Raw genomic sequence first — 144,179 nt, 5'->3', positions numbered from 1 at the left:
AGTCTCTTATGACCCCATCTGACATTCCCTTAGTGACTCTGTATCCTACTGGGCCCAGATGAGTGATAACTATCTCCCATTTCCACAAGCTTCCTCAGATCTCCTCTTGGATTGGCCGTGATTGGATAAGTGGTGGAGAACATGATCAACAGTATGTCTTTACCGATAATGCCTTGCAGTGAAATGAAAAAACCACAGGTACGACCTCTCCCCTGTGATAATAAAACTCGACCATAAAAGGCTCTCTCACAGGGGTAATTAATCTGGTGAGGGGTGGTCAAATTTCATACCGGTGTTTAAGTTCAAAAGGGGGGAATCCACAGAGATTACTGACCTAAGCAGTTTTTGCACAGCAGCAGCTCTCTGTCTTTCTCAGATATGGTCACTGAATCTGGTGCAATAATAGTAATAATAATAAAAGGGAAAATGACAATGTTCAGAGAGAGAGAGAGAGAGAGAGAGAAACGGGGGAACGAGTTGTTTTGCTGACCCAAAGGCTTCTGCAGTCTCCGTCCTACACAGAACAAAAAAAAGTTTCACTCTTTCTCTTATATCGACATTCATTGATCGTGCTGGGAAGGAAGCCGTGTTGTGCTCCAGACATTTTTGCAGTTGCCTTTCATTCATTATTCACAGCGGTTATAAAAGTGTAAAATGGCTGTTCCTCGCCACTAGCAGCCTCCTCACCCGTTTTCACACACGCCCGCACTTATTTTTTGTCTCACCTCTCTCTGACCCAGGTTCAAGTGTCTAAATGGCTGCAGCGCCACACTGTGTCAAAAGTGCAAAATCTTTGCCCGTGGTGAATCACTTGAGGTGCCTGGTGTTGCTTAAACATTGACACTCTCTGTCTCTCATGTAACGGCACACACTTCACCCAACTTCCAGCTAAGGGACTGGCTAACAGCTTACAGCAAAAAAGCCTGGAAAGTGTGAGAGACATGGATCAAGAGAGGAAAGGTGCCCACAGAGACTGCTTATGTATGTGGCCCACCCCTGGTTGTGGGCCACATACAGAAACATATACGGTAAGTCACAGGACAAACAATTTTTCTTTCAGTTACACTGAAAGAAAAAATGATTTTAGACCAGAACACCCCGGTGCCATCAAAAGGTCATTTTCTATCAAAATAATTGCTCACCTATTCAATGGGAATTTTGGTATCTTTTCTAATTTTAATTTCAATTTTTGGGTAAACAGATATAATTTCACAAAAAAACAAGGTATATGATCATTATATGCTATTATACACCTCCCCCTCCAAAAAAAAAAAAAAAAAAAAAAAAATCATGGAGGGCCACTTAAAAACGGGCAATGGGCCACAGTTGGCCCACGGGCCATAGTTTAGCCACCATAATCTAGCTATTGTGCGTCCACTGTGCAGCCCTGTACAGTGGGGGCAGTTCAGATTTCCTGTCGTGTCATCTTTCCTGAAAGCCTGCCAAGCCGCCATCAAAGACAACCTTTTTCTGCTTGAGAGGACAATACCCCCGTGTCTGTCAATACTCCGATGGTGCCTCCTTCTTCTCCTGTTTATGGCCAACCTCTTACTTCAAATGTTATTATAGACATATACTCTGAGAGAGTTCATGTCAATTCTGCTAATAAATACATAATACCTGCTTCTTGCCTTTTAGGGGTATTTTTTTCTCTTCAGTTACACAGATATCGTGATGTATCGTAGGTTAAATTTCTTCCAATATATCGATTATCGCAGAATCGCTGTATCGTGATAATATCGTTATCGAGGACCAAGTATCGTGACCATATCGTATCGTGAGTTACTCCACGATTCCCACCCCTAATTGAAAGTGTGAGGGTACAGTAAAGGTGGCAAAATAGCTTAAGGTGCAGCTACAGATAGTGCACAGAGGTAATACAACACACAATTGGTCCAGCTTGCCACAGAGGTGAATCTATCCATCTGACGCCATCAATTATTAATTTTCTCGCTCTCTCTCCAGCAAAGTGACAAGACAAAAGCTTTCTCGCGGCTGAAATAGGAGAAAAGCTCTTCCCCTCAGTCTGATGCGCTCCAATAAAACATGTGTCCAAGTCCCCCAGTAACACAGACAATATAGTAAGAACACGACTTGCTGATACTTTAACTGAATATAAATAAACTCTTAATCAACAGTGTATGTAGCATCAAAGCAAAGTAGACATCAATTGCCACTCTATGCAAAATATGCATGTAGGCTATAGTATAGCAATCTAATGTCACTGTGTTCTGAGTTGGACACTTTTGCTGCTTTTGTCCAAACTCGGCCATCGTCAGTTACTGTTATAAATGAGCATGTAATGTTTCCAACTAGTTTAATGTGGTAAAAGTCAAGTATAACTTCTTGCCTTTCTAGCATGCTAACGTAAACAATGCAGTTAACTGAGTTAAGGCATTAACAGTCGATTGTCGAACGTCGCCCAATGCGAACATTTAAATGTCCGTACTCATATGAAATTTGACGTGTAGATTTTTAGACTATTCTAAATTAATCCCATAACACTAGCTGCTGTTGGCTGAAATGAAAAGCCACAAAAAGACCTGAAAATACGTCAGAACCGATATGGCAGGACTAGGACCATAGTGTCCCACTCAGGACACAGTTCCGCTAAATGTGATTTGACTGAATATTGCAACTGTGATTTAAACTGATTCATATCATCATGTTTTTCTTGTCATACATTTTTTAGAACTTAAAAATTGTTTAACGAAAATGTATTCTGTAAAGAAAAGAAAGAAGAAAAGACGTCAGGGTGCAGGATTTACTAAGTTTCAGTATGAAGAAAGGTTGATGAAAAGGGAAATGCAGATTTTTTTTCCTGGATTAATTTTCCAGCTCTAATCTGTATAGAACAGTGTCTTCCATATAGCTGATATACATATAACACCAGCAGCAAGAGAAAGCCGAGAGCATAATATGTAAAATCCATGCAAATCTGTCAGACCAGATGAGCAGATATAGCTCACAGTGGGAGGAAAATGGGGCAGATATTATTCATGAGTGATAATGACTTGCTCCTGCTCATCATGTGAGGTCTGTAAAGTATGGATTTATGTTATTGTAGACATGGCATAAATCAGCCATAGAGAGTGATACACCACCACACTATAGGAGCGCTGGGTGTATGAGCGGAGGCAGATCTGTACAATATGCTCATATTAGATGTAATTGTCCTTTTGTTCGCCACTATTGAATGCCATTGGTCATTATGGAGACACGGCTCAACCCGTCATCAGGGTGATCCCGTAATTCCTGTTATCACTGTACACATAATTAACACAGCCTGGCTGGATAATCCTTAATTATTAGCCAGCGAACGAGATGATACCTCTTTATTGTTGTTATGGGACTGTTGTCGAGACTAATCAGAGGTTTGAGCACTCGCTGGCAATCAGCCTGAGCAAGGGGAAAAAACATGTTCACTCCTAATTTAATTGGCATTTCAGACCGAAATGAAGTCATCCAAATTAGCATATCCTCATATTGCGTAACCTCCTGGAGGTTATTCAAGGTCACTAATCCTGCAGTGATGTGCCATGCCTCAGATTGCTTTCATGGTCTTAGCAGCCCCTTTCAATTAAAACACCGTCATGATGACAGCTGAGATCTGGGTGTACTTTGCAGTAGGTTAGAAGCAGTCACTTGCTGGACAATAAGGAGATGGGGCAGAGCTTCTCTGTCCAAAGCAATAAGAGAGAGGCCTTGAGTGCAGCCTCTGTCCACTGCTGCTGTATCGCCGGCGGGCCTCCACTGCTGTCCAGTAATAATCCCATCACCCTTCCTTATATTGTTTATTATCATCCCTTTAGATCTCCCTCTCTCTCTCTCTCTCTCTCTCTCTCTCTCTCTCTCTCTCTCTCTCTCCCCATCTCTACCTGTATACCACCCCCTCCTCTCTCTCTTTGCAGTTTCCAAGGAAGTCTTCCAAGGCGGGAATGAAAACGAGGGGACAGAGCAAAATGCATTTCTGTCTTTAGGTGAGAAACCTAGCAACAAGGGGCTTTGCAGCTCAGCCGTCTTCCCGCTCCGATGTCTCTCTGAGGACGGGGAGGCTGTTCATTCAGCACTTACATTAGTTGAGGCACATTAATCCCGATGGATTTACATGCAGTAGCCATCACTTGTGGTTTGTCCTTTATGTGACCATAAATCTACCCACCCTACATATTGCTCATTGCCCTTGATGGGACATTAAGAAAAACCTCAAACCTCAATCCTCGTGTTGGACCTGACGTGATTTTCAAAATATGTTAATCGTCTCACCATTGATGGGACTATTCTCCATGACCTAACCATTTGGCTATCTACACACACACACGCACGCTTGCACGCACACACACGCACGAACGCACACACGCACGCACGCACATTTGAGAGGTATATTTCAGGACTCGACAACTCAGGAGGACTCACAAGGACTCAACACATCTCTTGGATCCGGGTCAGAAGATCACACTTTTCGTGGACCCCCGCTCACTTCAATTAGTGACCTCCGCAGGCTGCTCCGCACGGACAGCTGTGACTTCTCCTCAAATCCACATGGCCAAAATACATGATTAATGCACGCGTTTCATCCCAGCTAGGTCTAATAACCCGAAGACACTCACAAAGCCATTAATACCTTCTCAGAATACGGCGTGGAGAGGCTGCTTTAAGCATCATTTTACGACACCTCGCTCGACGCACTGCTATCTTTGCTCTCCATATTCGTTAGCATGGAAGGGATGCAGTGAGGCAAAGTGATTCATTAAGAATACAGCAGGCTATATCTGAGCTAATGGGCCTTCAATCTTTAGAACTGGTTCATGGTGATGTATGAATGCACCGTGGAAGCTAGTAGAATATAGGAAAAGCGCAAAGAAAGAAATAAGTCAGTCCAGTAGCGGTATAAATCTGTGATTGTGTTGTACATGCATCACTATTTTCTGGGCTTGCCTGGCTGTGCTCTGCAGAGAAACTGCGTTAGAAAGATGCTGTTCATTAGGGCTGAGAGTTACAGCGTTGAAGGATCTGTGATTACAGTGAGCTGGTTTTATATCGGGGGCCTCCAGCACCATATCAACAGCATGACCATCGCAACACTTCAACTAATCGCCCATCTGTGGCCATTGTCTAACTGAAACATATGCAGTTGTGACGTCTGTTTACTATAATGAGGATGAAGATAAGTATTTGATTACTATACAAACGGCCTGCTACTGTATGCGACGTGCTGTATATAGCCCTGGCACTTGCAAATCATTCTGTGCAGACACACAGAAAATGACAGTGCCGGTCCTTACCAACAATATGCAAATACGGTAGACATGATGAATTTGGAATGCCAGGAAGTCATTACTGCTATCTTTGTTCAGTCATGTATCTAACATACTGGCCCAGAAAGAGAAAGAAATGGCTTTCACTATCTGGGTTTGCTCCAGAACTGTTCAGATCACCTGATACTGTCATTCCATGGCTTCTATTTTCTCCACCCATGGGAAACTCCCCAGGGGAATGCAAAACTATAATGGTTTTGGAGAAATAAATGTTATCGACCTGGTTGATGTTGGAGGTGCCGAGAACGGACACCTATCTACTGTAATGACAGCCTTGCCTTGTGTGTGGATGAGACATAACTTTAATGGGGGAAAATATGAAAGTATGTGAAAGTAGTTTGGTGTAGTACTTGGTTGAGGATTCAGACAGTCGCTTCAAAAATAAACACCCAGGACCAGTTAGAAGCATTTAATCCGGATTTGACTGATTGTTTAATTTGACCAAATGCAAAACAAAAAAGTTCAGAGACTCATTTGTGCTTTCTGTTATGAGAGACCAGGGTCTCATCTCCCATTACATGGCTGTGTTGTTCTGGAGCCAAGCCTTGTTATTGTAAATTAAAACTAAGATGAAAACTCGATGTTAAAAAAAACATTGTCCCATCTGGGATTATTTTGAGCTAAATGGTCTGAATTCAGATTGCTGATTTGCACATTTGATTTGTGCAAAATGAAATCAAGCAGTGCCAATTTTAAGTTGATTGAGGATTTATTAAAGAAAATAATATACATAAATGTAGAAAGTAATTTATTATTATACAAATTATTGTTTGTATTGCACAATATGCAAAATAACTGCTTATTTTGCATATTGTCAACTTCTATTAATATAGCTTTAAGACTAGAACTAAAATGTGTAAAAAACTAAACTATAGCAAATCCAAAGTGAACTAACCAAAGCTGAACTAAAATTTAAATAAACATGTAAAACTATATAAAAAATAAAATAAAAATAAAAACATGACATGTATTTGTTAAATGTTTTGTTTCTTTTTGTTTTTGTACTGACTGTATTGATTGTTTTATGTCTTTGTAATTTGTACTTGTCTGAACAGGTCACACTTGAAAATGAGACCTCGGTCTCAACGTGTTTTTACCTGTTTAAATAAAGGTTAAATAAAAATAAAATAAAATAAAATAATAATAATAATAAATCAATAATTTGAATTGAATCTTTGGACGATGTGAATGTATCACAACTTTTCCATCAGACTTTGGGAGTTATTGAATTCTTTACACTATGACTTCATTAGGAGCTCTTTGTTATATCTTTGTATAAGTGTCAGTGGTTACTGTCTGAGCTTGATGCACATTAGACGGGTACTTGTAGAAATTACACTGTGATTTGTACTCTACTTAGTGGGCCGCTACATAAAGACTTCTATGTGCTGTAATGGGCTATTGGAACCCAGAAAGACAATTAGATCAAACTGAATCAAGAAGTCACTGTATACTTACTAGATGTTAGACCTCTCTTGCAATTAGAAGTTCCTTTCATGCGCCTGCATTAAATCCAGCTAAATTTAATGACCCTAACCCCTTTCTCAAGCACTGTATTTTAGAAGCATTAACACAGAGGGCCGCTGCAATGTAAGTGACTGAAAGAGCTCAAGTCACTAAAAGGCTTTGCTTCATCAGTGGAAGGCAGCAGAGCTGATGGCAGATCTTTTAAGAAACAAACCTTCATACTCTCTCTCTCCCTCTCTGAAATGATGCTGCCATTGTCACTGTCAAGCGTTGACTATCTATTAGCTATGTGGAGCTGAGAGGATACCCATTAGGGATATCCATTAAGGCGTGTTTTCATTTCGTTTGGAAGATGGTTTTATCCTGAGAGAATAAGGGTTTACTGTATATGTGAGCCATGCCGAGGTGCAGGAAGAGACCCAGAGTGTCAGAGAAAAATATATCATATATATAATATAATGATAAGATAATATCATTATTATAAAAATGATATTTATACTTTTCTAAAAAGGCAGCTCTAGTTATCGAGAATCACTTTGATCATTCACTCGTCTGGATCCCATTGCTCTCCTTCAAATGAAGTGGCCATTTACTTGTTTCATACGCAACAATAAAACGTGGATCTATTCAGCGTCAACAGAGGGTAGAATGATGGCAGATCAGAGTCTTTGTTCAAGTCCAGCACAGTGTGAAATTAAGTCTTATTGGTGTAAGCAACAGCATGTATTGTTTATGCCTGCCAACCCTTAGCTTATCAAGACATAAACATTCAAGCAGGTTCTTTCACAAAACCATAGCATGATGAATCACCAAGACTTTGGCAATGAGAAAACTTGGACGTATCTTTCATGCCTGCAGCAGTTTTTTCCCTGTCAGTCAGGACTCAGGAGCTAGAAACAGGAAGCAGAAATAAAACGAAAATAAAACGGTGGTGAGTAAGGGTATTGTGGTCGGGGTGGCAGATGGGCATATTTGCCTTTGATGCCAATGACCAGGGTTCGATCCCCAGTGTTTTTAAAGTACATTTTCAACCGTAAGCCACCTTTCAATTTTTAACAAACATTTTTAGCTGCGACCAGCAGCTCTATAAGTCTATGCCAGTCAGGTGGTTGGTCCACAAAACGTTCACCACCCTTTGGCGGCACTGATGTATATTAAATATGGACGCCATGTCTCCACCTCCTGCCGGTATGCTATAGTGAGGCCAAAATGCCCCAGATTCTGCACCATTTTGGAACCACTCTGGCAGTAGTGACCGGAGTGCAGGTTCTTAAAGTGGAGATGAAGCAGTGGAGTGCAGGTAAGAGAGAGAAATCTACAGTATATAGTATAAACAATTGAGACGTCGTCTCTCAAGTCCAACTACATTTTCGCGTCATATTATGTTTGTGAGGGAAAATAAAACTTGCTTGTGATACCAGCTAGCATCCATCCAAAGCATGGAGACTATAGCATCTGTAGCAGCAGCCCCATGTCTAGATGAAAGATGTGTTTTGATGAGGGCTGTATGAAAATTTAATGAGGCAAGATGGATGTGCCTGGAGCTATGGAGGCCTATTGATGTGTGATGTTTTAAGGGGATTCCTCCTCCTTTGCTTTTAGGAGTTGAATACCTTTTTATGGGATTCTGCAATGTAGTGGCAGCACATATAGCCTATGGTGTTCTATGGTTTGCTTTCCAAAGGAGCAGACACCTGGTGTTGAGTTGCCTCCGACCCTGAGGTGAACTGTAACTATAGCCATCATCATCATCATTTGAACCCCAGACCTAAAACACCATGCCAGTGATGACAGTAATCTAAACATATCTAGTGCATGTCAGATATCACCACTGCATCGTCGCTAGATCCCCTGACTCATCTTTAGTAGAAAAGCTAGCAGGATTCCAAAGGCATGCCTCAGGCAACCCGCCTCTGAAGGGAAAATTAGCTTCTGCAGCTAACCTTTGATATCGGTACACCACACTGGAAGTCTCGGCATTATACTGTTTTTATTAGTTGCTTTATCAGATCCATGATGGTCCCAGTTCAAAATGGAGGGAGCACGGGTCCTCATCATATAGGGGTGAATATGTGTGTTGACTGGCGTAATGTGTTTTTGTAATGCATTTTCCACTCACTTCTGCCTGAGCATAACCTCTTAATGTTGCTGTCTGCATACAGGCAGCCTCTCCAGTGTTCCAGTAACAGGTCTCCAAGAGGTCAATTAACAGTAATGATGCAATAATGTGGTTTACTCCAAACCTAATTAGATTTCCTTTAGCCAATGGGCTCTCAGATGTCCCCTATAAGAGGCTAAACTATGCATATCATTTACTTTGATTCCTTTCATTTCACTTGGGCAGAAAGTGGTTCTCACAGCGGCGGCAGTAACACCAACCCATCAAATATACACTTGTTTGCCTTTTAAGTCTCCATCATCCCTCATTCCAGTTACTGAGAATGTTCACAAATCCGTTTCCACTATGCTTCCTCCTTTCCTATAATATCAATTACATGCCTCCTCCTGATTTGCAATCAGATATTACGAACAGAGGCAGATATTAAATATGAAAGAAATCCCAATTTCTTCACAGGGAATTTGGCTCTAAAATGCAGGCAGAAGTTGACACATGAAAATTCATCTTGCTATTACAATGTTTTCGAGCATTTTATTTTTTGGCATTCCCTGACAGCCATACTCACCGAAAATGTGTGGGAGGAAGCACCATTACCAAAATAAAGCTGTCAAATCAGAGATATTACCCACGATTCAGTAAGGCCAGGGCACAAGACAATGCCAAGAGACAGTTCTGGTGGTCGGATTCAAACAAAATGAAGAGGTGGGCTGGAAAGTGGGGCTTTAATGCAAATTCGATCGGATGAAACATTACACACTCAGATCTTAAGTGGCCTTTGAGGTCAATTGACCGGCTGCTGAGTTGAAACGTGGCGGCGGCGGTGTCTATATTTCACACGCCATTCCACAGCACAGAGCATATGACTTATCACACACAGGCTGAGTAGCTTGGCTCCAGCTCAGTGGGCCTCAGCACTAGCGTTAGGGGAGTAACACAGACTCTATCTGTCAAGTAACATAGCAAGACGGAGGTCTTTCTCCCCAATTTATGCCACAAAGACATATTATTAGTTATAAGAAGAATTATGGGGGACTTGCAGTTTCACTCAATCTTAATATAAAAAAATGAAAGGCGTGATGAATATAGATAATGAACCAAATTCAATCTGAACTTAATATCTCACTTGATACCTCTCGTGTGTATAGTCCATATATGACATAGTCAAGTCGTGCTTCGCAAACTTTGAAGTGATCATTTTGCCCAAAGATGATGCAGCTGCTGTACTATCTCCTATATTGTTGATTAGTTGCATTTTGAATTCCTTGGAGTGATTCCTTCCTAAAAGATTAAAGCACAATTTCCATGTTAAGTGGATTTCTCCCCTCCATTGTGTGTGAGGGGGCACAATTCCTATACGTGCACACGTGAGTCAAGGGCTTTCCGACGTCTCAGATTTGATAAGGTTTTAAAACCATCTATTGGATTTCTTCCACTCATCCAACTGCACGTCTTTAATTCAGGCACAACAATTACATTATGCTAACTGCATTAGGGCTAGATCAGAAAAACAGAATACTGTAATCCATTTCTGAATATAAAAATACATAATGTATGTTTTTAGGTATATTTCAAATTTCATTGGAAAGCACCTGTGCATAATTTGATTCTTGTCATATCAGATGAATGCTGAGTTCCACATCTTCTCCATCCTCTACCCTCCATACAGCAGCAACAGACATAAGAATATCTATCTTTTTTTCTTAAGGTTTACCATTTGCTTCAATAAAGTTTAGTTTTAGTTTTCTAAAAACATCCCTTTATGTGACAAGTGAAAATTACCCTTAGTTTGGGCTTGTGAACAAAGCACAGAAAATTGAATAAAGATGAGAATGTTTTTAGCATAAAAAAAAATCAAATCCATCATGAAATGCGTGGTCTACTTTTTGCCTATCTCATAGTACTATTTTCTCTTTCATTTATCACAAAATTATTGCTCCAATTGCTTTTCTGGACTGTTTCTGGACTGTTTTTTGGCCTTAATCTTATACTCTGACTTCAAGCCATTTCATCAGGATGAAGTAATGTAAAGTTATTATCTCATGCTCAGGCTCCTCCCGCGGGAAACAGTGTTGTCCTTATCTCCCACTTGGATCTAGTGAGGATAGCTGTAATCCCAAGTAAGTCACCCGTTGCCTATATAACTATTCCCTGGGCAATAACATACACTTGCTCCAGTACCAGCCTCCCATATCCCACAGCATACGTCAGGGGGAAACAAATGATTCAATCATACTGACAGGTTTATCTTTCACCATTGCAACCTGTCAAAAAAGCCAATACTTCAAGGTTTCAGCATGAGTTGTTGTCTTACTGCCCCGAGTGGCTGTGTATTAACAATATTGAATGCAAGGAAAAGTTGAAATAAATAGCCTGTAGAAAGTGAATGACTGCATCATAAATGAAGAACAAAAATATATTATTATCCTTAATGGATATGGCATTTGGCTTTGAATTTGTTTTTCTCGATAAGGTATTTTGGTACTGTGAAATATATTATTGTGAAAAGAGCAAGATACATTATAGGCTCAAGTCATTTGTAAGTGAACATAGAAGTTTACCTTCTGACCATTTGACCTCTGGCCACAGCAAGCCTCGATGCCATTACTCTCCCAGCAGGAGGAGATACTGACACAAAGAGCATAATTCATATGAGCCTAGAGCCAACTAATCAGTGTTCAGAGCAAGTGTAACTCTGGCTGCTACACACCAGGCGTCTGCCAGGCAAACATCTCCCAGAGGACGACGGAAGCATTCTGACTGTCATTCACAGCCCATAGTCAACTCAAGTCAAAACAAGCTCATAGCACAATTCATACACAGGGCAACTCAAAGTGCTTTACATGATTAAAAGAGAGAGACAAAACAGAGATGGATGAGATAAAACGAAATAAATTAAATTAAATTAAATTAAATTAAAAACAAGAAAATAGTTTCTAAACACTGGAAGTTAGAGTAAGGGAAACATCATTAAGAGTGTTACAGTATAACCGTCTAAGTTTGGTCTATACAAATACATACATAAACTGCGCACAGCTATTTATATATATTTGGAGTTAAAGTGCTAAGAGTTTAATTATAGGCGATGAAGAACATAAAAGTTTTAGGCATATTAAAAGTGGTTACATTTGTAGCACGTCTAAGATCATTTGCAAGTCTGTTCCGGTTGTTGGCAGCATAGTAAGCTTAATGCTGCCTCACCGTGTTTTGTTTTGACTCTTGCAACGGTTAATAGGCCAAACCCAGCTGAGCTAAGTGTTCTGGAGGGCTCATGGGGCGTAAGCAGCTAGCAAAACCTGAGGCAAAGGCTCAAATATAATAAGTGTATATCAATACACTGCTTAGTTATGTGAAATCATTGTGGAGTCCACGGCAATGAATGTGGGCAAACCGGTACCACAGTTTACAAAAATAGCAGAGGAAAATAAATAGAAATTGGAAGAATAACATATTTTCACTGCATGCAGAGGACCCTACATGTATGTAGCATGTCAGACATGGCAAGCTAACTCTTGTGGTTCTAATGAGCCCAATTTCATTGAGATATCTCGATGTGAGTCATCAAGAGGCCATTTGAAAATAGTCATGCCCATTTAACTTTGTCAAAAACGTCACCATCTTTGGAACTATGTTACGGTATGCCCGCTTCCCAGCGAGCTAGCATAACATGGCCCCTGCCCATTCGTCTGGATGTCTGCGGTTTCCACTAATATTGTACCAGAATCTCCACTCTAGCTTAAAAAAAATGAGCTCACAAGAGCTCGTCAAAACACGGGCGACGCCATGCAGGTTCGTGGGGCTTATTATTTTTTTAGGGGTAAGGTGGTCAATAATGCTATGGCGGCCACAACTGCTGGGGGGAGTAGGGGATGGGCACAGTTGTGGCCCTAAACAAACGCGTAGAGTTTGTATGCTGCCAACCTGCCCTGAAACACCACCTAGGCTCCAGTGCAGCTAGCCAGGAATTTAGTTGAGTCTGACAGTAAATGAGGTTGTTGAACCCTGCAATGACCTGCAGCAGATCATTGATCCTTTAGATATGGGACTACAGTTGACACGGTGGGTTCACGTCACGAAGAAGGCAATGCAGTGGGCATCTTACTCTGACCAGGTAGGTACAGTCTAGTCAGTAGGCTAAAGTTTGTTTTTAGCCGTGTTGACAGGGCACATCAACGGGCCGGGCTACAGTGATCCAGTTTCCAGTTGGCAGCTTCAGCAGTTTCACAGCTAGCCCAGCAGCAGCTAGATAAGACACGTAGATCGTCCATGATTTGTTCAGTAGTGTGGGTGATGTTACAACAGACCTGGTAAAATTGCGATGGGTAAAATCAATAGGTGGATAAAATAGTAAAAACTCTCTTGACAAATGGAAAAACATACTAAAACAAACCCTATAGCCTACTATTACAGGAACATAGTTAAATCACAGAAACAGATACATATTTAGGGCAATATATCACATTAATTTGTTTGTCTCTGTAAAAAACACCTTCTAGGGCTACATTAGTTATGACAACATAAACATGTCCGGGTACAGCTTTATATTTCTTACACGTGGATTTCATAAGTTAGTAATTTATTCCATAGATTTCCTGGTGCTCTCGATTTGCATTTTGCATCTAATTAGAAAGAAACAATCACTCAATATAGGCCTACGCTCTACTGATCCAGAATCATAACAAGCTACGTGTTCAGCATAAAACATGATTAGTGCAGCTCGTCATGAATGTGCTTCTCCACTTTATTCTGCACCCAATTAACTTCAGCACTTTAGGCATGAGCATTCTGCAAATAGCACTTTTTATTTGAGGTTTGACATGAATCTACACAGAAAACTCCCTGTTCCTGGAGATGAAACGTACATAAGGCATGGATGCGTGTCTCTGATCACACCAAACAAAGAACATCACCTTCCGGAGACAAGAGCGCTGTTAACAAACATGGACATGGAGCAGCTTTGACATGCATCATCTGTGATGTACTGTGATGTAAAGTCGATTTGTGCTAAAGACCGGAGGAAATTTAACAAATCCAGATATGAATCCTTGATGCCCCCATACACAATGGACCTAGGAATATCTTTAAGAATCCAAAATAGCCTATCATCATACTGCTACAAAGACGTTTGTCAAACTCCACTCATTAGTTTACATGAGCAACTGTCAGTTTTGCTTGCAATGAATTCATAGATTTTGTAGTCTATCACACATCAAGCTATGTGCCCTGCCACGATGAGGTAGTCATCATTTCATACTTGAATGTTGAACATAATTTTACTCCTTGAAGTCCCAACAGAACTCAACCAGGTGTGCACGAGTGAGAGTGTGTGTGTGTGTGTGTGTGTGTGTGTGTGCGTGTGTGTGTGTTTCATTTCAACATGACATTTATTTGCATGTTTTTGTTGTTATTCTAACCTCAAGTGGAATAAAAGTATAGAGTAAAGACTTATAGAGCTGCCTGACAGTCTTCAAATATAAAATATCCCATTGGTTTCAAAAGCAAAACATGCATCATCAGTTTGAAGTTGCAAATTACAAATTCACACACAGAGAACCTCAAGCGTTTGCTTATTTGGAATTTTATCAGTGGAAAATTGACAATTGAAAATCGAAATTGTTTTACTGCTACTGAGACAAGTTGCTTTTGCTTTGCAAGAGAGAATCAGATCAGCAATGCTCTGTATTACTACAGCAGTACAGTACTACCGGTTATTACATTCACAAAAGCAGGAGAAAATGTGAAATGAAACAGTATATTTTTGTCTAAAACATCTGTCTAAAGTGTAGTCTTAATGTTTAGAATTATATATAACTTTCTTCTGATAAAAAGATTTGGAGCTTTGCAATATAACCCTAACTGGAACCAAAACCAGGACGGATGTGAAACTAAAAGAAGAAATGCCCCCAGGTGCCAGTGCCATATAAAACTATTGAGGAGAAACTTGCAGACTGTATTAAGACTAATCAGATCCATCTAAACTGGAGTAAAAACAGCCTCAGTAAATGGACAGTTCAAACTGAATTTCCCCCTATCATCATATGGCCTGGGGTGGAAAGAGTTACCAAGATATCCTACTATCTTACTTTGCTGAAATTGTACTTACATTTGAAACGGATACAATACATCATTTGCAACAGTGGTGGCAGTGCATTTGGTGCAAGGAGAGACGAAAATAAACAAGACCGTATCGTCGTCTGGATACTGGACAGAGAGCTCTCACGCAAGCTACAGCTGATGGCAGACCTAACGCTGGCACCGACGATACAGACCATCAGACAATCGGAGGAGGTTGCCACACAAGTGAGCATGCAGGGAGAGACTGGGGGCTCAGTACAGGAGGTTGCATACAAACGAAAAAGAAACTGGAGACCACAACAACCAGGCAAGTCAAAAGACAGAAAATGGGGGGGGGGGGGGGGGGGGGGGAGAAAAGACATGTGGTATATGCGGGAAAGCACCGCATAGCAGAGATTAAAGATGTCCTGCATGGAAAGCAACATGCCACAACTGTCATAAAATCGGACATTGGGCTAGAGTGTGTGCCACAACAACAGATCAGTGAGTGAGGTCCCAGAGAAGACTGACCACAACCAGCCCTCTTATCTCCTAGGTTCAGTGTGTGATGCAGAGGAGTTGAGGGAACAGTGGACTGTGTGCAGCTACATTTGGATTCCACTCGAATGGAATTTAGAATCGACACAGGAGCTGATGTCAACATATGTCAGGACACATTCCACACACTCACTCCAGAGAGAACACTGGAACCAGCAGACATTCCACTGGAAAGCCCAGGAGGTGAGCTGCATGTGTCTTGGCCGTTTCAAAGCTACGGTCACAGCCTACTGTATGTAGTACGTGGACAGAGTCAACAATCTACTCAGCCGGTGAGGAGATTAGATGAAGTGACACACGACACCAGTGGACATCAGCAGGCCGACGCTGAGCACGGTACACTAAAAACAGAACCAGTCAAAATACAGTTAGAGGACGATGCTCAACCGTACCCGCTGCACGCCGGGTGCCTTTTATAATGCTACAGAACACAAAAGACGAACTGCAACGAATGGAGAACAACGGCGTCATCGAGCCGGTGACACAACCTACTGAGAATGGTGTGCGGCTGTGCGCCCAGGGTGCCGGTTCTCAAGAACACGGGCAAAGCCAGGATCTGCGTCGACCTGAAGCATCTAAATGAATCAGTCAATAGAGAACTGTATATCTTACCTAGCACAGATTAGACCACCGCCAAGCTGAGTGGAGCAACAGTGTTTTCCTCCCTCGATGCTGCCAGTGGCTTCTGTGCAAATTCCACTGCATCCAGACAGCTGCAAGCTGACTACCTTTATGACACCGTTTGGCAGATACTGTTTCAAAAGACTCTGTATTTGCAGTGCACCGGAGATCTTCCAGAGGAAGATGCTGGAGACTCTGCAGGGGCTAGAACATGTGGAAGTCTTTATGGACAACATCCTCGTGTATGAGGTCTCGATGGAGCAACATGACGCCCGGCTTGAAAGGGTACTGCAGTGCATTGAGTCAGCTGGTTTGAAACTCAACAAAGAGAAATGGTCTGGGTCACCTCATCGACCAGTCAGGGGTCAGGCCTGACCCCAATAAAGTTGAGGCCATTCGTCAGCTGGCACCACCTGAAAATGTTCAGGAGTTAAAAAGAGAGTGCTGGGAATGGTACCTGCATGGCGAGGTACGTCCCTAGCCTCTCCACAGTAGGTCAACCTCTGTACAAACTTCTGCAAAGCAACACCTGGAACTGGAACCACTCACAGCAGTCAGCTTTCGAGCACATAAAAGAGTTGCTGACAACTGCACCGGTTCCACCTTATTATTATGTCACCAGGCCCACAGCCGTTACAGACTGGGAGGTGTGCTCCTCCAACTCGAAAGGAGTGGAAGCCAGTAGCATACTGCGCCAGGTGTCTCACAGAAGACGAAACACGCTATGCCCAGATAGAGAAGGAGTGTCTGGCTGGTGTGTGTGCCTGTGAGAAGTTTGACAAGTATCCGTGTGACAAGTGGCACTAGCGGCTTGTGGTCAGTCTCGAGCTTGCACTGATCCAGATGAAAACAGTGACATGTCTACATGTCATGTAAACGGACACCCACATCCGTGGCTGACATAGCTGTCTTTCAGAGGCTGCACCGGGCTCATCTTTACAGCCAGAGTGAAGATCTTAACTTGTTATGATTTCTTCAGCGCTTTCTGACAATAATTTGAATAAGGAGCAATATGTTAATTATTTTAAAGTTGAAGCACTTACTGAGAGTTAGCTTTAGGCTGGTCATTTTAAATCTCTGTGTTCATTAAGATGACAGTCTTGCTACTGTTCATTTTCCGAGAACTTTTAAGATCAATTACTTGAAGAGTAGGCTATAAATGGTGTCAAGTTGAGTTCAAATGCAATTTGAATAAAATTATCCTCTTGTTTAAAAATACAAGTGGTGTTAACATGATTCAATTTGAAATGTGTTTCTGTTTATCATGCAAAACAGGCCTGGCTGAAATATTTAGGTTGAAAAGGTTTAGAATACATTAATATGTTCCAATGGCATCTAAAGAGTACAAAAGTGGTGTTACGATTATGAGGCGGTCCTTGGAACATTTTCTTCCCTGTAAGGGGTCCCTGTCCCCAAAAAGTTTAGGAACCCCTCCACTATGGCACAGGATCACGCACAGAGACCGATCTATAGCCCCCCCTTTGGTGTGGGGACAAAAACACTTTTCTGTTACAAACTTTCGAATTTAAATCGATCCACACTTCCTCTTTCACATAATGTGATTGATTAGTGCTTGTAGTTCTTCCATTTCTTTTAAACCATACATTGTCCCTTTCAAATACAATAAATGTCCCACTGTTGCTGCGTTTTCTCATTTTATTTCATTCCCAATGTTCTCTGACTTTCCACTTTTGTTCTGTTTGTTTACAGCAGCGTTATTTTTTAAACTGCTGGTTGTAACTGACTGACTGATTTATGATGACCCTTGCGCATTACTTGTGCATCACTTGCATTATGATGACAATTTTGCCAGCACCCTTTCATGAACAAAATATAATGAAAAAACATAATGTACCATGGCACTGCAGGTACAATACAACACTCTAGTGCCAGTGGGAAAAGCATGGTGCAACTGAAAAACTCTCTTGCTGTCTCTCTATGCCATGTCACTCTCTACACTTAACCCACAACTGAATGCTGCAAGTTCACACCGATCTCTGGGTTGTTGAAAGTCATTTTGGAAAATGTAGGAAATCACTAACTGAAGTAGAAGTAGACGAGGGAGATTGAGGGGAAAGTGGGTACATCAAAAAATTGCAACACTTCATCATAAAATAATTCCTGCAACGCACTCAACATCACAGACTGATGATACATGTACATATAAGAGTATCCGAGGGTGATGTCCCCCCCCCATAAATGGTCCGTTTTCATGAACATAGCTCTAGAAATTACTTGTTATGCTGCAGTACTGTAGGTCTGCAGAAAATTGCTTTCGCAACACTATTTTGATAAAATCTTATTAAACAATAATTTAGTTGGAGCACATTTGCTTATATATATATATTTTAAAATCCCACAATTGGAGTAATTAGGGAAGGGCCTTACACAATAAACCAGCGCATACAATCTTATTGGCCGTTTCTTCATTATAGTACTTCTGATTAAGTTAGCAGCCTGGACATCACTGCATTTGTTCGGCTTATGTGCATTCCTATAAGATTGTGCTCAAATCAAACAATCTCCATGGTAATTCATTTTCATATGAATGAGCCCACCTTCCACAGAGTGCATTCTAAACTGGCAAGCGCCTCATTTTGCCTTCAAATTTCGATTCAACTGAAAAGTAAAGAGATGGGAAATTAATTTGCAGTTACTGAATGGGTTTTAACAGGGGGCTATTCCACCAGTCACGAGTGTCAATAAAAAAGTGTGCAATAAAAAAATCAAACAGTGGGCTAGATTCTAGCCCACTGTTTGATTAGAAATCATCTAACCTAAGATTCTACCTTGATAAAGAATATAATTGCATCGTGCAAATACCTTACACTGGCCTCTGCTCTGCTGATTTCTTAAAATAAGTTAGATTGGAGCACAGTGCCAGAAGGATTTTCAAACTGCCTTTTTGTTCTGTGAGATCAAGCAGAATTACTCCAACATGGAGAGCTAGTCCTTTTGAAACAGACATATGTCTTCACCTTCCGTTTGTTCCACGCTTCTTGCTTCCGCTTCACTCTCTCCCGACAACCCACTTTTATAAAAGTGTGGGAAAAGAGCAGATGTCATCTAAATGATATAGTTTCAGCAGCGGGGTTTGAAGTTATTTGTGCTCACTTCAGGAACACAGGAAAACAACAAAACAAAACACTCAAAGCTGGTAATATAAACTGCAATAACAGATACATTTCTCTTTAGGTTTGGCAATTCCTAAACTAACAGTTCACACTAAGAACAAATGTTATTGGTCATTTTTGCTTGCACTCTACAGAGAGATTGTTTTCTTGTTCTTTACCATTAGCAGTAGCATTAGTTTTCGCTGTCATTATGAACCAAGCAAAGAAAGCTTATGAGAATAGACAGTATGCATGGCCAGTTTACGACGAAGACACTCAAAAAAGACACTCTTCATGTCAAGGAAAGTAATTATTCCAGGGTGCCTGGTAACCACGAGACAGACACAGCACTCCAAATGCAAACAGTAGTACATTTCCAAGCATCCAAAACATTGCAGAGACAATACTGTAGCTCTTATATTGGATTATATTCAGTAGCACAACACCCTCTATCTTCCCACCATTTCCTCTCTTAATCCAATCATGCCCCAATTACAGTACAAAACAACTCAAGAATAAGTCAAGGAGAGATATCGGGGGACATTTTAAACACTAGGCATCAAGCGTCGCCCGTAGCTCATCCTCACCTGTCCCAGCAGCTGTTCTGCCCTTGGGGTCAGTAGCTCCCCTGCCCCAAGAAGTTTGCTTTTTCTCAGCAGGAGTCAGAGTCCTTTCGAGTTGATTCTTCTATAAATAGGTCACGATGACATCAATTTCATTGTGACATCATTAGTGATGTCATAGCCTTGCTTTGAGTGATATCACTGATGTCATCAGTTATGTCATAAGACTGTACAATGTCTATGACATCATCATTGGGACAAAGGCTGAAACAGACAGAGTTTGCTGACTCATCACTGATGACTCATCTCACATCACTGAGGACATCACATTGAAGATCCAGCTCCATCATCACTGATGTCACTATGACATCACTGATCAGTCTTGTCACAATGCCTCCTTGTGTGTATGTATGTGTGTGTGTGTGTGTGTGTGTGTGAGACATCACTGATCAGTCTTGTCACAATGCCTCCTTGTTTGTGTGTGTGTGTGTGTGTGTGTGTGTGTGTGTGTGTGTGTGTGTGCGCGCGGGTGTGTGTGTGTGCGGCCGTATGACATCACTTTTGACATCATCACTGATGACATCACATCATTAACTAATTAGCCTAATTAAAAGATCCGGCTCTGTCAGTCCCCGTCAGCACCCGCACTGGTGCCCTTTATTACACCCCCTGAAAGTTTCAGCCCGATCACACTTGAAAGGCGTAGCTGTGGCCGGACACATAATTGAAACGTACAAACAAACATAGAAATATTGCCCGCATGCTCAATTCTATAGATAAAGCTCTCTGCAGCCCTTGTAGAAAGACAAGTCTGTGACCCCTGGATTCAATATTTACATGGATCTCCTGGGAGCCATGATGGAAACCCAAGTACAGTAAATGTTCAGGGATGATGGAAGTACACATGGGTTGATGGGAAATAACGGTGACGCTAGCGTGTTTCTGCTAAAAGAGCACTTTTCCTTGACGAGAGATGAACGGCCAATGCATTAAGCCACTAGCATTCTGTTTCTCTACAGTGTCAAAACAAATGGCCCATCTAATCATAAAATGACAAACTAAAGTGAATCCTATAATTGTCTGATGGCGATGAACCCCTGACGAAAATCAAAGCTATTGTTTTTGTCATCAGGGATGCTGAGAGCACTTAGCGGTTCAGAACATTGTTGTTTTAAATGCAGCTCTAAACCATTAACTCCTAATTAATTTCCATTTGAAAAGAAAACTCCTCTTTGTTTTTTAGAGGCATAAATCCCTTTGATTCAAATGATGTTTTATGGATCCGGATATTAGATTTGAATAATTTTTCATACCTAGGTTCCAAGATATCCAGAGCGAATGTTGCTTGAGAATTGATTTTTAGATTTGTTTTTACTCGCTACTCCTGCTCTATGGCAAAATTATTTCCCGTTGGTGCTTATTATTGCTGTACATATAACCAGCAATCACATGATTTTATCAGATGACTTCATCTTCCATTTCACAGACGCTAGACGCATTAAATGTGGACACATTTAGTGCTGAGAAAGACCTTTATTTTAATGTTAGACTTTGAATCCGACCAGTCTAACAAGCTTTGGTCCATTTCAATAAAGTGCCCAGTGTCCCAAACATTAATCTACTGAGTGTGCACCAGAGGGGTTTGGTAAACAGAGCTCAAGTTCTTACACACTATTTTGATTATAGAAGTTATGGTTAACGGAGGAGGAACGTCCATATTGGTAGGCATGATGCAACAATATGTACTGAATATAATTTGGAGAGCGATATGTACAATTAAATACAGTACAGTATCTAATATGTCTTACGCTGTCCACCTGGACTATGTGAGGTTCTGTTGTGCTGTATGTGTCCATATGTATTGGGTGACTATTTAAGATCCCAATATATCTGGGCCACCAAGACAAATTCTAATGTTTTTCTTGTACTTGACAAATACCTATTCTGTTTATTAAGTGTGGAGGCCCATTTCCTTAGGCTAACATTTTAACCAAAACTTATGAAGCACTATAGCCTAGTTATACATTTGAGCCATTATTCCTCACACAAGTTACTTTGTGAAAGACAATTGCACGCCTAAGGCCTCCTGTTGACCTGAATTATGGAGTCACTCTGCTGCAACACAAGTCAGTGTGTGTGAGATACGTTAGGTAGAAGGGAAGGCAGCTCAGTAATGACGGATAGCTCTGTGGAGTAACAACACTGTTAATCTGTGTGTGCTTGTTTAGTGATTGATTTAATTTATTGTCCACCTCAGTGGAAATTTGTCATTGGCTTCTCCTAAAGTACAGCAAAAGCACATGACATAATGTAGGTAGCAGCAGATAGGTTATATAATGTAAGTAATACCACAAAGCAAATCTTATATAAGTGTTCCCCAATACAGTGTTCAATGTCTCTATGTCATAGGGAATAAAATATTTATTCTATACAGTATGTTCCGGCTGGCCCTTGGGACCCTGACTCGACAGCTAGATGGGAGCAGTTCAAACTGAGTGTAGTGGATGTGAGGCCTTCCTGTGTCGAGCACTCCCAAATATATTGTAAGGTTGTTTTTGTGACTTGCCAAACACCTTCCCTGCAATGTTAACAATTTTGGAGAGCTTGTTTTTGCTCTTGACACTCGGTTGCCGTACCAAGCTGTTATGTTCAACTAGAAATATCGCGTGCCCCTTTCTAGCGTCCCTCGCTGCCTCGCACGCTCAAATGGCAGCGCTCACTTCTACCGTGCCTCGACACAGCTCGCACGCGTATCGCGCCGCCTCTGCGTTGACCAATTGTGCGCCGCGTGGAACCGCCGCCCGCCTGATTATATTAGCACGATGATAAGATGCTTTCAGCCAGGCTCCTGGGTGCTATTTCAAGTTTGTGTTGCATAACGCCAAAGCGCCTCAGCTTCCTGATTAAAAACAATTGCTGTTTGGCCCTCTTTAAAATGCTCCCTGATTTCTCATTAAAAGATCGGGTCTGACCAATGATTGTGCCCAAGTGCTTAAAATGTTTTACTTCTTCAACGGGCTGTTTATTGAGTATGACCGCGAGGGTGTTATTGGTTCCCCTTGATTTTGTTTGTATTATAATTGTATTATTGTTTTGACCACATTTATCTCCAGTTTACTTGCCCAACATCGGACCTGCAGGACAGTGACCTGCTAAAGTATTCCTCCTCATGCACTGTACACCATTGTCTTTCAGGAGAAGACCAATAAGGGTCATATCATCATCATCGTCATCATCATCATCATCATCATCATCATCATCTTCTATCACCTTGATTATAGAAGTTATGGGTAAAGGAGGAGGAACACCCACATCAGTAGGCATGATGCAACAATACTGAATATAATTTGTAAAGTGATATGTACAATTTACTACAGTATGTAATTACCTTCAAGGCAAGGCGATTATAGGATAAAGTTAGCCATTGAGCTAATAGCTGTAATAGCGCCATTCAATACTGCTGGTCCTGCCCACTGGCGCTCAGAGTGTTCTCCCATTGGCTGAAATGCTCTATTTGTGGCCGGAAAGGACTATGGGATGAGTAGTTTCTTCACTCTTACGATATGTACACAGTCTTGTACCCAGCTCAACTCTGAATCAAATGTTTTATGGTCACGATTCTCTCTCAGGCCAGGTTCCAGGCTTAAAACTCTTTAGATAAGGATTTTCCAAAACCTGATTGAGAAAAACGAATCGGGGAAATACTCAACCGGAACCCGAGGTGACGCCACGACGACGATGACTGTTGAGCTCTAACAGTCAAATCATGTATCCGGCCAATTTGAACAGTGGCTCAGCTAATGACACTAACTTCCTGAGCTCATTTGTGTGTGTGGAGTGACTTTCAGTAGGGACCTGTGTGTGTGTGGAGTGACTTTCAGTAGGGACCTGGCTAATCAGATTTCGAGCTCACATCTCTGACAGTTCAGCATTCACCCGCCTCCCCTCATCCCACCCCCTTTTGTCTTTGACATCACCTCGTTAAACATTCATAAGCCGGGGCAATTTACATAAAAGTTAAAGCGTCTGATTAGTCGTATTACAGCCCACTCTGACCGGCATTAGCCCTGCAGGGACTGTGAGTCGTATTACAGCCCACTCTGAGCGGCAGTAGCCCTGCAGGGACTGCTGGATTGGCCAAGGTTACAACTGAGGCAGGTGTTCAACAGCACGAGATGGGACCCACCATGACGCTTGGCATTGGAGACATTACCCATTTCTTTGAAGACAGAGTTACTCGGCGTCTCTTTTGCCTTTATGCTGAGTGTGATTATTGATATTACTGTGTGTATATATATATAGTATCATAGTAACACTTGACACTGGATCTTCCTGCACTGCAGCACATTAACATGTCGTGCAGTTCAAACAATGTCTTATTATTACACAACTCCATAATTAAATCACAATAGGAGCATTTGTATTGACGTCAAAGCGATGTTGTCTGCATAGTAATAGATTGGAGGCATGTTCTTTGCAATCCACAGAGCTATTATTTCCTGCATTGACACGAGTGACCATGATGCAATGCTGGGGCTCGCACCAAGCTTCAAAGGCACATCAAAGGCACGCAAAAAAAATTGAAATTGAAACTATTCATTGCAATTCAATTGGGGTCATTAAGCCAGAATTTGCATTTAAATAGCAACATTAAAAATGTGACGTGGCATTGGCTAACAGTGTGCTCATTCATAGGCCGTCATAATTAATGGGTGTTTCCAAGGAAACCTGTGGACCTAATTGCTCCTGGGGTGGTCTCATTATATCAGCAGCACAACATATTGCTCCAGTCATGTTGACCACAGTGCACAAATTGAAGCTATTTATTAAAGATGGATATTAGGGATGCAAATCAGTCAATCAAAAGCTGTCACGGCTTCCGCAATGAAATGTAGAATTCCTCAATATCTCCATTTCAAAGATATTTTTCCACGGCATTCTCACTGAATCCCTCATCATCGATTGTGACTGTGCAGGCTTAGCTGTCATTTGGAACAGTGTTGTAGTTTACACACGAGGTGTGTGCTGATGAATTCTGCAGAGGACCCCGGAGCCACTTCCTGTCCAGGAGGCTGGGCAGGAATAATACATCAGGAGCCATAATAATTGCCTCTGCTTTTTTCCCCAGACATGCCAAGAGCAGAGTCCCACACCATGTTCTACTACAGGGTGGCAGAGAACACACACTGTGTGTGTGTGTGTGTGTGTGTGTGTGTGTGTGTGTGTGTGTGTGTGTGTGTGTGTGTGTGTGCAAAAGACAAAGAAATATAGCCATCGTTCAAAGGGAAGGCCCCGGGGCCTTCTTGCATGCGTGTCTTGATGCTCTGGGTTACTGGTTAGGGAGGTTTTTCAGGGCAACTCAAAGCTCCTTTTTTATTGGCGGTGGAATAAAAACTCATAAAATACTGAGCACTACAGGTAAAAATACCAGACAGCTAGATACAACTTTTATTTCAAAACTTTAAAGAAAAGAAGAATAAAAAAAACAAGCAAAACACAAATATAATTTTCAAATGGATGTACTTCAGCAAGGGCAGCAGAGCAGCAATTTGTCCCTCGTCTTCTCCATTAGCTGCAGTAATGCAGGCCATTAGGGGCTAGAGCAGCACATTGGGAGGGGGGAGGGGGGGGGGGGGGTGGTGCCGGGGGTGGATGTCTGTTGTCTGTGGTACCAGAGCCTTCTATATAGAAAAGTCGCGACATCTCCATTCACTCCAATGGATCAGTTTTTTACATTGCAAAAGGAACTTTTGGCAAAAAGGAACTTCTGGGACGTAAGGTTCTGGATTAAGGAGCACTGTTGAGTTGCGTTGGTCTGTTTGTGATGCACTTTGAAAGGGTTAGATGTTTAAATAATCAAATTGTATATTATCAGCTTTATTTTATGCATTCAAACGTAGGGCGAGCACCCTTCCTGGATCCGCATTTTTTGGACCTCCGTTGTCGCCACTCTCTTACTACACCACTCTGGGTGGCACCATTGCAGCAGCGCTGACATTTTGTTGTTTGTTTTGCAGGATGGAGCAAGAGGTGAGGAAGGAGGAAGGTAGCCATATGGTGAGCATTTATCAGCCCATGGCTGCCAGAGTGATTGAATGTGAGCTGAAGGTGAAGCTGCAGACAGCTGAGAGGCAGAGCAGGGACCGAGGCCCGGGGTCTGCTACCGGGTTGTTCATCATCTCCCTGGAGGAAGGTCAACGGTCCAATGAATCACCGTCGCCACCAAACTTACAGCTTCTTCTCTGTCAGCTTTACTGCATCTCCTGCAGTTGCCAGTGTTCAACCGGTACCTAATCCACTCTCTGTCTTTTCTCTGTGTGGATCTTTAAAAGTGATTGAAAACCCAAATCACCAAACTTATTTTTAATTATAACACATATTTATTTTACAGGTACCCTAGTTACATATCGCTGCTGTCGTGCCGAAACCTTGTATCTCCAAAACCACAACTTTTCAGGAGATGAAAAAAACCCTGTGTTTTTAAAATAACTGAACACCACGTCGCCAAAGTTGGTACAGTGTCTTCATATAGGGTCAGTTACTTGCATGTGTCATTACATTATTAATATTTTACCCGAATGAAGCTTAAATGGAGTTACAGGATTTTGGAAGACACATTTAGTAAAAATATGGATATTAGAGATTTTGTCATTTATTGATTCAAATGGCAGTAAGGCATCACATTACGTTATCATCAACTCACAGTTGCCTGCCTTCCTGATCAAACCCCCCCAAACGTGAATAAAGCTTAAATGGAGTTACAGGATTTTGGAAGACAAATTTTGTGAAAATATGGATATTAGAGCTTTTGTCATTCATTGATTCAAATGGCAGTAAGGCATCACATTACGTTATCATCAACTCATAGTTGCCTGCCTTCCTGATCAAACCCCCCCAAATGTGAATAAAGCTCAAATGGAGTTACAGGATTTTGGAAGACAAATAATGTGAGAATATGGACTTCAGAGATTTGGTCATTCATTGATTCCAGCTGCAGTAACGTTGTGCATCGCATAAGGTTATCAACTCATGTTGTTGATGCCTCAGCCTACCTCATCAAAGCCTCCCCAAACGTAATCCAGAAGGAGAAATAATAATCCATGGAGTAATCTGAATAATCCACTTTTCCACATGCAGTGATGAAGCTGGGAAACTTCTCTTATTATGATTGTTGTACTTTCTAGAAATTCTAGCAGCAAAACATGTTTTTTTCAAGCTCACTACCAATAAACCATAACATTTTCCTGCCATACCTTTCAAAATAAAACACATTTGACGTTCCAATGAATACAGCACTGGCTGACTAGCGAACTGAGTCTACTGGCTGACTAGATGGTTTGTCTGCACTCCTCTCCACTAGCATTGTCGCAGTCCTCAAAATTAATAAAAACATTAGTCTTGAGTGTTTCTTGAGTAAAGAAAGCCATTGCATAGCAAACCAATGCAAGAAGACACATTGGAGTGGAGAACAGTCCAAAATGTGTTCTTTTGAAAGGTATAGCAGGAAACTGGTGGCTTCCTCCAGTTTCTGGCTCGATACTGATGCCTACTGGAGACATACAAGACTATTAACAATACTAGTTACTCAAAGGTATTGTGATTAATTGATTTTTGTCACTTTAGCACAGATTGGAAGAAAAGGCAAGAGATTAGGGTAATTCAAGGTTTAATGCAAACAAACCCCACGAATAGAAAAATACAATTTAGAATCAGTAGCCTATACATTTTTTGTAAGTAAAATAACCTATAGTTACAACTATACCCTACCTCATATTTAACCACAACTGCAACATCTTAAGATAAGGTCCACAAGGGATCACGGCATCACAGAGCCACAAAAACCTGACAACCTGCTGTGGGCACATAAATAACAAATAAGCCCCTGCAGCTGCCCAAAGTGTTACCCCATACCCTCTGCCTGTCCATAATGTCTGCAGACAGACAAACCCCAGCTGCCCCTGCCACAGCCATCAGACCTCCTATTGTAGGTCCTAGACCCAGCACAGGTACAGCCAGCTTAATGGCACCTGCTGACTTGAATCAGTAATTAAATTAAAATTAATAAATTCAATTAGAATGTAACCTGACAAATCAGTGACTGTGTCGTAGTTGAGGGCATAACCGGGCCAATCAGTGCTGCCACTGGCAAAACCGTAATGTCATTTCCTTAAGCAACAAGTGGTAAAGTTAACATTAGTAGAGTAAACAGCCATAAGGGCAGTAATTGCAGAAATAGACTCAATAACAATTAAACAAGAACAAGAGTAATGCCCCAGAAAAGACTTTCACTGTTCTTCTGAGTTGATTTGGTAACACGGATTGGCTGAAGGCGTTGTGCAAGTACTCGCACCCACTGACTGAAGTCCAGACTGATACAAAACAAATTATAATCTTACAAAACACAAATATGAAGATAAACTCCCACTCACTGAAAACACACACACACACACACACACACACACACACACACACACACACACACACACACACACACACACACACACACACACACACACACACACACACACACACACACACACACACACACACGCCGGCCTCGTACCCGCAGACATTTTTACTGGGTCTCCTGGTCTGATTATACAAAATATAAATATAAATAAATAAAATAAATAGCGCTGGCGCCGTCCTCTGCACCAATCTCCTTGAGCAGCGTTGACCACCTCCCCCCTGCGACGGTGCTCTGGGCAGACAGAAAGATGGAGGGAAAAGAGTCAATACGACAAACGACCATAGTTTATACAAAGATTTAAAAAAAAGTGTGTGTGTGTGTGTGTCTACTGTGAAATGTGTCTATCCACTCATGAAACATTGTAATATCAATTCCTGATTACAGTAACACATTCACCCTACCTGTGTCCGCCTCCAAATCCTCGCTCTCTGCACTCTCTCTCCTCGCATGCTCCACTGTCCCCTCATCCTCTGATTCTTTCCTGGGTTGAGATGAGCTGCCTCCTTCTTCTGCTGTGGAAACAACGAAAACATCAGTGTGTGTCTGTATTATGCACTGTGACAGCTGCTGTGGAGATAAAAAAAAAAAAAGTGTGTGTGTGTGTGTGTGTGTGTGTCTTCTGTGAAATGTGTCTATCCACTCATGAAACATTGTAATATCAATTCCTGATTACAGTAACACATTCACCCTACCTGTGTCCGCCTCCGAATCCTCGCTCTCTGCACTCTCTCTCCTCGCATGCTCCACTCTCCCCTCATCTTCTGACTCTGTGCTGGGATGAGATGAGCTGCCTCCTTCTTCTGCTGTGGAAACAACAACAAAAACATCAGTGTGTGTCTGTATTATGCACTGTGACAGCTGCTGTGGAGATTTAAAAAAAAGTGTGTGTGTGTGTGTGTGTGTGTCTACTGTGAAATGTGTCTATCCACTCATGAAACATTGTAATATCAATTCCTGATTACAGTAACACATTCACCCTACCTGTGTCCGCCTCCGAATCCTCGCTCTCTGCACTCTCTCCTCGCATGCTCCACTGTCCCCTCATCTTCTGACTCTGTGCTGGGATGAGATGAGCTGCCTCCTTCTTCTGCTGTGGAAACAACAACAAAAACATCAGTGTGTGTCTGTATTATGCACTGTGACAGCTGCTGTGGAGATTTAAAAAAAAGTGTGTGTGTGTGTGTGTGTCTACTGTGAAATGTGTCTATCCACTCATGAAACATTGTAATATCAATTCCTGATTACAGTAACACATTCACCCTACCTGTGTCCGCCTCCGAATCCTCGCTCTCTGCACTCTCTCTCCTCGCATGCTCCACTGTCCCCTCATCCTCTGATTCTTTCCTGGGTTGAGATGAGCTGCCTCCTTCTGCTGTGGAAACAACAACAAAAACATCAGTTTTTCCATCATAATCAAAAACCACCCGGAAATGTGGAACCCTGCAGCAGTTAACTAGTATGAGTTGTGCCAAACAAACGTCAATATCTCAAAAAGTATACATCACATCGCTTATATTTTGACATTCTGAGTGAGAGCAGAAGTAGCTCAAGAGTCTGATGTATCATGTATGTTGTGTAACTGTCGCTCAGGGCTGGCTCCATAAGGTCCCATTATAAAGTTACCCCTCAGTAAGCCGTTGTTTACCAACACTGATCCCTCGTATTATCCAGTAGAGAGAGAGTCCCACCGCACTTCAGCTATATTAGTAGGCAGGTCCGGTGCATCACAGAAACAGGAAGGTAGCATCAATAAAAAAGGAGAAAATCTTGAGCAGCTCGGACAATTAAATCCCTTCATTAAGTGCATCAGACAAAGTATCAGACTAAAAGTCTGATAATATACGTCTGATACTCTGCACCTATTAAAATGTATAAAAAAATTAAAGGTATTTAAATTGTCAGCGCTGCTCCAGACTTTTTCCCTCATATTATCCACTGTGAGAGCTGCTGTGGAGGGGGGGAGGGAACAAAAACAAAACAAAAACATGATTAAGTGTGTGTCTGTGAAATGTGTATCCACTCATTAACCATTGTAATATCAATTCCTGATTAACACAATTCACCCTACCTGTGTCCGCTTCAAACTCCTCTCTCTCTCCTTGCTCCACTGCTGCCCCATCATCCTCTGAGCCTGTGGGATGGCAGGAGCTGCCTACTTCCTCTTCAGATGTACTGTCAGATGCAACTACACTAACTGCCCTTATTGCCTGTGAATACTTCACATTGACCAGCTGGCACATCTCTTCCAGCGACAGAGACATTTCTACTGCAAAAACAAACAAACCGGGTCATAACAGATTAGTTTGCATCAACAGGTTATAGCATCATGTTGAAGCAAAAAGTTATCTAGCTAACTAGATTAGTAATTATGAATTACATACATCTGATGATGACAGTCTTAAATAGCGACAGCTCAAGTAGGCTAACATGATAACATTAATTTGACCAGCTTGTATCTAGACTCAGAGAGCAAGCAATTTCTTTGCTGTTGAGACTACATTTATCATCACAGTTTCAAGAGAATTTCAAGTGACTGTTCTATCACCTTTCATGAAGTAAAGATTGAGCGAATGATTGATCTAATGTTAGAAGCTAACGTAGTGATATGACGATGATTCAACATTTCTCAGGCTAGAAAAAGCTAGCTAACATGGAGCGCTAACGTTTGTAACATTAGCTAGCTTTTCTAGCATTACTGTCAACAACCAACCACTTCGATTTATAATCACAATGTTGCCATCAGACATAAGGATAGGTACACTGACTGACTGCATAGTTTAAATGTTTATTGTGACGATGATTCAGCTTTTCTCTCCAGAAACAGCATTGCTCGTTAGCCGCGATAGCATGTTAGCCGCGCTATGTTAGCCATTTGTCCCACTATCAACAACCACTTCGATTTATAGTGTTACCATCAGACATAACGATAGGTACACTGCATAGTTTAATGAGTTTGCAGTTTGAAAACATTTTATTGATCAATTTACCTCAGACGAAGTCAAAAAAAACCTGTGCCAGCTGGGAATCTGCGAATCCTGCGAATCCTGCGAATCCTGCGGTCTTTGCGGGTGGTTTTCTGCCTGGAGACAGGAGGCAGGGGTGGAGTTTCGAGGTTTGATGGACAGTTTGAGGGCCAATGGCGTTACGAGAATTACTCACAAGATCGTTTTAATGCTTTTCTATTGGTTAAAATTTGTAAAACACACACAGAGGGGTGGGGGGTGCCTAGTGCCACTGATTTATGAGAAAAAGTAAAAAAGTGAAAAAAGTGAGATTCGAGGTCCTGGCCCGACACCGACGATATGAACTATTTGTAATTACAACACCAAATAGACAACACCATATGTAGTTACATTGTAATGGACCTGTAAAATGGAGTGAGTCTATTAAACTGTAGTTCATATGTAGTTACATGGTACCGGACCTGTAAAGTGGAGTGAGTGTATTCAACTGTAGTTCATATGTAGTTACATGGTACCGGACCTGTAAAGTGGAGTGAGTCTATTCAACTGTAGTTCATATGTAGTTATGGTACCGGTCCGGACCTGTGAAGAAGCTCCAGCCAGTGATTGCTAAAACCCAGTGGTGGATTCAAACCACTGAACTTCTGATTGCAAAGCAGGCGGCTTTAACCACTCAACCATGAGGGCTTTTTCAAATTCCATGGTGGAATTTGAGAGGATAACTGTATGTCAGTCAGATGTAGCTGTCACTTGGTAGCTTTGTTATTATACACAGAGACTTGGGAAAAAATATTCATACTAATATTCATACATTCATACCATGTAACTACATATGAACTACAGTTGAATAGACTCACTCCACCTTACAGGTCCGGTACCATGTAACTACATATGAACATCATTTATAAATATTGGTGTTCATGTGTAATTACAAATAGTTCATATGTACTAGGGTACCTGTAAAATAAAGGGTTACCCAAATACAATATCGCCTAATTTAGTGAATTTGTCTTACATATGACACACACACACACACACACACACACACACACACACACACACACACACACACACACACACACACACACACGCACGTTAAAGGAAAAGTACAACTGGGACATAAAATGGGGGTGTCAAGACAAAATCTGTCCAGGGATAGACAGACATATAAACACCTGTCAAAGTACTCAAAATGGCCTGTGTGGTAATACCCGCTACAATGTGTCTCCAGGACCACATTTGGCCATAATGACACACACACACACACACACACACACACACACACACACACACACACACACAAGGTGAAAACAATACAACCCAGTGTCGCGGCTGCTAATAACCTGAATCTTATCAGAATCAGATAAACATCAGAATCATCTGTCACCCTGGTGCAGAAGCATATCAACAACATGCAGAGAGCATAGAACACACTGACACGTGTAGCAACAGAATTCTATCTGTCTATCTGTGAAACCAGCCAAACGAATAAAAGATATCTACCGCTTAGTAGAAGGAAGCACATTGGTCACCATGGACACATCAGCACAGTCAGAGTGCTGCTAACTGGGTTGAGAGCTCCAGAGGGCATTTGCTCCTGGAAACACACAATTCTCTGGCAGCGTAACAAGGAGAGGAAAAAGTGAGAAATGATGAGCTGCAGCACAACCACACAGTCTTCACCAATCAACAAGACCACAAAAACCACACAGTCTTCACCAATCAACAAGACCACAAAAACCACACAGTCTTCACCAATCAACAAGACCACAAAAACCACACAGTCTTCACCAATCAACACCACACAGTCTTCACCAATCAACAAGACCACAAAAATCTACAGAGGAAATAAACACAAGAAGTAGGGAAGAAAGTGGTACCACTTGTACCCTGAATAGAATATGCATACTAACTAAAGGCGCTGACAAGGTTCTGCGCAGCCTCGACTTGGAGCCTTGCCGCCGCCGAGCAGCGACAGCGAGACTGTGCATACTCGAACGTAACTCGTCCAAAACATTATCGTGCCGTTTACCAAGAACTTGCACTTGCAATCATGTCAGTGGGGGGACATTTTATTGTCCCTCCATTTCAAAACTCATTCCGGTGAGCCTGCAGAAGGCTTTGCTAGATGAGGGACACGCACTGTTAAATGAGGAAATGGCATTTCCTCATTCCTGACAACAAGGAGTTGACGCCGCGGAGTCACATTTTCGAGGAGCTGCACGCCCCCCTCTGCCGAGCTGCGCCGATAGGACGGCCAGCTGCAGCGACCCCCTCGGCGCAGTCAGCGCCGGCGATTTCCCGTGAGCATAATTTGCGCTTAAGCCAAGAACACTGTTTGAAGAATTCAAAAGTCATTTTCTGTGAAATCAGAGTGTGTATCAGGAAAACAGTTGACCGACATTCTTTGTTTCCCCAGAAAGCACTGAGGTCATGCAGCTTCCTTCAAATTGTGTTGAATACTGTTAACACGAGCAAATCACCACAACCACAAGGATTTCTTTTGTCCTATGAAAGATAATTGTGATTAAATGGACAAACAACAAAGATTCATTACTGTTCGGTCTCACTTCTCTCATGGTTAAGGCGACTCATGACATCCTGGTTAGTAGCTCAATGGACTCTAATTCTCTATTTCGATTTCTCATCTAGTTGCCTCAGTGCACTGAAACTCTGAAATGTGTACTGAAACTCAGCCTACGCACTACAGCCTAGGGATAAGGATCCAATGGATTTTTTTTACATCTATTTGCCAAATTCTGCATCTCCAGCGAGAATTGCATCTCCACCTGGCGGAAGCACATTGTAATGATTTCTACGATTTAAAAATTATATTCCCTTCTTTGTGGATGTTCATCAATGATGAGAAAAGATCTGATGTCTATAGTTATTTGACCATATTTTAGGCTGTTTTGACTTAAATCGGGGTAGAAGTGAGCTGGAGGGTGGGGGGTCTCCCCTGGGTCCTGGAGGCCGACTTTGGTGCTTAAAACCTGGGGTGACCTCCAGGCCTGGAGGTCTCTCCTACTTCAGCTCATGGAGGCTGAATTTGGTGCTTAAAAGCAGGGGGAAATATGATTTTCCCCCAGCCCCAAATGTGGTGGGAATGCAATTCTTGCCAGGGATGCAGAATTGCCATAACAGTGGCAGTGTATAACAAGCTGAGTCTGTTGGGTGTGTCCCAGTTAAACTATCCACCTTATTTTTGAATGCCCCGCTGTAAAATAATTATGGGTACAAGGTCCGGTTTAATGTGATTTTATTGTTGCAGCTTGCCATTTCCTCGTTATTAATGACTCGTTAAAACTCCGACGCTGGGAGGTTCTGCACTTTGCGCATTTCAAGGAAATGTGCAGGCTGCAACAATCAAGTCACGTTAACCCGTTAACAAGGGTCTCTCTGGATCATCCATCTCCATGGCCACTTTCAGCATCTGGGGGAAGAGAGTGCTCAGCTAAACCGCCATTTTCTGCTGGTGGTGACTTCCACCAAGCAGAAGGTGACAGCCTTCCAGGAAGCAAAGGAGCATCGCTCCTCAATGGACATGGACATCTTTCTCGATGTCTGTACTCAGTGCGAGAGCTTTGAGGAAATTACCTAGTAGGAGGTTCTTGCAGAGCACAATGGAGACCAGCCCCCGAATTGGCTGGCTCTACATCATTCTTAGGTTTGCAATATCATCGGACGGAGAGTTGTACAGCACATGCTTCCTCTGATACATGCACAGTCGCCAGCCACTTCTGTTCACCCGCCAGCGAGGCGTTTCACTGGCAGGACGTAGCGGGTATGTGGATCACACTATTACCCCCAGTTCCCCTCCCCCCAAACAGACCCCCTGACCGACCAGGGGAGGCACTAGTGCAGCGACCAGGACACATACCCTGAATATAGCTTCCCACCCTCAGACACGGCCAATTGTGCCTGTATGGACGCCCAACCAAGCTGGGGGCTCGAACCCGTGACCCTCGTGTTGGTAGGCAGGCACTACTCGGATGCCCAGCTCCAACAAATGCTGTCATCCCCCACTCTCTCTCTCTCCTTCCTTCCCTGTCTCTCATCACTACACACACAATCTCATGAAAGGAGAAATGCCATGAAAATATTCTTCTAGAAAGAAGACACAATGATATAGAGAGGCGTCACGTTCACTCCGCTCCTTATGACACTATCACTGTTGCACAGAAGGCTCGTTTCTTAGCAGGTGGTAAATGCTGCAGTCCCTCTCACAAGCTAGCTGCCATCAACCCCTGAGTGTGCAGCAAGGACACACACACCCAGACAGACACAATCAGGTATAGCTCCCTGTTCACTCAAACAGCTAGCTCCTCAAGGATCATGTATAAATAAAGCAAAAATACAAAGTGTGAAGAAAATACTTTTCTGTCATTTCTGTTGGCAGAAATGGTCAAATACGTCTGTGGTGTGAGTGACAGTTTGACTGAGCTACAAAGGTGACGTTTCATCTCAGTATGACTTGTGGGTAAACGCTAGCATGTCCAGAAATGGCCGACCTCCTGGGGTTTCTGCACACTACGATGTTTAGGGTGGTACGAGGAACAAAGAAGATCCAGCGAGCGGCAGTCCTGTGGGTGAAGAAGCCTCATTGATCAGAGGTCAGAGGAGAATGTCAAGACTCGTGCAAGGTAACAGGTGAGCGACAGGAACGCAAACAACAGCTCAGCACAACATGTGTGCAGAAGGGAATCTCAGAACAAACATCCCATCGAACCTTGACCAGCAGCAGATAATACACTATGTCTCAAAGCACACAGTGAGGCTCAATATAGTTCTATCCCCCCCAGGTCTCAACCCAATAGAGCACCTTCAGGATGAGCTGGAACAGGATGCTCACATCACAACTGTGCACTAAAAAAAAAATCTTCTGGAACTGCCTGACACTATCGAGTCAGCATGGACCAAGATCCCTGTGGAATATCTCCAACACTTCAATTGAATCCATGAATCAAAAACATCTAACTGTTCTGGTGGCAAATGGTATTAGTATTATACCTACTAGGTGTCCCTCCTCATTAACAGTTAGGCCGTGTTCTGGGGATCACTGCTCTCTGTCCCCTATACTATATCCACTGTATACATCTCTCTCTCTCTCTCTCTCTCTCTCTCTCACACACACACACACACACACACACACACACACACACACACACACACACACACACACACACATTTAAAAATGAATTTAAATGTGAAAAATATGTTATGTTTAATTTACCTAAAAGCAAGAGGTCCTTATGTGCTCAGTTACGATGTGGTATCCTGCCTTTACATATTGAAACAGGCAGATACAGAGGGACGGTGGAGGAGGATAGGATTTGTGAATATTGTGAGTTGAAGGAAGTGGAGAATGAATTTCATTTTATTTTGTATTGCCCATTGTATCATGACTTACGAGAGATACTATTTAAAAAAGTTCACTCCCCTGAGCTAAACTTGTTAGATTTTGAAGAAGGTGCCATACTTGAATTTCTTTTTGACAACATCTTTGCTTTTTCCGAATATATTTCACATGCGTGGGATAGGAGGAAAAAGATGACATATGATAGATAATTCATATATTTTACTTACTACATATTGTAGTTAAATCTGTGTTTTGCTGTGTGTGCTGTGTGTGTGTTTGTATTGTTTATGCACCGGAATCGATATGGTAATTACTTTATGTTGATGTGTCTGATAATCCCATGTGGGATGGGTCATGTAACTTGTCCTGACACGCAAATAAAACTTTCATTCATTCATTCATTCTCACACACACACACACACACACACACACACACACACACACACACACACACACACACACACACACACACACACACACACACACACACACACACACACACACACAGGCTTGATCCCTTACTCCCATTGTGTTACAAAGTGAATGTGACGTCTAACTCAGAGTGTGGATAATGGAGAACTCACCTCAGATGGTGAGAGTGAGGGATGAGACAGAACAGAACAGCAGGTCACTCACTCCATCTGCTCTCCCCTGAACGGCTGAAAATGGCATTTATCGCGAATGTTTGCAGACCATCTTATTTTGTCATTGTTGGCTGTGTTATTATTATAGGATGGACAGAAGGGCTCTAACCACATGGAGACTATCACAGACGTGTCCGAGAGCAGGAAGACGAGAGAGCTGATATAAACACATGGGGTTAAGGTCAAGGTATAGTCAAGAGAGCTTCATACAAACACAAACGCTACCTAGTGCACATCCTACTGCAACATGCTTAGATAGCATCTATGTAGAGAGCAGTTAGTCACAAGGTGCACCACACATGATGTGGCTGGGAATTCATCCATACAAAAACCAGCAGGAGAATATTTGAGTCAAAGTGAGAATACCGAGGCAGAATAATGTCAGGCATACAGTAGATACCTAACCTCGCCATGGCATAAACTCTTTCACTCAGTTGAATAGGCATACCGGAGACATTCAAGGATGACAGCGTGCATACTAGTGAAGTCAAAGTACGACACACTTGACAGCATGTGTGTTTGCACAGTGCACTTTGTGGCATGCATGCAATGCATCCCCTCACACGTACAGTACAGTATGTGTGTTTTATCATGCATGGATCGGCCAGGACCTGCACATTACAACAAGGATGAGTGTGCTATAAGAGCCCTTACATGGAGGCTGACCATTGTTTGCTAGAAAAGACATGCTTGAATGGCTTTAAATAGCATTTTGCTTTGATGTATCTGGAAGAAGAGTAGGTAACCTTGTTGAAAATATGCAGTACATGAGTGATTATTCATTAGAGCAAACCACTTGTAAAAACGGAGCCTTGAAAATAAGCTAAGAGCAGCTATTGGTTCAGGACCCCCTCCTCCAGGACCATAAGCTTGCCCCTCACAAGCTTATGGGGAACAATTGAAGTGGTTCATTCCCAAATGACATAATCATCATTCAAATTGTAACCTACAGTACATTGTAGCCTTACAGAATGACTGTTATAAAATAAATCATTGTGAGTTACAGATAAAGTTCAGTCATCTCTCCCTTGATTAGAAATGTTACATTTTGACTTTTGACTGTAAAATCTTCTGTGTTTATGAATTACTGATTGATCAATTTCATATAGCATTTGCTGAAATGAAAACCCCTAATTTCCCTCAGTTCTAGTGTGCAGCGAGCCTGTGTCAACCTTGGCTATAAGGAATACTTCCATGAAGAGAGACTACCAATGCCCACAGAGATTCATCTCTCTCTCAATTAATTCTGCATGTGTGGGTGTTTCCAATGTGTTTGAATTCCTCCCTGTCTGAATTGTAGCCTAGCCTGGGGGTGTATGCTTACACTTCACCCAACACATAGGGTGGCTTGGAACACTGGTGGTCACTGTGTACAGACTACTACTGAAACCAGTCCACAAATTAAATGGGAGTGCAGGTGAGATGTTGCCCCCTAGTGGCCTGGCTGCCAACAGCACGGACTGCTGAGAATCCTAAAGTGATGTGATTGACAGTGAGGCTTTAATCTTCTGATGGAGTTGGACATGATTTAAGGTGATGCACTCAATAGTATATCACTTGCTTTTGACCAAATGATGGTCCATAGTAATACCAGCTACTCCAATAGATCTACCATGAAAACCAACTGAAACTATCAGCCCAACATAACGCCTTATAAATCATGCAAAGTCAGAAGTTGAATATTTGCCAAAGGGAAAACAGAGCAAGGCAACAGGAGGTGAGCTGGTGGAAACTTAAAATATGCTTGTACATCCAAAAAGAGAGAATAAATATATAAAACCACCATACGTTGGAGGAGATAGTAGAGGATTTTCTCCTTCTGTGCTAGGGAGAGAATGTGCAGCTGTTCAGGTATTCTGCCAGCAACACGCCAAGGTTGACTCACTTCCAAAAGCACCTCAGCAAAGTAATCCAGAGACAGAGGCGTCACAGATACCGGGGCCGACTGATGCACTGTGCAAGTTTCTTCATTAAATCATAATAATGGTTTATAGGTGGTAAAGGGGAAACAAAATCCAGCCCTCATTCTAGTCTTGTGGTTTTACAGAGAAATATTAAAAAGAAAATATCTCTTTCCATGCATTGCATTATGAACATTTCATTCTTCTTTCCTGACCTGAGATTTTGGTCAGTGTTCAATAAATTCGATCAACAACAATCACAATATGACAGTGGGTCTACGGCTGCCTAAATCTGTAGTCATAAGGACAGAATAATATTCTCCATGGATTTCATCATGCACTTCCTACTTTTCCAGATTAATTATCTATGGTTTTCTTGACTTTTCAGACCCGTGTGGGAATCCTGTATGGATTTTTCTCTGATTTGTTGTTTGTTGATTGACTAAAAAATGGATCTATATATGTGTCACTTTCTGCTTGTAAATCAGCGATAGCAGTACAAGTGGCAATTGCAAATGCTGACATGCTTGTCAAATGGAATTAAGAGTGGGGGAAAACAAACCAGCTCAATGTTGCACAGTTCTTACAGCCATCCATGTTGTTGCCAAGTTACATTTGTCATCAGCTGAGCGACATCAGGATTACAAGTGACAATTGTCATGATTCCATGGAAACTCTCAGATCAGCTGATAATTGGATGCTTCTTCACAACCCAGAACAAACGCCATGGCAACATCACACATAATTGCTCTGTGTCTCACGTTGAAGATTGATTAATGGCGGCTGGCTCAGTTGGCCCTGTGTTGATGGGTTCACTCCCTCATCACATCTCCACAGCGTTTCCCATTCCAAACTAGTGGCGACAATAAAGCCAAATACAGAGTGTAATTGGCAACACAGGGTTCATATAGCACTGTGTGAAGATTCATTGATAAACACAAATAGGCTACTGTCTAACAACATGAGCGTGACGACTGCACCGCTTTAAAGGAACACTCCGCCCATTTTCAACCAGCTTTGTATCATTACAAAATCAGTCGTATACAGTGTTGGGCAAGTTACTTTCAAAATGTAATATACTACCTATTACTAGTTACTTTCATGTGAAAGTAATAAGTTACTTTACAATATCACCATCTGTGTAGTAGAGTAACTCGTTACTTATTACACTACTTTTGCATTACTTTCACCGTAATAACAGCAGTAGCAGAATGACATCGCTGCCCCGGAACCATCCCGAAAAATAATGTCAACCGTCTTGAAGTCAGTGTAAACCGTCCAAAATTCTAAATGTTATCCTTTTCCTTTGTTATTGTCATCTATAGTGGTTATTTGCATACAAACACAATTTGATTAGGAAATGATTGTATCTTTATTTAAATATGTGCTTTGATTAAACATTTTTTTAACTCAATTTGTAACTCGTGTTCTTGACAAAGTAACTGGTATAATATTACTGGAATCCTATTGGTAAGACGTTATATTACTGAGTTACTGCTAAAAGTAATATATTACATGTAATATATTACTTTTGTAATGAGTTACCCCCAACACTGGTCGTATATCCAAAAACTATACACAGCTTTGCAGGCATTCATTTAGTTTGACAGTTATTGAGAGTTGATTTGAGTTAAGTTGTGGACCAGTGATGTCATTTGTGCATGAATGACATCACTGGTCCACAACTTCACTCAAATCAACAACAACTGTCTAAACTACTAAATGAATGCCTGCAAAACGGGTGACAGTTTTTTGGATATACGACTGATTTTGTAATGATACAAAGCTAGTTGGAAATCAGCAAAGTGGCCATGTAAGTTTGTGATTGCACACTGCACAGCACACTCTCATGAAACGAGTATCTGTAAAGTTGATATAAAACAGTTCAATAAGACCTTTGATGGGGGAAATTCTGAGGGTTCTTCAGTACAGTGGGTACAATTGAATAAAAATGGCTCTCTCCAGAGTGCTTTGGCTCAACGACTGTTTGTGTAATGTAGCATGAATGGTACAAATTGCTACAGAGTCGTCTCTATTATCCTCTCTATATTCGGCCTGTGCTCTTCTGAGCAGTCGAGGTCCTTGAACACGCTTTCTCTCGCAGAGTGAACGCAGACCAGCCTCACCATCTCTCCTATTCACCCTCAACAATGCACCTTGCGTTTGTCTTTAATAATGATTGAAACATCAGTCACAACGGAGCCAATTAGGTGCCTTTCTGTCGCTTTTTGGCTCAAATACAGATTGGCTCAGGACAGGACATGTACAAATCAATAGCCAGAGGTTTGAAAGGTCATGGTTTTACAAAGGGAGAGTGAATAATCATTGGAAACTGTTGCATCACTGTTGACAGATAACAAGACAAAGAGACAAGAAAGAGGGACAGGGATACAATATTCCAGCCAGGCGTGAGTTGTGATCCTGGCATGTCTTAGCAAGTCCAGATAGTGATGATCCGGTTAGTAATCTCACACAACCGTGCCTGCTATACAAAATACACATAACCACCACAGCCACAACAACACACATCCCTTTGTTCACATCCTACATTACAATGAACCACTCATCTTCTGTTACTGTAGCAGCCATTGATATCAAGCACCTGCCTCACCAGCTGGATTGCAGAGGACAAATCTCTGGTTCTTGAATCTAGTTGTGCAGTACATGTAGCTATGCGTGACTGAATAATACCTAGGCTTTAAGGTTTTCTCACACATTCTTCTATCGCCCCGCTGTTCAAATCAAATAGACTCAGGTTTGACTGTTGCTCTCCACAGGACAGCATTTAAGAGTGATCTAACAGCATCGAGGTAGAGAAACATGAGCACACGTGCCCATAACATCCTACTGTACCTCTGGGGTCAACAATAATCCTAATATGTGCTCACTACTGGATATAGCAAACGCCATCGCCAATGGATACAAATCTACTGTGGAGAAAATATGCAAGGCAGGGAAAAACAACCCAATTTGTGTGGGCTGTTAGGGATACCCTCTAATTCAACATTTCCTCCAATATAAAAAAAAAAACATGTTAAATGCAAATGAAAAAAGGAGAGAAGAATAAATTGAGCATGATAAGGACGGGGGAATATGCTGATAACGAGGAAATTGTTACAGAGACTAATGTGCTTGGAAGCTGGCCAGCTACTTTTCTCTCCAGCATCTCAGCTCTTTAGGCGGCCATGTGCGGTTTTGATTGGGGTTTCCACAGGACGGGCGAGGGGATACGGGATGGAAATGAAACAGGGCAGCAGCTGGACAGGAGTTTGATTCACAGTCCACAGCACTTCCCGGAAAGGCCCGGCTGATGGACTACTGATGAGTGCTGGATGTTTGTGGCGGACGAGTGGAGAGAGAGAGAGAGAGAGAGAGAGAGAGAAAGAGAGAGAAGCCACTGAGAGGGCAATAGTTCTGCTTTGACCTGTGAAGAACTCCATTATACCTCTATTCACATCTTTGGCTCACATCCTCTTTTTTTCCCAATTGGTGCAGCCAGTCAATAATACTGAGAAGAAGTAACAATATCACTGTTGCCAAATGGACTACGAGTCGTGATTCAATCGCAGACAACCTCTCATGTACAAAGTTTGCCGGGCAGTTTGGCTGCAATACAGGTCGCAATTCTGATGCCGTTTCAGTCAATACTTCGCCCTTCCGTTTGATTCCGAAACCGACGATCGCTTCGAAACACAATCTCTGAAATGTAGTGGAAGATCTTTCTTAAAGCACATCTACGGTATTGAGGGGCTGATTGATGTGATTTGCTGTAAACAAGCAAATGGCCACCCCCTCACTTTCAATGGAGAGAGAGAGAGAGAGAGAGAGAGAACACTGCCGAGTGAGTTCCATTACATAACTCCTTTGTCTGTTGTTGAGAGCAGCAATCTATTATTGCTGAAGCTGTGCTCTGTCTCTGCCGTTGCAGCCAAACAATTACATGCTTGATGATACTCACTTTGCCCTAACACCCTCCCACTGTCACCCTTTATCCCACTGTCACCCTTATATGCTCTTACAATTGACTGAAATGCTTTGCATATTATATGGCTGCTAAAGTCCATCATTCCATTTGGCTAAGGACTATAAAAACCTGCAGGAAATACATCATGTGAAAATATATAAAAACCTGCAGGAAATACATAATGTGAAAATATATAAAAACAAGCGTTCATTCCATCTGAGGTGCAGGCTGTGTCCCAAGATCTATATATAATTCAGAGCCATCGTAATGCCATTCAATAGAGAGGCAGGAAGTCCCCGAACATTACAACCAAGGGCATGTTTGTCTCAAGGGGAAAGCCACATGCCAACAGAGGGTGCACCACCGGACCTGCAATAGGTCTTGCTCCTTATTTGGCAGAGGAGTAACAAGACAATCAATTATTGTGGTAAAAGTATTTGTAAATGGTAAATGGCCTGCATTTATATAGCGCTTTTATCCAAAGCGCTTTACAATCAGTAGGTACATTCACCCATTCATACACCGATGGCGCCAGGTTACCACGCAGGGTGCTGGTACACCATCAGGAGCAATTTGGTGTTCAGTATCTTGCCCAAGGACACTTCGACATGCAGAGTGGAGGAGGCGGGAATCGAACAACCGACCTCTTTTATCCAAAGCAATTAGTGGACAACCCGCTCTACCTCCTGAGCTACAGCCGCACAAGTATTTGTGTTGGCACATGCTACACATGGCATGGGCTTAATTATGGCATATTTCAAATTTGTCGTGTAAAAATCGCTGAATCCCCCTCATTTTCTCCCCAATTGTACTTGCGGCCAATTCCCGCCCTGCTGCCCCGGTCGCTGCTCCACCCCCTCTGTCGATCTGGGGAGAGCCGTAGTCGACTAGCACCTAGTCTCGCAGTGCCAGCAGTAGATACTATCTACGTCTGGAACACTAGTCTGAAAAGTGGTTAACGCCCGCCCCCCAAGCCAAAAAAAAGATGCGAACCAACCAGGGACCTCGTGGGCGGTGCATTCGGAATGTGTGCATCAGCTAAATCGACCCCGGGTGAACTGCCAAAACTGCAACAAACACGTCCTTGAGAGCATCTACGCCGCGGACGTGGCACACTTTCTGTAACGCAGCCATTCAATTATCTTGCCCACTCATTCTTCCTGCAAGACAGCCTATGGCTACTTTTTGGTCGCTCCTTTTGATCACTTCTCTCTTCATGGTGTTCCCGAACGTGTTTCCTTGCCGGCCTGTAATATGGGAGGCACGCTGTATGATGCGGTGTATAAAGTCACTTCCGCCCCGGGGGAATCTGCCTGGGCGCCGCCTTGATTCAGACCCTCCGTCGCTGGAAGCTTGATGTCGGCGACAGTGGGTCTGACTACGTGAGACTAACTAGCACCATGCTTCCTCCGACACATGCGCAGTTGCCAGCCGCTTCTTTTCACCTGACAGCGGGGAGCTTCACCGGCAGGACGGGGCACGTGGGAGGATCACGCCATTCCCACCACTAGTTCCCTTCCGCCCCGAACAGGCGCCCCGACCGACCAGAGGAGGCGCTAGTGCAGCAACCAGGACACATACCCCTAATCCGGCATTCCGACTCGCAGACAGCCAATCGTGCCTGTATGGACGCCCGACCAAGCCGGAGGTAACACGGGGGGCGCAAACCTGCGACCCTCGTGTTGGTAGGCAGGGAATCTACCGCTACACTACCCGCCCAAATACACATACATTTTACCATCTACCACCTTTGTTTGTGAACCTCTGAGTAGCAAAGCACAATGGTAAAATGATCCAGGACTCTCTCTGACACAGCAGAAGGAAATGGTGATTCATGGCATTGTGCTTGGCTGTAGCGAGATGAGCCTGTGGTAATGAATGGGCCTTAAGGAGGGCTTGGTCCCCGTCATTAATCTTACTGTATAAGAGCGGCCTACAGAGAAACACGCTCACTCTATTAACACAAAAGAAGACATTCTCTTGGTTACGCTTTGTTTAACTCACCTAAGAAATATTCAGATTGCTGTGAAGCAATTATACGATTGCAGGCGGCCATTACACGCTCGTCTAGGAACAAATGAGAAAACAAAACTATTCTACAAAGTGCACGAGAGATGGAGGAGGGGTGCTGCTTCCATTAGAACAACACACAGTATTTTCTGGTAAACCAGGAGAGGAGAGTGAAGGAAGGAAAGTAATCCAAATCTGGCGCAACTAGTGAAAATGTCTGACGAGGCACTGAGCTGTGCGCTTCAGCTAGCGAAGCTATATTGCTTACTGTTTACGTCACTGGGCGATTGGTATCAGCCGTCATTACACATCTGAGCTTCTTTTGATGAGACAGCTATCTTGGAAATTGAGTCGTCTGCCTGACGCACTGGGCGGGCTTTTTCAAGTCTAAGCAGTGTGGGCACCATGAGAAAACACTGACATTGCCATGACAGCTACTAGAACATCTGAGGGATTCTCAAGGTGCTGCAGAGGTGGGTGGCATTCAAGGAAGTCTGACTCGCATTGCATCATTCCCAATCCACTCAGCCAGCTGTTAACGGCATTCTTTTGGGTATACGGTGTAATCTCCAGACATAGAGACGTCCCTAGACATTGGTTACATCTTTCACACAACTGTTCTGACTGGGCAAACTCAAAAATGCTTTAGCACCAAGTCCTCTCGTGGCTGTTATAGGTTCAATATATGACATGCACTATTTGCCACAGTCACAATATAAATGAGAAAAATGTGGTTTAGTGTTGTAAGATACTGCGTGTGGGCCCCATGACATGGCTCCCCAATGTTTCAACAACAGCACATTTTTAAGGTGAGGCATGGCAGGTGAAAAGGGTAAAAAGGCTGTTTTCTCTTTCTCATACTCTGATCGCATACCCCAAAAGCACTTACATACACCAATATTTCCAGTTTTCTTCCCAACTATATTCTGATTTATTTATTTATTTATTTCTACAGAGGGGTTTGTTGATATATATGTATCATTCATAGGCTGATTTATATAACATACTGGTATATCATATTTTCAAAATGAGTTTTTTCTCATATTCTCATACATCTCCACTTCAAGCAGGTAATACGAAATTTGCTATTACAGTTGTAAGGGTGGTAAAAATACAGATTCTACTTTGATCCAGGCCCAGATGTCTGGGAGACCAAATGTATACAGTGCATTCTCAATGTCTGTGAGACTGATATCATCCCACTTGGCAGCCATCTCCAAAACATCACTTGACATTCTTAGCACGCATTAATGCTAGTAAGCCCGGTGTGTGTATGATGCACTAAGACATCAGCAATGTTAGTCAACAATTTGTTTTCTTCACCAAATCCCTTGATCATTTTTCTGCAATTACTGTTTCGCTACACAGGATAATTGCTTGAGTTTAATTCATTTAAAGCGTGCCAGCCTCGGTGCCTTCCATTTTCATCCTCGCCCCCCTCACCAGATCTAAAACAGTGCATCTGTCACTGGTTTTGTTTGGGCCCACTTGATCTGCACTGGAGACTGACAGTGAATGAGACAGAGAGAGACGAGCTCGGGGTGGAAATTGGTACAATAGAGAGGCAAAGTGACCCCCTACTTCCTGCTTCAGCACTGTACCAGAGATTTTCATCCGCCATTTATTTTCCCATAGACGTTTCGTAAAATGCTTATAAAAAGAGTTTTACTGGTTCAAACCAAATGTTCAGCTCACGCTATAATCGGGAGAGACCATAGAACATTTCACTCGGACCAAAACTAAAAAAAACAACATCGAAAAAATATTTTCTTCAAACCCGCATTTCTTTTATGTTTTGGCCCCAGTGAAATGTTATGCGATCTCTCCTGTTTCTAAATATATCTGTACCGTTTGGTTTGAACAAGTAAAACTATTTTTATAAGCATTTTACGAAATGACTATGGGAAAATAAATGGCGGATGAAAATCTCTGGTACAGTGCTGAAGCAGGAAGTGACGTTCCACTTTGGCTCTCTATTACACTCATCTTTTTCAGAGGGCGCCTCAGTGAAAGGTAATCACCCCGTGTTTGAGCATCTTACCTGTTTAATAACCAGTTTAATCACTTCCTCCCAAGGTTCAACACTCCTAAAGAGATACGAGCGGTTGATTTTTATTAACACACAGTGGCTTCTATTAAAGGCCAATTAGGAGCCATGAATCAGCTGTGTGCTAGCGTGTGCATGTTTGTGTGAGCGTGAGAGCAAGAGCCATAGAAAGGGAGAGAGAGAGAGAGAGAGAGAGAGAGAGAGTGGGTGTGGCTGGCTGCTGTGTTGTAAAGGTTTGATGTCATAATTCATTTCTGTCATCAGCACAATGAAATAGTGCTATTGGGAGAAACTCAACATTGCTTTATGGTTAATGAAGGAACATAAACACTCAAAATATAACAGATATGTATTACTGTGACACTATCCTACATTGTACTCCTACGATATGAAATCTTTCACGACACCAGGGGTGGAAAGAGTACCCCAAAAAAATCTACTCAAGTAGAAGTACTGTTACTGCTTGTCTTCCAGAGCGGTCTAATGATCACAGCTCTTCCCACACACAGTGTAGCCCCCCTCCCTCCGTTGTGAGCTGTAGGTTATGTAGGCTATTGATATGCAAATTAGCATAAGATGTCATCTGGCGACTTCTAGTGACCTTTTGAGCAGCCAATAGCTACTTTCCTTGGAAATAAGTGGGCAAAACTGGCAGTTAGCAAGGCTAATCGAGGGTTTCTGGTGCACAGTTCATAGAAAACTAAACTTTGGATGTATTTTACTTTGTAACTAAATTTATTTAAAATGTAACAAAGTACAATAATTCAAACTAAATTTACTTAAGTAAAAGTAAAATGACAATACAAATACAAAAAACAAGTACACAAAAAACCTAATCATTTACAGTAATAAGAGCAATTGTATAATTAGTTGCTTTCTACCTCTGCAGTACACAACGTAAACATACACATGTCATGTATTTCTAAATATCTAGTTGTATGGTGCATCACAAATCAAGTGGCTTGAAAGGCTTAGCATTCAAACCAGGAACAACCATTAAAAAAAGAGACCCTCTCAAGGTCGATGGCACACTTACAACAAGCCTAATTGAGAATTGGATCTAGTCGCCTCAGGGGGTGGACAAAGTGCTGCTATGAATGTTAAAGATGAGCTATCGGGATTTGATCAGAAGTAATCAAAATACTGGCCTACTTTAGGTCAATGCCTTCTTGAGTGTACGCCAGACATACTTTTCTATATCATTTATATTCTATACAAGTGCCAACCTTTCTTAAGTGCAGTGATAGTGAGGGTGCTCCTGAACATACCAGAAGGATATACATCTCAAAACACCTTGGCACATCTGGACAATGGGGCAACAGTTTTCCCTGAGCAACAAGGAACAGCAACGGTCGACTGATGAAAGGAGACTGCCAATCATCTGAACACCGTAAGGGTGCGCCTGGCATGTCATCATGATGAAACATGTGACTGAATATTGAACAGCCCGAACTGATTCACCGCTCGTACGGACACAGATTGCCCCAAAATTAAAATCAATTCCTACTTTCTTTTGACTTTTATTTAATGAATCATCTCAATCAACAAAATGGAGGAAAAAGTAACCCAAATACACACACCACTTTTTAATTTTACACAGAGGTCGATGTTCCAGCCCCTCCCTCCATTGACCCGATTCGGATCGGATCCCCTCCCAAATATAATTGGTTCTTCCTTGATCTGTGCTACACCCATCCACCAAGTTTCATAAAAATCGGCCCAGTAGTTTTTCCGTAATCCTGCTAATAATCAGACAGACAGACAGACAGACAGACAGAAAGACAGACAGACAGAAAGACAGACCGACAGACAGACAGACGGAACAGAAAACATAACCTCCTTGGTGGAGGTAATTATCGGGGTGTACTTTCTCTGCAGTCCAGTCATGAGTGTATATACTCTTTACACCATACACTAATGACTGCAGGAATGTACACCCAAAATTATATGATAAAATTTGCTGATGATACTGTGATTTTGAGCCTTCTCCACAAGGACATGGACCCTGCTGTGTACCACGATGAGATAGACACCTTCATCAAGTGGTGATGACACCAACCATCTCATTCTAAATCACCAAAACACAAGAGATGGTCTCTGTCTGACCTGAGGCAAGTGACTTCACCATGAGCCAGTGGCCACCAAAAAAACAGACAATCCTTCAGATTTCCTCGTATAAATATTTAGGTGTCCACACAGACAACCTTCTTTGCTGGAAAACACACACATTGATAAGCTGTGCAATAGACTGCAGCAGAGACTTTGCTTTCTAAAAGGGTTAATGTCCACCCCCTCTGGAACAGATGCGGTACGGCTCCGATACGGCTGCGAACAGACCCACACTCATCTAATCTGTCTGACGGATGCGGGATCCGGCAAAAATAGAACGGGTGCATAATTTTTCCGTACCGCATGTACCGCCCATCTATTAACATGGGCCAGAGTCGATCCAGCAGTTTTACCGGATCCGCAACGCAGCCGCAACGCATCTGGTGTACATTGCCTGTCAGGCGATTGAGGCTGTGCTCTGCGTGCCAAAGTGCAAATGAAACCGCTCGAAGCTATCGCTTGTTCCAGCCTCCATCAAGCTGCTCAACTCTAATGCTACTAGAGCAATGTGCAATAAATACACAGGCACTTTAGCTTTGCTCTTTAATTCTTACCATTTCTCTTTAAGCCGTCATGTTGTCAATGTCAAATGTATAGTTCAATGTCTCTGTTATGTCTTTAAGATGTTTTTATGTGTTGCATTGTGTCAAATGCTTCTCACGTTTTGTGATTTTTTTTTTACCTGAAGGAACGGCCCTTAGCACTGTGCCCAAGAAAGAAAAATTGCCCCTCAGGGAAGAATAAAGTTTACTCTACTCTACTACTCTACCATTTTTATTTTTATTTTATTTTTTATTTTAGTACTGCATAGTAGATATACTGTATAATAGAGACCATAAAATGTAATGTAAGGCAAAAGGATGGACAAAATATAAATGACCCTTGTCGGCCGAGAAAACAGACATATGGGATATTTTTATTAAGTGGTAATTCACACACTATCAAAAGTCGCAGCAGCACCTTCATATAATCATAAAAACACGGGGCAATGGATAACAGCCCTTTATGGCCAAATAAACACATCTAGTCACATCTAATCTAGCCTTGTGAAGGAAACCACTTCCTGTTAGGTGCATTCATATAGCCTACTGTAAATTGCTTTTTTTTTTATTACAAGGAACAATGAGACATGCAGGTGCAATGCAAACAGAAAAGCACACTATCTGGCCCATAATTCTATGTTAGAGCCATATTAGGGGAGCTTTCACTGAGGGAAATATATTCAATTCCCATGAACTGTGTTAGCGTAGCTCTTGGGGAAAGAAGCTACTCAGTTTAGCCCTAGAGGCAGGTTTTCTGGAAAACAAAGTGGAAAACCTTGCAGAAAACAAATGCTGACGTCCACTGATTAAAGACAGAGACACTTTTGAATCATTCATTGGATGCGACTTCAAATGGAGTTGTGAGAGGCTTGATAAAAAGTTGTCATCTTAACCAGCTTGTTGGCGGCTTGTTTGGCGGGCAGTTGGAACAGCCGCGCAGCAACAAAAACACCCTAAAGTGGAGTAAGCCAAACGTGTCCCCGCCCCCCCCTCTTCAAGCTGACATGCTGGTAATCATTAGCTCTCGAGCAGGATTCTCCTAAGGCGAGTGATTATGACAAGCTCTGCAAAGTGTGACACGTCTTACCTGGAGCCCAAACAAGAGAGAACATCTCAGAAGATTTCTGGAGCACTGCTGGGAAGAGTTGAGCTGCACGTTGTTCTGCCTACCCCCCTTCCCGCAAGAGTTTGTGTTTATTATTCAGGTTGAGGACTTGGGTGGAAATTGGTTTTGCTAATGAAAATGACTTCCTGCGAAAACAAATGAACTGTAAATACTAGTGACTAAGAGGTGCGTATATCTGTTTGTTTTTTTTCTGCCGGTGCTGGAGTGGGATGAGAGCTGTTGAGTATGAATAATTTTTCTCCATGTTGCACTCTGTTTTGCCCCTTACTCGGGGCGTGAGCAGTGCTAAGCCTCCATGAGAGGAATAACCTGAAATGGAGGAACACTTCAATGTCGCCCTTTCCTCCTCTCCTCCGCGAGTGATTATACAATTGATTTTTTTCCACCAGTAGTGCCTGCTATAGGAGCAGTAATAACAATTTATCTTGCCTCCTTGTTCCATTACAGCGGGGCGGCGGCGAAAGCAGAGGAAAACTGCTGTGTTTTATGATTTATGGAGGCTATTTGACCCGTGCTTATTAGAGGGATCTTAACAGAACGTGATGTAGACTTTGGAAATAGACTATGACTTCTGCTCTACAGCGGCAGGGCCAACGTGGCCTTCAGAGAAGATGGAACGTGTGTCTCAGCTGATTGAAAAACAAACACGACGCAGTCTGAACGACCATGTCTGAATGTATATCAGCTCGCTGCCACGTTCCAAGTTGCTATCACGTGGGTTTCTATCTCATTTAGAGGTCAACGAGAAGGAAATCCCATGATAGTACTGAATCCTCGCCAAGACACTATTTATGAACTGTCACGTCAGTCACCATAACCCTCAGGATTGACAGTTTTAAATGATCACTATTGAATTCCATATAGCAGCAAAATGTGCAGTGTGTGTGTGTGTGTGTGTGTGTGTGTGTGTGTGTGTGTGTGTGTGTGTGTGTGTGTGTGGGGTACAACCTGGCATGGAGGGGCGAGTGAAAAGTGAGATGCGTATCGTCATGTGTCTTGACCCCGGTCACAGTTATTGTTCAAGAGAGTGGTGCCTTCAGGAAAGTGCGGTGGCTCCCCCCGGGGCCTCTGATTATCCCTCATTGATTGCGTTTATGGCAGCCGTCTAGGCGTGGTGGCTGCATCGCCGCTTCCCTCCACCAAACCCAGGTCCCACTCCTGTGGCGAGTGATAATATTTAACTGCTGACCTTATCTTTTCTCCCCCAATCTCCTCTCCTCCAGCAAACGTAGAGCATGTTAATGCTCCTGACACAGCTCTACATGTAGCATGCTAATCTATCCGTGGGCCGGCTGATTAAAGATGAATATCGCTGGGATGGTAAATACAGACATGCCCCGGGCAGCGTCACCACGATCTGCACAGGAGCATGTCAACGTTTGCACTCAGGCCAGCATATAATATTTACAGATCTTGGGGCGCAGATATAGGCATCATGGTAAAGTCCCCACTTAATAGCTGCAGTAAACGTCTATTCTCAAATCTGTGAAGCACTTCATATACCCATGTTTCTTAAGAGTAAATCATCATGTACAGTTGTTTGAATATGAACAAACGTCATGCCCATATCCGTTACCCATACACAATTAGTCAAGGGTTGTGGAAATGTCTGATAGTCTTTGCTTTCGTATTCGAGTTTACATTGGACTCATTTATTCTTGATTAAAAAAAAAGTCACAGAAAATCTTCTGAAAATGTTAGGTCTGAATTTATTGTAGTATCGTGTGCTACAATAACACTGCCCTTCCTAACAGAAGGTTTGAGGAATGGGGCTTGTCGTGACACGACCCGGCTCGTAAGTTAGACGGTCGATGCCCGTAAGCCATTACAAAAAAGGGAGATGCACGGTTTCAACAGAGAAAAGAATGACAAAATACTAACGAATCCATACTAAAAAAAGGCATGAGATGTGTCAATCAGTACAATCAGTAGTGTCAGTGAGTGGAGATGTGAGAGGAGCGTAATAAAGTGTTGTAAGGTGTAAACTAAAACTAACAAAGCAACAGAACCAATCCAAAATAAACGAAAACTAACAAAGCAACAGAACCAACCCAAAATAAAACATGCTGCATCGGGGAGAAAGCCACCTCCTGGGAAGCGGTCTGATCTTAAATACCCCTGGGAGACTATAGCCAGGTGCTTCCAGGTGCACTAATTAGAAACTCAGCCTACCAGGGACACGAGAGAGACACAAGGGACACACAGACACAGAAATACACACAAACAGACCCTGGGGCCGTCACAGATGTCTACATGGACAGCCAACGCAAGAGCATTGCAAAGTCTCTTTAAAATTAAATAAACCGTCAAACAGGCTACTGTACATATTGGTATAAGGCAACAGTCCAAGCAAAAAATGATCAGTCTCTTATTAACTTTAATCCAATAGTGACAGATATCCATTTATTTTGAATATAAATATAAATATATATATCTAAAGACAGGCCCAAATAAAGGTCATAGCAGCATAAGGGAGTATAAAATCTACAGTCATTGCATTGGCTTATTATTTAGGGGTGCCCAGGGGAAGGATATGTTAGTGAGGAGTGAGGACCGACAACCGCTCAACATGGCCGGCATAAACAGGCAGGGGGAGTGGCCTACATCAACAGGCAGGGGAAAGTGGCCTATTTGAGGTCATGACATGAGTGACCTCATGTCGAGGGGCGGCCCCCTGGAGGACGAATGGAAGCTACATCCCGACGTGGTGGACCAGATTGGTCCTGCTTCTAGGCCATGTTCAGATTAGGAGGCCAAATCTGATTTGTGAACTTTAGTGACCTATTAATGACTTTATCCAGATTGGTTTTATGAGTCTGGACGCTCCAAGTCTGATTTGTGTCACTTGTCCCAAACCACATATAGAGGTAGTTTCCAATCTGCTTTCGACTGATGTGACTTCAGTGCGGACGCGCAGATCCACCAAATCTGATTTGAACGTCACTCGCAACTTGTCATCAAATGCTTCTGCGCAGGAAAACCACGTCACCAAGGTACGTATTTACTGACGCCCACGTCGTTACCATAGCAACCCATGCAGATAGGCTGTTTAGGTCTGGACACACAGATCCGACTTGAGAATCAGATTTGTGGCAGTGCGGACACACTCCCAAATCAGATTTGGGAAACCAATCAAGATAATGATGATTAATGACTTTATCAGCAAATCGGATTTGCCTGTAATGTGAACATGGCCCTAGAGGGCGGAAGGGACCTGTTCACCACTCGTCTTCAGGTGCATGGGCAACAGAGTACACACACTCTCCTAATCCCAAACTATGCATAGAAAGATGAGGATCCATGTTTTTATTTATACATTCATACATTAAAACGTACTTTTCATATTCTAGCACTTAGTTAACGAACACAGAAATACAGCGTTCAATTTAGAGGATAAATGTTCAATGTTCATGAGTCTCTGGCTAAAGGATGCAAATAGGGATTAAACTCCGGTAAGCCTTACTTTCAACATAATTGGGTGTTTTCTAGAGGTGAAGTACTACATCTTTGTCCAATAAAAGTTTGTATGTGCTGCAGAGCACCCACAGGCTCTTTTTCATCTCCTTACAAACTTCTTCTTCTCCACCTGACAAAGACAGAATATGTGGCTCCTTCCACTGATCAATAGTGCAACACCTGAGAGTTGTGCCCTTTCCCTGTAGGTAGAATTGTCACCATTAGCTGGACAATCACCATTGAGGAGCATAGAATTGAAAATAATTATAATCCTGGCAGACAAGCTGGTGCAAAACACATTAGAAAACAACAGCCAAAATCTGAGGACAATTGTTTAGGCCTCTGTGAAAGTGAAGGTTTATTTCTCTATAAAAGCCATCAGAAGCAATCATTATCAGTACAGCACCAGGCAGGAGTGCAGTCTGCATCCATCATATCAGGTGTAGTTCACCTCTCAGAGACGCCATGGGGTGGCTAAGACTGGAGAACCTACTCAGCTAGACTACTAATGAAACTGGGGTTCTTTCCCATTACCCATACGAGAAATCTGCACGCTTCGCACATTTCTAGGGTGGAGACCCTGGAAAGGATGTGCCATGGGCACTTTTTTTGGGGTGCGACCAAACTCATACCAACACATGTTGAGTCTTTTGTCACTCTGTCTATGTGAGCAATTGTGATGTCACTCGAGAAATTGTCATCAGTGATCACTTCAGCTATTGTGATGTCATCTGTGATGCAGTACAGTTTAGTGATAACAGTTCAAACCGTATAGCCTATCTATATCTACAGTTAGGTCATATATATTTAGACATTGGACACCACCACAACGGACTTGAAATGAAACAATCAAGATGTGCTTTAACTGCAGACTTCTAGCAATAATTTGGGGGTATTTACATCCAAATCAGGTGAACGGTCTAGGAGGAACTACATTACATTTTAAGGGACTAAAATTACATTTTACTTTCCCACTATGTGTTTAATGTAAAATCAGCCAACCTGGAGATGCCGAGACATCTGGAACATGCCCTCTATTGGTGCTGGAAACCAAACGTGCTTTTTGATGTTAATTGGCCTCTCCACCATTAGGCAGATGAGCAGCATCTATGACACGGTATTTACATAGTCAAAACGAGCAGCAACAGATCACGCTGCTCCATTTTCAATTCACATTTTAGACCCTCATTTGCTGCACACGTGTCAAAAGCACCAGATGCCAATATCCTCAGCTTCAATTTGAGAGCAGGGGAAGGGGAGCAGCACATTAGCATAAATCAGGATTACTATGCATGACTGTCACTTCAAAGATAATCAAACAAATTAGAAAATTCTTCAAGTGCTCACGAATGTTGAAATGAGTCAGAGATAATCCACTTTACCGTTATTTATTTATTTCTTTGTTTTCTCACCAGTCAAGAGCATTTGACATGATTATGTAACTTACTGATACAGGACAGCAGCCATGAGGAAATATGAAAAGAAAAAAAAGACTGGAACAGAGCACAAAGGGAACAGGAGAAGACCTAGACGACAGTCCTAACAGCCATCCGCAAACTACGTCACCTTTCTGTCCAAGCCCATCTTCTTCTTCTCCTGTACTGTAGCATTGTCGAACCAGTTCTCCTCTACTGTGCCATCTGTTACTCACACATGCTTACAGTCACCAACAAGAACAAACTCTTCAAAATAACACTTAGCCAGCAAACTCATTAGTATCACCACCCTCAACCTATCTGAGTGTGTCACCTCATCCCTATCCTGCAAAGCACGCACCATCATAAATGACCCAGACCAGCCACTCTATCAGCACGTCACCCTCCTTCCTTCTGGCCGTATAGGTATAGACACTCGCAAGAAGGCCTGTTTTGGCAAAAGCTTTGTCCCAACAGCCATACGAACTATAAATATGTAACCATACACTCTATGTGGTGTACAATGTCAATATACATTATGTCTCTGTTTTAGGCTACTGTTTCCTATGTTTATGTGTTTCTGTACAGTGTACTTTGTACAACCCTGTACATTTTATGTCCTCTCTGAGGACAAATAAAGCTATCTATGTATCTATCTATGTATCTATCTATCTATGTACGTATGTACAGTATGTATGTACGTACGTACGTATGTATGTATGTATGTATGTATGTATGTAATGTATGTATGTATCTATCTATCTATCTACCAACCAGTCCTAGACATGATAATGGATATGGAGAAAAGCCAGTAATCGATAGTCTTCCACGACCAACACACTGAGCATCATTAGCTCATCCAGATGGATCTCAGAGGCGGAGAAGAGGGTTTCTCTGGCTTACTTGAGGAAGAAGGAGGGGCAGTGACTGACATCCTGCCCTAAATGTGTTTGCTCCTTGGCCAGTGAAGCACTATTTGTCAAATGAAACGCTGACCTAAGGTTATTATTGGCCTTCACTTGGACACCTCCTGTATTTCAAGTGCGCAGAGTAGACACTTCCTTCCAACGTATACAGCAGCCTGAACCAAGCAGAACTAATCCCTTATGGCCAGTGGTAGCCTGGAGATTAGAAAGCGTATGACTGGTAGGTTGCTGCTGAGATCCCGAGCTGGGAATAACTGGGCAGGAGAAGTTATTGCTCCATCTTCAATCAATAACGGTTAAGTCTGTGGCCAACTGCCCCAATGAAGCTGCTCACTCAGTAGTGCTCTGTCAACACACAAGACTGCTGAGGATTTTACAGGTGCCTATGTTTGCAAAGTTTCCACCTCCTGTCACAACTCTCCCAGGCTGTTACTAGTGTAAACTAGGAATACCGCATCTTGGTTGTATGCCTCCGTCAAAAAGTCAGCAGTCTACATCCATGTGTGTCCAGACTCATACAAGCACAAAATACCTTGAAACCACACAGCGCAGTGGTGTGGCCATTCAGCCTTATGGCACTTTAGGCAATGTTTGGAGTACCTCAACAACACAGCTAAATTGTTTTCAACATGGAGAATGGTGCTACCCCTACCCCGAAACCACCCACATCCATGGTTTCAGCTTGCCATAGATACCACGCTAGGCAACCAGCCTCAAACTGAGGCGTGGAAATATCAGATGCTGTGAGGTCGAGTTCAAGACAAACTCGGCAGCACGCTTATTGAGCCCTACATGGATGAGAAAATGCCATTCACAGAAACAATGCGGGTGTCCAAGGATCACTTCGGTCAACAAAGAGATGTCGTCCGCAGTAGGCTACATGATATACTGGACAGTCCTGTTGTGTGTGTGTATATATATATATACATATACATACAGTATATAAAGTCAAATTGCCTATAGTTAAATGTTTGCTATAGGAATGTAGGAACATAAGCCTCCATCCCTGAACACGGTATACTAATGACATCATCTGTAAGAGCCCAGGGCCTCATCATGCGGTCATAAAGATTAATAAAGCACAATGAAATGTGATTTTCTCATGGTGCCATTCATTTCCATAAGTCTTGCCTTTATACGACCCTCCCTCGTCGCCTTGCTGTCTCAGTGGGGCTGTTGGAAGTGGTGCTTTCACTTTCACAGCTCCCTTTTCATTTAATATCATTAGAAATTTAATTCCCAACAAACGACCCCCCCCCCCAACTTTCTTCACAGCAGTCCCTTAAGATGTTATTGTGTGACCCACTTTTGTCTTCTCTCCCTTGCTACAGTTCACAGTGTACCTGCAGATCTCTAACTCCATCAAACTGAGTCCTATTCTTGTTTAAGTGGGGATTTTTGCAGGCTGCCAGCTTGGCCTGCCTGATGGCCACTGCAGGGGGAACTTGGTCATTTACTTGCAGAGTCCCATGGCGATACGGGAGTACTACTGTAGCAGCTGGCTATTTACATCTTGTACATAATGGTGTCTGGTACCTTTGCGACTGTGCCAGCAACACTACCTCCATGGTGTGCGAGGCTGATAGCATGGGAAAGAGAATTAACAACAAGGACACACTGCTACCCTTTGAAAGTTTATAGGAAAATGTACCCTGGAGTCCATGCGGTATATCTAACCACTACATTTTGCATTTCTCTGAGAAATAGCCCTAGGCCTAATCTTCAACTAACCACTGATGTCGTTTCACCAATAGCCCGGGGTGGTTTTCACCAGTGTGTTCCCAAATAAATGATTCACTGGTTCTGGTGAGTGCACACTTGAAGTGCACAGACAGTGCTTTCAGAGCTAAGCATGTCGGAATTATGTTCCGTCATAAGCCAGCACAACCCGTTAAAGGCCCGCTATGACCCAAACTGGAGATCTGTCCCCCTTGGGATGAAGTAGGAAGTAGGTACAGCTGACACTTGTAACTTTAAGCGTGAAATGAACACACTCACTTTTCTGTCTGTGCAAACAAGGCTTATTAAAGGTGATGCACTATAAATCTGCTGCTCCACCTTTTTCAATTTCCTGCTTCGGCGAGCATCCTGTGGCAGCGGGGGACCACCTGTCCCCGGAAAATACCCCACAAAGTGACATCACGTGTAGTAATGCGCCACATATTACATTTCCAGAAATAGTGATGCCGCACTCGGGGAATTGGGACATTGAGCAAGAGCAAATTTAATCATGTCGGAAAAGTGGATGTGGATCATCTGCAAGAAGGTTGACCAGAACCCCAGAGGTAAGGTCGGACACCAGGACATTACAGCGTGAATGATGATTCCAGCAGAAACCGCTATATTCAGGTCAACGATTAAGCCCTAATAGAGCTAATGAATGCTCCACCCTTGGGTTTATGAAGCGTACATCCTTGAAGTGAAGTCCACTGCCCCCCAGTTGATCTTTAAACATCATCAGTCGTGAGCATACTGGCTCTGACAGGTGGTCCTCTGTTGGGGAGCAGGTGACCCCCTCTGACGCAGTCAGTCACGGTGACAAAGGTGACATTAGGAGTGGATCCTGCCATGATGGAAAGGGCACCTGCACAGCATGCATATCTTTTAATGGCCACTACCCCGATCAGATAGGCAGGTAATAACACGCAAATGTACACACCTTTGAGTGAATACACGCACAGATACAGGCCCCTTCTCTGTCTGCTCCACACACACACACACACACCCACACACACACACACACACACACACACACACACACACACACACACACCACCAGTAATTTATGTGTACAAGGTGCCCCCATGAGAAAGGAGAGATCGTTTTTAATTAACGAGTCACAGTGATAGAGGTACAATGGCGTCATCATTTTAGTGACTGAAGATATAACTTGCAATTTCCACTTTTTTCTGCTGCCACCCTGACACCTTATATTTGCACTGACGTGAGGATGGATTGTGAACATGTTGAACCTTTCACAGCCTCGCTCTGAAAAGAACAGTGTGCCTGGTGAACATATAAAATGGCTGATCTATTGGGGAGCTCAAGGAAAGATACTAAGCAAGAAGAAAACCATCTCCCCGGAGTGATGTCGAAGATGACTGCAATCACTTCCTCCTCTCCTTCCTGTCATCATACAGTACCTTAGATCCTCCACTGTTGAAAACACGCTGTGGGCCATGATGGCTGCCATTTCATTGTCTCCTCCATGCTTATACAAAAGCAATCTGTGGGTATGTAGATCCATTTGGTCAGGCTTTTAACTCAAGCCGTTCCACAGTGTTATCTGAGTATAGGCTAGAAATGTAGGCATGTATTCACAGGCTGGCTGACTGAGGAGCATCAAGGTTGCGTTAGTCATGGATGGAAAATAACTTCCTTCAAAACCACTCGTAGCCACTTAGCTTGAGGGTATTTCTCACGTGTGTTGCCACAACATCAAACGGAGGACATAAATAGCAGAGGTGTTGTTCGGATCTTGAAACATTGGGAGCCGAGAAATCTTTAGATTTTCACCCGATAATGGCACCTTTTTCAAATTATTTCAGAGTAAAATGAATATTAGATGCGAGACACTGTGCTCTACCAAAGGTTTGCGGTCAGGTGCGTAGGCTGGCTTTCACAACATGAAATGAAAATAAACTAAATCTCGAGTTCTCATTCGTAGTTACTACTTTCAGCAGCAGGAGTAAAGCCCTAAGAAACAATAAGAGCCTTGACGTTGATGAAGCAGACATAGGCTAGAATGTATGTTGCCAATGCTTTGTTCACTTTTGAAAATTGACCAACCCTGGTCTCATAGCTTGGGCTTCTATTGTGTGACAAGGGCTCTTTTTGAACTGTGACAAACTGTGTTAGCTCTGTGTTTTGTCTGTCCGATACTCTCCTGCTCTCCACCTCTCCATAGCTCTTTTGGCATCTGATCCCCTGTGACACTGTTCATCTCCTCTGCTCTCTCCTCCTCTCTCCTGTGGCACTGATCATCTCCTCTGCTCTCTCCTCCTCTCTCCTGTGACACTGCTCATCTCCTCTGCTCTCCCCTCCTCTCTCCTGTGACACTGCTCATCTCCTCTGCTCTCTCCTCCTCTCTCCTGTGACACTGCTCATCTCCTCTGCTCTCTACCTCCTCTCTCCTGTGACACTGCTCATCTCCTCTGCTCTCTACCTCCTCTCCTGTGACACTGCTCATCTCCTCTGCTCTCTACCTCCTCTCTCCTGTGACACTGCTCATCTCCTCTGCTCTCTCCTCCTCTCTCCTGTGGCACTGATCATCTCCTCTGCTCTCTCCTCCTCTCTCCTGTGACACTGCTCATCTCCTCTGCTCTCTCCTCCTCTCTCCTGTGACACTGATCATCTCCTCTGCTCTCTACCTCCGCTCTCCTGTGGCACTGATCATCTCCTCTACTCTCTACCTCCTCTCTCCTGTGACACTGCTCATCTCCTCTGCTCTCTACCTCCTCTCTCCTGTGACACTGCTCATCTCCTCTGCTCTCTACCTCCTCTCTCCTGTGACACTGCTCATCTCCTCTGCTCTCTACCTCCTCTCTCCTGTGACAATGCTCATCTCCTCTGCTCTCTCCTCCTCTCTCCTGTGACACTGCTCATCTCCTCTGCTCTCTACCTCCTCTCTCCTGCAGCCTGCCCTGCTCATAAAGAGGATGCAATCAGCATATGCCAACCGAAAATCTAATCAAAACTCTCATTTTTTGGATAAACACATTTATCCATTTATTTTATACATATACTTAACCAATGACTAACAACACACCAACCAATATCAGAATATACAAAAGCAAACCATTAACGCACTCTTCCATCCCATAGGGGCTAAATAGTAATCACTGCTCATTATTCCATAAGGGGCTGACAGGCACACGACACAGTAGCACTACTGGATGTCAGCTACAGGCCAATAACCAATGCAGCATGTACACATCAATCAGCACTCTATTGCTAATTATTACTTCCTGCAGTGTTTTCTGTGCTCTCTCCATCTGAGAACATCTATCTTCTTCACAGCCCTCTCCTCTCTGTGCTCCTGTTGCTCTTTCAAGTTCTCTCCGTCTCTCTTGCCCTCACAAACAATATACGTAGTGCGCCGCGGATGCCAAGTATAGTGTGAAGTAGATCTGTTGCTTGAATGACACTCAGAGGACCCAAAACATAGTTTGTGTGTTGTTGTGCCTATACGGAAGTCGGAGGTAACATGGTGGCGCGAAACTGCGACCCTCATGTTGGTAGACAGGGAATCCACCGCTCCGCTACACTATAGTTTGCGTTTTTGATCAACGATATCATATTATATTTGAGGGCTTTAGTGCATGATTGGAATGACATTATGAATATATCTAGGGGTATTTTTTATTATCATTTAAAAACAACAACAACAATCTGGAGCTATTTAAATGCCAACAATGCCGTTGATAAATAGTCAAAGCAATGATTGGAAAAGGTTCTGTGGGCTTTCATAGAGCAGGTCAGAAATCACACTGATTTGCAAGTGGTTTCACCCTCACATGTCAGACAGATCCCACAACAGAAGTATTATGGTGGTTGATTTTGTTTTATTTTTTCAAACATGTGCTCTCTCAATTCTGTGATTAATGCAGCAAAACAGATTCAAGCAGCTCTGATTAGTGAAATGTGATTATAGGAAGGAATGAGTGTATCTTTGGAGAGCCAGATTTTCTCCCCATCATGTAGATAAGCACCAAAATGAATAAATAATGGGTCGTGTTTGTCATGTATAAAAGATAATTTGTGTATTATTCACTCCTAATAATAGTTTATTCCAGATGCCAAATGTTTGTCGAGCACAAACAAATCTAGTTAATAAATCTCTATGAATATTTGATATGACTGAGCTGTGTCAATTATTCATGTTTATTGTAATGACATCTTGACATGAAGTCCCAGTCAGAGAGTGTATGGAGTTTTGCAGGTTCCAGGAAGTTAAACCATATACCTTCTCTACCTTTTTAATGCCAATTAGAATACAATTTAGTAACAAAATGTTTGAAACATAATCTATTGGGTCTATAATATGGGTCAGTGTAACCAGGGTGAGTTTATTAGGGGTCCAAGCACGCACATTCAAGTGAATCAACACGTTTCTCAGGCAGCGTCAAAGAAAATGCATTCGCGTGCTATAATTCGTGACATCCAAAACAAACAAAAATTTGCTTCCTATAATAGCTCTGGAAAACCCCATTACCCACAACCTCTCAGTTCTTAAAGGCACAGCACGGTGTCAATGGTGAATACTGCATGCTCAAAACTGTCCTCTACAGGCAAGGCTTTAATATTGAGATAGTTAATTCACTGTAGATCATTAGAAGATAATGGTTAGCTAGAACTTTCTCCTTTCCTTTCCTTTCCTTTCAGGAGCAGTACGGTCTATAGCAGGGCTTTTAGACTCTCGGCTTGGTTGTTATTCATAGTTTTAAGCAAGAAATATCGAGGCCAACAAGCATTTCAAGCTGATCCAATGTTTCATATTGCCAGATATCTTTAGTAAAGTTTTAAAACATTTGAACCAGGGGGCAGAGACAAGTGAAGTGTCACTTCTGTTCTCTATTGTGGCTCTGCAAATGCAAACACATGTCTCTCTCTCCAACCTGCACATTTTAAAGGACCATGAAACCAAGTTATAAAATTAGAACCCGGACACCAAGATAAACTAGAGCAACACGCTTCTCAAGGTGTGAAGATAAGAAAATAAACGGCTTCACTTCTTAGAAACTGTGTTCAGCGTAACTTAAGGAATGGAGGGGGAGGGGGGGCACGGAAACTGCAAACAGATGACTATCTATACTAGACATCCCTGTGGTTTACAAGTTTTCAGCTAAACAGTTTTTTCAAAACACCTTGTGACCAACATACTATCTATGTGACCAACACTAATGCATGGTTTTAAAAGTAAAATATTCCAATGTTATAATTCAGCTGTGGTTAATTTTTGATATCAGTTATTCAGTGGCTGCTCAAATTCAATTTGTATGGCCCCTATTTGGCTTCATATAATTAGCAAATTGATGTGCTGCTTCAATTGTATTTTAAGTGTTTTAATTTCAAGTTTATTTTATTGCTTTGAGATTTTCTTTTTTCATGATGATTTCTACAATATTAATTTTCTTATAGAAATGAATCATCATCATGTGGCAAATATAGAGGCAATATACATACTGTACCGTGGGAAACAAGCTTGACCAAAAAATCTCTGAGTAGCCTATACTTTTTTCTTTCAAGTGTGCCACAGCTGGTAACGGCTGACAGACAGGGCAGGCGGGGTGAAAGCTGCTGAAACAAATCTTGTTTCTTTACAGAGACATAAATACATGGACAGAGGTCATCCGTCCGCCCGTCTATTCTATTCAGCAATACCTTCTGTAGGAGATCCATTCATACAACTGATTGGTGAGTGGTATATATTAGCCAAAAACACTTATTATGTAAATCTAAATCTATGTGTTTGTATATAAGAATATGTATCATGAGGGTTTAATATGAGTTGTACCAAACTAGATTCACAAATGTGTTGAAAACTATTGAAAAATATGTTTAAGGATTGCACATCAAGTTTCAAGTTGTTTGTCTAATATATTGTGATTTAGTATACTGTATACATACAGTATCTATACTGTATTATTATATTTATTTCTTAGACTGTATATTTTATGTTAGGGTGAGCGTTAGGGTTTCTCATAAAACTAGCCATGTTTACTTTGGGTAAAGTTTAATTTGACTAATAATGTTGTATAGGGTATTAGCTTATTTTCGATTAAGCCTGTGAGAGCAAAATGATACAGGAGTGTGACCCTCTGTGCACAGTGGAACTTTCGGAATAAAATCCTCCTAACATACATTTTAAACCACTAATTGATTATTGATGAATCAACAACGCAATTTAGACATTTTACCATTACAAGCCCCAAACCCTATTGTTCTTGTGCTGGTTTATTATTTGGTTAGGGGTCCAACCTCAAAGCACTGAATGTGCTGGAACCCTATTGTATTTGTAAGGACGTTTTCACACCTGTAGCTTGTTTGCTTTGTTACGATTCATATAATTGTTGCATTTGTGCCTTGGTTCATTTGTGTTCACACAGCCAGAAATCAAATGGATAGCATTGCCAAATCTCCTGGATTGGCAGGAGACTCCGGTAACAGCCTCCCAGGATGGAAATAATAATTTCCAGAGATTTTATAAGATTATAAGAATGTGTATGTGCGTTGGGTAGGCCTACATTGGGTACGTTGGGTGCGCGAGGAAAGAGACAGACAGAGAGAGAAAGCAGGAGGGAGAGATAGTTATTATTTATTTATTTATTTGTCGAACTGCCCCAATTAAAAAAAGAAATCTGATAATTTGGTAAAGAAATTTTGTAAAACAAGACCCTCACAACTTCTGCTATTACTATCATGGAGACTGAAGAGGATTACGCATAGGAACGACTGTCAGGAATAAAATATTAGTAAACAATTTAATTGATTTTGTTTTCTCTGAAAATTTTCACCCATTATCTCTCCAATTGTACTTGGCCAATTTCCCCCTGCTGCCCGGGTCGTGCTCCACCCTCTGCCGATCTGGTGAGAGCTGTAGACTAGCACCATGCTTCCTCCGACACATGCACAGTTGGCAGCTGCTTCTTTTCACCTGAGAGTGGGGAGCTTCACCGGCAGGACGTAACACGTGGGAGGGGGCATTGGGGCTAGGGAAAAGAGGGGATAGGAAGGACGCAGTGAGTCAGGGTTTGAGGGGTGGGTGGGTGTGACTAGGTGTATCTGGGTGGTGGGAGGAGGCATGGTCAGAAAGGGACGGGGCTAGGGAAAAGGCTCTGTAGCTAGGGATAGGAAGGTCATAGAGAGTCAAGGTGCGAGGACTGGCTAGGGGGAGTGGCTAGGTGTATGTGGCTAATGTGGGTGCTGGGAGGGGGCGTTGTCAGGAAAGGGGCAGGGCTAGGTAAAAGGGGCTATATCTAGGGATTGTAGAGAGTCGGGGTTCGAGTGGTTCTTAGGGGAAGTGGCTGGGGGGATGTGGGTAGGTCAGGGTTGTGGTTCTGATCCGACTCACAAAATTTACATATGATAACAGACTAGAGTATTGGCCTTGGCGGAGGTCTGCACTCTGTTAGTGCACTTCTAGTTTTTGTTATATTAGGAAATGGGCAGCTCTTGTATTTGCCAGTGATACTAGGGTTCCAAGCACCACAGGTGGGCTGGAGACCAGACTGATCCGCAGAACAAAACAGAATGTGAGTTCACGTGATCAGGATGGTTTACCAGGCTACCGATGACACGCCCTATAGGAAATTGGCAACTCATTCACCGTTCATCGAATCCTGCCAACAATATTACCACATATTGTTGAGCAGTGTTGCTTAAACACATCCACACAAAGCATGTTGGGGCGCTAGTTCATATCTAATCTCTATCTATCTCTTTGTCTGTGTATTTTTATCTTTTGTCTTTGTCTGACTTTGCAAATTGTGTTTGGACCCTTCAATCGCTGCTTATGGCTATATTTAATCATTAATTAACTTGTGTTTAGTCTTCACTTGATTTAATATTTTTTTAGATAAGTTTCAAAGTTTCAATCCATGTTTGTTTTTTGTTTAATTTTTCACATGAAAGCCTTGTTTGTCACTCGCTCACTGAAATACAATACACTTTTCTCTGACCTGTGGAAGTGTTCAACATACAAACAACTATTTGCTTGTTTTCAACAGGTTCCAGCCTCCTGAAATTAGGAAGAAGGGGAAAAGAGGAAGGCAGGAGTCAATTTCCATTTCTAAACGTGTGTGCTCACACTGGATTTGAAAATCTCCTTTTGGTTGTTTTGCCAAAAAAATAACCACCAAACTGAATGTCTTGGATTCTTATCCTGCTAGTTCAACCAAACAATACTGGCTTGACAGAACTGACCAACACAACATTTTAATCTAATAAACAAAGGGAGTGCTAAAGCAACTGCATTCATTTGCCAAAATGCTGCCAGAGCTGAGCAGCAATTTCACCACTTCGATGCCAAATTTCACGACCCAGACCACAGGCGGTGGCTGCCCGCTAACCAGTATTTATAAGGTGGGCCTGGTCTTCACCGCTTTCCTGATGCTCACCATTGATGTGGTGCTGGGGCTGCTGGGAAATGCTGTTGCCCTGTGGATCTTCTGCTTCCGACTGAAGACCTGGAATCCCAACAACTTGTTCCTCTTCAACCTGATGATCGCAGACTTCCTGTGTCTAATATGTATGTTCCTGTGGTTCGATAACTACAACAGGGGCTACTGGATGTTTGGAGACGGAATGTGCCGCATCAACCTCTTCCTGATGTTCACCAGCCGCTCAGCCAGCATTGGCCTCATGACTGTGGTGGCCATCTACCGCTACTTTAAGGTGGAGATTCATTCTACTCAATTAATTTGAGCCACGCTTACCCAACTCACCCACCAATATCTTATAGTCAGGGTGGATTATTATTATTGTTTATTTATATTTTATATATATGTTTTTTTAATTAATCAAGGAGCATGACAGGCGGTTTGTCTATACTCTCCTAAAATTATGTTAGGTAGGCCCTCCATTTGCTCAGCCACTCATATGAAGGGATTAGCACACTGAATACTAAAACTAAACTAAACTCGAACCACTGTTCCTTCAGGATTTGTAGTTGTCATAGACTGTGCTCCATAGTTGATTGCTCTATTGCTGACAAAAAGTGTGTTATTGTAAGTCACTTTGGATAAAAGCGTCTGCCAAATGACGAAATGTAATGTAATGTAATGAATAAGCATGCACCTCAGCCAATCAGGATGAGTCTTGAAGCCACAGAAGCATAAGGATAAAAGTTACTTTCAGCAACTCGTGGAGCAGCAGGGCAGCTGCAGGTGTGTGACAGGACTAGATTTTTTAATTAGCTCATTATGGCTGAATAAATGGCCAAAAACGTCCAATCAGTCATAGCACTACCCACAGCAGCCAGCGGGTGACACACACCCACACACAGACGACAGTAATTGCATGCTTCAATGGCTATCACCAATTAATGACAGCACTACCCACAGCATCCATCGGGTGGCACACGCATACACACAGTACACACACAACCATACACATAGACAGACAGACAGTGATTGCATGCTCCGACGGGTATCAGAACTACTGTATTATAAACTCTTTCTAAACTCTTTTTTCATTCTCTTTGTCCAGGTGGTCCACCCCCATCACAGGTTCAACCGCATGAACAATAAGCAAGCTAGATTCGTGGCGGCTTTCCTCTGGCTGCTGGTGATTGGTCCTCGGGCTCCCATGCTGGCCTACAACCACATCAAGGGCAGCGGTCACAACAACACACAGTGCTTCTTCTCCATCTCCTACAATTTCAAAGAGGTGTCGCGGGACATCAACATCCTGGTTGGGATGCACCAGATCCTGATGGTGCTGGAGTTTTTCCTGCCGCTGGCCATGCTGCTCTTCTGCTTTGCCCGGATCTCCCATATCCTGCGGCGGCGGCAGATGGACAAGACGAAGGTGCGCAGGGCGATGCAGGTGTGCGCCGTGATCATTGGTGTGTTTGTCATTTGTTTCCTGCCCGGGACGCTGACGACCATCGGGAGGTGGATCATCCGATCAATCCGGCCGTGGGACTGCGCCTCGTTCTATACCTTATCCCAGCTTACCCTCGTGTCGATCGGTCTGAACTTCCTGAACTCGGCCCTGGATCCTATCATCTACTGCTTCTCCAGCTCCATGTTCAGGAAGGCACTCTGCAGCTCGCTGCCTGGCGCCCTGCGCTGCGCTCACAAGACGAGCGATGGAGAGGCTTCCGCCGCCCCATCTAAAACTCAGTTGACGACGCAGCAGGAGCTGAGATCCATGAGGGCCGACAGAGGGTGTGAGGCAGTGGAATAAGCCATTCCACTAGAATGATCAATGTTAAAGCTCCTGGGAAGGCAAATCTCTGGCTCTTAGTTATGTCATTTGGGTTCAATGTGCATATAATTCAGTAAACACCAAGTATGATAACACAGCCTTAGACGTAGCTATAATCTAAAATAATCTAATCTCTAAAATAATCTTGGGCAGAAAACAAATAAGGTATCATCATTGCCATATTTTAAGTAAATACAAGTTCCTAAATTTTGCGAACTTCATCAATTTCCATTATGTAAAGCTTGTATATAATTGTATATAAATGTCTTTCCCCTCAGCCTTTCTCTAGATACATCACAATGACAGAGCTGCAGCAGATCTCCTACAGCAGCTTCAAGCAGCAACTGTAAAGTCTGCACTACGTAAAACCTCCTTTTCCCAGGCACTTTCAAGAGGCATACCAAATCCAAACAAAGGTGTACTCACATCTATCTCTCTGTAGGGCTGTGTGTGTGTGTGTGTGTGTGTGTGCATTATGTAGATAATGTCTTTCTTATTCTTTATTCTTATCTATGTTCTGATACCTAGCCGCTATAAGCACTATAATACTAGCATCGAATAACTGTCATTTGCATTTGGATATTGTTCACTGTCATTTGCACATAATGTCTATGTATTCTGTATCCGTCCCTTCCAAATAATCTTAAATAAATAAATAAATAAATCTCAAATGATAGTGATTATTATTATTATTATTGTTATTATTCGGAGTCCAAGCACGTAGTCCGTGGATCCCTATTGTAATTGTTCTGTTTATTATTATTCTGCACTAAAACAGTATGCAGCTCAGAATAAGGCCCACAGCAGCCAAACTTTGTGCATAGGTTGGAAATGTCATCCACTACTCAAACAAAAAATGACACCAATCTACCTGATTTTGGCGCTATAACAGCCCATTTTATCTTTAGTGCACGCCTACACCCCAGGTCGGATTGGGTTGAACTTTTGCATGGCGGTGGGTTATGATCTGGGGAAGGTCATGGGCAGGTTGTATATTCCTGGAAACCACCATAATTTCTGGCCAAGCAAAAGGTGCAGTTGGACTGCTGTGTGCCTATTTAGCCCAGGCAACACCAGGTACATTGCTAGTATTATATATACCGTAAATTCCGGACTATAAGCCGCACCTTCAAAGTTGACTATTTTTTTCTTATATAAGCCGCACCGGACTATAAGCCGCGGGTGTTTTAATGGTATTTTTTTTTTTGTTTGTTTTGTGTTTTAATGTTTAATTACCATATGTAAGGGTTCATGCACAGAGGGGATTGTAGAGGAAGCTCCCATTTATTAACATTTCAACAAAACAACATAACACAACACCACCTGTGTTGTTTTTTACAGTGCACACAGTGTCATACAGTGTGGTGAAAAGAGGGCAAGAGAGGAAATTAAAACTTATTATAGTTATATAGGATTTATAGTTAGAAAGAGTGCTAAAAAAGAGATTTTTTTTTTTTTTTTTTTTTTTTCTGTTGAAAAAATCCATAGATAAGCCGCACCGTTATATAAGCCGCAGGGGCCAAAAAAGGCCAAAAATGGGAAAAAAGGTGCGGCTTATAGTCCGGAATTTACGGTAATAAGGACCTGCAAACCCCTGAACCCAAATGACCATGACACAACATTATCTTGAGTGGTAAAATCCTACATTAAAAAAGCGGTTAATAGTTTGAACAGAAAGGCTAATGACAAATAAATGGATTTCATTATACCACAGACATAATGTGTTCAGATTCCTCCCTGGATCACTTGAAAGACTAAACTAAAGCATAATTTAGCCACAAAGGACCTGCTTAAAAAAGGCTGGCGAACCAAGGACATTGGCACATGCAGCCCTAGTGGGAAATTGATGAAATGGTTATATGATATAGTGAAACATCATCCACACATACAGTACGCTACTACACATTTCCATATTCCATTCCTGGAGACAAAATGCATTTGAATGAGGAAAGAATATGTAGGGCACAAGACGTCGAGCTGAGAATGGAATAATCTAAGCTCACTGACCATAACCTTTCGAAAATAATAAGGTGACGCGGGTTCTAGGTAGGGAGGGAGATTGGCAAGATTTTATCACATGAGAGCCAAGGCATATTAATCTTGTTCCTAGCGCACACGAGCACAACAGTAAGAAAAGAACTGCGGAAAGGTTCATGTGTTGAAACAGACGTAATAATGTGTCGCGTTGGAAATGCTAAATTAGAATGTTCAATATGCAGAAAAGCAATCATCATACAGTACATTGTCACATGTCAGTAAGGCTTGTGGCACACACACTGTTGGGCAATACACACGCACACACACACACACACACACACACACACACACACACACACATTATTTCAAGTTTTCTGACTCACAACCTTTGTTCCATGGTATCCCCTCCTGTATTTCCTGTACCTCTTTACACTTTACTTTTATTTAGGCAAATACTTAACATCTTACATCATCAGCAGCAGCACTGTACATTTTAGGCCAGCAATCCTTAACAGAATCTCCTGAGAAACAGAGAGTGCACACTGGCACAAAGCACAGGAACTATTTACAACAATAAAGAGCGACATGAACAAAGGCATAGCTGGCACATAAACCATAAGTTAAGACTGATTCAGCACAGCTTCCTTTTGACAGTCCGACAGGCTGCAAGCTTTACATCTCTGTTTCAGATGCAAAATCAAAGAGACTACGTTGTCATCAGCAGGGGACGGACAGCTATCTCCCTCATTGTCCCCCGGCATGGATGTCTCTTGGCAGCTGGCCCTGGTACTCATGGTACCATTGCTTCCAATTAATGAATGCAGCAACAACTCAAACGCCATAACAACATAAATCATACTATCACTTTTCAAGATTTATTATATGGCTGAGACAAACTGCACCGATGAAAACACAGACGATAACAGAAAGTGGGATCAAATTAAAGTGTAATGTTTAATTCAAGTATGTGATTTCATGGATTTCTGTGATCTCAAAAGCCATTCTCTGCTGTTACAGGCAGAAATAGAACACTAAGTGGACTTACAAATGGAATTTATTACAGGAATTAACACGTTGCGCCAGTATATTTAGATAGTTGTGTGATCAAGGATGTTCAGCACAGACACTGAACATTTGACTCTGATGGGTGGGCTTTCAAGTCATTCATAAAATATATATATATATATACACCAACCCCCCCCCCCCCTGCCGATTGGTGTATCAGATCAGCTCCAGCTATCAAACCATAAGTGGCTTGGATGTTGACTGGCACTGCCGCCAAAACATCTGCTTAAATTGTTTCAATCACGCAGGTTTGCAGCATTTGAACTGACACACCCTCTGGAATGCCTCCACTTTTTGAGTCATCTGAATAAAGGCAAGTTTGTACCGCTATGCCTGAAAGAACTTATACTTCACATTACTTCATGAAATACCCGATTACCTAAAAACTGTTACTTCTTTTGAAAAAGCAAATTTCTGAAAAGTGAATAATTTCAGACCTCTACAACATTGCTATCTGAGTTCACCATCAGTGCACATGTTAGCATCACATGGTCAGCATAGTAATTTCCAGTTCTATCCTGTAAAGGTGTAGAAATAAGCATGTTTCTGCTCAGAACAACTCGAGCCTTCTAACACAGTCCCGTGTGACATCAATCAGGACAGAGGGGACTAATGGAGCTTCAGTAGCCAATCAGAGAAGGGCGGCCTACTGATAGATGAGGGAGCAGAGCACCCCCACCCCGCAGCCCCCACTCCCACACACACACCCTCCCATCAGTCTGCCTAAGTAATGATAATGTCTTACCAGAGGCGTTTGATGACCCACCCACAACACTGTTAGTCCCAGATATGGCCAATGTAGGAATAATAAAATGAGGAGAAGAATAAACATTATCTATGTTCTGTTTTATTAAACATTACTAGTTGAGATGTTCGGGAGGGAGGCTGTTTAATTAGACCCCCATTAATCTCAGTAATTGGTCGTCCTGCATCTCAGGAGCATAACTGGCCAATAGCTGTTAACCTTCTGTCTCTCTATCGCCTCGGTTGCCCCCTAACCATTAATATAGCAGTGGGCATCATTTCCAAATGATGACTCCTGGGCAGTGTTTTCATTGGTTGTCAACAAGGGGTTGATTATATCAAATTGTTTATTCATGCAAGGTGGATTATTTCTCAAGAGGACCAAGTGTTTTAAGTTGTGAATTCTTACCTCATTAAAAAACACTTGTTTTGTTGTGAACAAAAGGAAGTATCTCTCTCTCCATGGATTACAGTTTGCGTGTTGAACAAAGCCTTCTCTCCTATTCAACTGAGAAATGTCAGACAATAATTAAGTTGGTCAGCGCTTTTGTTAAGATTGTTGCTCAACGATGTAAACTATTCAGAAAGGAAAATGGCAGTTATCTTGCGTGTCCTAGGCTACAGTATGTCAAATTGATTTCCATATTGTGGTGCAATGCAAGACACGGATGAGATCTACATCACGGGTTTTCTTAAGCAGCCGGTACATACAGCTGGTGCCCCCCCACAGACCTGGAAGTGACACTACACTAGGCCATCTGTCAGGAAGCAATGGGCAGCTCCAGCCCCAAAAGGCCACCAAGGCCAAAGGGTAGGACAGTAGGGAGGACAAGTGTGGCCAGGGACGGGTCCTTATGGTACAGCATCTATAAGAATACACTAGTACTCTGCGTGTATGAGACTGTGAGCAGTGGGTATGGAAGGTATTATATGGCAACATCTGCTGTTTTTGTGCTTTTAACTTGAGCTGCACTGAGGCAAGATTCGGAGAAATTCTGTTGACATGGCAATGAGGTGCTACATCTCGGATCTTGAGTCACAGACTCAGTACCACAAGCACTGCAGTGTAGCTGCTACCACTGTGGGATACTGGCATTTAGTAGATCACACCCCTGTGGAGTATTGTCGCACTGGAAAACCGGTAGCAGGGTGTAGGAGTGCATTTAGAACATGCTAAAATTTTGAATTAGCCGACTCCAAGGCTGTTCACTTCAACACAGGCAACAAGACACTGGGCCAACTCCATTTCTTCAAGTCACTGCCCTCGTATTTGTCCTCAAAATAGAGTTTATTGCCTCATTGTTTCTTCCCCCCCGTCCACTTCATAATTCTATACAGCCTTTTAATTAGTTGTGTGAATATTCATGCGAGATCATAGCAAAAGCAATCTTCTGATATAGCTGATGCATTATTATGAGTCAGATGTTTAGTACCCAGTGAGTAGAGGGTACTAAAACATCTTAATGAAGTGCTCTTGCTAAGGGCCATAATTGTGCTCTGTTTATGTGCCTGGGTGCTCTCCTCTCCCCTGTTGGGTTCGTTATCCAGAGTATTTATACTGCAGCATCACTGCGTGATGATTAATTAAAATGCGGTTTCTTTTGCCCAAAACAACACGGTCATAGACAACTTGGTTGAAATTAATTTACAGTGCTCTATTCTGGATGCTACACTTTACGTTTGCTCAATAGGAAGCTGCCTCAATGCTTATTGTTTAGACAAGACAGAAACATATCACTTATCATTAACGAAACTCAAACAGCCCCATTCAATAACTGGCACTCTTAGCAAAATTAACTGAATCATGATTGAACCAATGACATGTCAAGATATTGAATGATGCCTATATTGGATATATGACCTACATAAGCAATAAGCCCCGTACTTTACAGTGATCTTACAACGGCTAAGGGGCGTTCGTATTGATCAATAATCATTCTTCCGCCAAGAAATGTAGTCCTTCAGCCGCGACTTCAGCAGTATGGTCGCCAAGCAACACACAGATGCTGTTTGGCGCAGTAATACTGTGATGTAGTCACAGCAGGTGTGTGTTTATAGAGAATTTTACAACGGCTTTGAACACAGCTCAGACAATCATAATCAAGGACCGGAACTCTCCATTTTATGATTGTCATATAATGCCACTAGTCACCTTATGTAGAAGAGACAGTCTGGCTTGAGAGACTAACAGGAAGTGTGAACACAATCAGAACCGATTGTGTTTACGCTTCCTGTGGCAGAGCTTATCCCTGCAGCCTGCTTCCAGTGAGTCACTAGCTTTGACCAGAGACGACCTCTGGTTTGAGCAGGTAAAACAGCCGGCGTTTTGAACAGGAAGTTGTAACACAAATGGGTCAAGTGGGCGGGGCTACAAATGTTGCTTGCTTTTCGATTAACATCTAGCCTATCCCATTGACCTCCACGGAGAAAAGAAGTCATCACTTGGTAAAGCATCAATCTGTATATTCATGCCTTGTTGAATGCAGGAGATAGTTAGAGGGATTTAGTTTGCTTCAAGCGTCAATTGTTTGAACGTTTCATTAGTCACCTAACCACACCATTATACAGTACGAAAATCATAAACGTTTTTTTTTGCATGTGTTTAGCGGGGGGTTCCCATCTGGAGGAAACCCCAGGGGAGCACGGGGAAAACATGGAAACTCCGCACACAAAAAGGCCCTTTTGACGAGCCCACCTGGGCAGTAGGCACTGAGGACATGGGGATGGGGGCACACCCTCAGCCCCTGCAGTGTCCCAGGCGGGAATCGAACCCAGGACCTTCTTGCTGCGATGCGACAGCGCTACCACTGCACCACCGTGCATTCAGATTTATTAAAATGCAATAAGTTTGTCAAAGAATGGTGTATGAGGTATATGAAACCCACGATCTACATTTTTCATATTTGAAGCCGTTGTAATGAATTCAAATCAAATTTTCCAAACAACAATCTTAGGGAGAACTTTATTTAGCTTTGCAACAAAGGCAGCCGATAATTGTTACACATGTATATTTTAGAGGAAAGATTATTACTTACAGACCAAACAAAAAGTTTTCTAAATCTTCTGAGCAGAGACTACACACATCTCATTACTTGTGCTGTTCACTTTGTAGTCTTTTCCGTGCATCTTTACTCATCTGAAGTGTGGTGGAGGCAGTGTTGTTGTCGACTTGAGACGGACTCAGACTCCAGTCCGAGTCCTGGACTCATTTTCAGGTCTCGTGACTCGACTTGGACTTGAGCACTTGAGCACTGATGAGTCGGACTTGGACTCGAGTATTCATGCATTCCGACTCGGAAGTTGGAGACGAGGACTCAGACTTGTTAAATGAGAAAGACTGGTTTTAGTTTTAGTTTTTTATAATAGTCATGAGATATTAGCTATATTAATACTGTGACATTATTCAATTTCGTACAAGGGCGGGCACGTGTGTTCCAACTATGCGGATTCCCGCTCATGTTCAGTTACAGTAACTCCAGACTCAGACTTGGACTCAGCAGGTAACGGGGACTCGACTCGGACTCTTCTTTGGTGACTCGGACTTGGACTCGAACACTGGAGGACTTGAGAATTGAGATATAGTGACTGCATGGACTACAACACTGGGTGGAGGTAGAGTTGGCAGTTACTATAAGCACAACGATCCTTCTTACTGTTCCTCAACCTGTATTTTTGTTTTCATTGTGCGTGCAATAGAGGGAGGCTTAGCTCACTGTGGTCCATAATCCAATCTGTAAGCTCTCTGAGTTGCCAATGCAATGAATGACATCCCAATATCGTCCATGGTGGAAAAAGAAGCAGGAAATGTAACAACGCAGCATGGAGAAAGTAGGAACAGAATGACTACGAGGGGGGAAAAAAACTACATTTCTGGCTGCAAGAGAGCACCAGCTGGGAATACACAGTACAAGGCTGTCGCAATGTTTCTCTTATCTTCATATTCAGCATGGGTGGTCCAGCACTACATGAACATTGTCACCACTGCTATGGAAATTTGACAAACACGGCAAGTATCATAAGCACGTTAACCCACAATGTTAAATATTTAGCACTTAAATCATAACACAGTATGCAGTACTGCAACCTGCGCTAGATTCCATCCATAACAAGGATTAAAACAGAGATGGAGAGCACCGAGTCAAAACTCTGAAAGTGAGCTGATTCAGGGTTAGCTGTAGGCTCTTGCTGCAGAAATACCCCATACATTGAAACATATTAAAAAACAAATCACACTAACCCAGACACCATGTCGCACGGTGGGGGCACTCAAAAGCAGCATGGCGATGTTGTCAAGCTGCAGGCTGTCTGAAACAATAACTTTATTCTCCACTCAGTATATACAGTATATTCACCTCATTTTTCAGGAACTCATATGATATGAACCATATGTTTGGCTTTAGACGGCATTCGTTGGAGTGTGCCGTTGCCAACAGTCCCCATACACTTGTAGCTGAAGCTGTGTTGATGAACAGAGCTGGAGAAAGAGAGTTATTGTTGAAGATAGGGGGGGTGGGGGGGTGGGGGGGGCTTGGGTTGTCAATACAGCATATTATCGCGATATTTTGTGTGGCGTCAAAGTTTTTTTTTTAGATAGTTTCCACAGTTTACAGTTTATTCACCAAAACATCAATATCAGCAATAAGAACCTTCTTGCTATTATTTGAAAGATACACTCTTGTATCTGTCAAGAACCCCCCCCCCCCCCCCCACACACACACACACATACAGACATTAGAAACCACACACTATACATCACACCCCACATGCCTGCCAAAACAGCTCCCACCTCTGGATAGAATGGATGATTTACTGTTAGTTGAATATGACTATACTGTAATTGTAACAAATCACTTGTTTTATACATTTTTGTACTACAGTCATTCAATTAAGCTCTAAGAAGGAGTATCATAGGGCAAAAGGTTGCCAGTGGTTTGACTGAAATTCCTCTTTATTCCGCTTGAATGTTGCAAGTTTTCAACCTTGCCTTATTTGTTTTCGAGTAAGTGGTATTTATTTGCTAAAAGGTTATTTAATTGCTCTAAACAAACGATATCTTTCTGAAACACATTTCAGCACTGCCCAGTGCCCACATCCCCTAGAACAATGACAAGCTTTCAGAGAGATAGAATTAAAATTCAAAGGCGAGGCGGCTCATTTTAGTTCCAGGAATTGCTGTGTGAAAAACACTTGAGTGATTTTAATCACATTCTTATTTATTTCAGCTTAGAGCTCGGCGTGACTTTCTATAAGCAAGCGGTGGAAATTCATAGTGCAACAGCGCCATCTAGCAGGTCTCCTAAGGCATCCACATTGCTTTTGGGCATACTAGATATTCAGTCTAAAAACCTTTAGCACTGCTGGAGTAGCACTTGTTTATTTGCAACAGGCTGTATCTCCCTGTCCGTCTATCTGCTCTACACTCCACTGTGTGTCTGCCCTAATCAGGTGTGAGACCGCCGGCCAAACCAGGAAATACTGACTCATTAGGATTGGCATTTGGCAAATAGGCCTACAGCAAAAAAATATCTATCTGGGACTCTTCACCTGCATGAGTGTAAACAGAATTTACACTTATAATGTGGTGAAACTTGTCGAGCAATATCTATCTGAGACTCTTCACCCGAGTGTGAACAGAATTGACACTTGGATTGTATTTTTATGTTTTATCTTTGAGTAAGATGACCCTGTTTGGGAGTAATAATGTCACAGCGCTAAATCCCCCAAAGCAGTATAGCCATTATAGTAAAACATAACATAAATTAAGTATTGGGAGCTTCAATCCAGCGTGTGCTGGGATATTGTTCATGTTGCGCTCATACTAATAGGCCTCTCAGACACATCTGTGCACTGCTTCATTATGCATGTTCATTCAGGAAGATGCAGGTTTTTGGCTGTTGTCTTTGAGCTTTACTTGAGCTGCCTTAACATAACCAAAGCAAAGTCTACTCAATGTCCTCTACTACTCCAGTGGTTCCCAACCTTTTTTGTCTTATGTACCCCTTCAGCTGTTTTGCCATGCCAACAGCACCCCATCACTCACGCGTGTTCTTTGCGCCGCAGAGAAACCACTGGCTGCAGTGCAAACGTACAAGTAAATCCATACAAACTATATTTGTCACTGAAGATTGAACTACCGGTGTTTGGACTTGGCCTCTTTTTACCTTTTGTCACCGGGCTCCCCTAAACCTGGATCCGGAGAGACATCTGTACGTTTGAGCGATTCATTTTTGCTCGCTAGTTGGATGGCGCACAGTTTTGACATGCGTGAATGTGACCTCTTCACAGAGTAGGGGGTCCTTGAGGGGGTTGCAGGGGGTCCCTAGCAAAAGGGGGATCATTTATTTTCACTATAATTCCATCCACAGTAACACAATGACAGAATGTATGGCTATTTTGTTCATGTTTCATACACTTTCTGTAATAAAACGTCTAAAAGCAAAAACCATATTGGATGGTGACCCTGGGACAAAGTCTTATCAAATGAGGGTCCGTGGTCTAATTTGTGTCAGTTTAGGGGTCCTTGACGTGAAACAGTTTGAGAACCACTGGACTAGAGTAACAGTTCACACCTGCCACTAATCATGATGTGCATGTAGCATATTAGCAATAGGCTTATGAAATGCCTTGGAATATCTATTTTTTTTTTATAATTTTGGAAATAAATTGTAATCTCCCAGATTTCCATGTAGCGCCTGCAAGTTGCTCAAGTGCCGCGGCCTAGTGGTACATGTACCCCTGGTTGTGAATCACTGCTCTCCTCCATGACATCAATAGTTCTGGGCTCTTCTCTCCCTCACATCTCTCTAATGAAGCCATTTATATGAGTGACAAAGGTGATCATCCCTCTCTTCCTCCCCCTGTCTTTTATCAACTCCACTGCAGCTGGTGTCCAGTGTGTGTGTGTGTGTGTGTGTGTGTGAGAGAGAGAGAGAGAGAGAGAGACAATCATTAAAAATGTATGCCATCTCTCTAAACAGTGTCCGGACAAGCCACTCGCGTTCATTGGATATCGGTCATTAAAATTTAGTGAAGGGGGCCAAAGGGTGACCTAGCGATCAGGTTCCTCTTTCAGGCTGTGAATGAATTTTTCAACGTCCCATTACATGTAGCGGCACCGCTGCTGACGTCTCCAGGCTGTACGCTCTGACATTGCCGTTGTCGTCCTCTGTCGCTATTGTATCTGAGGCGTGACAAAAGCCGATCAACAATAACAACATGAGTCTCAGGGTGGCTATACTGATTCATGTACTACTGCTGCTTGACAAGGCTGATTCCAAAAAAGGTGAGTCGCTATTTGTTATCTTGATGGGGCATAGCCTAAACTTGATGGGAGTGCTTTATCTTACAGGTACTGTATATACTGTGCAGGTTAGGCCTCAGTTGGTCGATGTCAGCTTTTAATACACTTTCAAAGGTCGTATCAAGATTTGATAAAATAGGGGAACAAATTTAATGTAATAAGTGAGCAAGTAACCATAAACTATGAAGGTCCTGTGCATGTCCATATATTAGACAATACAGTACTTTTGACTGAAAAGGTTATTTTCATTATACTTGGGATCTTTGTGAGTTGAAATAATTGTTTTAACAAACTGCAACATTGTATTCTTTTTTATCACTGTGAGGCGTCAAATGTGGTGGGATCCTATCTGCTCCATCGGGCAATATATCCAGTCCAAACTTCCCAGGCCCGTATCCCGTCGGCATCGACTGTGCCTGGCTAATTGTGGTGGCAGAGGGTTCATCTGTTCTCCTCACCTTTCACCACTTTGAGCTGGAGTACCACGCCAACTGCAATTACGACTACATCAAGATCTATAATGGCATATCCGAGGATGAGGGGAACCTCCTTGGGACATTCTGTGGCGACATCTCCCCACCCCAGTTCACCTCCTCCTGGAATGTCATGTCCCTCATCTTCCATTCAGACCGCCACGTGGCCTACAGGGGGTTCACTGTTGGCTACAGAAAAGGTGACTTCTGTTCTATACAATGTGCAGTGCATTCTCTAGGCTAGGGATTAGTAGGCTAACTATTTTGGATTGATTCTTTCTGGCCAAGTTGCAACAGCAGAACTCAGTTTTTAGCTAAGAAAAGAAAAGAAAAGCTTATGCCTCACCACAACCCTACATAGCAAACAAAAAAAAAGGTGTGATCATCGACTTCCCTCTCTAAGGGTTGTGTGTATTTTCTGTGATCTCTATTGTTACTGGTTTTGAAAGGGAAACACAGAAGCTGAATTTGCCTTCTACCCTCTCTAGATATGTGCGGGGGAGTTCTAACTGGCCTGTCAGGCGTGATCTCTAGTCCAGGCTACCCGCAGGAGTATAGCAATAATGCCGCCTGCTCTTGGACCATCCATGTCTCCAACAGCAGTGTGGTCAGCCTGGTCTTCCTGGACTTCCAGCTGGAGAACAATGAGGGCTGTAATTTTGACTTTGTGGCCCTGTTTGACGGCCCCACGGTCACCCACCGCCACCTGGGCAACTTCTGTGGGGGAGATAAACCTCCAGATATCATCACCACTTCCAACCAGCTTCTGGTAGTCTTCAAGTCTGACTTCAACATTGGGGGACGGGGGTTCAAGGCATACTATTACTCAGGTAAGAAAGCTTGGTGTGAAACGTTCTATTACAAAAATGCAATACAAACCCCTCCGAATAAGTTTTCAAACCATAGATTGTAATGTGTATAATTTGGGGTGCTAGCTTGAAATAAAAGTACAAGTTGATTTCCCATAACAGATTTTTTTATTTACGGATTTTTGCAAAGTAAGAAATTATATGTATTTAACACTTTGAGTCAACAACCATTTCAGTTTGTGGGGTAACCCTTTGGATTGGCCTAGATGTGGAAATGAAAATCAGCAATAATATTACACCATTCAAAAGCAGATACAAAAAAGCAACAACAGACTTGAAGAACTATAGAAAATTACACTTAGTGAATATTTTGATTTCTTTAAAAAAAAATATATATATATATATTAATTAATTTATTTTTAGTTTGTAACAGATTTTTTATTTTAAATGTTATTATATTGTAAGGGGCAGGACTAGATACACGTTTGCTTCCTTCTGCCCCTTCTCAAACGCATACCGGTACTTGTTTTTTTTTTATTTTTTTGGATAAAGACTGTTTGACTTAATTGTTTATGGTTATATTTTGTCTTTATTGCGATTTTGTTTGATTTGTTTGAGAAAATTAAATATCAAATCAAATCAACTCTGCAAGGTGCATCCAAATCCCTTTAAATGCCTTTGAAATATCACTACAACTTGACACATGATTGTTCTACCTGTGGCAATTTCAACTGATTTGATGTGATTTAGATACAAATATAAAACAAATGTCTAAAGCGTTCTCTCGAGCAGTGGTTCCCAAAGTGGGGGTCGGGATCTGTTTGACTTAATTGTTTATGGTTATATTTTGTCTTTATTGCGATTTTGTTTGATTTGTTTGAGAAAATTAAATATCAAATCAAATCAACTCTGCAAGGTGCATCCAAATCCCTTTAAATGCCTTTGAAATATCACTACAACTTGACACATGATTGTTCTACCTGTGGCAATTTCAACTGATTTGATGTGATTTAGATACAAATATAAAACAAATGTCTAAAGCGTTCTCTCGAGCAGTGGTTCCCAAAGTGGGGGTCGGGATCCCCAGGGGCGGGTCACCACTGGGTGGGTCGCGAGGTGATTTCCAGAATGTGTGAAATTGGCCTAAAGAATATGTGAACTACAAAATGTTTGAAATACAATTTAAAAACGCTTAAAAAGAGCACATTTTAACCAAAATTGTTTGTTTTGTTTACAAAATGCACACAAACGTTTGTATGCTTCAACCACCTCCCGGGGATAGTGGGGGTCGGGAGCCTCTGGCACCATCATTTTGAGGGTCGGGGGCTGAAAAGTTTGGGAACCCTTGCTCTAGACTAGAGCACAGTCTCCATCATTAGGCCGACAGATCGATAAGAGTTCCTTGTCTGTGATGGGAACTCTTGCCAGAAAGAGAACAGTCAGTGCAGCACTTCTAAAATCGGAGCTGTATGCCAGAGAGGCCAGAAGGAAAAAATGAACACAACAGTATCCCTGGAGTTTACAGTAAGGCAACTGAAAGACTACCCACCACTATGCCTACCATGAACAAGAATGTGAAAGTACTTAGGGCTGGAAGATATGGTCCAAATCTATCACGATATAAGTTCTTCATATCAGTCGATACGATAATTATAACAATGTTACAATTACAATATTAGTTCAGTTGTTTTTATAGCCCATTTATGTCACAACGGATGTCTGCACCTACAAACATGTCTGAAAAACAAACGTATTCTGCATTGCATTGACTCACTGCCCTGTAGTGAAAGGGAGTTGCACTTGGAATTAGTGACTGATGCTGTAAATATTGTATATTGAATATATCGGAATTGTATTAAAAAAATATTGTTATTGAGGCATATATGTTTTGCCATATATAGATTTAAGGGTACTTGACTGGCCCAGACTTGAATCCCATTGAAAATCTGTGCAATGACTAGAGGACAGCTGTTCAAATGCCAAACTGATACAGATGTATCCAAGATTGCCTTTGTAACTGCTGCCAGATGTGCAAAGTATTGACTCGGGGGGTTGACTACCTGCTGTTGTTGAAATACCACGTTATCTTTTTCACAACCAAGGACTTACCTAATATCCTTTAACATACAATAATTTTGCTATCAATAATTTGAGTAAAAATGTCACCTGTTCAACTTGTCAAGCTGAACTTGAATCTGATATCACCGATAACACCGTCTATTGGGTCTAATCTTATCTGATCCTTTTACAGGAGAATGCCAGCAGGTCTTGACAGCTGTAAGTGGCAACTTTAGCAGCCCACACTACCCCAACATCTACCCAAACAACATCAACTGCCACTGGACCATCACTCTGGCAGTTGGATACCGGATCAAACTCTTCTTCCCACTCGTGGAGTTGGAGGATCGTAACAGTCTGTCAGACGACTGCGACTATGACTCTGTTGCGGTTTATGATGGGGCCAGCCAGACAGACCCCCTGCTGGGGCGCTGGTGTGGCACAGAGCAAACGCCCTCTCTCACGTCAAAGGCCAACAAGCTCCTGGTGGTGCTCAGCACAGACAGAAACGAAGCCCATAGAGGCTTTGCTGCTTCTTATGTCGGAGGTAATCTGTCCTATACTAGTCTCTCAACACAGACGGTTGGCTCCCGCAAGTTACAAGTGCCCCCTCTGTATTTCAGTGGTCAAAACATAAAGCAGGACGTCCAGTCAAAATGAGGCGGGTATCCGCTCATTTCCCCACTTCCGTGTCCCCTGTCCGGCCCCTTAATACAGTGGGTCTCAAAGTGGGGTCCAGGGACCCCCAGGGGTCCTTGAGGGGTCCGTGGTCTAATTTGTGTCAATTTAGGGGTCCTTGATGTGAAAAAAATTGAGAACCACTGGCTTAATAGCTACGACTGTAAAAACAAACTAGTCAACGCTAGCTAGCCAGCTGCTGAGCAGAAATGGACGTTGGACAAGATATTTTTTATTTCGTTATATATTCATTTCTTTTCGGCAACATGTGTCGTGATTGGTCGAACTTCCTCCCGGTCTGAAGAGTTTTTTTCTTTTCTTTGGAAGAGGCCAACTTCCTCTGTCCAAATTGTAATGGGCTGAAGTACAGACTGCCTAGTCTGGACCATCGAAGATGGTGGAAGAGATAGACTGGCTTGAGAGACTAGTCCCATACAGGCTAATTTATTTACCTAGCACTTCTCTATCACAATTCTAGTTTCACAGGTATATTGGTTCCATCTATTGTCTGGGTGCTGTAGTTTTGAGCTTTGCACTCCTTAGTACAGCAATGTTTCCAAAACTTTGAGCAAATTATACTGTTGCACTTAAATCACTCTGGGTAAGACAATCTAGTAAAACCCAGAAATATAAAATGTTCATCTCTGCCAACAAAGTAATGTATTAGCCGTATCTTTTTAATGACCCGCTTTTTTATGCTGCTGTTAAACCAGTGTGAACTGTGTCTTTTTTCCAATCAAAGTGGTGCCGGTGAACATTAGCTGCACGAGATCCGAATTTTCAATCTTGATACCCATGCAGTCCTTACCTAAACTGGACCGTGAGAGCGTCTACCTGGGGAATCCAACCTGTGCATCCCAGTTGACAGCCACCTCATATAAGTTACTTACTCGTTTTGAGCACTGTGGTACTAATCTCCAGGTGACTACACTGATATTCCTCCTACATTTTTTCTGTATTGATGAAGCATTATGGCAGTTACTGTCCCACTATAATGATCACATACCCTACTTAGGCTGTAAAATACATTATGATGTGCAACAGAATGCCTATTTATCTGAGAGGGACCTGGGCACAGACAAAATGGCGGGACCTCCGCACGGAGTGACCTCAGCAGCGGAAGTTGGATTTGTCAAGTCCTGTGCCATCACTATACCGAGGCAAAAGATGGCCTTTTTGTGATTGTTGGACGGGCAGGGTAGTCCAGCAGGAACTCCCACAATGGCTGAAAGCCACTGCGAGATTCGAATAGGCCACGTGGTGAAACACTCGCCTTTCATTATTTCACGCTGGGGTTCACCTCCGACCGTGTCCAAAGTCGCATATCATGTTTTTGTTATTTAACCAAAACCCTAACCAAGTCGTTTTACTTGCCGACACACAACCAAGTCATTTTACTTGCTGAAATACAACCAGGAAATGCAGCACCGTTTTCAACCAGGAAACCCAATGGCCGCTGCTCGGAGCTCGGGGAAAACGTCAGCGGGTCGACACTGCGGGAAGACCCGAGCTCCAAGCAACGACCGGCGGCTCTGTTGCCGCAGATCTCCACGAGCTCCGAGTCGGTCGAGTCGCTGCTCCAACTTCCGCTGCTAAGGTCACCGTGCGGAGGTCCCGCCATTTTGTCCGTGCCCAGGTACTCTTGATTTATCTTGAGTAACTCAAGATAAACATTTGACTTTGAGTTCAGGCCATAAACAGTGCTTCTAACATATTGACCCCTGGCCCCTTGCAGAAACGTCGGAACATCTCCATGCTGGTGAACACACTCTACATTGATTTCTCTGATGGAAAGCAGCAGATGGTGCAGGAATATGAGGTGCAGTGTGATCCCCAGCGGAAGTTAGCCACAGTGGTCATCATTTCAGCAGAAGAGCGCCTTCGACTCGAGGAGTTGGCCCGCCAAGCTGAAAGTACCGGCAATGGCAACGGGAAGGGTCAGGATGCTGAGCCTCTTGACCCAAGTGATATAGTCTTCATCAGCATCTGTGTACTGGCTGTCATTCTCATGGTGATAGCTATCGTATGGCTAGTGCTGCTTTAGAAATACACCCTTACCAACTTCTGCAAAGAAAGGACACCAACGTTGAAACAGTCAAATTTTGTATGAAATATTCATTGACAGTATAAAAACAGAGCAGTGTTGTTGACTGTGTTGCCTAAAATGAGGAATAATTCACCTCTGATTCCAGTACAAAGGAATAGCATAATCATCCCTACACTAACAATAAATGACCTAGGCTTGACAATGATTTACATGCAATAATAAAGCAGTACAGGGTTCATGATGTGCCACAAAGTATAAAAGTATTTTTTTTTATCTCATTTAGAGAAAACATTTAAAAAACTTTAAATAAAAAATATTAAAAACAAAAAACAAAAACAGCATGCACCAAGAACCTTGATCAATTTCAATAAGAGGGCGTCCCGTAGTGCAGCGTTGCCTCCTCTGGTCGGGCTGTTTGGGGGGACGGGAACTGGTGAAACTCCTCGCTGTCAGGCAAAAAGAAGCGGTTGGCAACTGCACATGTATCGGAGGAAGCATGTGCTAACTCTCCCCAGATCGGCAGAAGGGGTGGAGCAACGACCAGGGCAACTTAGCAGGGGGAAGTGGCCAAGTAAATTTGGGGAGTAAATGGGGGGGCTGGGGGCAACAGGGGGAGGAGAAATCAAGTCACCAGAAGGCTTCGATATGCAGTCTTAAATTCCGTCTTATCCAGCCTCAGTTATTTCTTATAGTTGGAAACCAGCTGGTTCACTGAAATTGTGCTGTCCTTCACTTGCATTCTGACCTCAGGCTTGTGTTTGAAGGCAAAGACCAGCGCCCGAATAGTCCGTCTGTACGAACCGCTGACCAACCGGCAGCTCTGGTGGAACACTTCTCTCTCAATGTTGTCGATAAGGCCACAATCATCCTGTAGGTCAGAGAAGAAAATAAAATGTACATACATTGATTATTCAGTATTCATATTAGTAAATTAACTGGCCAGTGACCAAAATGGCTAGCATGTGCAGTTTTCCAAACAGCAAAAGATCATTTAAACAGGCTGCCATGGGTTTTGCAATCAAGAAATGTTGCTTTACACGGTAGGAGCAGGTTTTTCAATAAATAATTGTCTTTATTTGTAGAAAATATATATGTAAATGAAAATAAAATCAATTTGTAAATAAGTGCTGCTTGATGGATCATATGTATGCTGAATTTAAGTGGACCTGATTCAGAAAAGTCTCAATTCATGTTCTTCAACATGTGCATATACGTTTCCTGATACGGAAGGCAACATTAAACTGCAAGAATTCACAGTCATCAGTGCTAGGTTTTTATGAGTTCATATTACTGAGCATCTCATAGCTTTTCATTAAACGAGCATTACTCAAAATAATAAAGCCTTACAATGGTAAATGAGCCGTGGATAATGTCAAATGTAAAACAGAAGCACAGTGAAAGAAATGAGCCAAAGAGTAAGTACATTGGTATTTGCCATTACAGTGGATTTCTCACCTTGACTTCCAGGGCATCAGCCATTAGTCTTCTAGCGTTGCTCCTGAGACCTTCAGATTGTTTGTCGGAGCGTACTTCAATAGAAGCCTTATTGGAGTTCTCTTCAATGAAGCTTCTCCACTGAGTGTAAACCTGTGCTGCCATTGAACTCACTTCACGGTCCACGTGCTTTCGCATTTTGTTGACAGTGTGACCTTAGAAGGGGAAAGTTTTCTCAACGTGTTGCAGTAAATGAATGTATCCATGTGTATATGATGGTAGAGGTGAGCACTGTTTTGATGGATGTGTGCTCTTTAAAGTCGCATTGCTGATGTAGCATGCAGTGCAGACCAACCCACAGCCTGTAATAATACTGTGTATGTTATTTCTTTTGACAATGTAGATCAAGGGATCTATCGATCATCTTGGGTATATTGGTTTGATTTACTGAGTAGATTAAACTGAATTACTTGATGCCCTTCCCATCAACAGTGCATCGTGCGAGTCTACAGTGTGTGTGTGTGTGTGTGTGTGTGTGTGTGTGTGTGTGTGTGTGTGTGTGGTGTGTGTGTGTGTGTGTGTGTGTGTGGGGTGTGTGTGTGTGTGTGTGTGTGTGTGTGTGTGTGTGTGTGTGTGTGTGTGGGGTGTGTGTGTGTGTGTGTGTGTGTGTGTGTGGGGGGGGGGGGGGGGGGGGTGATAAATATAATGGAAAGTCGTGCTGAAAGATGGATCTATACCAACTACTATAATGGTCTACCTATTTTTGTTGACTTCAGCACCTCCCTGGATGGCATCTTCTTGTTCAGCTCTGTCAAGGCATCCAGAAGGTTGTCCTTGGTCTGTTCAGGCAACTCCAACATGGACTTGTAGCGCATGATGTCCTCAATCACAACCACCCTCTGTATGACAAACAGCAGCAAAATATGTCACACAATAACAGTAACTTAGCTTCTTTTCCCCCTCGTAAAGCCTATTACTAACGTTACCTTACCCGTAAAGACTCTATCGTCGTTTGTCTGTAAACCTTGTCCTTGCTCTTTGTTTCTTTAGACGTTTCACCCTTGGGTAGCCGTACTACAAATTTGTCCATTTCCACACAAGAAACTAATGATGCTAACAGCTAACTATTCTAGTGGACTGAGTGGCTGGCTTTAATGGCCACTGACTTAAACTGGGGCACTGTTTGTTCAATAAAAAGCAATTGATTAACCACGTTACGAACAGCGTTGCAAACTAGTATTTTTTTGGTCAGTGCTAGTAGTAATTTAGTGCTAAATTAACTAAATAGATTACCCTGCCTGTGCTGACTTTGGCGCTGTCGGATTACTCGGAAATAACTCGTAACCGTTCGACGCACATGACAGTGGGGATTCTACGAGACGCAACCCGAGTTGTTCAGATGTGCCATTTAAGTATCGCATGGGGAACTGGTAGACAATATGGACTCCACCAAAAATCTACCTTATTTCTTCCCAAAAGCACTTAATGTACTACGCGAATTTACGTTTTCGACTCTCTAGGAGTTAGAAGTTACGAGGAGCATGTAAAGGCAGCACGAGATGAGGCTTAAAACTCTCGCGAGTCATGTCTCTTCTCGCCAATCTCGCCAGGGTCGTGTTCTGTTCACATCACGCGAGATAACACAACGACGGAGGAGGAAGAGAAGGGGAGCCTGTTGTGTTTGTTGTTTGGTTAGATTTTCGCAAACAAAATGGGGAGTTTCTTCTCCTTTGACTGTATTTTGGGACTGCTCGTCGTGCTCGCATGCACATCAGCGTCCTCAGATGTGTTTGATAGCGTCTTGGGAAATACAGCATCTTGTCATAAAACATGTCAAATGACATACAGTTTGCACACTTATCCACGGGTGAGTACGATCCTGCTCTGAAAGTAGCTAACGTCAACATCTGCGTCGTTAGCTTTGTAGCAAAGCAAAGCCTGCATAGTGCAGACTTTATATTACGATAGCATTATCTGTTCTATAAAATATGTGATCTAGAAAGGGAAGCGCATGGCTGCTGTGTAGGTTTGGTTATTCAATACGTTGAAACGGCGTCTCAACGGATGTCGTTTGTGCAGGTAATTATTCAACCGGTTCTGTCTTGTTTGCTCTAACTTACAGGAAGAGGAGCTCTATGCCTGTCAGAGAGGTTGTCGTCTATTCTCAATTTGTCAGTTTGTTGGCGACAGCGAAGACCTGAATCAGACCAAATCCGAGTGTGAATCCAGTAAGCTACACACAGCTTTTACCGAAATAACGTTAGGCCATCATCACTGCCCATCTTTGTTATGACTTGCTATCGCTGAGGCTATTGTGTAATAGCTTACAGTTAACGTTAGCTATAAACACTTGCCCATGTGTTCATGTTCATGCATACATGTCGGTTCCTAACTCTTTAAGACCTCTTTGTCCTGTGTCCTTCATAATCCTATGTTACAATCTGTTACTTATCACCACCTGTCCACCTCTGAATTTGCTTAGCCTGCCATGAAGCCTACTCCCAGTCAGATGAGCAGTATGCATGTAACCTGGGCTGTCAGAATCAGCTTCCCATTGCTGAACAAAGACAGGAACAGGTAAGAAACGGTAGCACACCACTGTTGCCTCCAGTTACAGCAGTCTATTTGAGTATGCAAATCCGTCATCAAATTATTACACTGTGTACTCACTACTGTTGTTGGTCAGTTGGTGGCCATGATGCCCAGGATTCACCTGCTGTACCCCCTGGCTCTGTTCAGAGGGTTTTGGGATGATGTAATGAGTCAGGCTCACAACTTCATCACTTCCTCATGGACGTTCTACCTCCAGGCTGACGACGGCAAGGTTGTCATATTCCAGGTATTGAACTTAATGTATTTTAATTGATCTAATCTTGACATGTATGCAAGCAAATTAACTGCTTGATTTATCCTGTCACTGTGTAAAAGTAATATTTATATTTATAGTAATAGAGCAACTCTTGAAGCCCAGTTCTGTTTTTCTGTTTAACAGACTGAACCACAGATCCAGTTTTTTCCCCAGTTTGATTTGCAGAAGGAAGTTAACGAAGAACCACAAAAGACATGTAAGGACATAAGGACTGACACCTACATCAAATTTGTATTTCTTTCCCATTAGAAAATAATTTTAATTGTAATGGAGCAAGGAAAATACACACATTTAATGTGTAAAAAAAATTATGCAGCTCACCTAATTCCCTTTCTCATTTTCAAGTTCCTGGTTTGAGCAACCCAGTTTACAAAGAATACCACCGCACCTTAATCCAGGAGAGGGACAGAGATATGTTTGGAGACCGCAGCACCAACGAGGACTACAACATCTTCAGCTGCCTCTCAAGGTTGGTTGGGAAAACACATTTATTTACATTTTCAAGGAAGCAAAATTGTTAAACTTGTTTATTGTTATTCCCAGAGGATGATGTTTGTGATGATGTTGGTCCTTAATATCAGTCAGCAAGGAACCAAGAGCACTAAGGTTCAGTGTTTGATTCCCAGTGGAGCTAACAATGTAATTTAGGCTACATCTTTGTACGTTGAACCTTATCCTCTTCCCTGCTTAGGAACCCTTGGCTGCCAGGCTGGATTCTTACTACAACCCTGATCCTGTCTGTGCTGGTCCTTATCTGGATCTGCTGTGCCACCGTGGCAACTGCTGTAGACCAATATGTACCTGCTGAGGTAAGTCTTCTTCCACTCTTCTGTCTTGATAGTCAATCTAGGTTAAGGATGTTCACAAATAATCGATCTACGAACGTCCATTGTTGTTTAATTACATCAATCAAGCTTGTCGAATTAAACCCATTGTCATCAGATGAGCTCCTCTCTACTGGGCCTTATTTGGGCGAAATTATTTTTTAAATGACCAGAAGAGGGAGACTAAAGTAAAAAAGTTCACATTGATTGTTTAATAGGTTTGAAAATATTATCAGTAATTTACTAAACATTCAGCTTGTATTATGCTGTTTTTCTTCTGTTTAAAGGTATAGGTCATAATAATGTTCAGTATGTATAAAAATAAATGGTCTGTCGACTTATGGTATAAACCAAAATTAAGAACTTATCGTCACATAAAAGACAGTTACAGTGTAGAGCCCTATGTGAAGTTTGACTTGAACAGACGAAAAATATCCCTGTGTGCTCAACTGCGTTCTGGAACTGTTCCATTAGCACTAGAGACTGGTAGGTTTAAAGCAACCCCTGAAGAAGATGGACTCTGTTTACTATGTGAATTACGCCAAATTGAAAACGAAATTAATTTCCTGTTCTACTGTACTGCTTATGCAATGGAAGTACTCTTTAGTAAAATGTCCATTTATGCTGACTTCTTTGAATTGGACGATTATGTGAAACTTGATCTGTGCTTTCAAAAAGGAACCTTCCCCACAGCAGAGTTTATTTGTAAAGCTTGGGAGAAAAGACAAAACTTTTTGTTTAGTAACTGATGTATTGCTCTGTATTGTTGTCTGAGCAGTACGCTGACCTACAACCTGTTTTTATTTAATTGTACCACTGTACATGTGTCAATGCTGTATTATCATTGTATTTTATTGTGTGTCTTGGAAACCCGTTTGGGTTGGGCACGATGAGTGCATGACACCTTAATCAATCAATCAATCAATCAAAAAAATATAGGGCTACACAGCCATATCAGTGGGGAAAATCAACTTGGTTTTCTTTATAGTATAGCATACCATATCTTTAGAGTAAACTTAGGTATTGATTTAGGTATTGATTTAATTTGAATTCAGGTGTAGGGAAGGCACCTATCTTCTTCATAGGCCATTTATAGGTACTTCAAAAAAATTGGTCCAACGAACATAGATAATTTGTTTGTAAAAGTTAATCAAGAAAAATCCTTTAGCTTGTGAATCCCTAATCTAGCCACATTAATGTTTGTTACATGTATTATTGCAAGTTGCTCTATAGATAAAAGCTTCAGCTAAATACCTAAAATGTAAAACAGTCTGTCACCAATACAGAAGACAATGAATTTTACTCGTTGATATAGGCTACCTAATACCTTGATTTATGGAGAGTGGACAATAGAGAGACACTGCGGAGCACGTCATCATTCAGAAACCATGCCCAAAACGGGGGGAAAACAGAAACCCCCCCTCCAATCCTGGCGTTCTCCTATGTCGCGTGCATGGTTGCGTGTTGCACAAAAAGATTGTATATACGGAAGATGAACACTCCAACTTACTTCCTTGACAGCTAGATCCACATTTTTCTTCTCGCCAATTCTCAATGGCTTCCTTGTTTTGCTCAGGAGTACAAAAAAACTTTAACTGGCGATTTTTTACATTTGTTGTCTGCACAGCCCACCACACAACAGCTTAGTTTTAGCTATGTTTAATTCAAGGAAAATGACGCTGGTCTGTGGGCGCGAACGGAGCGATTTCCCCCGTGATGGGCGTGGCCTATTTCATGCAGTGTGTCTATTGGTTTCAGGCCAGCACTCTAATTCTTTTGACAACTGTTGGTTGTCAAGATAATAATTTGATGTCATTTATGGTTAAAACATTTCTTTTTCTTGTCTTTGCTTTCAGAAACTGAGCATATATGGTGACATGGAGTACATGAAGGAACACAAACTGACTCCGTACCCAGCGTCCTCCCTGGTGATCATCACCTCCACAGGGCAGGAGGAGGAGGAGGCCGGCCCCCTCCCTTCCAAAGTCAACCTGGACCAGTCCAACATCTAGAAGCCAAAGTAGCAGCAGAGTAGGGATATTCTTCTTAATACGTAATCGGAAGTTGATTTCATCCTGTGGCACAAGACCCTGGCTTCTTGCTGTCTAGTGTCTAAATAGGAATAACTACTTCAAGCACATTTTCTATGACTGTTGTGTAATGTCTCGTCTCTCTTTCAGGCTTTTAGAATTGAAGTGAAGGACAGGGTTTGTTTTTCTGTATATTGGTATAATTGAGGCATTACATTATAGCAGTGGCAGTACAAGCCAAATAGCTTTTTGAGATTTTCTCCTATTCTGGTGTTTGAATTAGCCCTCTGTTGGTGTGCTTATTTTATGGAATAATGCTGCGTAAATAAACTATTTGTGAGTTGAAGTACTACAGGTTTCACTAAAACCATAAACCTTTGGTAAAATAGTTTTTTTTTGGTTTGTAATAGATTATTGCTGACCCTTTGTGTTCTCATGTTTCTACTGCAGTGGTTTCCAGGTGAAAATCCCCTTGAATTTTACAATAATAATATGCCCTTAATCTGTATAAAGGTGACAGTACATCATGGGTCTTTGTAACTTGACTCGTCTTTTCTCAGAATTAAAATGGTTTGGAAATAAACACAATGGAGTGAAACCGTTCTTGACATGGGTTTGATTGTTTTTCTCTCATCCATAATCTAGTGATCTTTTGGGTGTGTATGTAAGAGTCAAAATCCTGCTACAACGGCAGTGTAATATTAGTATTACATACAAATTAATTATTGGTACGATGTCCAATAGTGTCAGCTGATTTGCTGGTGATCTCAAACTTTGGACCACAAAATTGACTCCCACCTTGTCTAATGTCTACAACTGACACAAAAGTACTAGGCATTGTTTACCTTTGGTGGGCATGCATGTCTGAGATGGCAGAAGGGAAACTTGTAAAAAATAAAGGAATTGTCCGCACACTGATTAGCAGCTCCCGTTTTTATTTGCGCTCAAGGTTGGCAAGCTTTCGACCCTATTAGGTCTTCATCATCTGATGTCAAGGTCAAGGACCCCTGGGACCTGCCAGTGCCCACATGGCTTCTGACTGTCACCCAGCCCCACTTTATTTTGTACTACTTGGAGTTTCTGTTTTAAGGCCTTGTTAAGGCTCCAATACCATAATAAACTAACAGCATAGTCCAAGTGACACTGGACTAAGCAGGATGTCAAGAGTCAGGGATTCCCTATCCAGTGAACGTGCCCTCCTGACTAGGTATCTAGTTACCCACAATTTTCAAGGCCATCATGGGAAGCTCCCCCTAGGTTCCAATCATCAGTGACATCATCACTGTCCCCAGATACAAACAAACACAAACTAGTTAGTATGGTTAGTTGTACTTTATTGTACACAAGGGAAACACATTTGGTTCAAGTCAGTACAAGCAAACAATGTATAAAACAATGTATCAAAAAGTTTATAAAAAATATCACATTCGAAGACCACAGTAAAATACATCAAAGTTCTCTGTGATCTAAATCAGTGCAAATATTTGATTGAAGCACAGTGCAAATGGAAGATGATTGGGGGGGGGGGGTAGTGCAGTGCTGTCACTCCTCGACCTCTCCTCAAACACAATAACGGGCCTTTAATGTCTGGAGTTCTTCCCTCAGGGACTTGTTCTTTTTCTCGAGATCAGCCATTCGTTTTTCCAGGCGCTGAACATATTCCTTTTTCTTCTGTCGACATTGACGGGCTTGCTCTTTGTTTTGTGCCAGGCGGTATTCCTTTTTGTCAGCAGCAGACAGTCCCACAGGAGTGTTCCTCCTTACACTGGGTGGAGTCAGGGGGCTGGGTGTGGGTGCTGTGCTGACCTCTCCTGCACCTTGTACCTGGTCGCTGGCCGCCATCTGCTGGCCGTAAGGTGTCTGGGTGGTGTCCTGAATGACGCCTTGCTGTGGCCAGTTCAAGTACTGAGGCTCAGTGACAGTAGCAGCATCGCTCAGAGCATCGCTCAGTAAGCTGCTCCAGTATCCTGTGGAGGGGGGGCTGTTGTCATAGCCGTATCCCTCGGTGGCGGTGCTGAGGGTGCTGTCTTGCTGTGGCCGGTTCTTCAAAAGCTGAGGCTCAGTAGCAGCATCGCTCAGTAACTGAGCGATGCTGCTCCAGTCTGCTGTGGAGGCAAGGCTGTTATCATAGCCGTATCCATCGGTGGCGGTGCTGAAGAGTGTGGTGAAATCGGTGAAATCTACAGCAGTAAACGGCTGTAATGTAGTCACTTCCATCGTCACTTTCACTTTTTTATAGGTCAATGCTTTCAGTTCAAGTAGTGCTTATAACTGTGGAGGTATCTACCTTTTTAGCGGGGCCAGGTGCTCTTATATAGCCGACGCCCGCAAACTAGTCTGACGTCATATATGACGTAGTTGTGACGGCCAATAAAGGCGGGTTCTGGACACGCGCTGTACTTACTTCCGGTGTTGTTGCTACGCAACCACAGATCTTCCATTACTATCGACCTAGCAAGCTAATTTGAAATAGAGATCGTGAGTTCCCAAACTCCACACAAACCACACATATAAACACAAAGCTGCCCGTTGTTAGCTCAATACAGATATTACATAAAAAAAATTCTAGCCAGAGATTTAGGTACTACATCAACAACGAACTTCAGCCTTAGCTAAATCGCTCCCTCCTAACATGAGTTCCTGTTGCCAAATCTCGCGAAAGTGTGTTGCTGAGATGTCTGATACAGGTCTTGAACAAGTTTATTTTTCTCCTGATCTGTCCGTCTGAAAAATGCCATTTTAGTGTCAGAATATTCTGAAGATATGTGGCTTCTGGGAATGGGCCGAATATTTACTTGCATGAATATGGGGGCGAAAGAATCTGTCATAATCTGAGATCACGTTGACTTTTCCCATTGACTCGTCAGACCGGCCGAAAACCTCCAAGTTGAAGTTGGGTCGTCTTGCTTGAAATCCCATCATCTTTGTACGCAACGACATAAATTAGACCACAGACCCCCAGGGTCCCCCATGTAAGATGTTTTGCTTTTAGATGTTTTATTACAGCAAGTGTATGAAACCCTGTCTGCCATTGTGTTACTTATGGATGGAATTATAGTGAAAATAAATTATTGCCCTTTTTGCTGGGGGTCCCGGGACCCCACTTTGAGAACCACTGTTCTAGGATGTGGTGCTCCAGTAGAAGTTGTAGGCTACATGGTCCCACACAGTTTATGTCAATGAAAAAAAAAATACAATTAACTGAATGCATACAAAATAAACACTTTTATTTAGAGAAAAGAAAAAAGGGTAATGCAGCCAAGAAAAAGGAACAACATTGCACCGCTGCAAATCATCTTGGAAATGTTTCTGGGTCCTTTGAGTGTGACCTTTACCTGTTAACCAGCATTATGGCTAGTCTGGCTGGTTCCTGGTGTCAGTGGAATGCTACATGGAGGATGCACGCCTCAGTAGCTGTTCAACAGGTCAATGTCCTCTACACTGAGAGCTGATGCAGAGAAACGTTTAGCTGGAGGGGTGTGATGCCAACTGTTACGCTTGTCTGACTGACGCTGCCTCTTCTTGACATTATACTGGGAAGGCTTTGCATGATCATTTGTTGTGGAAGGGAGCGGAGTCTCAGGACGACCTGTGCGATCGTTTGCTGCTGGCTTGTAGAAATGAAACCTCTCTCTCTCTTCTGCTTCTTCTTTCTCCGACACCAGCGGCTTTGCGTGCAGTACATCGCTGACAAACTTTTGCCTGCCAACTAGAGAATACAATCACGTCAAAGATTATTTTAAATTGTGTGTGTGTGTTTGATTGATTTGTTTTTATATTTTGCTTAACTGTAGCACTGGTTCGGTGTAAATAAAAAGTGCAGAACAAATAAAATGCATTATTATTACTGTTGTGTGATGATGATCAACCGGACATATAAATTAGCCTACTGTTACAATGCTAACGTAGTGTAAAATGGGAGAAAACTCACAAAAGCGAAGTGCCGATGTTCTTGACTCTTCAATCTTTTTCTGTTTTGGCATTTGTGTGCTACTTGCTTCCCACTGGTTTATAACCTGAAAAATAAACAAGTCAAAAGTTTGTTTATGAAGGTCATCAGTGAGATGTTAAAAACTACTAAACCTGCTACGTATAGAATAGAAGTATAGTGCCTATTTAAAAGAAAACATAGTTTACGTAATAATACGTATATTTCTAACAATATCTGAGGATGTTTACCTGCTCTGCCCAGCCTTCTGTGACACATCTTGAATGATCAAAGGTATCCAGCGGTTTCTCAGAATGAACAAGTCCCATCAGGTCCCACATGGTTTTCTTTACTACTGTGCCAATCTGGAGGCATGAAAGACATTCAGATCTCAACAATGCCACAAGCTACAGCAAAATTCCACTAGTTTTAACATGAGGGTTAATCAGCACTTATTGGCTGCCATGAAAACGATAATATAACCTTAATTTGAAAGAGGCCACGAAACTAGACTGAAAACTTACACTTAACAGTCGCTGGTGAACATATTCAACAAGTACATTTAGATCCCCCATTTTCAATTAATGTTTGGTCGAACGTTTTAGAACATAATTCTAGCATATAGCATTTTTATTGATAGGAGAGAACATAGTGGAGGGGATGCCATTTATAAGAGATAGTTGCCGTTTGGGTGAGCGGATCTACTTTTATTTGTATATACTAATTTTAGTGTACACCAAGAATGGAAATGCAAAATGACTAATTACTGCTTTATCATCTTAAAGGCAGGATGTTATTGAATCTGTTCACAAACTTATTAAATGTAAATTTCCAAGCTATTTTTGTGGCCAGCTACATCCGATCTTGGTGAGTAGTTCATGGTGGTCAAGTGTCAAATAACCCACATGTCAGCTGCAGTGGTAGCACTGTCGCCTCACAATAGAAGGTCCTGGGTTTGATTCCCGCCTGGGATGCTGTGGGCACTGAGGGTATGCCCCCCCCCAGCGCTATATAAGTCCTATCTATTATTATTATTACTGTCCAGTTGGGCTATCTCGTAAAAGGGCCTTTCTGTGTGCAGTTTGCAATCTATGTTCTCCCCGTGCTCCGCTGGGGTTCCTCCATACTTTACAACATCGGGTATGGACCCCCTACTGAAAACAAGCAGAAGATTGTCAGCTGACCAGCAACGACTATGACAGAAGTTGGTCCCCGGGAGCTGTATCGAAAAGCTGCCCACTGCTCCTGGCTGCCCTCCAAAGGAAGGGTATGCCAGGTCTGGGTCAAAATGAGCAGACTGTATTTCACCGGCCACCGTCAGAATGTGTGTGTGTGTGTGTGTGTGTGTGTGTGTGGCCCTGCATGCATGTGTTGTAATGGGTGTCATGTGACAATAAAGACAGGCTTGTCCGTCAGATTCAATCAATTAAAACTAAGTGGAATATTGCTTTAATGAAGCAACTGTCTCACCTTCAAATTGGTCCCCGATACATCAAGTTTCTGAAGTTTTGGGAGGCACGTGAGATATCTAATAGCTCTTTCTGAGATGGGGTTATCTGTGTAAGAAGGAGAACATCTCATAACTGATCAAAACAATTAAATATTGGTCATACACATTTGTATTCTTTCTATTGGGCTGGAATGGAACAAAAGCTTCTAATCCATTTACATTGTCAATATCAATACATGAATTGATGAGCACGTTTTAGTAACTGACAGGAGAGATCCAGGAATTGAAGACTGTCCAGCCCCTTCCTCAGCATCCTGATAGGTGCAGTTAATCTTTGAAGGCCCACATCTGACATACCGTTGGCTCCAATGGAAAGCTGAATCAGGCTACCGAAGAAAACAGACAGAAGAATGTTAACAGCATCCTTCATAATTTGCATTATATTCCTGATATAATTTCTTCAGGACTTGGAAGTCAGGTATTACCTGGCCAATGGGTCGGATGTTAGATGCTGGAAAATCTCGTGACTATCTCCTAGCCTGCAGCCAAACAGATCCAGAGACTTCAAACCATTAAATGTTTTGATTTCATCCATCCTCTCGTACAAGAGTGCAAACCTACAGAAGTTAATGGGACAAGAAATGTTAGGCGATGCTGTTCCCGGGCAAAGAAATATAGGCTTGAAATGTCACATATAAAATGGGGGCACCATAACAGACTTACCTATTTCGTAGACAGAGGGACCCAAGCACCATCTCCCCATAAGCATCATTGAATAACTGCAAGGCTCTCTGAGATATATCCGTGTCTAAAAATACATGTTTCTCGTCTGCTGCTGCAAAAAGTCTGTCTCCTATTTGTTCTGGGAAGCCGACCAGTGAATCCACATGGTGAATGTTGTCAGCTATGAATAATAGAGAGATGTCAAAGAGAGATTTTGCAGAGTATCTCAGACTTCCCTCAGCATTGTAGGTGAATCTAAAGTGTTCTTTTCTCAACACTAGAGGTCTTGTCCTTCTGCACGATGACACTGGCTTTGTCTCTGCAAGTACTATGTCATTGACACGACGAAGATGTCCTCTTTCTCGGACATAAATAGTGCCATTGCCCGGAGCAAGGTCGCACATTTTGACTGCGAAAATGACGAAAACGTCAATCAGCTCATAACGTAACCGCTATGCTGCAAAAAAAAGTTAGCTCACTGCTGCGGCTAACGTTTAGCTGACTGACTTACCGAGCTAAAACCTCTGCTAACAGGAACCAAACGCGAAGTCTATGCAGAAATAATATTTTCGTATCTATTATATTTACTTTCTGAATCTAAATCAATTGATTTACTGTTTACATGCAGCTTGCCAGGCGGTTCAACCACAGTTAGATTCATTCAACATGTGTAAACAAAGCTGCGTTCTATGAGCAAATATAAGAGCTAGCAAATATAAGAAGTTCCGGTGAGATTTTTCAAAAAATTTCAAAGTAAAAGAACGATTCTGCACAATTATAGAGCAGACAGGGGCGAATGAAAAATGATTATTTTCCACATTAAACTAATAAACTAAGCATTTAAATAAAGCTATACAATACAAACGATGTTTTCTGTATGACAATAACTGTTTCAATAACATTGAGAACTTTCTTCTCAGTATCTTAATAGATAAAAGCTGTTCACTGGAGTGCGTAGCCTTTACAAATTGGACACTGGACAGGTTTGTGTTCAGAGTGGGAGTTTGCCAAACATATGCACACACTCGGGTAGACCTCCTCTATGACATCCCACTCTCAGCTAAGGCCATTAGGAGTAAAAACAAATATGGCGGCCCATCAAACCCACCCAAACACACTACAGTGACATTTCTGGACAGCTTTTGAACAGTGGACACCCCCGTGTCCAAGATGTCGCCACAAACCATATGTGCACGCGCTCAGGGAGACCTCCTCTATGACATTCCACCCTCCGCTAAGGCCATTAGGAGTAAAAACAAATATGGCGGCCCATCAAACCCCATCAAACACACTACGGTGACATTTCTGGACAGCTTTTGAACAGTGGACACCCCCGTGTCCAAGATGTCGCCACAAACCATATGTGCACGCGCTCAGGGAGACCTCCTCTATGACATCCCACCCTCCGCTAAGGCCATTAGGAGTAAAAACAAATATGGCGGCCCATCAAACCCCATCAAACACACTACGGTGACATTTCTGGACAGCTTTTGAACAGTGGACACCCCCGTGTCCAAGATGTCGCCACAAACCATATGTGCACGCGCTCAGGGAGACCTCCTCTATGACATCCCACCCTCCGCTAAGGCCATTAGGAGTAAAAACAAATATGGCGGCCCATCAAACCCCATCAAACACACTACGGTGACATTTCTGGACAGCTTTTGACACCGTGGAGCTCCGTAAACAAGAGTTCTTCCTGTTAGTATTGCATTTCAAAATAAAAGCAACATTTTACTAACTTTACCCAATTAATTTTTCACCCCGTTATGAGATGAATTAGCTGTTTAGTCATATACATGCAATACTTATTTAAATGTTTTAGCATTTTGAAATCTTGGGAATGTCTAAGTGAACTTTTATTTTGATGTTAGTAAGCCGAATGCAAGTATGAGGAAGTTCACGTCACGTCATTAGCTAACGCTAGTAGCTAACGAGTAGGCTACTCTGCCCAAGGCAACGCTAAGCTAACTGAGAGAAGTGACATGATTTTTGGAACATAATCAGGTACAACATCCATTGTCATAATAATTGAACCAAAATTATAGACTGAGTTTTTACAAATGGGACTGTTGCTATTTTCAAGAATAGTAACTATAATGGACTGTCTCTGATAGTAGTTTAGCTAGCTAGCTGTCAGTTAGCTAAGCTGTTGATGACGTGCTGTCAAAAGTAAAAAAGTGTTTGCTAGCAGCCAACTTCAAGTGTTGGTCATGTTACGTGTTGACAACCTATTCTCTTGTATTGTTTGTAGTTTAACGTTACTTAATTTAGCGTTAAAACTAGCATCGACATATAGAGAGGGAATGCAATATATAATATATTTTTCTGTCCTTCACAGCTACTTAGCAAGTTGTTGCTATACAATTTCTGGTGAGATTTTTGTTGTCATACTGTCAGTGAGTCCTTATAAATGGCGTCGACAAATGATCACTTTCAATTTCAAGGTGGGTTTAACACTCTCTCACTCTCTCTCTCTCTCTCTCTCTCTCTCTCTCCCTCTCTCAGACTCAGACACAAACACACACCATCTCATGCTGAATAGTTCACTTTCATACAAGTGTGAGATTGTGCATAGACTTTGTGATTTATTTATGTATTTATATTTTATATTGTCATTTTTCCATTTATCCACATCATGATCTAAGAATTTGAAGAGGCTGGTAATCTGTTGGGAGCCAACAAGGATGCAACCACCATCAGCATTGAGGATGAGGATATCAAACACACTGGGATGACTCCTGAGGGAGATGACGACCCACTTGCTGATGATGACAAGACAGAGGTGAGGACAAGGCATTGTTTTACTGAGTGTTCTTAAAATGGCTTTAACTAACTTTGCTATGAATACTTGAGATTTATGTTGTTTTCCTTTCCTTCTTCTTTCCCCCCCCAATTAAAGCTTCTCTCTGGACAGAAGAAAAGTGCCCCCTTTTGGACGTTTGAGTACTACCAAACATTCTTTGATGTTGAGACCCATCATGTAATATACTTACTACTTCTTTTTAATCACTTTATGAACCAGTATTTTCACACATATCCTTGAGTACACAGTTGTGTTACTAACATTTCTTCAGGTGAAGGAAAGAATCATGGGATCAGTGCTGCCATGGCCTGGGAAAAACTTCATTCATCTTTACCTTCGCAGAAACCCGGATCTCTATGGTTAGCACTCAAAAAATTTAACATTCATGTTTTCTGGGTATAGAAAATATGGAAAATAACCATGGCAGAAGGCTGTTGTCTATTGGCTTCATATTTGTGATGAAAGCTGCTTTGTAGAAAGTAAATGGGTGCAGTAATGCTTTATATGTGTGCTTTTAGGACCATTCTGGATTTGTACTACTCTTGTGTTTGCCATTGCCATCAGCGGAAACATATCCAACTTCCTGGTGCACCTAGGCAAACCACAGTACAAGTATGTGCCAGAGTTTCGAAAAGGTAAGTGCAACTTTTCTTTCGTGTTCATGATAGCCTGAGTCGTGTTGCAGGTACGAGGAAACCGTAAATTTAACTCTTCTTTTTTTAAATTTGCTGTGTTCACAGTGACCATAGCTGCAACAGCGATCTATAGCTATGCCTGGCTGGTTCCTCTTGCCCTCTGGGGTTTCTTGCTATGGCGAAACAACAAGATCATGAACTTGGTGTCCTACTCCTTTATGGAGATTGTCTGTGTCTACGGATATTCCCTTTCTATTTACATACCTGCAGTGGTAAGAACTGAAATGTTTTGTGTTATAATGCAGAAAATGTAAAATGTAGATTTACAATCTTGACTATCAAGGAATATTCATTTTTCCCTACATCATAAAGACATTTAGAGCATTGATTGTGAATTGTTGTATTATTAATGACATGAAACAAGTTATCTTAAAGTACTATTGTTTTCTAAACCAGGTTCTGTGGATCATCCCATATGAATCGGTGAGGTGGTGTTCCATTGTGGTGGCGCTCTGCCTCTCTGGCTCAGTTCTGGCGTTGACTTTCTGGCCTGCAGTCAGGGATGATAACCCGAGGGTTGTAATAGCAATCATGTCATCCATTGTGGTCCTCAATATGCTCCTGGCTGTTGGTTGTAAGGTAATTGTCCATATGAAGACATTGGTCTGCTATAACTGCTGCTTTCATATAATTTTCCTCATGGAATGAACTCTTATTGAAAGTAAAGCTGTTTGAGGAAATAAGATACAGCAGTCAGTGTGCTTTGCCAAACCACATCTTGACTGACCCAGTTGACTTCAGCTGCCTGTGCCTGCCCATCGTGGCATAGATAACAACAATGATTGACTGAACGCTCATTTGATTCCAATGACCTGAGTAGCACGTCCTTGTTTTGTCCCAGCTGCCTGTGGTCAACCTTGGACGCCATGCTACACTGCCATTTTTCTGTCTTTGCCCGTGTACGTGTCTGTCTGTGAAGTGATTATCTCCGATAGTGTCGAGATAGTGTCCCCGGGGACAGCTACCACAGTAGCGTGGTCGCTTACGGATGTGAAAAACAGCCAGTCAGTGCACTTCCTGATGTGCAGTCAGTCAGTGCACTTCCTGGTGTGAATACTGTCAGAACCACAGGGGGATCTTATGTCTGGTTCCATCCATGTAATTAGTCAACCTAAGTAGTTAGTGACGGGCTAACCAAGATGAATGTATTGTAGGAGTGCTGTATTTTTCCTAACACAGGCTTTCCCTGTTTGTAGGTTCGTTTCACACTCACTCACAGACTTGTTTAAGTTGTTTATCTTTTTAGTTTTTCATAATGCTAGTAAAAAATATGTTTATATGCAAAAATATGTTTCACACTGCTGCTTTGCCAGGTTCACTCATGTTCACTTTTCTTGTTTTGTACCCCCCCGGCCCCCCTTTTTTTGCAGGCCTATTTCTTCAGCAAACCAGAACCTGACAGTTCACCTGTCAACCTGACAGTGACCAAGGGACCATGATCACAGACCATCCATCTTTCACTTGAAAGCCTTTCTTTGTCTAAAGGTAGACAGTTAGTGTAACATAATCTCTTATGTTTGAGCCAAGATCTTGTTGTTTAAATGCGGTAAAAACTGATTGATGTAAGGTAACATTGTACCACCATATACATTTTCATGGCCATTTCTTATTCACACTCAATTATGTGAAGAATGATAGCTGTTTAGGATAGTGGTAGCTCTAAATGTTGGTCCCATTTCACTTCAGTGACCGTGTCATGGAGTGTATTGCCAGCCTGGTGGTGTAGAACATCTGACACCGGACTTGTGCGACATGATTTCTGCTTCCCAAAACAGGTGTTATTCTTTTTTTTTAAATTGTAGGTTCTCCTGTTGCCTTATTAGAGAGAATCGGGTTGCTGTACTGGTGAGGTCATGGGTCGTTTGGATTTCACCTCCAGTTGGCCATTCTGTCTTAAGCCATTAAAACCCTGCTTGGTCCAAGTGTGACCTCTGGAAATGAACACTGGGAGCAAGTATGTTATTTCTAATGGGATGGGTTCTTCTAAACTCCCTTAAAGATATATGGGGTATGGTGTTACTGAGTAGAAAAGACCTCTTGGGTATGGTATATTATCCCCCTAATAGTTCTCATGTTAAAATATTTAGATGACCAGGCTTGGTGGTAATGTTTACTGGATCAAAGGTGTTTTGTATGTTTTTATTTTTTATACAAGTTGAATCCTCTAATTGGAGATGGCTAGTGTGTGCTGTGTACATCCAGTATAAGCATACAAAAAAAGATTGATTGTGTGCACAACACATTTTGTTGTTATATTATTATTATTATTATTATTATCATTATTATTAGTACAACTGAAAAGACCGGAAAAGTGCCCTCAATTGAATGCCAAAATTCCATTTTTACTTTACAAGGGATTTATAACTTGTGTAACTATCTTTTCAAGACTATTTATTTTTATAGTCAGGCATTGCATCTGATAAAAATGTATGGGTTTAAACTTGTTAAATTTAAAGTGTTTCATGGGGAAAAAAATAAAACAAGCTGTATGTGGGACCCAAGACTATCTGCTGTTATTACAATGATGAATTAACTTTACAGCCAACAACAGTGTTCCCCCCCCCCCCCCCCCCTTACTGAAACTTAAACTGAATGAACATTTAAAAGATAATTGAAGAGAAAATAAAAACTAGGAAACCCTTGGTGGAACAGTGAAGACTAACTGAAATTAAAAGCAAATTTGAAAATGTTATAAAAATATAAATGAAGAAAGAAAAAGAAAATAAACTACAGTGACACATTGGTGGGACCAAATTATATGACTGCAGTGTTTTTTGTTTACATAGCCTAATTATACAATTTGAATAAATTGTATCTGGCTTAGTGTATGTCAGCTGTAATGGGCTGCTGTTCTAGAAAATATTTTCACTTCCAATTTTGAATTAGTATTGTAGGATAGACTTTAGTAAATAGAACAGTGTTTCAAAGTCTCCAAACAATGAACACTAATCACAATAGGCTGCAGGACAGGCTACTATAGATTTCCCTACAACAACGTGTTGTTGAAATAGCAGCTACAGTAAATGTCAATAATGAATGCCAGTCCCACCTTTGAATAAATTTGAAGCAGTTGGCACGACAACCTTCACATCAACCGTAGTTGAACCAGGCTGGGACAGGAGACTCCTTTATAATGAGCTCTTCCATGTTAATGCAAGCCAGTGCATCTCTGCAATTTGGCACTTTAAATATTTAAGGGAGAGATTGTAACTAATAGGCATGCAACTAATTGCAGCATCTAAAGAATATCACCTAACTTTAAAAGTGGACTTTTGGCTGCTGCTGCTGTTTCACCAACACATTAATCTAAACTGTCTGGAAAGTTTTATGGTAATCTACAATGTCGTCTTGCTTCTGAGATCAGCTCCAGTGGAAAATGTTATTTATAGCCCATTACTACACTGCAGCCTGATGTCAGCACCTTACCACATGAGCAACCTTGGTCAAGTGAAGGTTTTGAATAATTTCCATTGATAAAAAGGGTCAAGTATTTAGTTTAATTAACATAATAGAGAGAAAAAATTGTGTCACTTGAAACTGTGTCAATGGGATAGTGGCGCCCTAATTAATGGTCATTCTAGCCCCAGCTTTGAGTTACACAGGCTCTGGCTCTCGAACAGATAACCCTGCTAGAGAAATGCCACCTGCTTCAGTCCCAGGTAGGCAGGCAGCAGCTCTTGTTTATCAAGTGGATTTATCAATGGTATGCTGAAGGAGGACTTTTTTAAGAGCTTGTCAGTTGTAATGCTTGTCATTTCCATGGGATAGTGCTTTTTTGATTTTTATTGTTTTTATATTGTGATTTGGAAACTTGAACGCAGCATGGCAAATGGCAAACCTGAAAAAGTGTCCAAATTTGAGACGTTAAAACTTTTGGAGAAATGCAGAAAGGAGAGAGATGATGCCATGCACAGAGAGAATGTTGTCAGAGAAAAACTTAGACAGTATGAGTCGAGGATGCGTTCAACAGAGGCTCTGAAACAGAAACTGAAGACCTTGACTGTGGACAATAAGGAGCTGAGGAAACAAGTGAAGATTCTCCGTGCTGAGATTGGACTTGAGTCCAATCCTAAATTCAATGGGAAAACCACAAAGGACCTCATCAAAGACCTGCATGACAAAGACCTTCAGTGCACATCCTTGGTGGAAAAGGCCGGGAAACTGAGTTTGACCATTGATGACATGACATCAGAGTTGGCAAATACAGTCACCTCTAAAACACTTTTAGAAGATCAAGTGCAGTCATTGCAACAAAATCTTAAGGACATGACAAATAATCAGCGGCGTTTGCTGAAGTTGTGGGAGGATAAGAAGGGACAGAGGGAGCAGCTCTCTCTCCCTGCAATCTCTCAACAGAGACCTGGACAGAAGCCAGCAGTTTCAAAAGCAGTTCAAACTGAGATGTCCATCAATGCATCCCAAAAGCTCCCGGTCAATGCATTTGAGACCAAGCCTTTTCGTCGAGATACTGAAAAGAAGGGACTTCTGGATAAACACAGTTTTGCAACTTTGGGAAATGGCACTCATGACAGGAAATCTTTCATGCATGATGAAACAATAAACTAAAGGAATTCAGAACTGGCCTGACTTGTTGACTGATAGAGGAGCTGCTTTATGGCTTGGCTATAATAACATTTGATTGATTGGGGCCTTATGTAATTTGATCTGTGACAACGTAGCTATATACAGTATACTTTTTTACCTTTCAAATGTAGTCTAATTTGATGGCAGATGCTTAAATCAATTGACTATTTAAGTGAATAAATATTTTGTTGACTATTATGCTTTATGAGGTTGAGCTGTTAAACCAAGAAGATTACAGTGGCTATGTAGACTAGACATATTTTGCCAATTAGTTCCAATCTCTATAATTTTACATCTATATTTATAATTATACCTAGATTTTTTTCAAGCTCGTTTTAACAAAACCTTATTTCATAAATTCATATACTGTGTGATCTGACTGTGAAGACCAGGGAGCAGGCAGTAGGATGGACAACGTTTGATCGGGGTCCTACAGAGGTCCTTTGAATGCATGTGGCGCGCAATATGGGCAACAGAAGTTAGTTTTGAAGCAAGGAGGATATTTTGTATACGGTGTGGCACACCATTCATCCCAACAACATGTTTTCTGATGAGCAAAGTTGTTGGTTTGTTCGCAAGGTAAGTCTTCAAACCTCACATTCCCTGAAGAAGCAACATTTTCTCTGATGCCCAAGCGTGCTAACGTTAACTGGATTTATGCTAACAGCTAGCTAACAACGTCAGTTGAGCAGAATGTCAAAAACCCTTCACCTTTGTTGGTTATTGTCTTTTTAAGATGTTATACATCTTCATATATGTAGTAGTAACTAATCAACGTAGCATGTATTAACATCAGTGGGTGATTGTCTTGTCATCATGGTCATGGATAATGTTACAACAACAATATAACAAGCTGTATTGTTTAGGTGATTTGCTGGAGAGCTGCGGCTAGCATCGCTTGGGCTGTCTTGTTGCTGCCACCCACCACAGCAGTTTTCCTATTCCTCAGCAGGTTCAGTCTGCTCCACCCCATCCAGTGGATATCAGGTCAGTTCACTGAGTTCAAACAGGGTTCAAATATCTTCTGTACAGTATGTTCGTGTCAAGCTAAGCTTACTGTAGGCTTTGTTTGCCCTCTCTACAGAATGTCTGATGCTCTTAACGAGTGCCAGTGTCATATTCTCCTCCATCCTCCTGTGCGGAGTGGTCCTGATAGTTGGGTTCTTAAACCTGGAGTATTATACAGGTGAGTGACGGGAGAGAACAATACAGAAACCAACTAAAGTGGATTGAGTAATGTTGGCTCATTGAGGATGTTGGTGTTTAGTAACAGTTTCTCTTCAGGGAGGCTGCAATGCCTTTTGTACAGTTGTTAGGCCTGGTCGAGTAATTTGATTGGACAGGAGGCATTCCATGACTGCTGCTGATATACAACAGCACTGGAATGTTTTTAATATGTATCACTCCACTTTACATGTGCTCTAATATATATTAAGTACCTTTTTAATAAACTAGGCATCTTGCGCGCTACACACGCTCAATTCCTAGGCTCGCCCACTGCGCAGGCTCCCCCATCCCCGTCCAGAATCCTGAGGGAACTGTATTGGCGGAGACAAATTCAAAACAAAAATCACAATCTGTTCTCTCAAATTACGAGTACTTGACAAATAGCTAACTGATAAAAGTGATATCACACTCGTTAATGCTGTCATACTCACAGCCATGTTGATGCAGTATAACAGCACTCCATCTCGTGTGATAGGGACACTGACTAGTTTTTCGGTGGAGTGTCCCTCTAAGTAGTAATTGGGACAGTGTAAAATGAGTTTAATACGTTTTTGTAGTGACACTTTGGTTTTCTGTTTTCTCCTAAGTGATCCCATCTATTGCATGTTCAAAAATCGCCCTGCTGTGTCAGCTGCTCCACCCTCGTCAGTTTGTCAGCTCCCTGCTCCACTGTGTCATGGGGGTAATAGTGGCTTGGTGTTGTGCCGTCACCATTGGGGGCCGATATCAGACTCTCGGCTACCCCTGCACTCAGGATGATGGGTAAGCAGCTACATAACTGCACTTTATTGTTTTTCTGTGGTAAGGGCTTCAGCTGAACAGTCACGTGACGTCTCCTGCCCTGGAAGAGAGTTCCCTATTTATTTATTTGTTTGTTTGTTTATTTGTTTATTTTTATTTTTTGTGTGTGAAATGTCTATGGAGAAAATGAATGGGGAACTCTTCTGGGGCAGGAGACGTCACGTGACTGTTCAGCTCTATAGTCTAATTTCCTCAATTTGTTTTGAACGCAATGGCAGTTCCTCTCAGATGTGCCTGAATGAATACCACCTCATCCTGTTGCTGGCCGGAGCCTTTGTTGGCTGCAGCCACAGTCTATTGGGCGTGATCCACAACATGAATTATGTGTCCTTCCACACTGTTCAGGTATGTTATCAATTTACTCACTTACCTGGCTGAAGATTTACAAATGGAGAATACCAGTGTCGTTTAGAGTTAGCCGCTTTACTTCCATCTACGTCTACCTTTAAATTGACTGCTGTCATGAATAACAAAGCTTCTCCACATAAGAAGACATAGATGAGACAAAGTTTGTAAGACAAGATGTTTTTGAAGAAATATTTCCTGGTGGAGATTTGCATTTTCTCATGTGGGTCAGGTCAGGTCAGGTGAGGTGACTGACGGTGAGCAGAGCATAATGTAATGTGCGTACTGGTATGAAAGCACTCAACTCACTCTGGCACAATGAAATAATTCTACAACAGATACAAAACCAAATGAAGTCTTCGTGTTTATATTGATATAGTATCCAGGTCTTTGGAATTGGAAAAAAGATCACCAATATCCAGCTTTGAGTGACAGTTTATTGTTGGTGTTGACCTTTATTCAATGCCATTTCTCTCTTTTTCAGCAATACAAGTACCTTCGCTTTAAGGGATCTCTACCCTTGGTGGTGAAATACAGTGCCACCCAAGCACTTTACTCTGTCAGGAACTACCTTGTCTTATATTTCTTTGTAGGTAAGTGACCTCTGTTCACAATCAGCTGTTAGTCATAGTTTGTCACGGTGCACGAGTGACTTATTGATGAGGTCGGGTGTCTTGCTCTATTAGCAGCCTGAGGTCATGGGGTGTGGCCCTAATGGCTGTGAGCTAAAGGCAAGATTAAAAGGAAAATGTGACGGGCCCGTCGCTGTCATAGGGCTCCTAGACAACAATCTGCCTGAGGAGTTTAGCCCACTAAATCAGTATCTTCTTAAAAATCACTTTTATTGATCTGCTTTTCTGTAATCATCATTTTTTATTAATTGTTCTTGAACTTTTTATGTTCTTGCGTTGCTTTTATGCATTTTGTTTTGCAACTCTGCACTTTGTGATAGTGTTTTGAAATCCCTATACAAATATATTATTATAATTAATAACAGGATATGTTCCAAGAACATGGATCTGTAAAACACTGGGTCTTCATTTGAACACGTGAGTATGGCTTCTGATTTCCATATGATTAAAAAAAAAAATCTAAGTAGTCTGGTATTGCTTCACACTGCTGCCCTTCTGAAGTCATTTTAAAGCAGTACAGTAAATGTATTGTGAATGCACCATGTAATCTCTCCCTGCAGCTCTCTGCACCCTCTTGACACCATAGCCGGACTGCTGGACTTCTCCCTTCTCTACCACCTATGGATCAGTGGCTCCTTCCTCCTTCTCACATGGTACACCACTCTGCTGCTGTTCAGGATCTTTGTCACTGAGGTATGTTTATGTGTTACCTGGCATTGCAGATGATTTTCATCTTGTATATTCAGAGGCGCACACACGAAAAATAACTCTACTAACATAACCAAAACAATCATGGAGGAGGGGCATTTATCTTTCCTCACCTTTTCCTCATTGATAATTGCTGGTCTCTGTTCAGATTTTAGTTAACAACACACACTTGGGGACTTTTGCTTGACTACATTTGAGCTGTAATATGAAAACATTTGCAATAACAGGCTCAGAAGCAAGAGATTAAAGTCCTTAACCCTCACACAATATAAGATCATCTGTACCAACTGTCCACAGCGACCCAAAACTAGCATGGACTCAGTCCAATTGTGAGAATCAGTTGTGATCGCCAAATCATCGTTATAATTGGCCTAAATATAAGACAAGTCCCATTTGTCTCATTTAATGCTTACGGCACTAGGTGGCAGTGTTGTCATTCCTATGCATGTGTCTGAAGGACACATTAATTGGATCATATTCATCCATGGTGAATGTTTCCTGATCATCTAAAACAGGGGTCTTCAACCTTTTTCAGCCCAAGGAGGACCCATTGGTTGATAGAGCAACAGAGCAAAATAAAATTGTGTTCCATTTTAAGGGTGGCCTATAATAGAGTACCGCAGGGATGACATATTTTTGTAGGCGGAAGTCCCGGACATGTTGGATCTTACGGGGAAAAGTCAATGGGGTTTTAGAATGGGGACTTCACTTAAATGCATAAAATAAGGTCTGTGGTTAACAAAAGTTTATGGGAGTGGTCATTTGGGTTCCCCCACACACACACACACTTCCCCATATTATCCTTCCCCCTGCGTGGCAGGCACACCCACGCGTTACCCGCAGACTCCGACAAGTGCTTAATGCACTCATACTGTTATACACTTACACACACTCAGGCATACACACAACAGTGCACTTTTTATCACAGTCATCTTAAGGACCGCAATGGAAACAAGCTGTTAGCTTTATTGCGTTTTTTTATCCTTTTGATAATGGTGGGCCTGTGCATGTATATACTGTATGTATACACTGTTTGTTCATTATCAATAAAGAACTCAATCAATCAAAAAAAACACAAGTGATCAGGTGAAATTGTATTTGTGATACCTTGCCTAATAGATGGCCTCTTATCTGTAGGTGTACAGTTTTCCTGTGCAATCATCTTTTACAGAGGAGTCTCACCAGTGTCTTCCCAAAGTTCTCACTGGCAAGCAGCCAATAATATTGAAGGTAAATAAAACACAAAGAGACAATAATTCTCTCAAATTGCCACTTTTTTGTGTGCTTGCTGATCAACAGATATTATTGTGACATGCCCTTATCCCAATTTTAGTTTTTAGCACTGCAGGACTTGGCTCTGCTATCGGAGCATTCCCCAGCACGGCGCCTTGAGGTCTTCAGTCTCAGTCAGCCAGGTCTGTTATTGTTTTCAGAAAATCCGATGCTTACATGCCAGTTCTTCTTCCTGTTTTTCCTGTGCAAAATAAATCTGTCTCACAAAAGTAAAAGCCATTGGTTATGTTCATTCCCGTAGGTGAGATTAATATTTCTCTGTCTTTCCCAGGTGGCCACCCACATAATTGGAACGCCATCAGTATGGAGTGTCTGTCTCTGCTGTCTGATCTGACCCAGAGACTTATAGCCCACCATGACACTGTAGCAACCAATGGCAGGGTCAAATCCCAGTCTACTGGGAGTGACAAGACGTCGACCTCATCTGAGAGCTCAGGTACATTGCTAGTGGTTGATATTAGCCAAGACTTTTGGATCAGTGTCCAAACATGTTACCATGCTTTGAAATGTTCTAAAATGCTTTCAGCTATGATGCATATGAATATTTGATGTACGGTAGTTCTATCATTTTTATATAATTTCACCTATTCCAGTATCTGTTGTTGTGAATAATAATCAGAGTGTGATAGAGCCTAGTAACTAGTAGTCTTGTCCAGTTACCACTATAAGGTTTGGAAAATATGGCTAAAAAAAGAAATAAACGTGTTTGTAATTGTTTTAAGACCCCTCAGCTGTAAGTAACCCCCCCCCCCCCCCCCCTCCTCCTCCTTTTTAATCTTAAAAGCGACCTCAGGTACACAAGATGTGATGACCCCCAGGCCCTCTGGTCTCCTCAGAACCCCCGCTTCAGTCTTCCGCCACTTGTCTGTTGGCGGCCCGCTAAGCCCACTGACGGCGCCATTCACCCCTGACCTGGACAGCCCCTACTCCTCCCCGGCCCTGCGCCGTCTCACCGGCCCAGTGGAGCAAGGCTCGCCGTGGCACGGGACGGTGCAGAGCCCACACATCATGAGGAGGGGCCCGAAACTCTGGTCCACCTCCACAGGTGAGAGGGAACTAGTGAAGGTTGTAAGGGAACATAACTGGAACTGTAGGCTCTAACCTTAGGGTTGTCAGAAGTCTCACAGCAACTACTGCCTGCAGTGTGCACCATCTTGGGAAGAGTCATTGGACACATTGAAAGCTATTGGCTGAACATATTCCTTTTGGCTGGTTGTACACATTGTGATGCAGTCAGTGGCAAACATTTCACTTGGTATTTGTTTGTTGTCGTGACTTCTTTTTCGTAATTTTGAGAATGCCAGAACATAACGGTGAGATGCGTCATTCCTCCAAGTAATTGTCCAAATCTGATTAGCAGTGTCTGAAACAGACGAATGAATGAACAATTGGATGCAGAGACCAGTCATAGGTCACAATGAGTTAGGATCTTGAAGTGCCAGCTCAGTTATCAAAATCAAAATCAGCAATCTCATGGTAAGTTGACCAGATGCTATGTTTAGCTAGCAAACTCCGAGCATGTAAACACAACCAGCGAACTGGATCAGTGATGATGCTACGTCCCTTGCCATATGGAACTGATATTGCAATGCAGTCAACAGGACCACAGACAGCTCTCCATGGTGCAAGGGATAGTTGCATCAGATCCTGTCTATTGGTTAATATAAATGATCATTGGTGTGTCAGTATCAAGCTTACTGGATGGTTCCCATTTGTGACGCAGTATCTCTATTGGTGCAGATTCACAGGCAAACGGCAGTCTCCTGCTGTCCCCCGCCTCAGTACCCAGTCCCACACCAGCAGCCTCCAAGCCCAGCCTGCTGGCCCAGTTCCTCCAGAACAGAAAGGAACAGGTACTTTGTCCTTGCAACAACCCACAATCACAATATAGATACTAGACTACTCATAGAAGACATTGTAGTACGTATGTGTTCATTATGTGACAACCTAGTCTCACAAGCAAAACAATGTAAAATGTTGTGTTTCTACGCTTAATTGTCCCATTCAGGTTAAACATTTCTTGGCAAAGCGGGTGCTGATAATGTATTTGTGTAACAAGGTAAGGTTGTGTGGCTCGTGCATGCTGTCTCTCTTAGGCTGGTGAACACTGAGTGGCTCACTGCATGCTGTCACCTGGCACGATTTTCACTCGGTTTTAACAAATGTAACAACCTTGCTGGCATCACAGATGTTTCCCATCACGAGCCAGGTCAGGCATGCAGTCACTCAGGAACGCTTAGTGAGGTGATGCGCTTTGTCAGATGGCCTCTAGAGGGAGCGCCACGCTTCTGCACAGGATCTGGGCTTGTTAAGTTAACCCTCGTTTTGGACCTAAATTGTGCAGGCATAAATATTTCAGTTGTGGTTAGGTCAGTTGTTTTTCCACCTATCCAGCTGATAAATTTAGCCCTACTAATTACTTTAAAAGCCCAAATCAAGGAGTCATGTATCTTGACAGTAACTTGACTACTATAACACCAAAGGTGTTCAGGGTAATCAAATCTTGACAAATCCGGTACCAATAGGGGTAAACACTCCCTGGCAAAAGTAGGGTTGGGTACCGAAACCCGGTACCACTAACCACTGGCACCGAATTGCATCTAATTGCAATGCAGGTTTAGGTGCCTTGTTTCGGTGTCATGGGCCAAGCTGCCGAGTGAAATATCCGCCCTCCGATGTGGCCACAACTGAGATGCCTTGTCCGTCACAATTTCACAAGCTCTCCATCATACTTCAGTCATTTAAATTTGATTGATTACATGTATTGTGGTTATATTGAATCGTGAACCCCACACTGTGTATCATATCATGAGATAAGCATATTGTCCCATCCCTAGCAAAAGTACCGGTAGTACTGTTTTCTGTTATCAGATTTCCTCTTGGTAGAAATTCGTTTAGATTGGACTTTGCTTTCTGTAGCTTTTGTGGGGATCTTCCTCCCTAAGTGTACTATAGTGCATGTTGTAGTGTAAACTCACCAAAGCTGTTGTCTGTCCATCTAATAACACCAAAATCTGCATCCCTCTATTCAGTAGATAACTGCTACCAGCTAACCAGTTTGCCTCCTTATGAACCATAGATTACACTGATTCTATTCAATAAGATGAACATCGTCTCCCTTGCAGCTTCCGGAAGCCTCCAGTCAAGCCCTTTTCGCAGACAGCCAGTCTCACATCTGGGCACTAGAAGGTAAGAAGAGTTGGTGGTTCATCATTTTCATTTGATAAGAGTCCTACCTGTTGATGCCACATGCAAATTATTTTCTTGTATCTCCTCTATCTAGGGCTGTCTTACCTTGTGAAAGCGTCTTTCTCTGAAGACCAGTATGGCGTGGTACAGACTGCACTGCCCACTATTCTCAGTAGCATGCTGTTCTTACAAGAGGTAAGCGGTCATGACTTAGTGCTTGTGGACGATACCTGGGGCACTTGAAACTGAAGACCTTAGGAAATGGACCAGGTGAATTGTACACTGCATTGGTGCCAGTGCTATCCAAATGTCTACCAACAGCAACTGCTGATGCTGTTTGGCGAGGGAAATGGGAACAGTTTCAAACATCGGACTACGATCAAATTTCAGTATCATATGTGTTGTATTCTACTGAGAATGTGAAATAGCATAGCATACTAATTTGTAAAAAGATTGAACTTATATACTATTCCTTGTGAACAGATTTTGCAGAACATTGAGCTTGCCAAGATGGTAGAATACATGTCAAAGGCAAGGCAGGGTGATGACTTTAATATGGTTTTAATAAAAAACAACACTTAATTGCCCTATAAGCTTGGAAAAATATAAACTCAAAACAAATCTGTTTCTGGGAAGCATTTTTCTTTGCTGTAGCAATTTCAAGTTGGTCAATCAGGTGAGAGGCACTAATGTATCTGTAACTGTGCAAAAGTTAATTTGAAAATGGAAAATTGTTCACTAGTGTTTTCTCGGTGCTCCGGTGGAGAGGTCAGGGGGCACCGTAGTTTTATTTACTCCAGTCATGACTGGAGTAGTTAAGTAAATACAACGATGGTGATAGTCACAGTTGCAGTGTTGTAACTAAAATCGATGTACAAAATATTTAATTCATGCGTTGACGTATGTGGATGTGCAGCGCAGCCTACGGTTGGTTGATGCTTGTGACTTCAGCTGTTCTGCCCCATGTGTGAGCGCACACTAGATTTCCCTTAGGCACGGATCTCAGGGCTCTGCGCTGCCTAAACAACACATACCGTAATTCCCCTAAGCAGTGTTCATTGCAAAAAGCATAACGCACAAAATGAACGAGAGCCCGGCTCTTATAGAGGTGCTTCTCCCGAGCTACTAAAAACTGAAGTTTCCTATGGGAGAGATGATTTTTGTGTTATATGCAAGTTTGAAGTACAATAAGGGTACAGGAATGTGTCTTGGTAGCATTGGTGCAGACTTGTACAGTACATACTAGAGTTGCAACAATTAATCGATAACCAATTAGTTGTCAACTATCAATTAATCGCCAACTATTTTGATAATCGATTTGAGTATGATTATTTCATTTTTTAAGGGGGGAAAAATCAATTCTCAGATTCCAGCTTCTTAAATGTGAATATTTTCTGGTTTCTTAACTCCTCTGACAGTAAACTGAATATCTTTGGGTTGTGGACAAAACAAGACATTTCAGGGCATCATCTTGGCTTTTGGAAACGGTGAATGATATTTTTCACCATTTTCTGACATTTTATAGAACAAATGACTAAACTAATAAATTAATCTAGAAAATAATCGACAGTTGCAGCCCTAGTGCATACTGTTAAACAAGAAACAGGAGCTTGCATACATGTCGGTGCAAGTGAATGATCTGCACATTGACAGTAACTATGTGCTCCTCGTCTTCAGGCAGTAGATCGTCATTTCAAGCTGCCTCATGCCTCCAGCAAGCCTGTCAGGTCCACCAGCAGCATGGGAGACTCCAGTTACAAAACGCTGCGCTTCGCTCTCAGGGCCACACTCAAGAGCGGCATCTACAGGATAACAACCACCTTCGGCGAACACTTAAAGTAAGGCTGCCTGCCATCATGTAGTTTTTCCACATAAGAAGCAATACATATTTGTGATGTCCAGCACACTATTTCTAAAATATTGTGTCTCCTCAGTGCTGTTCAGATGTCTGCAGAGCACCGAAAGAGATTGCAGCACTTTCTGGAGTACAAGGAGTAACACACGCCTGCACCGTGGCTTTTGTGCCTTCAGATTGTCATCAGCGTGATTGCAGTGTGTGTGTCCATTTGATTTCAAGTGTGGCGATAAGTGAAAGTCCATGACGGTGCCTCTTTTAATATTTATGTCGGCACTATGTCACGGGACATTGTGTCTGATAGGCTACATAACATCTACCACATGCATGGGGAGCAAGAATTCCCAAACATGCACTGCATAGAAACTGTAAACTGTCATCTCCTGCATTTGGGAGATGTGAACTAGCCTACTGGACTTTTCTGTACCCATTCCAAAAGAGGTCTAATTGGTATCACCAGCACATTGTATCAAGCTGATCATATTTGACTTTTGCTCATTGAGATGAGATGTAAAAGGGCTATTTGCATTGCCTTTTTAAAATTGTACACACATGCTCTTGGTTTCATACTTGCTATGCTGTTTTCTTGAATGCATTCTTTGGGATTTAAAAAGTATTCTGCATCGAGCTTGATGAGTAAGAGAGATGGTATCGAGACCAGCAGAAAATCATTTTTTTGCGTTATGAGAAGAGATCTCCACAAGGTCACAATTTTCAGAGCATGATCTTTGAGAGAGTGTTTTCATCCATCCTGTTTTGTTCCAAAAACAAGTCCAGAGGACTTAACTCGTTTACAGCTCTGCATCGGCTTGGGCTTCACTATTATAACCCCAAGCTGAACATTCACTTTAATCAAATTTACAGATGAGACGTTCTTATGTTTGTACAGGTTATCTGTGTTTTCATTTGTGTGGTAAAACAGCCAGATGTTTATATGGCTGTCGTTCATGTCAAAGATTTGGTGTGAGTGGTACAAGTATGGGGAATCGGTTTTGAATGTCACGGCCAACATGCATTGAGTTTGAGTGGCCACCCAGAGACTAGGTGAATAAAACTATTTTGTAAAGATGCATGTGTCAGATTTCATTGTTACACTAGTGAGAGAACAGTCCAGGGGTCTTATTTAAACAACTCTGCTTAGGTTGCCTACTAAGGATGAACTAAAAGAACGATTAACCTATCTAGTGACTGCACACAATTTCCTTGTTCAATTGATAATCGGGCTCATTTATATGCATCATGTGGTCATTTGCATTGACCATTTATGGTTGGATTGGGGCAGAATCTTCCAGTTGAGCTGTGTTTGATAACGGGGTAATTGTCTGCAGCAGATGTTGGCACTTGTCTACCAAAATGTGCTTAAGCAAAGGTCAGAATCGACTTAAATTGTTTGGCCTAAGTTGTCTTGTTTACTTTATAACTTTTTTTTTTTAATACATCACTACTTTTGTGTGGAATACCTTTGGAAGATGACACTACATTGTGAATCACAGAATGGATCGCGTAGTAGAAAGTCACTGGACAATTTAGTCATAGTTTTAGTAGGGATTCGAGACACATTTTGATAAATGAGATCTCAGGATTGTTCATCATGGATCTGGAGGACAATGTCACAAGGGATAGTAACATCTTGTCCTGTGTATTAATTAATTTCAATAGCCATAACAAAGACTGTCTGCCTTTTGAATACATTTATATCTACTTTGAATTCTGTAAATTAAGAATCTGCAGTATGTTAGAAATTTTATTACTTGACAGATTACTTCCAATACCTCATGAAAATGTTGCACATTTGGCTCTTAAAAAACATTGTCATCTGAGCATGAGTTATGTTTAAGAACCTTCATGTTGGCATGAAATAATATACATGGTATGAGAATGTTTGATCATATTTAAGTCATTTGCCTCTGAAGTTTTTAGTATTTTGTAAAGTACAATTGTGCTGGATTTCCATATTGTTGCTCAGCTATCAAAACTAACCTTAAACCAGTGGTTCTCAAACTTTTTCATGTCAAGGACCCCTAAACTGACACAAATTAGACCATGGACTTTGTCCCAGGGACCCCATCTGATAAGATCCTTCTACTTTTAGATGTTTTATTACAGAACGTGTACGAAACCCATGAGCAAAACGGTCATACATTGTCATTGTGTTACATATGGATGGTATAGTGAAAATAAATTATCCCGCTTTTTGCTAGGGACCCCCTGCGACACCCTCAAGGACCCCTACAAGTCCCGGGACCTCACTTTGAAAACCACTGCCTTAAACCATTGAACAGTCTAAATCTTAATGTAGATAGACTGCATACAATGACAACACAAAGAGCACTGTCTTTTTGTTTATTGCACAAATCGTACATATTTCCAACTGAACCAGTAGAACGCAATATTAGGCAGTGGTGGGAAAAAATTGTTCATCAAAAGCCATATGTATACAAGAACAAAAGATAGCCAGTGGGAAAATCTGGATATGACTGTCTTTAAACAATAGATCAAGATCTAAAAAGGAGATACTGTTTTTTGAACGAGAGGGAACCAAACCAATATGAAGTCCTGACTGCAGCCCTGTTCAACAACAGAGGGATGTCATTCACAGGAAAGGAAAAAATGAAGAAAATTGTTAACTTTTTCTTTTGATTTTAAAAGTACTTTTGTCCTCATATAGAATATAAACCTCTGCATCAATACCAATCAAATGCTTTGACAAGTAATTTATTTTTTTGAGTCAAACATAATTTGCTAAAGTTGAGTTTTTTTTCTTTACAGTTTCAATATATATTTATATATGTACATATAAATTCAACTAACTAGAGGTCTCATAGAAAATGAGAAAAGCTGGACTTTATCGCTCTCACACAACAAACGACTGGCAAGCATATTGACCCTGCCCCCCATCCTCCTTTGAGCCGCCCTTATTAATACAACACAGATAGAAGAGGCCTCATTATGGTATGCTGGCCGCAAACAACAGACCTGCCTCAAAAGCCTATTTGAAATTCATTGAAATATCAATGGGTAATTGATTCAACATTTAATCTATGGATAAGGAACCATGTAAATAATCGCATAACCAGCCCTCAACACTCAATCGGCTCACAGGCAGTGTTTCAAATACAAATCGACCCAGGTCGGTCAGTCCTATTCTGACACACACAATTGGCTCCAAAAAACCAGTCCCCAACAGAGCTCAAAAACAGTCCTTATATTTTACACGCAACACGACCGCATCTCTGCCTTTTGCGTCAGGATGGAGAGCGAGACAGCGAGGAGGAAGGGGGACACGCTGACAGCGAGGAGGAAGGGGGACACGCTGGTGAAAGCTAAAGGAAAACTGTCCTTCCCTCGGCTGGAGCTCGGTCAAGAAACACCTGCTAAGTGCAAAATACCCCCACCCCCCCACAAAAATAAAATAAAAGATTTTCTCAAGTTCACTGTAATTTTTTTCTCTCCCAATGGAAGATACAAACAACGTACAAGACAACAGATTATTCAGCCCCTCCCCTCAGTCACACAAGTGCACATTTTGTCTGTGTCAAACTACACCATCCCTGATTCAAAGTGCACTCGGCGGGGAGGGAACGAGCGGGGTGGGCGGGACCATGAGATGGGTTTAAGTGGAGCAGCTGAGGGCAGCATGGAGACACCTAGCAGTCCTCAGAGAGAGAAAAAAAGTGACAAACAACTACTTGGGCCAAATCTGGGAAGGAGATCGGGGCAATACAGAGGGGAAACCAGTGCGGGGCATGTGTGGGGTTCCCCCCGCTGAAAGCTCAAATCTAATAAGGAAGTCACATTGAGGGGATGATTTAAGGATGAGATTCTACGCCCTTCCTAGAGAGGAGGGGTTGTGTGCTGGTGAAGTATAGCTTACTACAGGGTGTCTAAGAGGAGGAGCTTGTTGCCATACACGCACAGTACATTGTTCTGGGGCTAGGCAGAGCATTATAGATATGTATGGACAAACGGGCCTCCAGGTGGTTTATTGGGACGTAAGCACTCATCAGACCACTTCATACAATTGTCACTTTGTCAATTTGCACACTTTTGTCTGGTGGGAAACCAGGTGCAAGCAAGCATCTGTCACTCTCCCCCAACAGCTAAATAAATGTATTTTTTTATTTTATTTATGTGTGTATAAAACCATGTCTGTTGTCTGTCAAGTGTTTATGAGTGTGCCAGTGTGTCAATAGTGCTTGCCTATGTGCATCAATTCTAGGGCAATAAAGAGAGAGAGAGAGTGTGTCTGTGGCTCAGGAGGACATGCACTGGACGTGGTCTGGACCGCCGTCCTCTTCGTCGGAGGAATCTGGAGAGCTCCAAGATTCGTCTGTGTCTCCCTCTCCCCCCTCACGACGGGCCTGGGCAAAGAGACAGAGGACAAGAGCAACGTTCAATCACGTAACAGATAGACAATGAGTAGGTGTGCATACAATGTTTTTAATGCACGACGTGGAGGCGAAGAACCATTAAAAGCGTTATCCCACTTATAACGTGGTAATTTGCCAACAATATAAAATATAAGCATTCTCAAATGTTTGGCGAAAGTTTTGCATTCAAAATCTACAAGGAATAATTCTAGTCCCTTTTACAACCAAGCCGGTTAGGTGACACGATGATACTAGCTTAAAAATACATACATTTTGTGGCCGTAGTAGCCAAATATGTTATGGATTTTTTTTTAAGCTGATAGTTGCAACAAGAAAAGCTAGCTAGGCAGTTTTGCATTTATATGTGGTATTTATTCAGTTTGGGAAATCACGATCTCTAGTTGGCTGGCTCACTCGACAGGGTTACAGGCTGATACTAGCTACGTATGGTATAATGTGGTAGCGGGTGAATTTAGAACAGTGATTAAACTTGAGTCGAACTACCTGTGCATTAAACTGTTTTAAACGCACACCTGCCGGCCAATCAGAAAAGAGTGTTCACTCAGACCATGGTATAATGAATCAATAATGTATGTTGAGTTCAAGGTTGAATGGTGTTTCCCCCCCAAACGTCTTGCTATCGGCATGAGCCCTGCATTGCAGTACAGTGTGGAGGCTCACCCTCGCGGGCCGTCTGTTCCTCATGTGTCTCATGAGGAACCACAGCAGTTGGGTGTCGTACTGCTCGCCGTGGCGCACGCTGTCCTCGTCACGCTCCCGCTTGTTTTTCTTCATCACCTTGACAAACACAACACAACAGCCATCTCACAACAGTTTTCAATAATCACAGAAGTTAATGTGTGGAACTGTGCCAATGTGATTCCCTCTCTCTCTGTCTATCACCTTGATAGAAAATTCCATAACCTTTCATAACAAAGTTTCTTATGTCCGATAAAAAAAAAAGATGAACTGCCTAATAATCACCATGATGTACTAAACACAACCAGTTATGCCTATGAGGTCATTAATTAATCAAATTCTTGCATTAATTAACAAATATTTATATGTAAATGTATGCAGCAAAATCGAATCTGATCCTGTGATCCAAGTATGAAGTTTCTATCATATAATGTTCTTTTTGGAGTTATTGGTTTCACAAAAATTTGTTTACACAGAGAAATATACACAGTCCGCTCCATGACGACATTATGTCTCGCATGACATGTACCAGGTTTTGTTCATGTTGTTTTCTATGGTTTCCTCTACAGTTGGTCTTGTTGTGGAGAAGTGACCATACAACGTTTAAAAACAGCTGAAAACCAACACACTTTACAAGTTGTAAAATATATTCTGGTAAAGTGACTCATTTGGGAAATTTTCCAGTTTCCCCTTATTTGCCCAAAGAATTAATCTAATTCCCAGTCTGCAGTACACTTCTTAAAAACAATTGATATTCCGACAAGTGACTGAGGTTAGAGGTGGCGGATGCCTCACCCATCTATTCTTTCCTGGACCCCTTGCGTGGGATCCCACGCCCAATATCTTTTACAAGCACGAGCACCTTATGCGACTGGTAACACTATGTTGTAATGTTGTACGTTTTTTTGTTTGTTTTGTTTTTCTTTTCTTTCCTGTGTCTGAGTTTGTTTTTCTTGTTTGTGTATTGAAAAAATTATAAGAAAAAAAAAAAGAATTGGATGGATTCAACATTAACCGATTAATTGACCATGAAGGACAAAAAAAAATTAATATTCCAGTAATCCTAAAAATCTGAAATATTTGAGAAAATAAATAATAAATAAGGTAAACCTCAGAGATAAGTATAAAGGCATTCAAAAAGGAGCAGATTTCAAATCTCACTACAAACAGCATTTTAAAAATGTCCATGGAATAGATACCTCTTTCAGCCCCTTGAGTCCTGTGGGGCTCTCAGCAGTGGGGGCCCACAGTTTGACATCGTGGTCCAGGCCACTGGTGGCCATACCAGGCAGATGGGGATGAGGCTCCAGACAGTTCACCTGCACACAAGTTGAGGGTAGAATGTGAGTGACCGAGGTGAAATTATGTAGATAACAGGGGATAATAATAACAACAACAACAACAATAATAGTAATAATAATAATAATAATAATAATAATAATAATAATAATAAATATCTCTACCACTAGAGAAAACATTTAACTGAATTCAATTTCATCCAAGGGGCACAGATACCAAGAAATATAGTTTTTAATCATAAAGTAAATAGAAATAAACTACTTTTTATGCTGCAACTGTCAGCAGAACAAAAACTAGGACCACAATGGGGACAAACCACGAATGTGTCTTTCAAATTTGCTGAGTCGCATGCAAACCTAAGAATAAGGTACTCTATTCTCTTTCACTCACCACGCCTCCTCTGTCTCCCTCCATGAACTGGACGATCTTAGCAGAGCATTTATCCCACAGGTAGATGTGTCCGCAGTCACTGCCACTGACCACAAACTCACTGCAAGGCCCGTAGAAGTTCACCCCCTTCACTGTGAGAGAGAGACCATGGAAGGCCATTACACAGAGAGAATTGTTTTCATGACTATGTTCACTGGCCACAATGCAATATGTACATTCCCCAAAACACAGAGAGTATAACAGTTAGTGCTCAGATTACCGTGTGTAAACCAGTGTTTCCTCTATATGCACCATATACTGCCACTGCTGATTTTATTTATTTATTTATTTTGGGGGAGAGGAGAAAAGAGGAGCGGGCTCAGTCTTATCTCTTTATTATTTTGCACAAAGAGAAGTGATGAGGTTAGTTGGGTAAAGTTAGGGGGAGGGGAGGAGTTATCTGCTGTCTGGCAACAATATTTTGAAATGGGAGCAAATGGATACCCAATTTTTGGAGATCCCAAGTTTTGAAGTGGTATTACATGTTGCCAAATATAAATGTATTGACTATCTCCTACTACAGTAGTTCTCAAAACTTCTTTTAGCTTCAGTACCCCCTTCCCCTGATTTCTGAATCCAAGTACCCCCTTTACCGGTCTACAACATTTTGCTTAGAAAACTATAGCATACGATGCAATTAATAAATTATAATCTACCTTTTGAAGAATGTCACACTACAAAATAAGAAAGAGTGAAAGATCCCCCAGGGATGCGTCTCTAGCCCCTTCTGGTACGACCTCTACACCCACAACTGCGTGGCGACTCAAACCTCGAACACCATCGTGAAGTTTGCAGACGACACAGCGGTCGTGGGGCTGATCTCCAGGAGCGACGAGACGGCCTACAGAAAGGAGGTGGAGGCCCTGGAACAATGATGCCAGGACAACCACCTCTCTCTAAACGTCTCCAAGACCAAGGAGATAATTGTAGACTACAGGAGGGGGGGGTGGGGGGGCGCACACTCCCCAATCACCATCAATGGCACAGTGGTGGAAAAGGTGGACAGCTTCAAGTACCTGGGAGTCAACATCCACCAGGACCTGACATGGGCCAGCCACACCGCCACTGTTGTCAAAAAGGCCCAACAGCAACTACACGGACTCAGACGCCTGAAGAAATTTGGGCTAAGGCCAAAAATCCTCAGGGACTTCTACAGAGGCACCATTGAAAGCCTGCTGACTGGCTGCTTCACCACCTGGTACGGGAACTGTACCACCATGGACCGCAGGGCGCTAAGAAGAGTGAGGCGCGCGGCCCAGCACGTAACAGGATGTGAGCTACCAGAACTGCAGGAACTGTACAATCAGCGGTGCCTCAGGAGGTCCCTGAAGATCATCAAGGACACATACCACCCCCACAACAGCCTGTTCTCCCGGTTACCCTCAGGGAGGAGATACAGGGTCCCAAAAGCACGAACAAATCGCCTGAGGGACAGTTTCTTCCCGCAGGCCACGAGACTCCTTAACACACACAAATAAACAATCATGTAGCAGCTGCTACCATTACATATGATAATTATGCCTATGTTATTTGCACCTGTGCAAACAGAATGTTTAATCATGTTTTTAAGGTGTCTACGCTAAGAAAAGAAAAGGAAAAGTTTACTGTTATTGCTTGTTCTCTTGTTTTACTGCATCATATGCCCTGTTTTTGCACTGTTATACTGTTATTTGCACTATGTTGTAACGGAGCCTACAGCACAAGAATTTCACACGTGATACTTGTACCACGGAGTGACAATAAAAATCTTGAATCTTGAAGATGAGTGCAAATTGCAATTAGTGAGCCGATTTATTTTAACGTTTCATTCATTTTCATGTCCATTTTCCCCTTTCTTTCAAGTACCCCATGTAGTACCTCCACATACCCCTAGGGTTTGGGAATCACTGTATGTATACGCTACAGAGGACAGGTGGTGAGGCAGGACAGTTCAGATGTGAGTGGAGGTCAGAACAGACAAAGTGAAGGAGAAGCAGGACGGGGGGGGGGGGGATCTTCACCTCTGCTGCTACATCTGCATCCTAGGGGAAACACTGGTGTTACACAAGCTGAACAAACGTTAATGTTTCGGCCCAAGAGTGCTTTAGTCAAATGGAGTTTCACTAGTCAAGTGTTAGGAGCATGAGTCACTCATGACCAACCATCAGCCAAATTCTTCTGAAATTGTCCTGTGGCTGGAAAGTTTGTCAGCTGTACTAGCAAGTTTCATCGGTAGCCACTGCCCAGCAGTTCTGTTCTCTGACTAGTTGATTAAACAGGAAGTGGTGGGTGGATTTTGAAAACCACAAGGAAATGGCTGGTAGATGAAAAAGTTTGAAAAATGTCCTGCCCTGCTTCTACTGTCTGTGATTTGGCTGTGGTGTACATGTATATGTACCTGTACTAAAGCTTTGTGTGGCATGTAGAACTAAAGCTTGGGGGGGAAATACAGCGGTTTATCATTGTGTAATCCATGAATGCTGGAGTTGTACTTCTCTGGTGGTTCTTGTACATCAAAATAATCATAATACAGTAGCAATCCATTGTTACAGCAATCAAGATGGATTGTGTGCCATAGTGGTATCAAGCACACACGCACACACCATCGCCCCACCTGTGGCATTATTGCGGTGTCCCTTGTATCTCCTGCGATAGTCAGCCCCGTCACTGTGGCTGGAGTCAAACAGGTAGATGTCCTCGTCATTGTAACTGACCAGGAGCTCTGGGCACAGAAAGAAATGGTTACTGATGCTTGGTGAGGATGAATACTAGTACCAGGAAGGGGGGTGGGGGTGGGTGGGTGTGTGTGTGTGTGTGTGTGTGTGTGTGTGTGTGTGTGTGTGTGTGTGTGTGCACGCATGTGTGTTTTGATCACAGATGATTGATTCAGATAAGTTCAGCTAGGTTATGAATCTTACACAACCTTACTAAAAGTGACAAAAAAATGTTTTAATCCTGTAAATAAATACATATAAAAACCTGGCTAAGTTTTCGGACACTAAAGCTGACCCATCTGGTGCTGTTGGCAGATAAGGGTAAACACTATGAATTATTTGCAAACATGTCTGGTATTCACTGAGAACACACCCGAGTCTATTTGTGTGCTGTTGATATTGCATGGTGGTTGCATCAGGATGGCTAGTTTGGGCATTTTTGAGACAATAACATGAGTTGACAATTCCATGAAAACATGGAATAAAGTTGTGTAATCATTTTCAATTAAGCTGTCTAAAACCTGTTCCGTACAAAGTGAATAGTTCAATAAGGACACCAGCTCATCAAATTGAATTCAGATTCATATTAATTTGTACACTCTAGTGTAGTCTAGTTAAAAGGGAGGTTTGCTTTGCTGGGGATGAAACCATGCAATAGGCAAATAAATTATTTCTGTACAAAATCCATGTATTTCAGGATTCATTATTCATTTGGCTTTTGTTACTGAAATGTATATGTGATAGAGTAGTCTGTCTGCAGACTTTTAAGAAAGCATAATGCCAACAAGAAAAACATTGTTGACCTTATTAAACACAGGTGAAACAATAACTTAACCAAGACCATCAGGAGTGGTCTGAATGTATGAATGATGAACTTCCAGTCACAAATGAACGTCAACGTAAAACTCAAATAGGGCTCTGAAGTACAACCAGACTCACTTTTTACTTTATCCACCTTATTTCTAGCTGCCATGATGCCTGATGGGTGCTTCTTCCTCTTCCGGTGTAATAGACTGTTTTACAGTCTATGGTTTTAACTTGACAAAAAAAACGTCGATGAGGATTTTACAGCAGAGCCATTCTGCTCTACAGCCGTGTCGTTCGGGTGCTGGGATAACGTAATGCATTGTGGGTAGTCGGCTACTGTGGCTAATGCTAGCGGCTAGCGTAATATTTACTTTACATGGCAGTAAAACGCCACTGAATGACCAAATTGATTGAACTTTTAACCATTTCGAGTAACAGTTTCCATACGGATCCCCAGCATTGGTTAGTTGTTTATAACGTGACTATATTTATAACTTTTATAACGTACTCCAGTTTCCGGTTTATAATTCGGGTCTGCAGCAGAGTATAACAAAGGAAATGGCAAGCTGCAACAATAAATCACGTTAAACCGGACCTTGTATCTACCCACAATTATTTGTTACAGTGGGGCATTCAAAAATAAGGTGGATATCTTTGGTTTGCCATTTTCTCATGGCAGTCCAACTGGAGGTGTGAAATTATGCTTTCAGAATTATTTTTTTTATAGGGGTAACGAGGGTCAACCACCATGAGCAAGCTATTGAAACTTTGGTTTTCAACTGATTTGATACAGACCATCCTAGGCAAAACATCACAGCATCCTTTACCTCTTGCCAACTTTTGATTTTCTTTCTTCAGGCTAGCATGAAAGTTGCGCAGTGACTTGTTGGGTAAAACTAGTTAATGTAAACGGCAGCAGCTATGGTAAAATGTATGAATGGAAAATACACATTACATACGGGCTACTATATATCACTAGGCTCATAAGCTCTCTGTGATGGCAAATTGTGACAGAATTGGATGCAAGATGACCGACCGTATACTAAGCCCCCTGCAGTAAAGCTAAGAGTGAGTGTGTTTAGGGGTAGCAGTGTTTTTACCTGTGCCGTCATGACTGTACACCAGGCAGGTTATGTTGGTTTTGGACTCGCTGGACACCAGATGAGATGGACAAAACTTTTTCAGCACACCATTGTTATCGTTCTCATTAATCTTCCTCTGGTCATAGATCCTAACAAGAGTGAGGAGGAAAGAGTGCGTGAAGCGATGGTAAATAGTGCTCCCATGGAAGACTGCTGCTGGATGGAAAGAAGAGGAAGAAGACTACACAGTTATTCCTAAAGGGACTTCAATGGTCCTGTATCGGTTCATGTGTCCTGCCTTCTGTCAGCTCCATCAGCCGTTATCACCACGTTTAATACAAGTCTATACTCCGATTATGTTACTTGATTCGTGTAAGGAAGTTTGTTGAGTTTCGCTGGATCCTAGGTAAGAGCTTGCGATGAGTGATCGGTCAGAACCACAGAGATGTCTTTCAGGCTTTATTGGAATATTTTATGTATTTATTTATCATTTATTTAACCATGTGAGTCCCGTTGAAATCGAAACCTCTTTTCAAGGGAGCCCTGGGAAAATACTCAAAAAATAGTCTTTCATTTGAAATACACAAAATACAAAACAAATGCTGTTTTTGGAAATTGTTATTATAATAACTAGAAAACAACATGGAAGATAATGCTTCTCTTGCAATAGAATGTGTCACACTGTCATAAACGAAATGTTTGTTGCATGGTGAAAGAAAAATAAAGTATACAATCTATTTCTTAAATAACTCATGCTCAATGGTCCCTAAACTTATGTAATCTTATGTACCCCTTGAGCTGTTTTGCCATGCCAGTAGTAGTCTACCCCCTCACTCATGCGTGTTGATTCTGCTAAATTTGTTCTATTATTATTCAGGGGCAAAAAAAAATTTACGATATAATTTTTTTCTGACGATACGCATATCGTGACGTTTCGATATCGCGATATATCGTGCGACGAAATATCGTGACACCCCTAGTTTTTGGTTATGTCACTGATGATGTCGTAGACATTGTGACATCACAGTCTATGACATCATCAGTGACATCATCTTCTATGACATCAGCGATTTCACTCGAGCAATTTATTGTGGTTTTTTGTGGATTCTGCGATTTTGGTCACGTTTTGGGTTACACTCAAGCAATTGTGATGTCACTGATGATCGTCATAGACATTGTGACATCATCACTGATGATGTCAGACATTGTGACATCTATGACCAGTGACATCATCGTCTATGACATCATCAGTGATGTCACCCGAGCAATTGTAATTTTTGGTTACACTTGGGCAAATGTGACATCACTGATGATGTCACAATGTCTATGACATCAGTGATGATGTCACAATATCTATGACATCATCAGTGCTCTGGTTCGAGGTACCTCATCAAGTGCTCATCATTGAGTGCTCGAGTTAATCATTTTATATAAAATAATCTCACAATTTACGACCAAACACCCGTGAGCGGCGAGGCCACGCAGCGGCCAAGCTACGTATGCAAGTCCGCGCAGCAGGCAAGCTTGCGGGCGGGGCTGCGCAGCGGGCGAACCTAGGAGTCGAGCAGGCATAGCGCGCAAGATTTCTAGTTTAGGAAAATGTCAAGAACTTTCATATTCCATTTGCATTAATCATAGCATAATCAGCTTCAGAACCACAACCTGGGCCTTACCTGACATACTGATCTCTCCCTCCCACAGCAAAATGGTGTGTGTTGGCCGGGTTGACGAAGATAGTGTACAGCCCAACTTTTTTATCTCCCTCCTTCACAACCACCAGTTTACTGCCACACATAGGTCACAAGGAAAACAGGTTTTAGCTGATATGATCACAAAACAAACAACAAATAAACAAACTATAGAACGTAGAGTCTGGGTTAGCATCATTTCACTTTCAATTCAGCTTTTAAATTGAAACTGAAAGTTACAGAACAAAGACAGAGCCTTTGTGATAATAATACTGTGACAATGTGATTCATATGGGTACATTCTCTTTTTGAGTGCCCCCCTCAACAGGGAGGTCAGAGGTCACAGTCAGCTGCAGAACGGATTTGCCGACCCCAAGTCCCCCCCCGAACCTGGTTCTCCTGGTGCTCCATCCTGCTGCCCGTTCTCAATTAATTATTTTATAGATTGGGATGCAAGAAGCTTTTAATTGTCTGACTTTGGAAGAAACTCCACTTCCTGAGGTGACTGAACTGAAAACGTAATTAACCCAAAACCCTGGTGTGTTATCACTCACTTGGCGGGTCGGTCTAGACGCAAGTCAATACCAAACACCACAGCATCCTCTCCAGCTGATAGAAAGGAGCAGGGGGAGTCTGGCTCCAGGGCCAGCTGAAATACAAACACACAAACACACTCAGGCAGAGAAAGAGTATTCCATCTGGCTATCAGAGTCCTGCAGCCAAACACTGTATATTATCATCTGTACCACAGCTGCAGTGTATGGCAGAAAGAAACTGCCTCACACTCACCTTATGTGCTGCCCCTTTATGCTGGGCTACCCTCTTGGTGTTCTTGCAGCGCTGGGTGGCAGAAAGCTCGGCCACTCGGATTTGTCCGTCTCGAGCACACATGGCCAAGGTGGAGTCTCCGCTGTGGGGCAGGAACTTAGCCTGAGGACACCGAAGGCAGACAAAAGACTTATGCTTTGCATTCTTCATCTGCCTAAAGGTCGTTTCGGACCACAGGCGGAAGGGGAAACCTTTTATACCAAGAGCATGCATGCATTCTGCTGAAATGTAAAAGTCTGCAACGTAACATGTGACAGGCAGCAGTGGCTGAGCAGCAGCGGTGATGTGGAACTGGAGAAGGCTGGGAGCAGCAGGTAACCGTATCGCACTGGCCAGGGGCTCCGGGAGCCTCCTCGCCTCCGCCTTGCCAAGTGCGCTGCTCCTCGGGGAGAGGGGCCGGTGAGGTCGGTCGAGAGGCGTCTTTCTCTCCGCTCCTCGGACTCTCTCGCCCCGCCCGCGTCGACACAGCTCTTTGCAAGCGGTGTGCATTTGGAGAGCTGAGCGTCAGTTGGTTTGTTATTTGAGTGGGATAATGGAGCCAATATAGCGTTTTATAACTGAAGTGTGAAGCACTTGGTGTATTTTCATTATCGAGACAGACATTGATTAATTTACCTGTGATCAAGTTTGCAGGTGCGACTTGCGTCCTAGGTCTATTGGTTACCAATACGCAGACAATTACCAGCCTTCACCACGGCATCATTGCGTTGGCATGTTTTTATCAGCATCCGAAATCCGCAGAAATAGATTTGAAATCCACACCGCGAAATACAGAAGTCTTCTGTGTGTGGAAATGAGTAAAAAATGTTTATTGCCGTGTGATTTATTCGCACTAATTATTCCCATCTGGTCTGAAAAGACCTTTACTGTCTACTCTTGCACAGGTTTTATGGAAATGATTCAAGAAGAAAATCTCTTGATCATTTGCCTAAGCCTTGATTGAAATGAAATTACACTTGAGCTTTAATTCATCAATCGTCGTCTTTTAAGCAAGATTCACAATTATTTTCATTACTCACAGTGTGAATGTGGTTGTTTTCTCTCTGGATCTCAGAATTTTCAGATATTCCTAAAGGCACTTCAATTAACCTCTAATTCAACATTGCCTTTGCTTTCTTTTTGTTGTTGTTGTCCTGAGACATTATAACCTGCTTCCTCCCTTTGCCTCACCTGAAAGACATTGCTCTTGTGGCCGCTGTCAAACTCCAGCTCTGCGCGGCGAACGGCCCAGTCCCAGATCACCACTCGCAGGTCATCGCTGCCCGAGGCCAGGCGCGTGCCCGAGGGGTTGAAGTGCAGTGTGTTGACACAGCCTGTGTGCCTCTCCAGGCGGCCCTGGAGCTCCAGCCTCTGCACCAGGCCGCGGGCGCCGCACACGCGCCTCACAAACTGCTGAGACTGCCTGCCGATCTCCCTGGAACGCAGCGAGGGGACCGCCCGCCACGTGGGGCCGCGCAGGTCACAGACCTCTGCCGACAGCCAAGCCTCCATGGCCTGTTCGTCCTCTTCCTCCTCTTCGTGGTCCTCTTCTTCCTCCTCGTCCTCATCCTCCTCGGAGCTGGAGGAGTGGTTGTTGGTGCCACCGCCAGGTCTGTTCCGCTTCCTAGCAGCCCTCTTCCCGCCATCCCGTTCCTTGGCTCCCTCTCGTCTGCCTCCTTCGCTCTCTCTTTCGCCGTCCTCTGTCAGGGAGTAGAGGCCGCTGCCATCCATGCTGTCCGTGTCCTCCTCCTCCTCTCCCTCTCCGCCTGCCACCGTCTCGCCCTCCACATCTGGCATAGGCTTGTCTCCGCTTGCCACTGTCTCGCCCTCCACATCCGGCATAGGCTTGTCTCCAGACACCTCTCCTGCCTCTTTGGGAGCTACAGAATTAGCAGAAGCCAGAGGCAAAGATTTGGCAAAGCTGTCTCATCAGAAGACACAATCTCAGTGCACAATTTATCATAATGTGAGGAAGAAAAGAGAGGAAAACCCACAATGTTAGGATTACCCAGTGAAGAAAACATGTAAACAATGAAATAAAGCAAAGCTCTTATTATAATGTGAGGACAATGCAACAATGTGAGCAGCATAATTTCCAAAGGCAATGAAAAAGTCAGGTGAGGTTACCAGCTTCAGAGGAAGCCTGTGTTTGTCCCTCTTTGCTTCCAGAGGCATCCTCCTCCCCACGTCTTTCCTCTGCTGGTTCTGCTGGTTCTTGATCTTCAGAGCCACCTATATAGTAAAACCACAAAAGTAATCTGAATAACTGACAGGGCTAATGACTGGGATAAAAGTGTTATAAAAGTATGGTCAGTATTAAGTCACTTGCCAGGACGGTCTGATCCCGTACCGTTAAGCACACTGGATTTGCCATCAGCCTCGGCCATCACGTCTGCTTTGTCCTACCTCGACCCTAAGGAGAGCCTGAGTGTCAGACACAAAAACAGAGATTGTTAGTTTGCCACAAACGCTACTGCACATGACAGGTGTTCGAGTGAAGAAACGACAACCTGTGTGCATACAGTAAGCGGACATCTTTAAATGCACGGTCTAAGCTGTGTCAGTTAGTCAACTAACAGCGCCGCGCAGTGCGACACAATGGGACAACAAACCTGTTCGGGCAGCTGTCAAACTAACTGATATATCAATTTCACTGAGCGCAGCGAGCAACAATGCGCTATCAAAACCATGAAAACAACTCGCCTGCTGCCTAAGCTTATAGGCCTTGTCAGTGCCTTACTTTGGTTTGAGATGTTTAGTGGTGCACTGTCCTCTGTAAATAATTGGACTGCTCGATTAACGTTACCTTACACTTCTATTAACGTTAACGTTAGCTAACACTGACTAGCGCATATAGCAAGGCAACCCTGTCATTGTTGGATAACTAGCAAACAGCTAGTCAACAAAGCGAGCTAGCAACTAGCATTGCTTGCAGTACGTTAACCTAGTAGCTAACTAGCATAACGTTAGCTAGGGTTACCTCTTCTCGAAGGCCCGACAAGGCGTACTTCTTAGTTTTGTCCTAGTCTTTACTGCAGATTTCTTGTCTTCACCTCGCTACTTAGCGCGTGAGCTAAGTGCCTCGAAAAGGATATATCTGAAGGAAAGCACACGACATTAGGGACGCGTGCGTAAAGCTGTTATGGAAAAGCAAACAGCTGCGTGTGTTTCCACAGCAGACTGCTCCAGTCCCTCCGCTCTGTTTATGTTTTGACGCTTTCAGCTGCTTTTTTCAACACTCCGTTTCCGGGCCGTGCACGCTTCGTTTTCTCTTTGTGCGGAAGTTTGCAGGGGAGAAGAGCAGAAATATACAGGCTGCCATAAACTTAATATTTCCTAACGTTACCCGTCACATAAACGCAACCCTCACCTTGATATAACATTAAATGTTTTTTTTGGTCACAAGTGGGAGAGGGTCCAGGATTTGCCTATGTTCACATTTTGAATTTTAACCAGTGATTTATCTTGGCCATCCAGTTATCATAATGAGGAAATTAGTTATCATAATGAGGAAATTAAAGGTTCCGTCTTCTTTTCAGTGGACACTGGACAGTAAAATAAACTGCCATATCATTACACATTTGCTGTAGCAATTAGTTTAAATGGGAACTGATAACATCAATCAGTCATTTTAGGTGAGGGGCAAGTTGAAAAACCTTTATACCACTGATCTATTTTAATTTAAAATGTCCCAAGGGGGGTTGGGGGTCAAGTGTGGCGCCCTCTGCTGGCTGTCAGCCAAGAGTCTGTAATCTGTTTAGATTCCCCTTCACTGCAACAGTCATGACTGCAGTCATGATTCGCATTTACTGCCAGTGCAACATATCAGCTCATCAAATTTTGATGAGAAAGCAACATTTTTATCAAATCAAATTTTGATGAGCTGAAATGTTGCACTGGCAGTAAATGCGAATCATGACTTCTATGGGGTAATAAAGTATAATTAATTTTTCCTTAATTGAGACATGGAAAATGGTCAAACATCGAAATTGATCAAACACTCAAAGAAGAATATTATGACAGTATGGCATGCTATGACATTTATCAACACAGATACAAATGTAGCCTATTTCATCCACAAGTAATCATAAACAATGAATTGTGCCAAATAAGATTACAAGCGGATCATTTAATAGACAGCAAATTGTCTGGTCCATGACAAAATAAATTTAAACAGACAAATACAAACAAACAAAATTGAATAATCATAAACATCAGTATATATATTTTTTTGATTGGCAACATTGTCCTGGGAAAGTGAAAAGAACAGTGCTGTAAGGATACAATTTTCTTAATTAATCTGATTCATATTATTACATCTTCGAAATCTTAGCCCTATAACTGGGCCAAATTGCAGTTATCTGTTTATAATATTGTATTCTTCTAATTTATCATCTTCCTATGTAGTCTAGGGAATCTGTGAGAAAAAATGACCCAACCTTAAACAAATTGCAACAGAAATTATTTGTGTTGTATTCAGTTCTTGAAACCTTCCAATTTAACATACTAAAAATCCCAGAAAATCCCAGTAGTGGAACATTGTCAAAATTGGCATTGTCTCCACAAAGGTAGACTCAGCCCTCAGTCTTAATCCGTTTCACTCCTGTAAGACTGAGAATATTACTATTTAAATCTTTGCATAACGTTAGGTGGCGCTGTTGGAGGCCTTGCATCGGAGAACCAACCATGTGTTGTGGGCGGGCCTGCTTTCTGGGGTCAGTGACGCTCATGCAGAACCAGTGTCTCGCAAAACATCGCCGCGTTTGCGGAGAAACATATTAATCACTTAGAAACAAACATAACCTGTTAATAGGACGTGTTTCATCCGGCCCGGCGGCTAGAGGTCTTTTCCCCAGCGATAAGCCCGACTCCCGAGGCTAACGTTACAGAGCCTGCTGATGACTCACAGTAGCAAGCGGACCACTTCCGGGTAGGAAAAATCATTGTAAAATAAACGGGTATAAACTCTCTTTGCAGCACATCAGTGTCTTGCTCTATATTGGAACTATGATAAATGGCATTGCCGCTACCAAATAAAATTCTAATAATAAATGTAGGCGTGTCTGCTGCCGGCCGTTCTCGCCGGGCTCTGACAGACAGTTTCTGACAGTGAAATTCCCAGTCGTTTGGTGGCGCAGCTCACCAAACGTCTGGGAGCCGAGACTACCACAAAGGAGGTGATGTTTTCGGTGCTGTTTGTCTGTTAGCAGGAGGATTACGGCAAAACTACTGGGCCGATTTTCATGAAACTTGGTGGAAGGGTGTAGCATGGGCCAAGGAAGAACCCATTACATTTTGGAGCGGATCCGATTCGGGTCGGGTCAATGACGGGGGCGGGGCTAGAGAAAAGGGTCAGTTGCTAGGGATAGGAAGGTCGTAGAGAGTCTGGATTCGAGAGGTGGGTAGGGGGCATGGACAGGTGTATTGGAGGGGAGTGTATGTGGGAGGTGGGAGGGGGTGTGGTCAGGAAAGGGGCGGGGCTAGGGAAAAGCCCTACCAAACATACTGTAACATAACAAAACAAAACATAAAAAATGTAAGTGTGGCTAATATGTTCTAATGTTACAGTTAGTGGAAAAGGGTGAGTTTTCATGTACATCTTGTTCCCTCAGACAGCCATCGCAAACCATAACTTCATAGTCATGTCATTCACGAGTCTCGCATTGGAGGCAATTTGATTTCGGCAAGGCACAGCGCAAGTTGTAGCTCAAACATGCAGACGAGTGGACAGGCTAAGTGTTCTCCATATCCGAAGGTTATGGATAAGTTGACCGCCATTTATCGTATTTACTGTTACCAATGACAGTCATTGTCTGTGACCATTCAAAGTAGGCTAGCTTAATAAGCACTTACTAGTTAGATAATAGCTTACTAATAGGTATAGCTTAATAATAGCTTATTAAGATACTTGTACTATCTGTTGTTATTCATGTTCTTTGTGCAAATAAACAATAAACAAAAATAAATAAACAATAAACACTTACTCTGGAGATGATGTACCACTTGTGCTCTTCTCCCTACTTATAAACTTATAACACTTAAGCCTCAGCCAGGCGGTAATGCAACATAAAGGATGCCAACTGCCATAAAACACATCACAATTGCTCAAGTGACATCATTGATGACATCACTGATACATGACAATCGTGACATCACTGATGACATCACTGATACATGACAATCGTGACATCACAATCATGGCACACATGCCACCCGCCCACTTATGTTTCCTGTTAGGACCACTGCAAGGCATCAGTCTGCCAGAAAGCCATTAGAAGAGGAAGAAGAAGAAGAAGACTTTCAGGAAATACCAACAAAAGAGGAGAGGGGATCGGGTTTTACAGAATGTAGGGAAACAGTGGATGGATAAATTCAGAAGGAGGCGGTAATGCAACATAAAGGATGCCAACTGCCATGAAACACCACAGAGGAAGAAGTCAGACCTTCAGCCCAAGATCTTCATGCTGCAGATGCCATCTATCTGTACCAAAAAACAAATACCTCAGACCTTTGATGAAGAACATGGTTGAACAAAGAAAAAGAGCAGACAGCTATTTAGAACAGAATGATGATGAGCAAATTGCACTTGGAGACCTAACTGTGAAAATTGAACAATACCTTGAAGTGGTGATCAAATAATCATTACAGAAATCAATGGCAAACCAGAGGTGGTTACATTGAAGCCGAAGGCCTCAAATGTTTTGAGTGCATTTTTGCATGCATCTAGGAAGGACAATAATGATGTTGCTATTATCCCTCAAAATATATCATCTGCCAAAGGAAACATGGAAATCCTTCAGCTTCTCCTCAAATAAGTGTTTGCTGGCAAGAACTGTGAGTTAAACATATCTGCAATAGGACAGGCCATGCGGGCAGCAAGGGCAAGGGTTCTCATCACGCCATTACAGATAGGACTGACAAATGCATCACCAATTTGGATCTAGATTTTTGGTGAAAACACTTGGTAAGCTTCGATTCTGTTCCTCATATCAGGAGGTGAAAAAGTTGAGTCAAGTGCAGCTGCTTCTCAAGGAACACATCTCCCTGCCAATGTTGAAGGCCACTTCATTCAGTACATTGCTGATAATGTTGACCATAACATCAGAACCATTAATGGCCACAACACATTACATGGTATGGGCCTTATAGCTGGAGTTACACCAGAGAGCCAAATCAGTATATAGCTGTGACATCATAGCAGCAGTTGAACACATCAATATCCACATGTGGAAATCAGAGACCCCTGGCCTTTCATCCATGTCCTATGGGAGGATTGAGAATGCCACAGGTGGGTGATTCTCATGAACATGGTACAACTCATAGCAAAACTCAAAGATATCAAGAAGATATCAAGTAGGATCTAATTTCACCATTCAAATTGAAATTATAATCCACTAGGCATCTTGCGTGCTACGCGAGCTCGCCTGCCTTGCAGCTTGCCGAGCTGGCCCTGCAGCTCGCATAAGCAGGTCGCGGCCTCGCCCTGGTTGCTCCTTGGTGCCATACTTCAGGGATGCTGGATCACCTGCCCTGGAGCTGGCAACATACAGCTGTCCATGGCTGAAGACTGAAGCCAGACTCCCACTTCTTTCAGTGTCTGCCCCTGGGACTTGATTCTGCTCTTATGACATCAGATGACATCACAACCCCACTTCAATATGCTCAAGGGTATCACCCAAAATGTGTATGATTAACAAATACGAAGTTGTAGCTAACATTGTGAGAAATGCCATGTTGTATTACGACTATATACTTCATAATACATGAGAGAAAAAAATATGTTCTACTTAGAGACTCAACAACCATTTCTGTGGATTCCTTGCCCCCAAAAATGTGGAAATAGACACCAAATTTGTAATTCTAGGTCTAGTTGGAGTCAAGATATGGCCACAATTTTAATAATGGCAGCCATTTTGAAAAAACATAATTTTAACATACTTCCACTAATGGGATTTTCTGGGATTTTTACAGTGTTTCGGGCATCAATATAAACATAAAAATGTGAAAATAGATTCTGTTGCAATTAGTTTAAGGTCAAACCTTATTTTACCTAGACTAATGTAGCCTACGTTACTTGTGCACAATTTCCTTGTATGTACCTTGTCGAAATAAACAATTCTATTTGATTATATTCATTCTAATTCTATTCACAGGTCACATGGTTTTGATGCATAAGGCAATACAATGATTGCCATAAAATATGTATTCTTTGACAATACATTGTATTTTCCTGCAATGGTAAACTGGGGGGTACGGTGGCTGTCGCCTCACAGCTAGAAGGTCCTGAGTTCGATTCTCGCCTGGGACGCTGTGGGGCTTGGAGTTGTGACCCCCCCATATCTTCAGTGCCTACTGCCCAGGTGGGCTATCTCGTCGAAAGGGCCTTTCTGTGTGGAGTTTGCATGTTCTCCCCGTACCCCCCAGGGGGTTCCTCCGTACATAACCCCCCACTAAAAACATGCAGAAGATCGTCATCCGACCAGTGACGACAACATCTGAAGTTGGTCCAATGATGGTCCAATGATGGTCCCCGGGCGCTGGAAAGAAATAGCGACCACTGCTCCTGGCCTGCCCCCCGGAGGAAAGGACAAGCCTGGATGGGTCAAATGCAGAGGACATATTTCACCGGCCACCGTCAGCATGAGTGTGTGTTGTGGCCGCATGCATGTGTTGTTAGTGTGTTTGTGTGACAATAAAGACGGGCTTCCGTCTGAAATTGTGTTTTTTTTTACTATACCCCTAATTGTCCTGATTTGTTGTAGCCTAGGCTATGGAACCTATTCTGAGCAGATTAAAACACTAAAACAGTTAAATATTATGTGCAGCTTGACCCAGGTCTATAAAGGTTTTCCTTCATAGATGACATTCAGTAACACTTAGGCCTACTCTGTCTTGATACAGGCTGAAGTTCATGAACCTGATCAGTTTGCATGGGAAACATCTGGGCAACAAGATGGGATCCCACAGTTTCCTTCCTGTGTTTATGTCCTAGGCCACTGACAGTGAAAACCCTGTATCAGGGCGCTTCTAGCAGGATGTCACTGTCGCTGCCTCTGCTGTGGGCCACCTCTCCATTCTTTTATATCTGTGTATACTTGGGATTCATTGTACGGAAACATATGGATCTCAGTTTTCCAACACACAGTCCCCAAGACTGAGATTTAAGAACATAGTCACCATTCAAAGCTGCTTAATCCACATGGAATGTCAGCTGAGAGTGGGGGCCTTGTGGGGGAGATAGATTGCAGTTCAATACCTAGGAGTACATTTGAATAAAGCCACAGACATTGGAATTAATTAAATCTATCCATAGGCACACTTTTAAAATCCCATTGGCAGACTTTGACTATTCCCTTATGAAAAGGAATAGGGCCTACAGCAGGCTAGTTAATAATATTGTGTGTGTGTGTGTGTGTGTGTGTGTGTGTGTGTGTGTGTGTGTGTGTGTGTGTGTGTGTGTGTGTGTGTGTGTGTGTGTGTGCACACATTTTCATTTCTTTATTGGATTTTCGATTAGAGACATTAATCGTATCAAAACCCAATAGTAGCAAGAGTCAATGCAATACAATACAAGATCATGCTCACAATGTTATCTGTAGGCTATAGACATAGGCAGATCAAAAAAGAAACATTAGGCTATGGGTATAGTGACAGCGTCTTTTCCAAATGAAATGACTGCCAATGATGGCAGACACAGAGCAGTACTTGGCCAACTGTTTTGCAGCTTTTTTTTTGCCAGTCCAGCAAGTTGGAGTCCTCGCACACACATTTTATGAACATGCCCCAGGCTACCAAATATCAAGACTATAATTTTACAATTATACCCACATGCAGAGATGGCATTTGCAAGTGTTTGATATTGATACACACACACACACGCACACACACACGCACACGCACACACACACACACACACACACACACACACACACACACACACACACACACACACACACACACACACACACACACACACACACACACACACACGCACACGCACACGCACACGCACATACAGTATATATTACTTCACTTACCAGAGATACACAATAAGTCAGGAATATTACAGTGACTTTAGTTTTGATTGGGTTATGATGATCCATCTCTAGCCTAGAAATATTATCTTACAGACAAATAGCCTAAGTAGGTATGTGGGCCTAACTGTGATTTTTATTTTAGGGTTATGATCTGTCTCTGTAGAAAGGACTCATTTCAGAAGAAGGAAGAGGAAGTTATGAGAGCGAGGGGGGTTTCACAGTTCACACACAGCAGCCCGCCCCGAGTGAAGAGAAGAGCGGTCGTTCATTGGCTGCAACCTGCAGGCAGCGCGCTCCTCCAGTGGCGATGCTGAAGTCCGGAGAGAGAGGACGCACTTTCGGCATCCTCTCAGATGGCTCGGATACAGCTCACCATGCCGTGCACAGCTTTAAAATAGGGAGAAAAGTTGTTGTTATTTTTGTTGTCTAATTCTTTCCCATTTTCCTCGCTGTCTGACTGACACCATGGAGTCCTGGCGGCAGTGCGCGCTGTGGCTGATCAGCTGCAACGTGCTGCCAGCGAACCACCGGGTGACCGCGGACACGGCGCAGGTGTTCGACCTGGCGCAGACGCTGCGGGACGGGGTGCTGCTGTGCCAGCTGCTCAACAACCTCAGACCCGGCCAGCCGCACACCATCGACCTGAAGGAGATCAACCTCAGGCCGCAGATGTCACAGGTTAGCCTGCCAGTGGGACTTTTCAAAGTAGCATAGGAAATGGCACCAAAAATGAAAATGGTGTCATCATCACTCAGTCACCCTCATCATGCCAGTTGAAACCTTTATGTCGATGGTTGAAACACAGATGATGTTTGTCCATAACACACAGGGAGGTTGCCAGCACAACTCCATAGAAACCTTCTCCAAAATAACGGTTAGTTTGTTCTTCACAGTTCACAGTACGTAGCTCAAATATTTTTCATCTAGCCTATTTATTTATTTTTGGCCATCAACGTTAAGGAAATGTCTACTAATCAATGCTGATAGGCTATTATTCTAAGATGACTGGTTGGCATCCAGCAGATGATAGAAAAAACGCTTATAAGAGACTTGAGACTGGACTTCTAGTTGTGACCAAAGACTTGAGATTTGACTTGGACTCTACTAGCTCAAAGACTTGGACTTGCAAAAATGATTTGTGAGCAATGTCACCTGTGTAGGCTACTGTGTTTCATTTGGCATGAAGGTGATACCGTGATGATCGCAGAACTTTTTTTGGGTGAACTATTCCTTTAATGCTAGAAGCTTTTTGTTTTATTTTGTTTTATTTAACAGTACAATAAAAACATAAACCTCCAAAAAGTCTGATGCACTGTGCCTATACTGACATAATCGAGACAGTATTCAGTCCCTTGATTAACAAAAATCCATTGAATATACATATCGTCTATAACAACAAATCGTCAAAAATGTGGTGAAATAGGCTATAGCCTACATAAACTACTACAAACATTACATGAAATTACATAATAAAACATTGACATTACATACGGCAAGTGAAGTATATCCTTTCCACTCAAATTAATTTGAAATTGTGCACTTTAGTTTGTTCTTAACCATTTTTCTTTCTCCTTCACTAAGGAACAGTGTAGCCTACATCTGAGGTTTTGCAGTGACAAGGCACGAGTTCCAGTTTTTCATTATCTTTATGGAGAAAGCTGAGTGAGCATGTTTTGGGGACCTTGTAGAATGATGCTATAGACGTATCACTGCAAAACTATCAGTCTGCATGAGAATATTGTGTTAAAAATAAAGTGTGGCATGTGTTTATAAGCACACATCTGTCAGAGGTAATTTAACACTTGTGATTTGGACACCCGCCCATGCAGAGCCACGCCAGCTCTATTAGTGGACAAACTCTCCAGTCAACACTGTCAACTCCAAATACGTAAACCCTCACTGGAAAAATCAATACTCATGAACACTGGTAGTGGTAACTATGCTGTGTTTGTGACTTTTAGGATGATTTGAAGCCACGATTTGCCATCATGTCTGATTTTGATAATATGACCAAACTAAACTACCATGAACTATGATAACTTCACTACGAAGTCACTGACCACCACTAGAAGTCCCTGTTGCGATATTACAGGGATAGTAAAGTGATTCTCCCCCCCTTAAGGTATCTCACCTAGTTGTTGTTATATATTTTGTTTCTTGTGTTCTTTGACTCCTATGTAAATAGATAAGATAAATAAAATATGTTTAAAAAAAGGTATCTCACCTCACCTGCAATTAAATAAATAGGCCAGGTACGTAGGTCTTTCAGGAGTTGCAGCCTACATTTGTTTCGGAGCATTTCTGTCCATCACCCCGTTATATGCCTACAAGTCGAGGAGGATTTGGAAATGCAAGGCTATGCTCTCTGCTCTGGCACTGTGTCCAACAGATAAGTACCACTCTAAACACTGTAGAGAAAAAGGCCAGTGGTCTCTGATTCTCATTTTCTCATTTGGAGATTATCATCTGGTGCAGACCGGACTTCACCAATCTAGTTCTTCTAAGTGAGACAATGAAGCAAAACTAAAATGTTATTTTTTTTTGCGTCTTGCTTGAATATGGTTTTATTCTTCATCTTGTTTTTATATTTTATATAAAGCCGTGGTAACTTTTCTTATGAGCAAGTGAGGGATTGCTATGAAGCCCAGGGGAATGGTCCAAGGCTGGAGCCCTGATACAATCTTGACTTTGATCCACCCATTGGTTGTTAGACACACACTAATACTATTTGTGCAGCAACTTGTAGTTTACTTGCTGCAGAGTTTGAAGCCGTGTAACAGCCTGCCGTTCTGACTGAGTCTCCATGGTCTCACAACCACAAACAGCCTCAAAGACCACAATTTACCAAGAGACTGAGTGCTGTTTTAAAGCGTTTTGATCATCTGTTTGTTTACTATAGACAATCAAAGTTCCACATGTTTCCGATCATGCTAGTTCAGTATATGTATGTACAATTTTTCTTATTGAAAATTCAAAGTATTTCACTCGATACCAGTGATATACTGTAGACGAGGATAGGACTAAATCTTCACTAAAAAGAGCCACTAAACT

General features: G+C 42.3%; 10 protein-coding genes and 1 long non-coding RNA gene across 15 annotated transcripts in view; 7 read left to right on the top strand and 4 right to left on the bottom strand.

Moving 5' to 3' along the window:
• Window positions 1-27,501: 27,501 nt before the first annotated feature.
• On the bottom strand, window positions 27,502-31,334 carry LOC310796571. Its single transcript, XR_014553684.1, has 8 exons — window positions 31,268-31,334; window positions 30,349-30,546; window positions 29,926-30,227; window positions 29,545-29,652; window positions 29,262-29,370; window positions 28,973-29,083; window positions 28,682-28,792; window positions 27,502-28,511 (listed from the first exon to the last, which is right to left on the bottom strand). It is a non-coding gene; the product is annotated as an uncharacterized lncRNA (long non-coding RNA).
• Window positions 31,335-66,729: 35,395 nt separating this feature from the next.
• LOC310796847 (hydroxycarboxylic acid receptor 2-like) lies at window positions 66,730-68,652 on the top strand (the record flags this gene model as incomplete). Its single annotated transcript, XM_083659076.1, has 2 exons — window positions 66,730-67,137; window positions 67,951-68,652. The coding sequence occupies 2 exons, from the start codon at window positions 66,730-66,732 to the stop codon at window positions 68,650-68,652; spliced, it is 1,110 nt and encodes a 369-aa protein (XP_083515202.1).
• Window positions 68,653-79,674: 11,022 nt separating this feature from the next.
• cdcp2 (CUB domain containing protein 2) lies at window positions 79,675-85,821 on the top strand (the record flags this gene model as incomplete). Its single annotated transcript, XM_083658844.1, has 6 exons — window positions 79,675-79,741; window positions 80,085-80,432; window positions 80,721-81,062; window positions 83,293-83,646; window positions 84,520-84,698; window positions 85,513-85,821. The coding sequence occupies 6 exons, from the start codon at window positions 79,675-79,677 to the stop codon at window positions 85,819-85,821; spliced, it is 1,599 nt and encodes a 532-aa protein (XP_083514970.1).
• A 380-nt stretch (window positions 85,822-86,201) lies between these two features.
• tceanc2 (transcription elongation factor A (SII) N-terminal and central domain containing 2) lies at window positions 86,202-88,521 on the bottom strand. Its single transcript, XM_083658889.1, has 4 exons — window positions 88,250-88,521; window positions 88,016-88,157; window positions 87,280-87,473; window positions 86,202-86,692 (listed from the first exon to the last, which is right to left on the bottom strand). Exons 1-4 carry the CDS (start codon window positions 88,346-88,348, stop codon window positions 86,504-86,506), a joined length of 624 nt encoding a protein of 207 aa, XP_083515015.1. The 5' UTR covers window positions 88,349-88,521; the 3' UTR covers window positions 86,202-86,503.
• A 382-nt stretch (window positions 88,522-88,903) lies between these two features.
• On the top strand, window positions 88,904-93,599 carry tmem59 (transmembrane protein 59). Of its 2 annotated transcripts, none has more exons than XM_083659233.1 (8): window positions 88,904-89,125; window positions 89,381-89,486; window positions 89,741-89,835; window positions 89,945-90,097; window positions 90,281-90,323; window positions 90,473-90,596; window positions 90,819-90,936; window positions 92,808-93,599. In XM_083659233.1, the coding sequence occupies exons 1-8, from the start codon at window positions 88,970-88,972 to the stop codon at window positions 92,961-92,963; spliced, it is 951 nt and encodes a 316-aa protein (XP_083515359.1). In that variant the 5' UTR covers window positions 88,904-88,969; the 3' UTR covers window positions 92,964-93,599. The 2 variants fall into 2 exon arrangements, with proteins under 2 accessions (XP_083515359.1, XP_083515358.1); XM_083659232.1 differs by having other exon boundaries at window positions 90,251-90,323; window positions 92,808-93,598.
• A 2,642-nt stretch (window positions 93,600-96,241) lies between these two features.
• On the bottom strand, window positions 96,242-99,678 carry lrrc42 (leucine rich repeat containing 42). The gene is made up of 7 exons (XM_083658871.1): window positions 99,083-99,678; window positions 98,845-98,976; window positions 98,627-98,745; window positions 98,380-98,465; window positions 97,161-97,274; window positions 96,913-96,997; window positions 96,242-96,690 (listed from the first exon to the last, which is right to left on the bottom strand). The coding sequence occupies exons 1-7, from the start codon at window positions 99,484-99,486 to the stop codon at window positions 96,389-96,391; spliced, it is 1,242 nt and encodes a 413-aa protein (XP_083514997.1). The 5' UTR covers window positions 99,487-99,678; the 3' UTR covers window positions 96,242-96,388.
• A 1,330-nt stretch (window positions 99,679-101,008) lies between these two features.
• yipf1 (Yip1 domain family, member 1) lies at window positions 101,009-105,114 on the top strand. Its single transcript, XM_083659236.1, has 9 exons — window positions 101,009-101,089; window positions 101,424-101,529; window positions 101,731-101,867; window positions 101,985-102,065; window positions 102,160-102,247; window positions 102,407-102,523; window positions 102,629-102,795; window positions 102,980-103,162; window positions 103,954-105,114. The coding sequence occupies exons 2-9, from the start codon at window positions 101,496-101,498 to the stop codon at window positions 104,020-104,022; spliced, it is 876 nt and encodes a 291-aa protein (XP_083515362.1). The 5' UTR covers window positions 101,009-101,089; window positions 101,424-101,495; the 3' UTR covers window positions 104,023-105,114.
• A 1,291-nt stretch (window positions 105,115-106,405) lies between these two features.
• LOC310796846 (uncharacterized protein) lies at window positions 106,406-107,149 on the top strand (the record flags this gene model as incomplete). Its single annotated transcript, XM_083659075.1, has 1 exon — window positions 106,406-107,149. One exon carries the CDS (start codon window positions 106,406-106,408, stop codon window positions 107,147-107,149), a length of 744 nt encoding a protein of 247 aa, XP_083515201.1.
• A 471-nt stretch (window positions 107,150-107,620) lies between these two features.
• ndc1 (NDC1 transmembrane nucleoporin) lies at window positions 107,621-118,256 on the top strand. 2 transcript variants are annotated; one of them, XM_083659548.1, is made up of 18 exons: window positions 107,621-107,746; window positions 108,034-108,154; window positions 108,252-108,353; window positions 108,982-109,156; window positions 109,414-109,540; window positions 110,025-110,133; window positions 110,538-110,589; window positions 110,733-110,865; window positions 112,018-112,110; window positions 112,214-112,295; window positions 112,445-112,609; window positions 112,958-113,218; window positions 113,914-114,026; window positions 114,182-114,232; window positions 115,299-115,362; window positions 115,457-115,557; window positions 117,040-117,200; window positions 117,297-118,256. In XM_083659548.1, exons 1-18 carry the CDS (start codon window positions 107,708-107,710, stop codon window positions 117,358-117,360), a joined length of 2,013 nt encoding a protein of 670 aa, XP_083515674.1. In that variant the 5' UTR covers window positions 107,621-107,707; the 3' UTR covers window positions 117,361-118,256. The 2 variants fall into 2 exon arrangements, with proteins under 2 accessions (XP_083515674.1, XP_083515675.1); XM_083659549.1 differs by lacking the exon at window positions 114,182-114,232.
• Window positions 118,257-119,546: 1,290 nt separating this feature from the next.
• On the bottom strand, window positions 119,547-134,287 carry dcaf8 (DDB1 and CUL4 associated factor 8). Of its 2 annotated transcripts, none has more exons than XM_083659080.1 (13): window positions 134,072-134,287; window positions 133,421-133,515; window positions 133,219-133,323; window positions 132,283-132,971; window positions 131,074-131,214; window positions 130,839-130,933; window positions 130,270-130,380; window positions 128,615-128,745; window positions 126,608-126,715; window positions 123,976-124,106; window positions 123,486-123,605; window positions 122,269-122,385; window positions 119,547-121,578 (listed from the first exon to the last, which is right to left on the bottom strand). In XM_083659080.1, exons 2-13 carry the CDS (start codon window positions 133,476-133,478, stop codon window positions 121,471-121,473), a joined length of 1,914 nt encoding a protein of 637 aa, XP_083515206.1. In that variant the 5' UTR covers window positions 133,479-133,515; window positions 134,072-134,287; the 3' UTR covers window positions 119,547-121,470. The 2 variants fall into 2 exon arrangements, with proteins under 2 accessions (XP_083515206.1, XP_083515207.1); XM_083659081.1 differs by having other exon boundaries at window positions 133,442-133,515.
• A 7,230-nt stretch (window positions 134,288-141,517) lies between these two features.
• Window positions 141,518-144,179, top strand: part of LOC310796958 (guanine nucleotide exchange factor VAV3-like) — a 68,309-nt gene continuing 65,647 nt past the window's right edge. For both annotated transcript variants that reach the window (XM_083659216.1, XM_083659215.1), the window contains exon 1: window positions 141,518-141,806. In XM_083659216.1, the coding sequence (XP_083515342.1) occupies window positions 141,594-141,806 (213 nt within the window). In that variant the 5' untranslated portion in view covers window positions 141,518-141,593. The remainder of the gene's footprint in view (window positions 141,807-144,179) is intronic.

This window comes from Poromitra crassiceps (genome assembly GCF_964638095.1).
Source record: "Poromitra crassiceps genome assembly, chromosome: 23".
Taxonomy (NCBI): Eukaryota; Metazoa; Chordata; class Actinopteri; order Beryciformes; family Melamphaidae; genus Poromitra; species Poromitra crassiceps.
Note: the sequence above shows the minus strand (reverse complement) of the source record. Positions and strands in the feature narration are given on the sequence as shown.

Bases quoted from the DNA above. Each gene is read 5' to 3' on its own strand.
- lrrc42 (XM_083658871.1), bottom strand. From the start codon at position 99,486: ATGTGCGACCTTGCTCCGGGCAATGGCACTATTTATGTCCGAGAAAGA. The intron at 96,998-97,160 runs GTAAACATCCTC...TTTATTTTTCAG, and splicing joins CAGAAGGCTGGGCAGAGCAG to GTTATAAACCAGTGGGAAGC. The intron at 96,691-96,912 runs GTGAGTTTTCTC...TGTATTCTCTAG, and splicing joins AACATCGGCACTTCGCTTTT to TTGGCAGGCAAAAGTTTGTC.
- ndc1 (XM_083659548.1), top strand. From the start codon at position 107,708: ATGTTTTCTGATGAGCAAAGTTGTTGGTTTGTTCGCAAG. The intron at 108,354-108,981 runs GTGAGTGACGGG...TTTTCTCCTAAG, and splicing joins AAACCTGGAGTATTATACAG to TGATCCCATCTATTGCATGT. The intron at 109,157-109,413 runs GTAAGCAGCTAC...ACGCAATGGCAG, and splicing joins CCCTGCACTCAGGATGATGG to TTCCTCTCAGATGTGCCTGA.
- tceanc2 (XM_083658889.1), bottom strand. From the start codon at position 88,348: ATGGACAAATTTGTAGTACGGCTACCCAAGGGTGAAACGTCTAAAGAA. The intron at 87,474-88,015 runs GTAGACCATTAT...TCCCCTTCTAAG, and splicing joins GCTGAAGTCAACAAAAATAG to GTCACACTGTCAACAAAATG. The intron at 86,693-87,279 runs GTGAGAAATCCA...TCTGACCTACAG, and splicing joins CTGATGCCCTGGAAGTCAAG to GATGATTGTGGCCTTATCGA.
- yipf1 (XM_083659236.1), top strand. From the start codon at position 101,496: ATGGCGTCGACAAATGATCACTTTCAATTTCAAG. The intron at 102,524-102,628 runs GTAAGTGCAACT...CTGTGTTCACAG, and splicing joins TGTGCCAGAGTTTCGAAAAG to TGACCATAGCTGCAACAGCG. The intron at 102,796-102,979 runs GTAAGAACTGAA...TTTCTAAACCAG, and splicing joins CTATTTACATACCTGCAGTG to GTTCTGTGGATCATCCCATA.
- tmem59 (XM_083659232.1), top strand. From the start codon at position 88,970: ATGGGGAGTTTCTTCTCCTTTGACTGTATTTTGGGACTGCTCGTCGTG. The intron at 90,324-90,472 runs GTAAGGACATAA...CTCATTTTCAAG, and splicing joins CGAAGAACCACAAAAGACAT to TTCCTGGTTTGAGCAACCCA. The intron at 90,597-90,818 runs GTTGGTTGGGAA...TTCCCTGCTTAG, and splicing joins ATCTTCAGCTGCCTCTCAAG to GAACCCTTGGCTGCCAGGCT.
- dcaf8 (XM_083659080.1), bottom strand. From the start codon at position 133,478: ATGGCCGAGGCTGATGGCAAATCCAGTGTGCTTAACGGTACGGGATCA. The intron at 130,381-130,838 runs GTGAGTGATAAC...TATGTGTGGCAG, and splicing joins CGTCTAGACCGACCCGCCAA to TAAACTGGTGGTTGTGAAGG. The intron at 128,746-130,269 runs GTAAGGCCCAGG...CACTCTTGTTAG, and splicing joins GGGAGAGATCAGTATGTCAG to GATCTATGACCAGAGGAAGA.